At 42.4% G+C, this 144,179-nt stretch overlaps 3 protein-coding genes and 1 long non-coding RNA gene across 5 annotated transcripts in view; 3 read left to right on the plus strand and 1 right to left on the minus strand.

Annotated features, from left to right (window-relative positions):
- Positions 1–10,738: 10,738 nt before the first annotated feature.
- RWDD4 (RWD domain containing 4) lies at positions 10,739–30,208 on the minus strand. Of its 2 annotated transcripts, none has more exons than XM_053900834.1 (7): positions 30,003–30,208; positions 27,504–27,584; positions 22,657–22,766; positions 22,425–22,572; positions 20,496–20,613; positions 18,176–18,225; positions 10,739–10,846 (listed from the first exon to the last, which is right to left on the minus strand). In XM_053900834.1, the coding sequence occupies exons 1-7, from the start codon at positions 30,024–30,026 to the stop codon at positions 10,787–10,789; spliced, it is 591 nt and encodes a 196-aa protein (XP_053756809.1). In that variant the 5' UTR covers positions 30,027–30,208; the 3' UTR covers positions 10,739–10,786. The 2 variants fall into 2 exon arrangements, with proteins under 2 accessions (XP_053756809.1, XP_019277870.1); XM_019422325.2 differs by lacking the exon at positions 10,739–10,846 and adding an exon at positions 13,338–15,250 and having other exon boundaries at positions 30,003–30,181.
- Positions 30,209–30,470: 262 nt separating this feature from the next.
- Positions 30,471–78,354, plus strand: TRAPPC11 (trafficking protein particle complex subunit 11). Its single transcript, XM_019422321.2, has 30 exons — positions 30,471–30,639; positions 33,566–33,790; positions 35,507–35,676; positions 36,326–36,396; positions 37,230–37,344; positions 40,735–40,834; positions 41,171–41,244; positions 42,988–43,084; positions 45,107–45,240; positions 45,902–46,049; positions 47,782–47,875; positions 48,615–48,694; positions 48,797–48,875; positions 48,959–49,013; positions 49,353–49,498; positions 50,187–50,248; positions 50,359–50,491; positions 51,844–51,974; positions 55,641–55,796; positions 57,143–57,330; positions 57,465–57,613; positions 57,943–58,064; positions 58,595–58,714; positions 62,261–62,326; positions 62,437–62,593; positions 66,937–67,048; positions 70,131–70,222; positions 71,210–71,343; positions 73,198–73,365; positions 77,347–78,354. The coding sequence occupies exons 2-30, from the start codon at positions 33,587–33,589 to the stop codon at positions 77,389–77,391; spliced, it is 3,402 nt and encodes a 1,133-aa protein (XP_019277866.1). The 5' UTR covers positions 30,471–30,639; positions 33,566–33,586; the 3' UTR covers positions 77,392–78,354.
- Positions 78,355–87,090: 8,736 nt separating this feature from the next.
- Positions 87,091–114,944, plus strand: LOC109251035 (uncharacterized). Its single transcript, XR_002073322.2, has 3 exons — positions 87,091–87,208; positions 87,305–87,395; positions 114,803–114,944. It is a non-coding gene; the product is annotated as an uncharacterized LOC109251035 (long non-coding RNA).
- Positions 114,945–130,886: 15,942 nt separating this feature from the next.
- STOX2 (storkhead box 2) overlaps positions 130,887–144,179 on the plus strand; it is a 227,335-nt gene continuing 214,042 nt past the window's right edge. Inside the window, exon 1 of the mRNA XM_053900832.1 lies at positions 130,887–131,306. Within this exon, the coding sequence (XP_053756807.1) occupies positions 130,949–131,306 (358 nt within the window). The 5' untranslated portion in view covers positions 130,887–130,948. The remainder of the gene's footprint in view (positions 131,307–144,179) is intronic.

A 144,179-nucleotide genomic window follows, 5' to 3' on the forward strand; every position in this document is an offset into this window, starting at 1 on the left:
AGCCCTGTCTCCGGCTCTCTGCTGTCAGCGTGGAGCCTGCTTTGGATCCTCTGCGCCCCTCTCTCTGCCCCTCCGGGCGCACACGCGCCCGCCCTCTCTCTCAAAATTAACATAGACGTTTAAAAGAAATAAATAAAAAATAAGTAACAGTATTGTTTAATTGCCAGTGTTTTAAATTCAGGGAAGCCTGCATAAAGATACGGACCTCTGGCTTTTCTTTAAAGCTAACATTCCGCCTTCCTTCCTCCATGGCAACGACAGGAGGCAGTCGGCGGCGGTGCTAACTTTGTGCTCTGCAGACCTCGCGCTCCGGTCACCCCAATTATCCTGGACTCGGAGGCTGAGGAGAAACTTGCCCTTCCTTCATGCCCCGTGTTGTTTTTCCTAAACCCAACCCGCTTTACTCTACTGGCTTTTTGTGATCGCCTCGCGCCTGGAGGCTTTTAAGCATTCAGTCCCCGCTACAGTCAGACTCTCCTTTGACACCGCACCACGCGAAACCCAGCAGCCTGTTGGCTTTAAGCAGAAAGGCCAGAGCATCTCTCCCAGTCTTGCCGAAGCTCCCTGCCCACGACCGACCGTCTCTTAGAAGGGCGGGCCACACCTCGCAGCCCGTGAACGCTGCATTTCTGGGCTTTGCATCTGTTTGCAAGCTCGCACTTTCCATGCCCGTGTGGTTATGGTGGGTTGCAGGAAAGACAATGGATTTCTGTTGCGTTTAGATTGGGGGGAGGGTAAGGCTTGTGGGAAGGCATGTACTTTGGGGAAGGTGGAGGAACCCCAGCAGCTGGATAGATGCTGCAGATTGAGGGGGCTGGACGAGGGAGAACAAACAGCACACAGGGGGAGGAAGAAGGAGCCGCCCGCACTCCTTAGGACTCTCCTGGCGAGGTCTTTCTCCCCCTTTCTATAGAAGCTGATGCTATTTGTGATGTGAATCTTTTATACGCTGTCAGCCAGAAACGCTTGCTGGAAGGAAGGCCATCTGTCCTGGAGGCTGAATGCCAAGTTGTGGGGATCTCCCGAGGAATGTAAAGCCAAAAAAAAAAAAAAAAAAATGGAACTTATTGCAGAGAAGGAAGATCTGACTTTGACAGGTAGGGGCTGTAGGGGCTTTGACACCCCTTGGCCTTCAGTGAACTTCCAGAAGCCAGGGAGGGCAGGGTTCCTCCACGGTATTCCAACGTTCCCAGCAGAGGAGAGCTGTCTAGTCAGTAGAGGCCCTACTGTGTCTGTTGATGTGTCTCTTCTGCAGCAAAGAAGCCACCTGCTCGTCAGCCCCGTGCAGCGAGCACCCGGTGAAGTGAGACAGTAGGTGTTCAGAGGGACCCGGTGCCACCAGTTTGTAATGCCCGGCAGACACCCCGGCCTGGGCAAGTGAGAGGCAACTTGGAGAACTAGAACCACTGCAGAGGGGGAGGCTAGGGGTTTCTACCCTCCGTGGAGAGGGACTGGGCTGGCACTTACCCAGCACTCAACAAAGCTCAGTTATTGAGGAGAAGCTGTGGTGTGCAGGTAAGGAGACAGAATGGGCAGCAAGTGGAGCGGGTGGGAGGTTTTTCCTCCCGTTTGACAGGAGACACTGGAGCATGTTGGGCGGCTGAAGGGAATGATCTAGTAGATAGCAACTGATGATGCAAGAGAGCAAGGGGTAATGTCAGAGTCCTTGAGACCAGGGGAGGCGATGGGGCTCGGAGCTCAAGGGGAGAGATGGGCGGAGCCAATGGGGTTTAGAGCCCAAGGGGAGAGGTGGTTAGAGCCATTGGGGCTTAAAACAACTCCTCCTCCCATCAGTGCAGCTAGCACCCTGGCTGCAGACGCATTCATGTCACTGCTTTTGCTGGACGCACTGAGTACCCTCTTCACACCCAGGCCCACCTCTCCCCTTGGGCTCTGAGCCCCAGTGGCTCTAACCACCTCTCCCCTTGGGCTCTGAGCCCCAGTGGCTCTAACCACCTCTCCCCTTGGGCTCTGAGCCCCAGTGGCTCTAACCACCTCTCCCTTTGGGCTCTGAGCCCCAGTGGCTCTAACCACCTCTCCCCTTGGGCTCTGAGCCCCAATGGCTGTAACCACCTCTCCCCTTGGGCTCTGAGCCCCAATGGCCCTAACCACCTCTCCCCTTGGGCTCTGAGCCCCAATGGCTGTAACCACCTCTCCCCTTCAGTGCAAGTAGTATTCCTCCAACCTGAAGAGAGGCATTTAAGCAGAGGCATTAATATGAGTTTTCATGGCAGAGAGGGGACATGGAACTTGGGATATGACTGAGGGGCCACTGGTAAGAGGATGGGCCAGGAAGTGGCAGCTTCAGGGTTTCACGACAGCATGTGGACTCGGTGTCTGTGGAATGGGAGAGCAGAGAAAGGGAAAGGGGAACACCGGAAGAGAGCGGGTTCTTACTCTTCTGTAGTCTTACTTGGGCTGTAAAAAAAAAAAAAAGCGTCGTGCTCCAAAGAAGACGTCCAGATGGCCCACAGGTACGCCAAAAGGTGCTCAACATCACTGATTATCAGGGAAATGCAAGTTAAAGCCACGAGGAGATAGCGCCTCCCCTATGTTAGCATGGTTATTATCAAGAAGACGAGAGAGAAGAGTCATCAGGGACGCGGAGAAGAGCGCCCAGACCCACCTTGGGCGCTGTTGGTGAGAATGGAAATTGGGTGGGCCGCTCTGGAAAACCGTACAATGAAACATGAAAAATGAAAAATTACAACTACCACGGGATCCAGCACTCTCACCTCCGGGTATCCATCCAAAGGAAATTAAAACAAGATCTCAAAAATAGGATCCCTGCACTCCCATGTCTACTGTAGCCATCTTCACAATAGCCAAGCTCTGCAAACCACGTAAGCGTCTGTCGGTGGCTGAGCAGATAAGGAAAATGGTGTCATTATTCAGCCGTGGGAAGGAGGGAGGTCCTGCCATTTGCGACAACATGGATGGCTATTGAGGACATTACGCGTAGTGAGATAAGCCAGACAGAGAAAAACAAATACTGTACGATATTATTTACATGTGGAGTCTAAAAAAAGCCAAGCTTGTAGACACGGAGAGTAGAACAGTACTTACCAGGGGCAGTGTGGGGACGCGGGGAGATACACACAAACTTGCAACTAGAAAATGACGACGTTTTAGAAATCTTTTTTTTTTTTTTTAATGTTTTTATTTATTTTTGAAGGAGAGAGAGACAGAGCATGAGCCAGGGAGGAGCAGAGAGAGAGGGAGACACAGAATTCGAAGCAGGCTCCAGGCTCTGAGCCGCCAGCACAGAGCCTGACGCGGGGCTCGAACTCACGGACCGTGAGATCGTGACCTGAGCCGAAGTCCAACGCTCAACCGACTGAGCCACCCAGGCGCCCCTCAAGTCAACACTTTAAAACCTACGCACTAGGTCAATGATATCTCAGTAAAAAAAATTTAAAGCTCTAGTAATCTTTTAAAAAGAAAAAAAGAAAAAAAAAAGTAGAGTACGCACCAGAGAGCAAAGTAAAGAAGCTGTTCGGGGAGCTGCCTTGGCCCGTTGGCCTGAGGAAGAGGGGCGGGAGTCCGTGGGGCCAGATGCGGACACAGGTTCTCACACAAAGTGCTCACTTTGCAGCCCTCGGCCCATCGTCTACGTGGAGATGCCTGACAGGTCTTTCCTACGAAAACCCTGTCACTCAGCATTTGTTTCAATACTAAATAAAATCACTGAATATGGAAAAGGGGAAAATCGTGTAAGGGTTAAGTGTAGGAAGATTGAGGAAGAAATTTGAAACTGATCGTCAGTCGCTCCAGAAGGACATTCTCCTTCTGCTTGAAGAATCACAAGGTGGGGGTCAAATTGGAGTATTTTTTTTTTTGTTTTTGAGGACTGACTCAACACAGTAGTAAGTCGAATTCCTGCCATACAGCATGGTGTGTTAGAGTGACTCACAGGGACAGCTCAGGTGCCAAAACAAACGGGTTCTGCAGCTTACATTAAAAAAAAAAAATAGGAGGTTTGAAGAAAATGCATGATTCTGCTCTAAATGAGAAGAGAACTAAAATGTTAAAGCAAAAATCCACATGCTGCCAATAAAATCTGTAGAATTGGGTCCTTGCAGTCTCTCAAAGTGAACTCTGGAGGGTTCTGTGAGATGGCTTGGGGTCAGGGATAAAGCGTCCTTGACGCTCTCTGGCTGGCTGACTTTTAGAATTCACCCCCCTCTGACTTCCCGCCATCTTTGGTCCCATCTAACGACTGTTCTGGTTAAATCCAAGATCATTTGATGGGATCCTACTGAAACCCTCACAAATGTTCGAGGCAAGTGGCAAATTAGAATTTAGAAAAGGAGTTCTCAGTTGTCTCAGAAATAGAACACACAGTACCTTTTATACCTCGGCCAAGTGCATAAACACACCGGTTCTAACAAACAAGCTGAAAATGTTTCACAGAATGGTGTCTACTCTAGAATTTATATTGTATTCGGATCTTTTTTTATTCTGCTCTGTTCATTTTTTTAAAATGCTGCTAAAAGCCCACTAAATTGAATTTACATCCGCTAACAGGTTATGCACCAGTATGAACAACACAGGTTTAGGAAATGCATTTTTCTCTATTTTAGTTACTTAGAGTGGAATGACAGATAGCTAAGATTACAAACTAAAAAAAGCTAAAAAGCACCTGATGTTGACACTCAGGGACATCGGATTTAAAGAACAGAGGGGACAAGGATATTTATTTACAAAAACAGCGGGGCACCTGGGTGGCTCAGTCAGTTGAGTGTCTGACTTCGGCTCGGCTCACGAACTCCGCAGTTGGAGAGTCCGAGCCCCACGTTGGGCTCGCTGCTGTCAGTGCAAAGCCCGCTTCAGATCCTCTGCGCCCCTCTCTCTGCTCCTCTCTCTCTCTTAAAAATAAATAAACGTTAAAAAAATTAAAAAAAAAACCAACGATCCAGTAGCTAGCACTTACTTCCTGCTCTGTCCCCATTGCACCATCAGGCTCTTGGCGGACACTTTCTCTCATTTTCCCAACAACCTGGCAATTCAAGGTACTAATATTCTTGTCCAGGGAAGAGCCCCGGTCTCCTTATCGCTGAAGTCGAGGCCGGGAGAGGTCACTTCCTTCCATTCACACACATGGCGCGGAAGGCTGATTCCGGGACGGGTGCTCTTGTCACAGCCCCTGACTGACCCCGGATCTTCCCTGGTGCCTTTCAGTCGGGGCGCGCCCGAAGATACCGATGCCGGTCAGGGGCAAGTAAGAGTACAGGCCGCTATCCGTGCACATGGATCGTCGTGCACACAGACAGGTGTGGAAGAGGGAACGATTTCTCGAAGTGGAATTTCTGGGCCAAAGGCTTTGGTGATTGTGACAGATGTTGCTGGGTTGTCTTTCATGAAGGTTGTATTGATTTACTCAGAGAGCTTTGGAAGAGAGAACCTGTCCCGCACGCCTTTGAAAATGGTGTTACCAGACTTTTCAGTCTTTGCCAACCTCATAGAAGAAAAAGAGAATCTCACTGAAGTTTTGATAGCTCTTGTTCTAAGAGTTCTCATCATTTCCCCAGTCGTTGATATCTCCTTTCCTCAAACTGTCACTTTCTGGGGCACCTGGGTGGCTCAGTCAGTTGAGCATCTGACTTTGGTTCAGGTCATGACTTCATGGTTCATGAGTTCAAGCCCCACATAGGGCTCACTGTTGTTTCAGCACAGAGCTCGATTTCAGATCCTCTGTCTCCCTCTGTCTCTGCCCCTCTCCCACTTGTACTTTCTCTCTCTCTCAAAAATGAAAATAAACATTAAAACACCTGTCACAGGGGCGCCTGGGTTGAGCGTCTGACTTCGGCTCAGGTCAGGATCTCCCAGTTTGTGAGTTCGAGCCCTGCGTTGGGCTCTCTGATGACAGCTCGGAACCTGGAGCCTGTTTCGGATTCTGTGTCTCCCTCTCTCTCTGCCCTCCCCCACTTGTACTCTCTCTAAAAAAAACAAAACAAAACAAAAAACAACAAAAAAAAAACCTGTCACATTCTTTGCTTCTTTTTCTATTATGTTTCTTCTTGATAACTTCTAAGAACTTTAGATACACATATATGCATATTGAAAGCAATTTTTCTTTCAAAAATAAATGTTTCTTTCAAAAGAAAGATAAAGTCAGTTATCTTCCTTATGGGAATTTTTCTATGTAGAATGTTTTCACTTTTACTTAGCATTTTCTTATGGCTTTAGATTTTTGTGTCTTATTTACAAAAGGCCATCTCATTCTGAAATGACGCATTTAAGAATCTTCAACCTGTTCTTTTTTCTTGATGTATCTAGAAGTTACTGAGATGTGAAATGTGAGATAGAAATGCTTTTCCCAGGGCATCTGGGTGGTTCAATCGGTTGGGTGCCAACTTTGGCTCAGGTCATGATCTCACAGCTCATGAGTTCGAGCCCCACATCGGGCTTTGTGCTGACAGCTCAGAGCCTAGAGCCTGCTTCAGATTCTGTGTCTCCCTCTCTTTCTGTCCCTCCCCCGCTTGTGCTCTATCAAAAATAAATAAACATTAAAAAAAATTTTTTTTAAATGCTTTTCCCATGGGGTGCCTGGGTGGCTCAGTCAGTTAAGCGTCCGACTTCAGCTCAGGTCATGATCTCATGGTTCGTGGGTTCAAGCCTCCCATCGGGCTGTGTGCCAACAGCTCAGAGACTGGAGCCTGCTTCAGATTCTGTGTCTCCCTCTCTCTCTGCCTCTCCCCTGCTCATGCTCTGTCTCTCTCTCTCTCTCTCTCTTTCAAAAATAAATACACATTTAAAAAAAGAAGAAGAAATGCTTTTCCCTTTCTTCCCCGTAGGTGGCTGTCTAGTTGTCCTAATGCCATCTATTGGAGAAATTATATTTTCTACAGACCTATCATACATTCAGTTCTTCTATGTGTGTAGGTCTATTTCTGGAGTCTGCTTCATGTCACTGACAGGAGCAGATGCCGCCTCCTTACTGATTTATTTCCTGTTGCTTGAAAGATGCTTAACTGGTAGAACTAATCTCACTTTATTACCCTTCTTTTTCAATGTACCTTCTGGCCGTTCTTGTACGCTTGGTTTTCCGTAAGGACCTCAAAATAAGTTTGTTTCTTTCTTTAAAAAAGTCCAGTTGCAATATCACTGGGATCACCTGAAATTTATAGAATAATTTTAAAAGAATTAATATCTCTATCAATTTTATTGATCGATGGGTTGATTGCAATTGCTCAGCCCAAAAACTTAAGAGGGGTCATTTTTGATGCACGTCTGTCTCTCCCACAGCCTTCATCCCATCCAACAGCAAATCCTGGCAGTGGTTCCTTCAATATATATCCAGGAACTGACCACTGCTCACACACTTCCTGCCAGTTCATGCTGTCACCATTTTCCACCCACACTTCCGCCATAGTTTCCGAACCGGTCTCCCTGCCTTCCTTCCATCTCTTTTCAACCCAGAAGCCAGAACAAACCGTTCAAACCTAAGTCAGATCGCCCCACTCCTCTGTTCAAAACTCTCTGTGCAGCGGTGGAATACTACTTACCCACGAAAAAGGAAATCCCGTCATTTGTGACAACATGGATTGACCCGGACGGAGGACGTTCCATGAAGTGGGAGAAGTCAGACAGAGAAAAGCAAGGAGTGTGTGATCTCACTTGGAGGTGGAACCTAAAAGAGCCGACCTCACGGAAACAGAAAGTAGACTGGTGGTTACGGGGGTGGGGGTGGGGATGTGGGGGTGCTGGTCAGAGGGTACAAACTTCCAGCTAGAAGATGAGCGGGTTCCGGGGACCTGATGTCCAGCATGGTGACTATGGTTAACAATACCGTATTAAATACTTGAAAGTTGCTGAGAGCGTAGATCCTGAATGTTCTCACCCCACACACAAAGATAATTATGTGTGTTGGTGGGGGTGTTCACTGGTCGTACTGTGGTTATCATTTTGCACCAGGTTAAGTGTATTACATCATCATGTTGTACACTTAAAACTTCCGCAATGTTACGTGTCAATTATATCTCAATAAAGCTGGGGGGGGGGTGGGAAAGACCCCTCTGGAAGCTTTTTGCCTCACTCAAAGCAAAAAAACAAACAAAAAAACAAAAACAAAACCAGACTTGGAGCACAGATCTGCAGGTGAATGAGTTCACCACGTGATTATTAGAGGGAAAGAGTCCCAGGCACAGCCAAGAGCCGGAGCAAAGGCCCTAAGGCAGGAACGTGGTGGAGAGTCTTGGAGCTGAGGTTACAACAGCAGCAGGTCACGGACCAGGACCTTGTGGGCCAGTTTAAGTCACAAATCATTGAAAGCAGGTACTTACATGGGGTGGGAACTGGGGTTGCGGGGGTGCGGCAGGGAAAGTTGACTTTTACATTAAACGCCTTGTGGAACAATTTGACTTCTCAAAATATATGTGTGACTTTGATAAAAATAAAAAAAAATAATAAAGGATTTTAAAACACTGACATACAACAGAAAAATATAGAAACGAAGGGAAAATCGTAACAGATGGCATTTGCCAGCACGTGGTGGGAGTTGAGCTTTTCTGTTAGCAGATGGATGGACATTCTTGTAGCCAAACTCCACAATTTCTCAGTCATCATGATTTTAAATAACACCCATCGATTTACATTTTTATCTTTGAGCAGCCCCTGCAAGGTAAGGAATACTTAGTGTATTCAGCACTTAGCAAGTGACATGTCAAACCGGCAAATTCTCTAGATTTTGTGATCTTCAGAGATACAGAAACAAAGGAGAGAAAGGTTTCAACCGTTTTTAATTTCTTTCACTTTCGTGTTAAAAAATCATATTATTGGGTAGAGTTTGAAACAGGTGTGATTTCTTAAAAATGTTTTTAATGTTTATTTTTGAGAGACAGAGTGTGAGTGGGGGAGGGGCAGAGAGAGAGAGAGAGAAAGACACAGAATCTGAAGAGGATCCAGGCTCTGAGCCGTCAGCACAGAGCCCGACGCGGGGCTTGAACTCATGGACCGCGAGATCGTGACCTGAGCCGAAGTCAGACACTTAACTGACTGAGCCACCCAGGCGTCCCAAAAATCCCAGGTATGATTTTTAAGGATACAAAACAGATGGTGAAAAGAACATAGGAGCTGATAAAGTGACACCTGAGGGACTGACATTTCCCAGGGTCCGGGGTCCAAACCTAGTGTGTTCCTTCACAAATAAGGTGGGTAGTAAGTGACTCAGGACACCCATTGCCCTGTGGAAAAGCCCGGAGCCTCACCTCGCACCCCGGGCAGGAGACATGCAGTGCGGGAGCTCACGGGAGTGCGTGGTCAGACTTTTCCTGCAATTGCACACGTTAAATCTCCTCACCTTTCTGTACTCCAAAAACTGTCATCATATGAGAATTTTCAAGGTTAATAAGAAAAAAAAATGTTTTCATTTGTGTTTTTGTCCTTGTGAAGTTTCCATTATATATACATATATGTATTTTTTAATTAAAATATTTTTAATGTTTTATTTATTTTTGAGAGAGAGAGAGAGAGAAAGCGAGCACACAAGTCGGGGAGGGACCGAGAGAGAGAGGCAGAATCTGAAGCAGGTTCTAGATCATGGCGTGGGGCTTGAACCCACGAACTGTGGGATCATGACCTGAGCTGAAGTTAGACGCTTAACTGACTGAGCCACCCAGGTGCCCCTATATGTATATATTTTAAACTTATTTATTTTGAGAGACAGGAAGGGAGTGGGGGAGGGGCAGAGAGAGAGAATCCCAGGCAGGCTCTGTGCTGTCAGAACAGAGCCGGACACGGGACTTGAACTCACCAACTGTGACTTCATGACCTGAGCGGAAACCAAGAGTCAGACGCTTAACTGACTGAGGCCCCCAGGCACCCCAGAAGTTTCCTTTTATAAATTGCATTCTCTTTAATTAGCAAAAGGACAAAACTAGATACAGAGATTGCTTGTTACTTAAAATACCAAGAATAGTGTCCCAACAGGCCAAATCTTTGTGGAAGCCACAGAAAATGATAGCTCCAGAAGGCCGCAGAGAGGTACGCAAGGTTACTTAGAACTTCTCAAGTGCCAGCAGCAACAACAGGGGAAAATGGGCGCTGGGGGAGGTGGGGAGGGGGATGTTTCCTGTCTGTGTTATCACCACCATCAGCCTATTACAACAATTTATTTTATTTTTAAAAATTTTTTTAATGTTTATTTATTTATTTTTGAGACAGAAAGAGAGAGATGGGGCGCCTGGGTGGCTCAGTCGGTTAAGTATCCGACTTCGGCTCAGGTCAAGATCTCATAGTCCGTGAGTTTGACCCCCACGTCGGTCTTTGTGCAGACAGCTCGGAGCCTGAAGCCTGCATCAGATTCTGTGTCTCCCTCTCTCTCTGTCCCTCCCCTACTCACGCTCTGTCTCTGTCTCTCAAAAAATGACTAAACGTTAAAACAAAAAGATTTTAAAAAAGAAAAAAAAAAAAGAAAGAGAGAGAGAGGCAGAGAGAGAGGGAGACAGAGAATCCCAAGCAGGCTCTGCACTGTCAGCACAGAACCGGATGTAGGGCTCGAACTCACAAACCATGAGATCATGACCTGAGCCAAAACTAAGAGTTGGACACTCAACTGGCTGAGCCACCCAGGCGCCCCTACAACAATTTGTTTTAGAGACTAGATTTAGACGGGAAACCCAGGAAGAAAATGATTATTCCTCTAGAAATGGTGGGAAACATAGAACTAATTTCCTTATGTTTGGTTATCAGTGAGAAATGAAAGCCGTTATTTACCCCCGATTCAGGCACTTGCTCTTACAGGTGCTCTTCAGCTCCTCATGCAAGTTCTTCAGCTCAAAAGTTGTCATGTCACCATCGCGCTGAGCCAGCTTCGCGGACAGTGTGGAATTACTAGGCGGTACCTCTGAAAATAACGCCACATTGCGTGTCAGCTAGACTCGAGTTTAAAAAACAAGTATTGAAAAGTTTTCAACAAGATTTCTGAATGAGAAAGAAAGAAAGAAAGAACGAAAGAAAGAAAGAAAGAAAGAGAAAGAAAAGAAAGAAAAGAAAGAGAGAGAAAGAAAGAAAAGAAAGAAAGAAAGAAAGAAAAGAAAGAAAGAAAGAAAGAAAGAAAGAAAGAAAGAAAGAAAGAAAGAAAGATGGAAGCATTAAGCCTATAAAAGACTGGGCCCTAGAACTCCCGACAGGGCAGCTCCTGGAATGGTCCCAGGGCTGGAGGGACTGGTGTGCACCATAGTAAATGTATTTTTGAATCTGAAACTGATTTTAGGTTTTTCAAAAATTTGCTAACATTATAGGCAAGTCCTGCATACTTCTCCCCCAGTTTGCTGTATGGTTAGCATCTTACTTTATTATTTGCTTACTTAATTATAAATCTTCATATAAAATCTGTCCCATATTTTGTATGCGCTGATCAGTGACTTTCATACTTTTTTTTTTGCCATGACTCACTTTAAGAAATACATTTTACCTGGTACTCACACATATATACCCCAAACCCAAACAACTGTCACACGCACTCAAATACCCTTGTGTGTGTGTATATACATATATGTATATAGAAATATACATATATGTACATATATGTGGAATAGAAGAGAATGCAACAGAAAATACCAGTGTGTGTGTACATATATACATATGTGTACACATATATGTATATATGTACACACACACACACACACACACACACACACACACACTGGTATTTTCTGTTGCATTCTCTTCTCTTCTATTCCATTAGGAAAATGGCGGGTAAAGACCCTCAATCAGTTTCTTCAGCAAATGGATTGCAAACTGCAGTTTGAAAAATACCTTAGGTCACAAAATTCCTTACTATTTTGTCACCTAATTGGAAACACTGAAATTTAGAGTTATGCATTACCAAGTAATCCCTACCAGATAATGCCTCTTTTCTGTTTTTACTCTGTGGAATATCTGATGACAAAACAAATCTGTTTTTACACTGCTTGATTTTTAAATTTATTATTATTATTGTTGTTGTTGTTGTTGTCGTTGTTGTTAATTTTTAAGCAGGCTTCCTGCCCAGCCCAGAGCTTAATGTGGGGCTCGAACTCATGACCCCAGTGATGTGGAGACAGATTCTAATGTTACGATCAAAACGAGACAAAACCCAACAACGCAACTGAGTACCGCTTTTGTTCCAAAGGATATTTATACTTCACATTTGCCGAAGCGCACTTTGCAAGCAGTACTAGTCTTCATCTGTAACTTTAATTCTGTTTTCACTTTCCGAGAAGCTCTATTTGGCTCTTTTTCAAATCTGTTTGATGAGCCTTAATAGTTTCTCAATCCTGATTTAATTCCTCTTAACATGTAAGAGTCTCTGTCTGATCAATACGTCCTCGAAGTCCTCATTCCCTCAAATTCCCTGCTGTCACAACATCCTGTTTCCGGGTACTGTGGCTTTTGACTACGCCTGTACATTTCAAGCACTCTAGGTGTGCAGCTTCTTCAGAGGTCTCTGGACGGTGGGTTCTTTCAGGGCCGATCTGTGGTCATTTCTACCAGTTGCCCAGAGGCTCTACCCCATTGGTAACACTTTTTCCTTTTATTTCTAATGTTTATTTATTTTTGAAAGAGAGCGAGCGAGTGGGGGAGGGACAGAGAGACAGGGAAACACAGAATCCGAAGCAGGCCCCAGGCTCCCAGCTGTCAGCACAGAGCCCGACGCGGGGCTCGAACCCACGTACCCCAAGATCATGACCTGAACCGAACTCGGACGCCTAACCAACTGAGGCACCCAGGCACCACTAATTCTGCTTTAAGATTTTATTTTTTTAAGCAATCGCTTCACCCAACATGGGGCTCAAACTCACAACCTCAAGACCAAGAGTCACATGGTCTACTGACTAAGCCAGCTAGGCACCCCAGTTGGTACCACTTCAAAATCCTGGGTTGAGGGATTTTTTTTTAGATTGCTCATACGGGGAAGAAGTTGGGCTGAAATCCAGGTGTGAGGTAACGTGTAAGTCATTAGGAGGGTACATGTTTACATTTCACCCTTCCACCTAGAAAGAACCAAATTTCAAGACGGGAACTTTCCCTCAGGGTCCCCACCTCAGGCATGCTGTGCATACGTGCGTGTGCGCGTGCCCCTTTTTACCCTGAGTTGACCGCAGACTTCATGTGTCTTCTGGGCCCCCCGACTCTGTAAAAACCAAAGCTGTTCTTAACCTCAAGCTTCCAATCTTCATTTATTGGACTCTGGGTACTCCCTACCTTCTTGTCAGCTCATTACAAAATGTCTTCTTAACCCAGCATTTTAAACAGTATCTGGTAGGAGGGCACATCTTACACCCTAAGTCTGTGCAAATCTGTAAAATCAACAATTCTCTCGCTACTGATCTGAAATAAAACACATAGAAAAATGAGCGTGTAGTTCAGGTTTTATTGCTTATCAATCATGTCATTCCATAGAGTTTCAGGTGAACAGACTTTGAGAAAATATACTGGGGTGTCAAACAGATGATGGCAATACAGATGAGAAAGTTCAAGTGTTTCACAGAAGGTAGTTAGAGGCACCACTGCCACCATCCCCCCCCAAATTTGTACAGTTCATATAAAAAGAGTAAAAATAGTTCATTGGCATTTAACTAGCATTATTCTTTGTCATCTAGGAGCCACAATGTGAGCCTGAACGATGTCACGGTCTTCAGAGCAAAACACAGTTCGTCCCACTGGCGGATATAGCTGTTTCAGTTTCTTTAAAAACAAGCCAACAAATCAACTCAACCAAAACCACGCACGCAAGCCCCCCCCTCCCCCAAAAGATGGCATGTTCCAGTGGTCTTGCCAGTGGTCTCGAATTTTACTGTTTCCATTACGTAACTTCAAGATATGAAATGTGATTCAGCTTTTGAAAATCAGATTACACTCCTTCACCATGATTGCACAGTATTTACTTTGCAATTCAAACGATTGAACAGAGCCTAATATTAACCCGGGGAAAGCCGGGGATACAACTCAAACTGCTCTTATGCTGAAGACACATCTTTAAAAGTTAATTATTCGTTAAAAACTCAGACCCAAGCTGCACGGGTATAACTTGAGGAACCGACAGTCTACCATTCCAGACAATACAGCAGCAGTTCTTAGGGTTTTAAAGCCGGGGAGCAAATGCAGTCACTGGAAATCACACACACACACGCACACACGCGCGCACACACACACACACGCACACACACCAGTAACTTCCTGCTTACGCTATACTAATAGTTTCCCTATTCGGGGTTTTGAAAACAATCAAGCATGAACTATGATACAGCATTTGAAAGACTTCTATGTCTCCTATGATAAAGATGCTCAGGCCGAGAATTCCATGTAGATACTTGAAGGGAAACAAGACTTGAAATGTGGCTTTAACACCACTTCGAAGACCTCAGTTACCAGACAACTAGAAACACACAGTCGCAGATAAATAGGAATTTATTAAAACCATGGTCTCCGACAATACAAAAATTAACTAGTAAGGCATTTTTACTTCTGTCCTGGCATATGCAGCAAAGAGAGACGTTTTAAATGGGCACCAGCACTTCTAGTCAAATGCTTTCGAGTGTATTTGGCAGATTTATTTTTATATTCTCCTATTCCACACACCACTGAGAACTCTCACGGTCAAACATCAGGACCCAAACCGAGAGAAAAGCGTAAGACAGATGCTCATTTACTAAAAGGAAGCGGTGCACCCTTGAAAACGAAGAAGAAACTACCAAGAATATTATGTGTAACGTTCAAATGCTAGTATTTCGGTTTCCCTGAAGCCACTTGTGCTTCAGTAACTAAGAGAAAGAAGAGATAAAGACACTGTTCAGACGAGAAGTCTACTGGTAAGGACCATGCTGGAGAAACACCGTGGACTCGGCATTCTGCCCCACTGGGCTGAGAGTTTCCAAGGGGCTGCCGCCTCCTCTAAAAAATATCACAGCCACTAGAATAAGATCATATAAATTCACCTTGATTACTTATTTCCCATTTTGTCCGTTTACGAAGCTCAGCCACCTTTATAAGGTATACTAAACGGTAACATTTCACCTTTTATTAAGGCAAGTTTGTGAAAATAATTTCATACGACCAGATCTCGTCACGAACTTTCAGGTTAAAACATTTCTTCACGTAAGAAACATACAAAAAAAAAATTCCGTTTTTATAAAAAGCCACCTCAATACCAGAAAAGAGTAACGAACGATTTTGAACCCGAACCCAGTTTACTTTTTAAAGGACGCTCTTCCTTTGCCTCCAATTCCAAGCACTATTCATCATCTTTAGAGCCAGTTTTGCTTAACTATAAAAAAAGATAAAAGACATAGTCAACAAGGTGCAGCTATCATGTTATCTGATAGTTCATTACTTCCACTTAACATCAGAAATAAATATTTATAGTTGATAGAACACCACGCAACAAGATTCACGTAACTTACACCATCTACAGCTTTCACTATTTAACTAGTTTTCATCTTAAGGCTCAGCTACTTTAAACAGGATTCATTAAAAATATAACCTCAATAGATCAAGGGCGGGGGTGGGGGGGCATCCCTCAAAGTTTTCCAAGAAATAAATTGGAACCACAACAGGTGCCATTTAGAAAATGAATATTCTCCTATTTTTGTTTTCTATCACAAATAATAAACTTTAAAAATTTTTAAAACTGTGGCAAAAAAAAAAAAAAACCCACATAAATTAAGTACAGTTTTAAAAAAGTGATACAAATCTTAAATTGCAAGTCTTTTCTATAACAATCCAAGGAAGTTAGCAAGCCGGGGGGTGGGGAAGGAGGGGGGATGTCCCCAAAGATCGACACACACACAATTCTGACCAGAATAAAGACCCAGCCACCAAGAAATCCCCACTGAACTCAAAGCCCGAGGACCCCAGAGAATGTGAGAGACTGTGAAAGGCAGAAACTGCTAAGAGTAGCAGTCCTCAAACATTCTGGCCCCAGCTCCTCTTTCCACTTTGAGGATCTTAAAAGGCTTGTTTTTAATGTAGGTTATACCTACTGCATTTGAAATTAAAACTGAGAAATTTAATTCATATAAAAAATAACAATCAACACATTGCATGATAACTGAATAACATTTCTTAAACGAAAAACTGCATTTTCTAAAACAAACTAATAAAACTTAATGTGAAGAATAGTGTTGTATTACATTTTTGTAAACTTCTTTATCATTGAGCTCAACAGAAGACAGCTGGGTTTTTGCAAAGCTGCTTCTACTGTACGGCAGGTACCATGGAAAACGGCTAACAAGAACACGGTACAAGTATTAAGGACAAACTGACTTCATGTAAAAATGCACACACACACACTTAGATTCTACACCTACTCACTACCTTAGAAAATTCTGGAAAACACAAGACTCTAAAATCGCACATTCTATTAGTGCTCTAACAGAAGAGTATTAGTGATGGCACCATCACACTCCCCGCAGCCTCCGGTAAACACCACCGTCCGCTTGTGAGAGAATGCGGAAAAAGGACGAACAACACTTTAATGTTAAGATATAAATAGTTTTGACCTTGCAGACCCCCAGAGAGCCTCTATGACCTCTAGGGGTCCAAAGACCACACTTAGAAACAACTATTCTCCAGCACTTGGGCTAATGGCTTCTGAGTCCAAACCATGCCTCGGTGGGAACCTCCCTCTTAAGATGACTGGGTTATTTATATCTTCATTTATTTTATGTTTCTTGAAATTCTAATTTATATTAATGAGGACTCTCTGAAAAACAAACAAAAAACGAAATTTCCGGAGCTAGGGAAGGAGGGGTACTATCCCCCCCTCTGGGACAATTTTGGATTAATCGGACAATTTCGTCTTCCCAGTTTCCAGGGAGATCTGCTGCCTGAAAAGAGGCACTTCTGTTCTGAGTTAGGAGACAGCTCGTTCTCAGGCATGAAGCATTCTGCAGAGGGAAACGACCGAGCTGGTGAGGTACCTACAAGCACACCTGGGACAACACGCAGTACCCAACAGGCATCAGTGGAGGGGCCTGGGCAAGTGAGAGGATGCTGGAGATGCTGCTCCCATACAGGTGTCTTGTGTACGGTCAGTCTCTTGCCCCGGCAGGGGACAAGACATACCGCTTCTTTATTACAATGGCAGCTCATGGTTCCCTACTCCCAGGGACTATTTTTGTACTAGATTCTAGAAGCACAAAGCTTCTTTTCAACAGTTTCTATAGAAAAGGTATCCCACGGCCCAGAGAACTGACTTTCACATAAACTTTAAGAATATACTGCTTATGGGGCGCCTGGGTGGCTTGGTCGGTTAAGCGTCCGACTTCGGCTCAGGTCATGATCTCACGGTCTGTGAGTTCGAGCCCCGCGTCGGGCTCTGTGCTGACAGCTCAGAGCCTGGAGCCTGTTTCAGATTGTGTCTCCCTCTCTCTCTGCTCCTCCCCTGTTCATGCTCTGTCTCTCTCTGTCTTAAAAATAAATAAACGTTAAAAAAAAAAAAATTTAAAGAATATACTGCTTATACATTACGTGTATTTGTAGGTGGTCACTAAAATCCTAACCTTTAACCACTCTTGAATCATATCAATTACTTCTCACAGCAGCAGTGGCACTAATTGTCATGCGAAACTCATTTCACGAAGTCCTACAGAGAGAATTAACTTACTGTGCTAAGTATCACTTTATTTAAAACTACGAATAACTCAAGAAAAACAATCAATGGAGAGAAGTTGGCAAAATACTTCAAGGTGAAAAGTGAATGATTTTAAACAAGAAAAACAGAAAATTCTTGTGGACAGTGATGGGAAACCCCATCTAGGGTTTGCTCTAAACAAACAAACAACAGACAACCCCTCCAAAACCCAAAAAACTCATTTCTATTAAGAAATCAAAGCATTCCTTTCAATGACTTGTTTCTTCAGCTTCCATACACGCTCCTGCTAGATCAGAGTCACAGTGAGGCACATTCATTATTCAGAGGTAGTTACGTAAAGTCATACTTAAGCGTACTCATAACTTAGTTCTTCACGTTTTCCATTATTTAAAAAAAGAAAATCTAAAACTGAAGGTGTAGGAAAGAAAAGAATGCGAAGGATATTTCAAAAATACTTACATGCTGAAGTAAAAAAGGAAACAGCCATCCCAGTAAAATTCAAAGGTGGAGGGGGGAAAGAATGGAAGATATGAGTTTCATTATTTGACGGCATAATCGTAACAACTGTCTGAGGCTTAGATTATACGCGTTACGTACCTTCACCACGTCAACCCAGTTCCATCCTCGGGGAAGCTGTCCTTTGTGATCTAGAAGAGAAAATAGGGACTTTACTTCCAAGACCAAGCAGTAATTTTTAAATTAATTACCATTTGAATAAATCAGCTTTTGCACACTATCCCATGCAACAAATTAAAATTTAAATCACATATTACGAAGTGAGAAGGCTAGTGTATCCTCACTGGGAATTGGAAGCACGGCTCTGCCGGGGATACTGGCAAAGTAATTCGATGTACTCCCTTTTCACATTTACCCCATTTCATTCAAGACAAAACCTGATACTAAGGGGGAAAAAATATGGAGGTGAGCTGGAAAAGCCAGAAAGAGGAGCTAATCAATTTATTAGTTTCATGCACTTGTACAATTTTATTTGCTTTCTATAAGCTCATGGCTTATTTAAGGTAAGGAGTTGTGTTACTTTGCTGCTCCGGGCGTGTTTTACACTAGGGAGCCAGGCTCAAGACAAGAGACCTTGTAAACAAACGTTCAGCCCCAAGACTAAGAGGAGGCCCGGGCAACTTCTTTATTAACTTTTGTGGCCTGAGAAAATAGGACTTATTTCATCTAACATTGTTTAATCTGACAGGCCTTTAATCTATTGGGAGCACTTGAAAACAAGCTCAAACTTTATGTAAGAATTTATAGTTTACAAAGCGATTTCGTTCTGGTGACAGAATATTTAAACTTGAAGAATCGTTTAATAAATACAATATAAGTGTTTTAATTTAACACGGCTTGATTTCCTGTATGCTCGGTATATCTATATACATCTCATTTTATGGAATCTTCAAAATCTGCATTCAAAACCAGTACATTAATTTTACACAAAACCAGTACATTAATTTTACACAGGGAAGTAGACACTAACCTCATGATTCTTATAGGACAGAGGCAATATTAGTGGAGCTCAATTTTAGATGCTAATACTTCTTTCCTCCTTCATGTCAGTAAGAATCTTATCCCACTGTTTACTGGTTATACGGGGCATGGGGGCAGGGCACCAATGTGGGTAACTAAAACTCACCCGTAGCGCCATGACTGTCCTATTCAAGTTTTATTTAGAATCCAGGTCCCAAACTCCTATACCATAACTATAGAAAGATAATCCCTTTTAGGTGGACGTCACCAAAAAGATGGAGATAGGGAACTATTAATGAAAGGGAATGATCATAGGTCATTATGTATGAAAACAACAGGTGACGAACCAACAGAAATGCTACAGCTTAAAAAGATTAACTAAAATTCTAGAGAATAGATTACAACAGCTAACAATCCACTGCTTCGGTTGTTCATGCTTTAATTCTGCTCTGACATTAGGTATAATGGATTCCCTGATTTTTTTATTTCACAAACCATTCAACTTCAAAAATGTATCTTGAGGGCCAGCACAGGGTCGTGATCTTTTCATTCTGTCACGCAGGATGTTAAACAAAGCATCAACAACCAAAAAACTGCCATCACTTTGTAAAAGAAAGGGCATTATTTTAAACTTCCTCACCAAAGTACAAGGGTCAGTTCCTCTCAATGAAGGGCGACTTGTAACCTTATATCAATAACACACACACACACACACACACGTACAGACATATGTACACATGGACACATATATATGTATTCAAATGTTTATATGCATCCATGGTAATGTCCTCATTGTTCTTGACCAGAAAAAAGTTTACAGACTGATACCAATTTGCAAACTTTCAGGTTAAATAAAGAGATCAAACATTATTGATGGTATGAGCTAGAATTTAGAACTCTCTTCTAAAGGTGCATACAAAATGACTCTGCTTTAGTAGACACAGGAATTCTGTTCTTAAATCTTACTGTAGTTGTAAAAAATGAATTGAGTACAGACAAAAGCATTAAACCATTTATTTGTGCAAAGACTGAATGGTATACCAAACTTCATTTCAAACGAAAGCTAGAGTTCAAAATAATTTGGAGTACTACACGTGTCTCCCATAGAGATAAGCAAATAGGAAAATCCCAACATGTGGCGAAGGGTACGAGTTGGACCCACTTTGCTATGCTATTCTGCTGTTTCTCAGTCTCAAGACTCATTTGTGGTTATTTTGCCACTCAGTTACCTTCTCCTCACGTGGTGATGTCTGGTGGTGAATTAGTGGTAAATACTTTCAATATATATCCGTGACCCAGGACAGTGTCTGATCCAAATGTTCCAAGAATGAAGAGATGAGACCTTCTCTTCTAAACCTAAATATACTGATTAAACACTCATATCATATTAAAAAGCAACCTATTTATCTGTGTTATTAAAAAAACAAAAACAAACACAAACCTGTTTTATCTGCCAGCTTACGTTTCTGAGCTTTTGAAAGTTGTTCTTTTTTGTCTTTTTTCTTACTTGATGGGGCTGTATTAGGAGTTTCAACGGAGATGATACTGCTTATGGGTATCTAGAAAAAAAAATAATTCCTGTACCAATGCCTTAAAACTTATCGAATTACACTAAATATGGCCACATCCACAAGTGAGTTGACAATTTTTAGATTTATGAAGTAAAAGAACCCTGTATTATAATATTCATTTATTAGGGCAGGTGTCATTAGCACATTGATGTCACTCTTCCAAAAGTTCACATAGAAGGGCTTACATAATATTAGCTCAATTATTATAACCAGGTCCCGAGAAAGAAGATCTGACACCAGTATCACATTGAAGCTCTAAAATACTAAGGTAATTTCACAATTCAATTGATTTGCTTTATTTGGAAATTTAAATAGGTCTTTAGGAAAATCGCATGTGCCTACCTAGAAAATCCTGATTCTCTGAAGAAATGAAGAAAAAGATTTCAATTTGGATTCATGCAGAGTGTGATCCACACAATTTAAAATGCTTCCTAGTTGCCAAGCATTGCTGTAAATGATGTACGTAAAGTACTCATCTGATCCTTACTGCAATCTTACGAGGTAGATGCCGTTATAATCCCCGCTTTTACAAATGAATAAATCGAGCCTAGTGAGGTTAACACATCTGCCTCCTTCCTCCCACCGAGAGAAGTCACATCACATAGCAAGCGGTGCAGGGAGGGTTTTCCGGGCCACGTGGTCTGGCCCGCAGGCCATGAGCTTTGCTGCCCTGCCCGATGGCCTCTCTGGCTGCCCTCCGTGTTCTTCCGTGTTCTGTTAGGAATGTGGAAGCCAGAATTGCTCAAATAGAAGACACGCAGCCTTTGCTGTCAAACAGCTTACAGTTTGGTTCACCAAACTCGACGGACCCTGACCGCTGAAATTCTTTAAGCACATGACTTGGTGCAAAGGGGTCTAATATGTAGATGCCTAAGATCATGAAAGATGATTATTTCCTAAAATACTCTTAATGAAGTCTCTTTAAGCTTGCACCAACTTCAAAGTGAATTGTGGCAAGACTATCTACAACTAAATTTGCCTCATGAAGAAAGTAATTTCACATGTATCTTAGTGCTACATAAGAATCCTCTATAAGCTTTATGAAAACATTAAATAAATTAAAAAAAATACTTGGTTCAACAATGTCTTTTTTTTTATAACATTCCTTTTCTTTTTTAAGTTTGTTTAGTTTTGCAAGAGACAGAGCAAGAGAGAGAATGCAGGAGGGGTAGAGGGAGAAGGAGACATAATCTCAAGCAGACTCTGCACTCTCAGGGCAGAGACTGATGTGGGGCTCGAACTCACAAACCACAAGACCATGACCTGCGCCAAAGTCAAGAGTCAGACGCTTGACCGACTGAGCCACCCGGGTGCCCCAACAGTATCTGTTTGGGCAGGCACATGAGGTATTCTAACCTTATATGAAGGGTAAGATCTAGGGGATACAATTTCATTTTTGAAGTTAAATAAATACCAAGAAATCTAAAATTCATTATTCTTATTTAACTCAGATGTAACTCATTTTAAATCTAACACAAAATCGGGGCGCCTGGGTAGCTCAGTCGGTTAAGCAGCTGACTTTGGCACAGGTCATGATCTCGCCGTTTGTGAGTTCGAGTCCCGTGTCGGGCCCCGTGCTGATAGCTCAGAGCCTGGAGCCTGCTTTGGGTTCTGTGTCTCCCTCCCTCTCTCTGCCCCTCCCCAGCTTGCACTGTGTCTCTGTCTGAAAAATAGATAAAACGTTTAACACAAAATTTCCTTCCAATTAAAAAAAATAGTAACCAGTAAAGATTAATTAGTAGCAGAGTGAAAGCAAAACAACAACAAAAAAACCTGACCCAAACTAATCACAAGCTCACCGTAGAATTAATGGGGTGGTGATTCTCCATGAACTGCTCTTTATTGTCCTTGGCATATTCAAACAATGTGTAGGTCATGGCGGTCCCGAGATGAATTTCCACTGCTTCCTGTAACTTGGCTAATATGCTCTGCTTGACAGCTGATGATCTACAACGCACAAGAAATATACCGCTGAGAAAAAAGTAAGGGGGAGTGTTACAAAAAAACCAATGAGAACAAAACACTACTCACATGGTGTTGTTAAAAAAAGCGTTCATAGATATAATTGGAGGTGTTTGGGGATATGTTTCTGTCCAGGAAATCTCTATTAAGAAGGCTTTGGGATCGCCATTTTCACCTATCTGAAGAAAAGGGAAATCTTAGGCTTGTAAAAAGTGATACAAAGACAGAGTATTTACTATGACTTTTTAAATGATGAATTATTGCCAGTGCTCACGATCAGGTCAGAAACGTAGTATTTTGAAAAGTTCAGGAGTACGGGCTAAGACTCGTAGGAGTTGAGGGCCGTATGAATAGAGTCTGACTTTTGATGTTCACGGCCTGTCTCTCCAGGCAGCCCTTCAGCTTTTCCCAGTACCGAGACTGTCTTACATAATTTTTGTCTCACCAAAACTTTTTGAAGGCAGACATCAACTGTGGGGGACAGGAAGGGAATGGACAAAGATAATAAACCAACCTGAAACCCTTCATCTTTGTCTGAAGTTTTCTAATTGCCAAATCATAAGAGGCATCAAGAACAAGTGAATTGCTACACATTAGCCCAATTCCAAGAGACCAGAAAATGAAATGTAAAATTTAGAGAAAAAAGGCAAAGAGATAAGGTTTAGGAATGCCTTAGGCTGGATGAGAACTTTCAAGATCTACTCTCTTACCAACCTTCAAATATATAATACGATACAATAAACTAGAGTCACCATGCTGAACATTACATTTCCCTTACTTACTTTTTTCTAACTGGAAGTCTGTAACTTTTGACCCCCTTCACCTGAATAATTTAAAGACGTCTTTTTTATTTCTTTTGCTCGCCCCTACTTTTCACTTGGAAAAATGCTAATCTCGCAGAGAAACTAGAATAAGACAACGGGCAGTCATTGACATGTACCTTATTCACCAAATACCTCTGCTTCCATCCATTTCCCTTTCTTCCTTTCCACTACAGAACCAACCCCTGGCCCCAGGCGGGTGGCTTGTTTTCCTTTGTTTTTTGTTGAACTCTTTGAAAGTAAGACATGGTAAAACGTCCTGAAATATTTATTGGGTAGAGTATCCTAAAAACAAGGACGTTTTCCTTTATAACCACACTACCATTATCACACCCAAGAAATTCAACATTGATACAGAAATATTATCTAATTCATAATCCATCTAAAAAGTTCCCCAAGCATATCTAAAGTGTCTTTAATAAACCACCTCCTCAACCCGTAAATCTGTAATCCATTAAGGATCATGGATTACATTTGGCTGCCAAATTTCAAATCCTGCTTTAATTTAGAACAGTACCCAGCCACCCTGTCTGCCTTTTCAATATCTTTCATGACAAAAATAATCGAGGGCAGTTTTCTTGTATAATGTTCCCAGATCAGGACTGATTGTTTCCTCTATTCCAAGTCCGATTAAATATTTTGGTAAGGATACTGTGCAGGTGCTGTGGTATATTCCCATAGCATCAGATAAGGAGGCACATAAGATCTTCTGGAATCGTCACTGGTGATACTAAGCTTGATCACTTGGTTAAGGTGATATTCTCCAAATCTCTTCAATGTAAAGGTATCTTTTCCATTTTGTAATTAAGAAGTAATCTGTGGGGTGACACTACAAAACCATGTGAATACATTGTCTCGCAACATCTTCTCACCCAAAGGTTTTAGCATCCATTAATGATCCTTGCCCGAAACCATCATTGTGCTGGCAGCAGCAAAATGGTGATTTTTAAAAATTAATTAACTTATTTATTTGAGAAAGAAAGAGAGCGGGCGAGCGCACATGTGCACAAGTCGGGGAGAGGGGCAGAGGGAGAGAGACAGAGAGAATCCCAAGCAGGCTCCAGGCTCAGCACAGAGCCCCACACACGGCTCGATCCCACGACCCTGGGATCATGCATGACTTGAGCTGAAATCAAGAGTTGGACACTCAACCAACTAAGCCACCTAGGTGCCCCAAAATGGTGATTTTTCTAATACAACTATGGAATAACTCACAAATCAGCATCTCCTTGCGCAAAGCTATGCTAATTTCCACCGTAATATTTCTAGTATATATGTTGGGGTTTTTTTAATATTTATTTTTAGACAATAGCAACAGATTAAAAAAAATTTCATCCCATGTTATTTGATGTTATTTGTTATTTGATTTACCTTTACTCTCTCTGACCACTACATTTTTATTCCCCTCATCCTCAATCACAAGACACAGCAATACAAGGTGAGGCTTAGAAATTATGTCAAACTTAGGGCTCTGTTGATATTCACCTACGTAAGTTGATTACATACTTGGTTTATGCTTGTGTTTCAAATGCAGAGATGATAAAAAAAAGTGATGAAAATTACTTGCTTTATGCACTGAGTCCTTTTTCAAGGTGCGTGTAAACAACGTGCCACATGGCTCCTGCAGTGCTAGGTATGGAAGATGCAGAGATAGAGACAAGACCATGCCTGTCTTCAAGGGGGGCAGATGTTTAGGTAATACACCAAACTGCATCATGATTAAACGTTCAAGGGGATGGAACAAAGTGTGAAGACACGGGGGATGGCCAGTTCGGCTTTAAAGTCAACGGCCAGGAGACATGGCCCAAATACATCACAGAGGAGCCCGAGATAGGGATTAAAGGAGAAGAAGGCTGGATGAGGGATGCGAGGTGAGGGGCAGAGCAAATGATGTGTCCATGGGCACGGTATTAAAAATGCAGGAGGAGCACCTGGGTGGCTCAGTCGGTTAAGCGTCTGACTTCAGCTCAGGTCACGATCTCATGACTCATGAGTTCCAGTCCCGCGTTGGGCTGTGTGCTGACAGCTCAGAGCCTGGAGCTTGCTTCGGATTCTGTGTGTGTCTCTCTCTCTGCCCCTCCCTCGCTCGCACTCTGTTTCTCTCTCTTTCTCAAGAATAAATAAACATTAAAAAAATTTTTTTTAATGCAGAGAAATGTTCCACAGGCTACTATGGCTAATGGACAGTGGTGGCTGGGAAAATCTGGAGAGGCAGTGTGGGGCAAACAGAAGGGACTTGAGTGTCAAGCTAAGGCATTTAATCCTTATTCTATAGGCAGGAGAAACCTTTTTAAAAGAAGGGCTGGGGTAACTAATTACATGTCTCAGAGAGCTGACTAGTAGCCTGAGAAAGAACTAGTGGGGAGGTGCTGAGGGAAGCTGAGGACAGAACCAGAAGGGAAGAACTGCTCAGCAGGCTACTAAACCAGTCTGCACAGGAACTGAGTGAGGGGTCTGACTATAACCCGGCCAGGACTGTGCCCTTGTCCTCCGACTGTCACAACAGACAAGGTAAGGTTTCTAAACCTCACTTTTTATTCCCTTTAAATCCATCCTGTAGGACACACGCACGTCCTACCACATTCCGTACACTGTGCTCAACGAGTAGCTGCTGTTGTTAATACGGATATTTAGGAAAGGATGGGGCAATTCTCGGTCTCCCATTTGCTAAGGGGAGAGTGGCAGTTATTGGGGAAGTCTGGGCAGGCAGGCGGATTCAAATTGAAGGTCTAGGACTTAACTCCATTGTTAACCTTGGCTATTCCAAGTCTTTCGTCTTCCTATCCATGGAGTGGCCTAAGAATTACTGAGCTTGAAAGGGAATCAAGAGGAGTGGAGCAGAGGGGAGAATATCTAAAGAAAGTAATTATAGATAATCTATTTCCTGTGATGTCTATAATTATGTATGTATCGTCTAACTTACTTTAGATGATGACATAAATAACTGTAAATCTTTTACAAAAAAACTTTCTCATATTACTACCACTTATAATCATCTGGATAAGTGGTTTTTACGTTATTTATTTACAAAATAAGATACTGGTACTGTTTCATGTTGAAAACAGTTATAAGCAAACTCCCTATTAAAGAAAAATTGACATAACACATAATGTAAAAAATATTCACACATATTGATTATATGGAATTAGGAAAATATCAACTTTTCTTGATTATATCATAAGGTAGTAAAAATAACTCTAGATTTGGATTAGAGACCTGGATTTTAAATCTAGTATTTATCAGGATCAGCTTGGAAAGCTTAGGAAGCTATGACTGAGAAAAATTATCTTTAAGATTAGAAGGCAAAATTATATAATTTCCAAGGTTTCTTCCATTTCTAACATTTGATGATTCTGTCACAATAAAAACAAATTTATCTTGATTTTTAAAAGTTTCTGAATTGGGGTGCCTGGTTCGCACAGTTGGTTAAGCCTCCAACTCTAGATTTTGGCTCAGGTCATGACCTCAGATTCATGGATTCGAGCCCCTTGTGGGGCTCTGCGCTGACAGCATGGAGCTTGCTTGGGATTCTCTCTCTCTCTCTCTCTCTCTCTCTCTCTCTCTCTGCCCTCTCCCACTCATTCTCTCTCTCTCTCAAAATAAATAAACTTGAAAAAATAAAAAAATTTCAAAAATTCAGAAAAAGTTTCTGAATTGTTTTCAAAAGTTAGAAATAACTGATGTCACGGTGGTGAAGCTTTCATTCAAATGCTCTGGAAAACCCAAAGATGTAATAAATTTAAACCACTAAATTCAAAATACAAAATCATTAAAAAAAAAAACAACACAGCATTTTTAGCAAGCTTCAATCTTTTATAAAAAAAAATTTTTTTTTAAATGTTTATTTATTTTTGAGAGACAAAGAGACAGAGTGTGAGCAGGGGAGGGGCAGAGAGAGAGGGAGACACAGAATCCGAAACAGGCTCCGGGCTCCGAGCTGCCAGCAGAGAGCCCGACGCGGGGCTGGAACTCATGAACTGCAAGATCATGACCTGAGCTGAAGTGGGAAGCTTAACTGACTGAGACACCCAGGTGCCCTTAGCTTCATCCTTTTCTGGAACAGTCGCAAGGGCTCCTGTCTGTGCCGCGTCTTACCCTGTACTGGAATGAAACTGGACTCAATTCCCGGAAGCTTTCGTCTCCTTCATAAATAGAACGTAATGCTTCCAGTTCCATCTGAAAAAAAATGAATCAAGTGAGTTTTGCTTAGTGGTGTAAATGGATCAGTTTCCATTCAAGACCATTCCACTGTGTAAAACTTAGCTACCTTTTTCGCCTTCCATGTTTATAACATTTGTATACAATGTATATAGTCCATGTGCAACATAGTAACACAATATTAATACTAATAGTTACTTTAATCCTTCCCCCAGAATACCAAACTTGAAAAAACATTAATGGACAACAGAAAGAACTTAAAAAAAAAAAAAGATGGTTAGAAACAGGTTGACAAGGATCTACCCAAGACGCAAAAGGGACTGCAAGAGAAAATGTCACTAATAATCCTTGCCTGGAAATATTTCTGAGAGCACTGTGGGCTGACCGGTGAGGACTCCATCACACTTGTGATGACTGATAAACGCCGGAGAAGAGAGGCAAGGAAAGACATCACTTGGGTATGTATTTTACGTTTCAAAAAGATGCGGGTCATGAATTCTACAGACTAAGATAGACAAAATTTGAGAACAGATTATTAAAGAAACGGTGCTTGGGGTCCCAGGGGAATAAAGAGTAGAAGTCCCTGAGCATTGGCAAGCGGACGAACAGCAAGATAAATGGAAGCACCCTTTCCTAGAGAGGGTGACTTGGCTGGCACATCAGGGGAAGGCCCACATGAGTTTCGGCAAGGCACCTCTTGCTACCTTCACAGGAAAACAAATACAGGAGTTCAAACTGGATTCAAGAGCAACTGAGATTAGATCAGAAACAACAACCTTATTTCAGATCTAGTACTCCTCCTCCTGCCCTTAATCCTTTCACATATTTTAACTAAGGAGTAGGACGGGAACAAAAATTGAAGGCAGGCTTAGCAAGTTTATGAATGACAATTTGATGGGATAGTGAATCGCGCTGGTAGCCGAAGAATTCAGAATACCCTTGCAAAACCATCTAACCACATGAAATTTTACAGGGTGGGTGGAAGAATGTATCTCAGATACCTAAACAAACGAAAGGAGGATGAAAAACTAATTGCTTTGTACACGGCACTTAAAGGGTTGTAGTTGACAGGAACTACCCGTAGAAAACAGGACACAAATAAACGTAATCTGTGCACAGACACGATTCCAGGAGACTGAAAGAACAAAAAGAATGGACATATGGAGAAAAGCTAAAAGGAACCACTGCGTATGAGGACAGGACGTCGGAAAAACTGGGCAGAAAACTGTCTTCAAAGATGTGAAAGTCAGTCATGTGGAAGAAGCATGGAATTCTATTATTAAAATAGAGATCTCTGGGCTCCCCAGGAATTCCAGGTGGGTAAATTCCAGGCAAAGTACAGGCTTCCGTTTGTCTAACAACCACCCCAAAGGTTCTAAGCTTTGCTCCCTGGGCCAGACTTGGAGAAACGTTACATTTTATGCTCCATGGTTCACAGTACCAACTTGTTCATGCCTCCGCTTAGAAACTCACCAGGCAAGAACGGTTTCGAAGGGATTCACATATCAATTAGCTTGTTGGACATTGGGGTCCTTTACAGGTAACTTCCAGTCCAGAGAGACTACCACATCTATCATGGAAAGTGCCACCTTTCAAGAAATATATTCTAAATGAAGAGTGAGTTACGTACCTGGGAGACTCGGATTCCAGTCCTGAGTCTACCCACAAGCTCACTGCGCAGCCCTGGGGCGTTCACTTTGCCCCCGCCAACTCTTTTCCATCTGTACACACGACACCGCTAGAGAAGGTTCCCCTTAGAGATGACCTGTGTTACTCCCTGATCATATGATTCAAAGTCAACGTGGCATTTCACGAGAGAATATCTGAGCACAAACCATACCATTCAGGTGGCACGTGTGTGCTCAAAATAGACTTCGTTTCCACTGGACAATCACCAGATGGATAAATGATGCCACCAAACAATAAGGCCAGAAACCAGTGTCATTATCTTCCTCCACCAGAAATTTAACTAACTCAGGGAAGCCTCTCCCTACCGGCCAAGAGATTTGAAAGTTTAAAAGTGATCAGATGCCAAACAATGTAACTCAGTACACAAGCGCTACAACAAGAACCTTGAGGACTGAAGGTGAGCCAGGAGCACTGGGTCGCCAACCAAGGACACTCATCCTTGTTATTAAGGAGGCGTGGGGCCACCCCCCGGGCTTGCAAAACTGAGATGGGGTGGGGGGAGCGGAGGCAGAAGCTAACCCTTCCCCTTCCCGCGCGCCTGCACCCCCCCAACCCCCCCACCAGGACACCGGTCAACTTGGGGCACCCCAGCCAGGCTCTGTGCGCTGCAGAGGGGCGAAGGCACGTGCGGGGGCGCTCGTCCCGGACCCGGGTCGCAGCCGGGCCTCGCGAGGTCAGTCGCCCTCCCTCGGAGCCGAGGCACCGCGCCAGCGCGGGGGAAAGGGGAACCCGGCCAGGGGGACTCACCTCCTGGTCCTCGTTGGCGCTCATCGCGCCGGTCACGGGACGCCTCCCGGGAGGACGTGCGCGACGACGAGAAAGCGAGAGCAGCGGCTCCCAGCCCCGGGCGTCCTCCCGCTTCCGCGCCCTGGGCTGCGGGAGGCACACCCCTCGCACTGCGGACGAGAGTCACGCGCGCCCCCGGCCTTCGGGCAGCGTGAAGCAGCCTGTCGGGGGTGGGGGGGTCTGTGGGCGGGGAGCCCGAGGCCGCCGAGGGTGGGGCGCCGGGGAGACTGGGGAGCTGCTGCAAGGCGGTAGCGGCAGAAGCCCCGCCTCCTCCCCTCCTCGCTTCTCCTATTGGCTCCTTCTCTCCCCGCCCCTATTTCCTGCTCCCGTAGGAAAGGGAGCGTGTTCCTACGTTCCGTGGAGCAGCGTGAAGTTTCCGGACCGCCGTTGGTGTACGGCGCTGTCGCTCAGGTCCGGAAAGTGCTTCCTGTGCCTGCGAAGGCAGTACCGGGAAGTCTCGCTCGCGGGGACAGGCTCTGGGGCGGTGGCGGTAGGGACGGGCCCCGGCGTTCCGTGACACCCGGCCTGCTTCCCCTCGTCCACCCCCGGCCGGCGGCGACCGGCCACAGCTGCGGCGGGCCCGGGGCGTGCGGCCTGGGTGAGTCCGGCCCGGGAGACCTGCGGGGCCAGGCGAGACCGTCGAGGGAGAGAGCTAGCTCTTCACAATGCTAGTTGTGGGGGGCCTGCGTTTTCCTTCGGCGTCTGCGGGTGCAATCGTGGCATGTCCCTTCTAGCCCCTGAAGACCAGACGCACCTGTTCCTAGGGCCTCCAGGTTTAAAGGGGAGGGGGAGGAGACGGGGAAGACAGCCTCTGCCGTGAGGGCTGCAGCGTTATTTCTCCGCCTATCCTCTGGGTCTGCTGGGGCAGAATAGTGAGAGCCTTGGGGATGGGAGCTTCTTAAGTCGGGTTGTTGCTTCACGTTTTCCACATCTGCCCCCGCCCCATCCTGGCTCCCAATTGTTATTCCTTTTAGGATCGTTTCGTAATTGGACTTCTCCGAATCTCGTCCTTACTAACCTTATGCACTACACCCCGAACCTCCGTAAATTAAAAAATAGTGACCACCTTGGGATATTTTTGTTTTGTTTTGTTTTACCTGCCACTTTGCTGAGGTCGCCTTTCTTTGCAGTATATCATCCTTTTCAAGGCTCTTCCTTATTATTTTCCACGCCAGCTTCCAGATTATTTCCCCTTGCATTACATGGTCTCCCATCCAGAGTGTTCACATTATGACTTTTGCATCTCCTTCCATGTCACAGTTTATTAGTTGCTTCATTGGCTTCTTCCAGGAGATCTGGAAATTTCTACAAGCTGTCACTGAGATCCAGACAACCTCTGCACCTGCCCTTTGCCAGTGTTGTTCCCAGTCCCATCCCTGTGCTGTAGAATAAGCAGTACCGTCTCAAGTGCCAAAGGCTTTTAAGGTAGCAGGTGGCAAGAATTTCTGGCACAGTTTCCATACGGTAGTTTTTTTGGGACAGAATTACAACAACATAAGCTGGGCTGTCCATTATGATAGCCAGTAGCCATATGTGGCTTCTGAGCATTTGAAATAGGCTAGCCTGAACTCAGATGTGCTGTGAGTGTACAATACATTTCAGATAATGAAGACTTAGTTCAAAAAAGTGAAATACCTCATTAGCAATTTACATTAATGTCGAGGTGATAATATTTTGGACATATTGGTTAAATAGAATATTATTAAAATTAATTCCACCTGTTTCTTTTTGTTTTTTAATATGAGTAGAAAACTTAAAATTATTTATGTGGTTCATGTTCTATTTCTCTTGGACCCACACTGTGATTTAGAGCTTTCTAACTCATTTCTAGTTCCCCTTAATTCTCCATATTCAAAGACCACAGCCAATTCTCTTGAGCCTCTGGGGATGTTAAAGGAAATGGCCCTTTTAGGGTTCTAATCTAGATTGTTTGGTGCAAAGCAAAGGCCTCCATGTCTCTAGATAGTGTGTTTTGGCCGTCTCTTTATTTTTCACCTCCAAATTCCCTAGAACTAGTTTTTCTTTCTCTGAACTTGGCCCTCATCACTTAAATCCTATCTGGAAAGTGTATGTTTAAATAATTCTAAAACTTCTATCTCTTGTAGACATTTATCATTTTTGGTAACCTTTCCAAATCATCTATTCAATACCCCTTCTTCCTTCAGTACCTAAATTTGAGAAGCCTCATGATTTTTTTTTTTTTAATTAACTTTTCAGTTAAAATTATTTGGTTATCAGGTGGTGACGGCTTCTCACTTTCCACAAAAATTGTGTTTGAGTTCTGTATGCTATACAGGTGAAGATTACCTCTTAAAAGAAACTTTAGATACGTGATTTTGGAAATGAGAAATTATCTTTAAAATATAATGGCAATTTTGTTTGGAGTAAACGTGTTTTTACATAATTGGTTTTCTTTTTTTTTTCTCTAGATTTAAAATTTTTTCTTTTATTTTTTAAAAAAATTTTAAATGTTTTATTTATTTTTGAGAGAGAGAGAGAGAGAGGCAGAGTGTGAGCGGGGGAAGGGACAGAGAGAGAGGGAGACACAGAATCTGAAGCTGAGCTGTCAGCTTGGAGCTTGATACCGGGCTTGAACTCATGAACCGTGACCTGAGCTGAAGTCGGTTGCTTAACCTACTGATCCACCCAGGTGCCCCTAAATTTTTCATTTTAGAGAGAGCATGCACGAGCAGGGAAGAGGGACAGAGGGAGAGAGACAGAGAGAGAGAGACAGAGAGAGACAGGGAATCTTAAGCAGGATCCGTGCTCAGTGCAGGGCCCGATGTGGGGCTCAATCCCACAACTCTAGGATCATGACCTGAGCTGAAATCAAGAGTCAGGTGTTTAACCAACTGAGCCACCCAGGCGCCCCTATATAATTGCTTTTCTAAAGTTAGTGCGTAGTAGGATTCATAGACTGATTCTCAGCTGAAAGATGCAGTAGAAATGTGCCCTCCTAGAGGTTTTCACTCATTGTTTTTCCCTTCTAGATATTCCTTTAAATAATACATTTTATATTAATTGTGGAAAAGTGTGAAAGCATAGCTATTTATATAACTGGCATATTATTTTAATAATTTCCCAGGAATTCAGAAATTAGATGTTAGCAGTTACAGAGAAATTAGAGTTGTATTTATCGTATATGTAAGTCAGCGGTTATTTTTCTTCATGTCAAAAATTGCTCATGAAACTGATTTTAATTTGATCACCTTCCTGCTTTCTTTGCTCATCCCAAAGTTCTGTGTGCATTTTGAGATGTTACTGAAAACACCATTTGTCATGAGTTGACTACAACCTTTGTAATAGGAAAGATTTTCTAAAAAATATGGTACCACTCGTTATTCAGGAATTGAAGTTTTCCCTTTTGTTCTCCTATTTGGTATTTGCTTGACAGTTTGCAGACACTTGAAAAGACTCAAAGTCTTTGGCCTTTTTGTAACATTTTTTAAATGGTGGAGGCTCCTATATTAGATATGGGTGTGGACTTTTAAAACATTTTGAGTGTATTTACATTTGTATTTCAGATTTTTTGTGACACCTTGAACATGAGCCCCACACAGTGGGACTTCCCTGTGGAATTATGTTGTCGGCCTATGGCTTTCGTTACTCTTACGGGCCTGGATGTGGTTTATAATGCTGTCCATCGAGCTGTCTGGGACGCTTTCTGTGCCAACCGGAGGGCTGATCGGGTACCGATTTCTTTCAAGGTGCTCCCCGGTGACCATGAGTATCCCAAATGTAGACCTAAGGTAATGATGTTATGATTGAGTGAGGGCTTTCCTTCTCTCCCTCTCTTCCTCTGTGTGTGTGTGTGTGTGTGTGTGTGTGTGTGTGTGTGTGTGTGTGTATCTTTTTTTTGTTCCTGATGTCTGTGCTGGAAAAGCGATGGTTATAGTGATGCGTTAAGAAAACCCAAGGCTTTTTGTATGTATTACATTGTAGGTATATTTAATGATTTTTTTTTTTAACCCCAGGGGAATAATTACGTTATCATTATTAAGCTTTCTATCCTCGTTTTTTTTTGTTTGTTTGTTTTGTTTTTGTTTTTACTTGCTTAAAATCACCCCTAGTCTCCATAAAGTCCTCTCTAAAAGTAAGGTCTCACATTCTCCATTTATCATTACCTGTTATCATTATAGAATCCATGGCTCTCGCAGTTTGGTTCAATTTCACACACATATTTTTTGAGCACTTGCTTTGTGTTAGGTACTAGGAACTATACAATAGGCTGGTGACAGAAATTTAAATAAGACATAAAGACATACTTTCTGTCCCTGGAGACTTCTACATAAAATAAAACAATTTATATAGTATGGAGTGAGAAAAGGCATTAAGTTCAAAACTGACTTTTAGGTTGAACATCGTAGTGGAGACTCTGATTGACCTAGAAAAATAATGGGATGATGTTAATAATAGCAGCTAATAAAAGTGCTTACAGTGTCAATTTACTTTTTAAAGAAAATCATATATATTCACCTGTTATTATAATCTTATGAGTTGGTCTGGTCTGAAAGTCAGTTAACAAGACATCAGAATAAACCACCTGTTCTGCGTGTGTGTGTGTGTGTGTGTGTGTGTGTGTGTGTGTGTGTGTGTGTGTTTTCCCTGGAGAAGTGTTTCTGACAGACTGGTCTATGGACCGAGTATATCATCATCACTTGGGGGTGTTGATTAAAACACGAATGTAAGACCTCCTTGATGAAACTGTGGATCTGGTCGCCAGTCGATTCTTTTGCTTATGTGTAGGAGAAGAGTGGAGACACTGTTTTACGTTCCGGGCTGTAGAAGCCGTGAGCTGTCTCTGAACTTGTGCCAGTCACAGCACCCCGGCGCTCACATGTTTGTTCTTAGTTGGTGTTTGTGTCCAGGAGGGCCAGTGCCCAGCACAGCCGTCCCCCGTTTGTCCTGGATCCATTCTCCAGGGCAGGGAGCTTTTCATTTGCCCATTCCTTGTTCCTTCCTGAGTCCCTAAGCTTTTTGTGTTGGGTTTCCTTACTGTCCTCATCTTTCCTCACTTGAAGTGGATGTTGGATCAGCCTGAGTGGAGCAGTCTGAGTCGGTGTGGGTGCTTTGGAAGTCATTAGAGGTTTCCACGAGTTTCTTCAGGGCTAATATTCACATCTACCACCTCTTTCCCGTGATGTGGCACTTAGCGCTGACCCAAGTGACTGCTATGACATTTCTGTATTTAAGAGTTGTCCTGCATTTCTTTCGTCATGCACAGTAAGGCAAAATGCCATCCTGGTAATATGTCTTTGAAACAAGCAGATCCAGGGTTGAGATTCTACCTCCGATGCTTGTTAGCTCTTACTTTATCTCTGTAAACCGGAGCTTCCTCATCTTAAAAATGTGTCGTGTGTATGTCGAATGAGATGAAGGCACGTAAAGTGCCCGTCACTCAATAACAGGGGCTTCTGCTGCTACTTTATCAAAGAAGTCTCTTCAGCTTTTGCCCCTGTTCGCAGAGGACTTCCTACGAATGGTACATTCCCAAGGGGATCTTAAAGACGGGTTGGATGAACAAACATCTGAATCTGGTGCCGGCCCTAGTGGTCGTGTTCTATGAACTGGACTGGGACGAGCCTCAGTGGAAAGAAAAGCAGTCCGAGTGCGCCACCAGAGTGGAAATTGTCAGGTATGGGTGTCCCCGTTTCCCAGACTGACCACGTTAGCTGCCCATGTCTGTTATTTACCAGCACTTACCGAAGGCAGCCGAGAGCTGTTCAGGCTGCGCTGCCCTCCAGTGAAACTTGTCCGGTTCCTAACGGGCAGCTTCACGTTAACTTGTACAAGGCTAAGCTGTGTGAAGAAATTTAGAAGACATTTCGGACATTAGTCCGAATTTCCAAATGCTTTCCTCTTGCATGTATAATATTTTGGGGAGAGAAAACCTAATTTGCTATTTAGTCTCACAAGACACTTGTCTTATCACCACTGCTGTTTTAAAATACTTCTTTTGGATGACCAGTCTATGATGTATCGCTATAAAGAGAGAAGTTGTGTTATGACTTTTACACGAAAGTGTTTATTCCACTTTGCTTTTGAAGCAGATTTTTGTTAGGATTAGAAGCTCGATACAAGAGTATACTTTTAAAACCTCAATCATTGTAGCATAGAGGTTTCTTTGTGTGCAGGAAAAGATTTCCTCTAATCTTGGGTGTTTTTAGTTGAAATTTATCTTCCTTCACCTGAATCATCAAGCTTGTACTTTATGTAAAGTCTGGAATACATTGTTTAAAAGTTAAAAGTTATGTTTAGTTAACTTTATTATTTTCCCATTGCAGGCAAAGTTTACAAGGGAGAAACACAAAAGTTGCAGTGGTTCTGATTCAGAAGAAAACTCCATTGCCCCCAGGTAACAAAAGATTAATTAATAACGAATTAATTGCTTTATGTTTCCCATCCATGTTATCAGGAGGTGTAGTTTTTGATGTTAAAATCTTTCATGCGTTCAGTTACGGGAAAGATGGTGTGTTCACTTTAAAAGGTACAAATAATGCATCAATAAATGCTTATTATAAAAAGAATTAAAATACATTAAAATGTTTTTAAAAATTAATGTTAAAATGTTAAATATTAAAATATTCTCCCCCAGCCCCAGTTCACTTACCTCACCATGTAGACATCTATCTATCGACTGATGAAACAGTTATTCACTTGATCTTTTAAAAAAGAATGTTATCTGAGGTCTGTTTGAAGTTATATTCTGTATGTAATTTTTTTTCTTAACATGCAATGGGACAAAGAAAAATGCCATAGGATTTCTAATTTCTTCTAAGAAAATGTCTTAGTTTCAAATGCTTATTTCTTCTACCTTCTAAGACTTTGAGAGGCCAGAATGTTTTTTGTTTCTCTTTTGAAACTTGTGGCATTTTGGAAACCACTTTCCTGGATTATTGCTTCCATTTTTAGTTACGGTTTTTGAAATAGTTATGTGGCATCTCTGTTGGCATAACTTGGCCTATCTTGGCTCCGTAGAAAATTCCACAGGGTTTTCCTAACAGATATGTACTGTGTAACTTCTGAGGACCCCAGAGAGCCCCCAAGGATCCCAGGAGACCACCTGGCATGGTGAAAGGGGGTTTGAGTTTTTCTTCCTAATTCTGTTGTTTAGATTTGGGGAGCCATTCGTTTAGAAAAAACACACCAATCATTTTATTTCTCTATCTTTATGGGATTTGTTAACAGGGGAAGATGTCACGGCGTCAGAAAGGGCTGCGGCTTTATGTAATGCGTGTGAACTCTCAGGAAAATCTCTGTTTGTGCTGCCCCACACTGACCACCTGGTGGGTTATATTATAAGGTAAATCAAGATCTTAAAATGTTTCTTCTTTAGATTGTTCATGAAGCATTGAAAAATTGGTTGTGTAGATTCATTTAATTAACAAAAACACGTGTTCATGGGAAAAAATATAAACGGTGCACAAGCTATAAGGTGAAAAGATAAGTCCCCATTATTAACGTTTTCCAGTTCTTTAATATAACCACTACAACAGCTTCTTAAGTTTCTGTCCAAACATGGCTTTTAATATGAAAATAGATGTAATTGTACAACACATGCTGAACTGCCACTTAACGTTACCTCATTGACACCATATACACATCTAGGTCAACTGCGGTTTTTTGTTTTAATTTTTTTTAATGTTTTATTTATTCTTGAGAGAGAGAGAGAGAGAGGGGGAGACACTGAATCTGAAGCAGGCTCCAGACTCTGAGCTGTCAGCACAGAGCCCGGCACGGGGCTCGAACTCACAGACCGCGAGATCATGACCTGAGCCAAAGTCAGACGCTTAACCGACTGAGCCACCCAGGCGCCCCTCTTAAATATTCTTTATAAATCCCTTGTATCTAAAAGGCATATGACTTGGGGACACAGCAATATCTCACAGAATATGTGACCATTATCTGTTGTTTTCTAGCTTTCAGTGTTGCAGAGAAGTTTTATAATATTACATTTTTGGCCAGGTTGTATTTTAGACTTGAACCTTTTCACTGATTTTGACCATAAGATGGTTTGCCTTTTCATTCTGTGTAAGTGTCCCTCTTAAACTCAGGAACAGTGTAGTCAATCTTTGATTATTAGTTCCCTTCCATTTGTTCCTGTGTCTCAGAAGCAAACTTCTGGAAGTGATGTCCTATAGGAAGTAATAGGTCATTCCCGTTGGTGTGTAAACGACACAACTTTAGGAAAGAGAAGTATAAATTCCACAGTAGAGAGCTTGAAAAGGCAACAAACGAAAGGATGAACTGCGAGAAAACTTAGATGCAGTCAGCAGGTAGAATCTCCGCATGGAAAATGATAAACAGTAGGTAGTGTGGATACTCAGTCAGATCGGTGGTGCTGAGGCTGAAATTGCCATGATTGCCCTGAACGCGGAAGGAGAGGACGGTGCGTTTTGTGTTTTCAACTGTGAGCATTGACCTCTGGGGAACAGAGAGGGGGCAGATACCTAGGAAACTGGTAGCACACTCGTACTGCTTTTCCTCCACCAAGGCCCATCCCAGCCCCCCAGCTGGCCTCGGACTTCCTCTCCAGGCTTTTGACAGTTCCTGCCTGTACGGTGCAGTATTGCGCCGTTCACGGCGCTGTTTCCTGTCACCGTGCTTTTGTAGGACTCCTGCCTTCCAGCTCCCTTTTCTGGGCTCTGTTACTCCACTTCTGTGGCTGAGTTCGCATGCAGCCTCCTTAAGAAAGCCATTGTCCTCCATCCATCCTGCACCTTCATCCACTGATTCTTCACTGTGGGGATTTTGGCCTCCAGGGAACATTTGGGAATGCCTGGAGACATGTATCAGGGCCCCTACTGAGGCTTCCTAATACTGGCATCTAGTGGGTAGAGTTCAGGGGTGCTGCTCTGCACCCTTCCGTGCACAGGAAAGCCCACAACAAAGAATTACCTGGTCCAGAACACCAGTGGTGTTGAGGTTGAGAAACCCCGCCTTAACGTCCTCCTCAGCTTTCAAATTCAGTGCTATCGTGGGTGCAAGAGAAACAGAAACTGTGGCTTCTGCCCTTAACCACTGTGGTCTTACTGGGGATAATGCCACATTTGAGTAAGGAGGGCTGTGTCGAAATTACTGATATAAAAAGCAAGTGCTCTGGATCCAGGACCTCCAAAATAGAGATGCGAGCACCAGGGGTAAGACCGTCCACTGGACGTGAGGGAAGACATTATTACACCTTTCCTCATATGGATAGTTCATCTTAAGAGAGAGGGTAATGCTGAATATCGGTAAATCTTCATATTCAGTGTCTGATCCGGGAGGGAGTTAGCAGAGTTCCCGGTGGCATCCTCACTCATTTGTGTGCTTTCAGAACATTTTGATGTACATATCAAGTATATAGACTACAAGGTTAAGTGATTCAGTTAAGTTTTTTTAAATATTCATTTATTTACTTATTTTTTAAAAATGTTTATTTTTGAGAGAGAGAGAGAAAGAGTATGAGCAGGGGAATGGCAGAGAGAGAGGGAGACACAGAATCTGAAGCAGGATCCAGTCTCCGAGCTGTCAGCACAGAGCCCGACGCGGGGCTTGAACCCTTGAACTCTGAGATCGTGACCTGAGCTGACGTCGGATGCTCAACCGACTGAACCACCCAGGGCCCCCTGGTTAATGTGTTTTTTTTAATGTCAAAGAAACAGAATGTGTATAAAACTCCTGTGATGTGTTGAGTGATCAGGAGACTCTTGTGCTTCAGAGGTTCACTGATCATTTCAAGTGAAAATACTTAAAAGAATTGTCAAGCTTCTCATGAGTTAAGCATTTTTCTTTTATAAAAATGTGTTCTAAGTCCAAAGGCCTTCGTCTTAGGACAGTAGACTATCAGTGTCATGCTAACCAGCAGATTTTTTCTCTTTAATCGTATTTTGTCTTTCAAAACAAAGGTTACCCATTTATAAGACTTTATAGTTCAGCTTAGATTCATATGTTCTTTCAAAGTTAGAACCTAACTTTAATTATTTTCATATTTTAACATTTTAAAAAGTGTAGTTTTAAAAATAGAAAATCTTGCCTTAAAATAGCAAATTTTTAAAGTTTAGGCTTAGCCATTTTTTTTCTTAGCATATTTTCCTCAGATGTACCTAAACTCTTTGAATACAGCTTCAAAATTGTGTTTTATTCCGAGGAGGAAAAGCCTTGAAGTCCAGCCTTTATCTGACTGTGAATTTAGCTTTCTTTCATGCCGTGGGCAGATACTTCTGATACATACTTATTTTCACAAAAGGAGCTTTGAGTTGTTTATCTGTCTGTGATCAAATTTTCTTTGTTCTTATGTTATCCTAAAGTTAGGGAACAAAGTGGGATTTGAATCCTGTAAATGCTACTCTTCTGTCAATTGCCAGTTCTCATTTTTGGTCCTTTTTTCCATCAGTTTTCTTATCCTTTAACCTTAAATATTAAAATCAGAAAAAATAGTCAAACTGAATGAATATTGTATATCTGTTTCTTTCACACTTCCTATAAAATTACAAAATAAAAGAGTGGATTATAAATAACTAAATGGTTTTGGGGGTCTTTACATTTTTTATTTAGAAATTAAGGATATTTTGCTTTTTATCTTTATCATGAAGTAAGCTACAGACATTATCTCTGTCATGATTTTACTTTTAGGTCTTACAAATATGACTCTTGAGAATAGTTTGGTTTAAAATAACTTTAGTGTTTGAATGTTGATTTTTTTTTTAAACAGATTAGAAAATGCCTTTTATGAACATGCACAGACTTATTACTACACTGAGATCAGAAGAGTGAAATCTCATAAAGAATTTTTGAATAAGACAACACACCAGGTACATTATTTTTCCTAAAGAAGGAAATAATAGAAGCATTCATCATTGATTATTTTAGAGGAGTTTTTTAAATGTCTGTAATACTTTGATGTTTTTAAATAGCTTCTATGCTTTTAAATTTTTTTAAAAGCTTTTAAAAACTAATTTCTCTTTCTACTTTTTGCCCTTAAAGTTCTTAGAGATTTTTATAGCTTCCTTAACTATACTTGTTTGTTGGAGTAATTCTTGATCTTTAATTTTGAATACTTTTGTGTTTCCTCTTAATAAACATTATCGTAATTTTTACATTATAAGAGAGTATGTGTAATGATATTTTTTCTATTCTTTTTTTTTCAGCTTTTATTTGTTAGACATCAGTTCAAAATAGCTTTCTTCAGTGAATTGAAACAAGATACACAAAATGCCCTGAAGTAAGTTTTTAATGGTTGTCAAACTAAATTTTTCTTATCTTTATGTTAACAGTAACGTATTAATGGCAGTGTCTGAATCTCAACAAAAGTTTAATTAATTTTAAAATGTTTATGTTGGTTAGGTTCGTGTATGTAGTATTTGATTCGTTTAGAGATGAATGGAATATAATATTTTGAGATTTTAAAAGAATTTCCGTTTTATTATCAGAAGTAAATTTCATACTCTCATAAAGCTTTCTGGTCTAATTTGATTACATTTTGTGATCTAAAGAAACATTAAAATTCTTCCCATCCTGTTGACTACTTATTTGTATAATCGGTAAAATCTTTGTGTTGACTGACTTCCACCGCTAAATATATGTTAAATATTCCTTATCTAATACGATGAATTTCTGAAGATGTATAGTGCATTTAGTTAGTTAATCTATGATTTTACTTATTTAAAAAAAATTTTTTTTGGTTTATGTATTTATTTTGAGAGAGAAAGCAAGCAGGGGAGGGGCAAAGAGAAAGGGAGAGAGAGAGAATCCCAAGCAGGTTCCATGCTGTCAGTAATGAGCCAGATCTGGGACTTGAACCCACAAACTGAGACCGTGACCTGAGCTGCCCAAACTAGGAGATCGTGACCTGAGCTGAAACCAAGAGTCAGACGCTTAACCGACTGAGCCACCCAGGGGCCCCCATGATTTTGTTTTTAATTAAATTTTTGTTAAAGTTTATACATCTCAGCATCATTTTTCATTCGAAGGCTCTGCTTAGAGCTTTGACGAGTAGTTGTGTATGTGTTGGTAGTGGTTACGCATTTTATTCCTTTGCTTTTACTAAGCACAATTTAGTAAAACATTTTTTTCTAACTTTAACTCGGTTTTTAAAGGTTGAGTGTGGCAGTGTAACATAGGAATAAAAACTGAAGAGAGGCTAAGTGTGCAGGGCAGAAGAATAAGAGAAACAAAAGTCAATCTACTATTCAGAGGAATATTGCAGAAACATCTTTTTTGTTATTACTGAGGTGGGGAACACCAGATTGTGTTGTGTAAATGTCAGCAACTCCATGGGATGGTAACTGGCTTCAACGTAGTTCACTTTGTACCCATGGTACCACTTCTAAGTCTTCTCAAAGGTAATTCTGGGAAGACAAATTTTACCAGGGGAAGTTAGGAGCAAAGAGTTGTCTTTGGAGAAGCCTGGAGATTTTCTCATCCCCTTCCATCCTCAGGGGAGGCATTCCTCTAGCAGGCTCTCCTGTCTCAGCCCACTCCCCCTTCTCCAGCCGGTGCCCGAGATCGGCAGTGGCCACTGAACTTGTAGACATACTTGGGTTTAAAAGCTGTTGACCTGTGCCCTGTCTCGATTAGCACCTTCTGTGCTATTACAATTTCTGTTCATTGGAGAAGCTCACAATGGTGCTTTTAAAAAAAAGCTTATTTCTTTTTAACAGAATGCTGACTTTTTAACGTAATTCTGGACAGTTGTCTACTTTCGTTTTCAACTTACTTTCTATCAGTTATTGACAGACGTTAATGACAGAACAATGCACTTGCAATGGTTCTGTTCTTAGTGAAAAGTCATTGATTCCTCCCACATACTAGTAATCAACATCATTTTTCAGATGGATATGTATAAGTTATTCCTAAACTGTTCAGTGCTAAGAAGTGTTTCCTTTTTCTAATAATTTGTTCTTGGGAATCTTTTCTTGAGATTTACTTATATCATAATTAACCATGTTCCCCATGTTTGCATTAGGAATTATAGGACCGCCTATAATCTTGTGCATGAATTGAGAGCCCATGAAACTAATATTCTGGAAATTAAGACAATGGCAGGATTTATAAACTACAAGGTAATGGTTCTACTTCCAAATGAAGAAAACATGTCTTTAAATATTAGATTATCTTTTTGAAATTTGAAAATCCGTATTAGTTACTTGCTTTGAAAGTGAGTATTTGATTAATTAGGCTCTCCTCTTGCGATGGTTCTGTAGCAGAACCGGCTGTAATGCTTGCTTTCGAGTTTATGGGTCCCAGAGTTCTCCCTTAGGGCAGTTTTATTTTTGTAAGACTCCTTTAGGAGGGGTTTTTGTTTTTGTTTTTAAGTTTATTTATTTGTTTTGAGAGAGACAGAGCGCAAATGGGGGAGGGACAGAGAGAGAGGGGAGAGAGAAAGAATCCTAAGCAGGCTCCACGCTGTCAGCACAGAGCCCGATTTGGGGCTCAAACTCACAAACCATGAGATCATGACCTGAGCCGAAACGGAAGTCAGACGCTTAACTGACTGAGCCACCCAGGGGCCCCGAGGGGCTTCTGTTTTTCAGTGGGATAGGAGGGAGAGAGAGAGAGAAGAAAGCTGCCTATATTCGTGAATTTTTAAAGATGCAACACATTCAAACTATGTAAGCCTCCCTTGGTTTAATGGCACAGCCATAGAAAAGGCGTATCTGTTCACCTCGGAGGAAACTTTTATACCTGTTATTTGAGCATTTTCAGATTGTATGTGGTAGAAATAGATGCCTGCAGAAGGCAAGCGAGGGGTTTTTGTTTTGCTTTTAATCTTTCCGCATTCATGTTTTAAAGACGGCTAACACCGGGATGGTGACGTGAGGGCGGATAGACACTTTGATTCCTTATGTAAATGTAAACTGGTACAACATCTATAGAGAAGGTTTTCGCAGTAACTATATGCATTGAAAGGGGGTGTTTCCTTTAACCTAGCAATTCCATGTCAGGAAATTTATCTAATGTATGTGCTAGTAATAAGACTTGTAAGTCACGCATGTGAGGATATTTGTTGCACCTTGTGTAGGAGGAGATTGGGAGCAACCCAGCAATAAGTGACTGGTTGATGTAACTTATAACTCCAGACAAGGGAATATTCTATAACTATTAAGAATGAGACAGCTCCACTTATTGATATGGAATATTAGGTAAAAAAAAAAAAAAAAAGTGAATCACTAAACATATTGTGAAACTATTTATTAAAAATGATAAGTTGTATATAAATGACCACACACTTATCTGTGCAGAGACTATATTCTGAAACATACTGGGAGCTGGCTGCCTCTGGAACAGGAAATTGGATGGCTGAGGGGCAAGGATGGATGAGAGACTTAACTTTTCATGTATTCCTCGTACCTTACAAATAAAACTGATGATAAGCATATGGAAATAAATTTAGGCCGTGTTTCTTCTGTTTTTCCTTTTACCTTATGTCGATGTAGATTATTACTGTTTTGAAATAGCATTCCAAATAAAAAGCTTTCAAGAATTTCTGTAATCCTTATTTGATAAGGAGGCCATTGTGCTGTAATTGTGGTACAGAAAAATCTTTAGCTTTCTGACAGTTATAGTCTGTGCTTGCGGAGGTGGTATTTAATTTTCACCAATCTTTGTGTTCTTCATTGAGTATAATTTTTGTGTATTTATTTTGAGAGAGAGAGAGAGTTAGGGCGTGAGCAGGGAGGAGCAGAGAGAGAGGGAGACAGAATCTGAAGCAGGCTCCAGGCTCTGAGCTGTCAGCACAGAGCCCGACGCGGGTCTCGAACCCACAAACTGTGAGATCATGACCTGAGTCAAGTCGGATGCTTAACTGACTGAGCCACCCAGGCGCCCCTATTCTATACTTTTAAGAAGGTTTTCTAAGGTATACGGTGCAAATATGGAATAATTTTATTTCATTTATCAAGGAGACATAACCTCTGGTTTTAGCATAACGATTCTAATAGAGAAAATCAATTCCGTTGCCAAGAACCTGAGAGGAAATTTCATAGTCTTTTTAAAGTGCATCTCACTTTTTACATATTTTTAAATGAATATACCTTTTGACCTTATTTTCTTCTTTATTTTGGGGTTGATTCCACATTTTGCAGATCTGCAGGCTGTGTTTTCAGCACAACACCCCACTGGACGCAATCGCTCAGTTCCGAAAGCACATAGACTTGTGTAAGAAAAAAATCGGAAGCGCAGAGTTGTCTTTTGAGCATGCCGCATGGATGTCTAAACAGTATGTTTTAAATTGTACTTTTGGAATTTTTTTTTTTCTTTCAATACTTGGGATTTGGAGGGATGGAATTAGCATGGACTCTAAGTTCTACATGGAGCTAAGCTTTTTGTCAATAAGTGGGCTTTTAGAGATCTAGCATAAGTATGTTTCCAGTAATGGTAGATATTGATTCATAGAATTCCTTAATGGAAATCACTTAATTCATGGTACCGTCTCTCTCATTCAACGTGTATTTACGGAGTTTCTGCCACATGTCTAGGTACTGAGCCTATAGCAGGGAATAAAACAAAAGCCCTGCTGGCCTGGAACTTGCTATTTGAGAATGATGTTTAACAATCCCAAAGTGAAATTGTTCCCAGAAACATGGATGTTTCTGACTGGTGGGAACTATGTTGACATAACACTTTGATGGTATATTTATCAAGGTTTGCCAGTACAGAAGAGTTGACTTAAACGCAGAATTTATCTATAGCCTATAATTAGTGTGTGTTCGTATTTACAAAGAAACCCCCAAAATTTGCAGTTCCTCATTAGCATTATTTTAACACAGTCTGCTGAGGTTATGGTTTGAGAATGAATAATTATTAGAAGTAAGCTTCTTTCTCTTTCCTTTTTCTTTTTCATCTTTTTTTTTCTTGATTTTTTTTTTTTTTTCTTTAAGATTCCAGGCCTTTGGAGATTTATTTGATGAAGCTATTAAGTTAGGGTTGACAGCTATTCAAACTCAGAATCCTGGTTTCTATTACCAGCAGGCAGCATACTATGCCCAGGAGCGGAAGCAACTTGCAAAAACCCTCTGTAACCATGAGGTAAGTTACCAACTCCTGGCTTACGTGGCATTTAGGAAGTGGATTAACCTTCTCTTGAAGGAAGATAAGACTGATTAATGTTGATCATTTTTTTCCAAGCCTTTGAATATCATCCGTTTTTATCTTTAAGAGTTTTAGGGATTATGATTATTTTCAGTTTTAGCCTGAAAATAATTTTCACCTGTGGATTAAGCAGAAGTTTTTCTGTGAAGAACCAGTTTATGATTGACAATAAGTTAGTGATTTAGACAGGAGCAAATTACTTTCAAATAAAAGTCACAGTTTAAAAAAAAAAAAAAGTCACAGTTTAGTCTGTGCCGTAACATAACTCCATTGTGTTGTTTCCACTGATCACGGCTGTAGGAGTTTGAAGGACTTTGGAGGAATGTGCTTTATTTTGACCCACCAGAGAGGATGACGTTGGACTTCTTTCTCTTCCTGGGGTTTTTCTCTGTGGAAAACTCTTAAGAATCTGTGGCAGAATTTTAATTGCAGTTTCTTAACATTTCATTTTGCCTTTCTCGTGGGTGATTATAGTTAGATACCAGTTTCCCCAGAAGCACTTTTAAAATAACGTGGCGCGTACATGTATAAATACATCTACGTTTGTATAGTTGTATCAGTTTTTGTCCTTTAAAATCTGCAGTTTTCTTCTCTGAAGATAGATGAATATTATCAACAGTACTACTTAAAAAACTGGTCCAAAAACAGAGTTTGCATATTAGTACTTAAAAGGTTGGATTTTTTTTTTCCTTAAACCATGATATAACCAGACTATTTTCTACCATATTATTTGCATATGATTTTCATTTTCAGGAAGTCTAAGGCAGATAAGGGATCCTAAGAGATAAATACTAAGATTTAATTATAAAGTTCTTCAGACAGATTTATTAATTATAATGTAAAATATAAATAACAAAATGAACAATAGGGAATTTGCTAAAATGTAACAGCAGGCAGCCATGAAAAATAATGTTTCAGAAGGATAATGATGTGAAATTTACAGAATGTATTTAAAGGAAAAAAGCAGGTTGAAAAATTATTCCAGTTAATAACAAATAAATGTTTGTGTACAAAATCTGGAAGACTAATGTATACATTGTCAACAGTGGTAATAGGTTTATAAGTAATTTAAATTTTTATTCATTTCCTTTCGGATGTTTTCTGTATTTTTCAACAATGTACTTGCATTATATCTCTGTGCCGTTTCAGAGGGAAAAAATTATAAAAAAGAAAAAAGTATAAATTTGCAAATTCTGGTGCCAAAAATATCCCTCCCCAGACAATACCAGGATTGAATACACAAGTGATAAGGAAGGAAAATAGTGTCTTCTTTTTAAAACTCCTTGTCACATTACTGTATTTTCATTTGCACAAAAGCACTTATATGTGTGGAATAAACATCAAGCATAATTTGTAACACATTTTTATTGGTTTATTTAAGCAAAGATGAAAAGGAAATGTAGAAGAGATAGCTACTATGAAATCATTTGTCACAATCAGACTGATTTATTCAATTTAATTTTTATGATACTGCCTAAATATTAAGTGAAACATTTATTTCAATTTTTGTGAAAATTTAGTGTATGTTGAAGTATTCACAACTATGATATCTGAACATGTATTTGGTATTTGTATTTTTGGAAATGTTTTTATTCTGTCAAAGACTGAAGAGAGTTGGTTTGCGAGAGGCTACATAAACTCTTATTTAGGGTTGTGTTTTACTTTACAGGCTTCTGTGATGTATCCCAATCCTGATCCGTTAGAAACACAAACAGGTGTTCTTGACTTTTATGGACAAAGATCATGGCGACAAGGAGTACTAAGTAAATAATTTTTCCCTCCTTTCTTTTCTCTCAACCTCAAAAGGCACAAATTGCTATCACAGTTTTTCCATTGGCTATATAGGCCATAACACATTATGTTGAGGCAAAAATGTGTTTTTTAAAGCATCTTAAAGATTTTCAGTTCTTTAGTTTTTAGAATGTTTTATTTATATCAGTACATCTTAGAATAACTTCTAATTAAAGATGTGAGTATGATTAAAACATTCGGGCATCTCTTAAAGTCACAATTAATAAGCCACTTTAGGCTATTTAAATATTTTAATTCCAGTTAACTTTAATGATTTATTAGATTTGATATTTTAAAACAGTATTAACTTGTATCTCCTTAAAAATTTCTCTGTATCTTTTTTGTTTGATAGATACTTAATTTAGCAATTTTTGTGGCAATCACACTTTAACTGTTAAGCAATTATATACTTTAACCTCCAGAAAGTGTATTCTGTATTGAGAATGATAATTGATATTATTCATCAGGTGGTTGATATCGCTAGGCAAGAGAATGCTGAATTCAGTAATGTTCTCTTCAGAACAGAGATCACAGAGAAGTTCCCATGCTCATAAAGCTGTCTCTTAGGATCTTTAAAATTCTAGAATGTCTAAGAATCTTAAATACGTTATATTAAAGTAAAGGATTCAAGGAGTATACACATCCAATGTGCCGATGAAGGATTTATGTTAAATGAGCTATCTAAAATGGGTTGCGTCTTATCTTACACAGGTTTTGATCTTTCTGATCCTGAAAAAGAGAAGGTGGGAATTCTTGCCATTCAGCTGAAGGAGAGAAGTGTTGTTCACTCTGTAAGTTTTTTGTTTCCCAATCTAAACTATGTTTTGGAATAGTCGAGGAAAACATGAGATTCTTTTTATTGGAATGTTTCACACTTTTCTCTCTTCTAACAGGAAATAATAATAACTCTTCTGAGCAATGCTGTTGCACAATTTAAGAAATATAAGTGTCCAAGAATGAAAAGTCATCTAAGTATGTATCCATAATATGCCACAGTTTCATGCAGCTTTGAATAACTTAAAATTATACACATACAAATCTTATTTCCTTTACAGTGGTTCAAATGGGAGAGGAATATTATTATGCAAAGGATTATACCAAAGCTTTGAAGTGAGTCCTGTTCCCTATTTATTTTTTTAAGTAATCCGATTACCTTACAGCAAAATCAGAAGAGAAATTTGTTTTGAAGGATTGATTATTTCCATGTTTCTATTTCTATTAAACTCCATTTCTGCGGTATTTTGTTCAAGTACTGTCTGTTGGTACAATCATTCTCAAAGTCTTAGGAAACCTCACGTTTAGCTAAATGTGAAAATACCTGTTAAACTATTTCAGTAAGTTTTCTGACACGTATATAACATGGGTAAGGCACGTTATTTTCTCCACGGAGTCTTTAGGCCCTTTCTTGTGACTCCGTTTCAGCATGTCTGACATTTTGCCTTCTGACAGGTTGCTGGATTACGTGATGTGTGATTATCGGAGTGAAGGGTGGTGGACCCTGCTCACGTCCATATTGACTACAGCTCTGAAGTGTTCCTACCTCATGGCCCAGTTAAAAGATTACATTACTTATTCCCTAGAACTCCTTGGAAGAGGTAACTTGGTGCTCTTACAGTAAAATTCTGATGCTTTAAAATTCTGCAGCATCTTTAAGCTTCTTCGAACTGAAAGAATAATTCTCAAATCTTTGCTAGTACTTTTACCATGTGCAGATCAGTTTGCCAAGCGAAAGGACTCTTACTTTCATGGAACTTACTGTAGTCGAGGTCTCATGATAGTTGAGAAGAACAAAATTCTTCTTCCTATTTTTTTTTTTTTTTAAACGTGACATGAAACGATTCTTCATATGGAGTTCAAATGCAAGTATATAGAGCATTGGGGCTAACATAGAAAGCTGTGCTGTTGCATGTCGTCTGGAATGGTGCTTAGCCGTCTTAGAAGACATATTTTTTCTTTCTTTTTTTTTTTTTTTTAATTTTTTTTTTAACATTTATTTTTGAGACAGAGAGAGACAGAGCATGAACAGGGGAGGGTCAGAGAGAGGGAGACACAGAATCGGAAGCAGGCTCCAGGCTCTGAGCTGTCAGCACAGAGCCCGATGCGGGGCTCGAACTCACAGACCGCGAGATCATGACCTGAGCCGAAGTCGGACGCTTAACCGACTGAGCCACCCAGGCGCCCCGAAGACATATTTTTTCTATGGTATTTTGATCCCTTCGGTGGGGCTAGTAGACTTACTTGCTCATCTTACAGTTGTAGCTTTTTTTCCTTCTTTCATGTTAGCTTCCACTCTGAAGGATGACCAGAAATCTCGGATAGAAAAGAACCTCATAAATGTTTTGATGGTAGGTTGGAGTTCTTTGTATAAAATATGTCCTGGGGATATGTATACCTAGATCTGTATCTGTGTATTTTCTGTAACTGGCTGAATGAATTGTGCTCTGTGTTGGTGCAGAATGAAAGTCCTGATCCTGAACCTGACTGTGATATCTTAGCAGTGAAAACGGCTCAGAAGCTGTGGGCGGACCGAGTTTCTCTGGCCGGCAGCAATGTTTTCACAATAGGAGTGCAGGACTTTGTGCCATTTGGTGGGTAGCTGGCATCTACCGTGTTACCTCAGAGAGGTTATCCTTTTTGCTACAAAATGAATAGATAGAGAATAATAAATAAGAAAGTCAAAGAAAGAATGCTCAAAATACGTCGTTCTATAGATAAAAATTGTGATTTTTTTTTCCCTCACCATTGACTTAAAAAGATGTTCAGAATTTTAAATAGTTAGTTTACGTATTAAAATCTACCTTGCCTGTTTGTACTTTAGATGTGATTTGAAATGCATTTGAAAAGACAGTTATTTAAAGAGTTTATTCTGTAATGCCTGGGCAGGTATTTTGAAATAAGTTAAAAAGAACAAAATGGTTTTTTCCCTTTAAAATTCTGTGTTCGTTACATTTCAGGAGCAACTATGGTTTTTTTGTTTTTTGTTTTTTGTTTTTTTAATGGTTATTTATTTTTGAGACAGAGAAAGAGCATGAACGAGGGAGGGTCAGAGAGAGGGAGACACAGAATCCAAAGCAGGCTCGAGGCTCTGAGCTGTCAGCACAGAGCCCGACGTGGGGCTCGATCTCACGGAGTGTGAGATCATGACCTGAGCCGAAGTAAGATGCTTAACCGACTGAGCCACCCAGGCGCCCCAGCAACTATGTTTTTAGAATTAAAGGTAGTTTTGGAGTTGTGTTTTATTTAAATTTGTTTTGTTTTGTTTTAAGTGAACTACATTTATGTGTTGAAATGCTTCAAGTGCAGAATTCAGTAAGAATGCCAGTGTAGGGGTGCCTGGGTGGCCCAGTTACTTGAGTGTCCGACCCTTGATTTCAGCTCAGGTCATGATCCCAGGATAGTAGGATCAAGCCCTGCATCAGGCTCTGCACTGAGTATGGAGCCTGCTTGGGATTCTCCCCCTCTCTTTCTCTCTCCCTCCCTCCCTCTCTCTCTCTCTCTCTCTTTCTCTCTCTCTCTGTCTCTCTCTCTCCCTCCCTCCCTCCCTCCCTCCCTCCCTCTCCCTCCCTCTCCCTCTTCCCCACTCATTTTCCTTCTCTCTCAAATAAATAAAAAGAGGGAAAACAATTTAAAAATTAAAGAGGCACCTGGGTGGCTCAGTCAGTTAAGCATCCGACTTTGGCTCAGGTTATCTCACGGTTCGTGAGTTTGAGCCCTGTGTCTGCACTGTCAGTACAAAACCCACTTGTGACTCTGTCTCTCTGCCCCTTCCTCACTTATGCTCTCTCTCTCTCAAAAAAAAAAAAAAAAAAAAACCACTTAAAAAAAAAAGAGAAGGATATCCCATGTAGGTGTTTCCTTTCTGAAGAGTAAGTGCGAATCAGAATAATTTGTCTAGACGGTCTTGTACTGTGTGACTCTGCTCTCTCTGTTTTATTTCTAGTTCAATGCAAAGCCAAGTTTCACGCCCCAAGTTTTCATGTTGATGTTCCTGTGCGGTGTGATGTCTATCTGAAGGCTGATTGTCCACATCCCATTAGGTTTTCCAAGCTCTGTGTCAGCTTCAATAATCAGGTAACGGTCGCTTTTAATGTATTTTTACCCTGTATCTTTAAAAAAATTTTTTTTTAATGTTTGTTTATTTTCGAGAGAGAAAGAGAGCATGAGCGGGGGAGGGGCAGAGAGAGAGGGAGACACAGAATCTGAAACAGGCTCCAGGCTCTGAGCTGTCAGCACAGAGCCCGACGCGGGGCTCGAACCCATGGCTGTGAGATGAGCTGAAGTCGGACGGTTAGCCTACTGAGCCGCCCAGGCACCCCTAGCATGTGTATATCTTAATGTAGCTTATTTTAAATTAGATGAAACGAGCTTAGTGAATTTTAGGTCATAATGGTTTCATAGTAACAAATGGGCTTTGGTAAACTCTATCTGAAAATAAATATATTTATAGCTCTCACTTCTGTATCAGCCATTCAAGTTTTACTTACTCTTACACTTTTCTTTAAGTTTTGTTATTATTCCATCCTTACGAACTGTAAGAACTTTATCTTTTGTGATGCATAACTTGAATTTCAAATGAGATCTATTCAGGATGAATGTAATTTAGTTTTTAAATCCCTTGTTTTGTATTCTAACAACGGTATTGGTTTTTTATTATAAAACTACTAAACGGTTGGCGTTAAAGTAAAGTGGACTGGATGGATATAAAATGGAAAGTAAGCGTGCTCTGTCCAACTCCATTGCCCAGAAGTCATTGCTGGTAACTTCTTGAACAGTCTAGACGTTTTCTGTGTGTGCACATATAAGCAGCTTTTTCTTTCTGCAGGGCCGGGATTATATACACTTGCACATTTTTGTAGTGTGTTACAGTGTGGTCAGCTACTTGATTACATTCCAAATATTCCGATTATAAGCTCACATAATAGATAATTATCTCCTGGTCCCCCAGAAAGCACATGGAGCCTTTAACCAGCAAGCGTTTAATGAGAGTTACAGTGTTCTTAGCATCCAGGTGAGCCTGCGAACGTTTAGCATATGTCAGCTCTGTTAAAATGGAAGCGTTCTGGGGGCAGGGGCCAGGACTGACTCACAGATTGCCCTAGTAGGTAACGAGGACTAAATTACGTGGCGTAAGCCAGAAATACAGTTAGAGTAGGCGTGCCAGAGAAGAAGGAGGAAGTTTCAAGAATGAAGATGAGATGAAGGGAGCTATAAAGAGATGAGAGGGGGAGCAGGCTTGGCAGTTGCAAACGCCGGGTGGAGGCAGGCGTTCCCGTTCCGGGCGTGTGGGCAGCGAGGGGCCCGTGGGAGGCAGGGCTCCGTGGCTTACAGGAACTCGAGCTCAGCGCATTTAAAGGTTTCTTTATTCATTCACTTATTCATGTTCTATTTATTGGACAGTGGTAAAGAAAGAGCTTCACCTGCTTTACTAGATTTTTCTGTCTTCACAACTGAGCAGTAACCCCGTAAGAGAATCTGTTGGCTGAACCTGGGTCACCTGCAGACCGGTGTGCTTCATTCAGTTTTGAACGATTACCCAAAGATTCCTTCTGAGTAGTTGGAGAATTTCATTTATTTGTATATGAAAAACATTTTTTTAATGTTTGTGTTTGTGAGAGAGCATGAGCAGGGGAGGAACAGAGAGAGAGGGAGACACAGAGTCCGAAGCAGGCTCCGGGCCCTGAGCTGTCAGCACAGAGCCCGACGTGGGGCTCGAACCCACAGACCGTGAGATGTTTAACTGACTGAGCAACCAGGTGCCCCTAGTTTGAGGACTTTAAAGCAAGAGCATGAAACTTAGGATTTAAGACACTTTATTCCAATGACAAAATAGAAAGAAAGGATCTTCTGGAAACCAACCGGAGCCTCTTTAGTGTGCTTCCCAGTACTAACGTGTGAGGACTTGGATGAAGACGCTGTCGGTGGGGATGGGAAGGAAGAAAGGGCTACGGGAGGCGTCTATGAATAGAGAAGTCTGGATTGCTGGGTGTGTGTACAGGGTAAAGAGTAAAGGACAGCCCCTGCCCCCAGCCCCACCAAAAAGCGATTCATTTGTGTGTGCATTTTATAGCTAAAGTGTACCTACAAGATGATTTGAAACGCATATACTGCAGAATATGACCACAGTTACTTAACATCCATCACCTTACATGATTACCTTTGTTTTGTGGTGGGAACATTTAGGATCTACTGTCTCAGCAACTTTCAAGTATGTAATACAGCATTATTAATTATAGTCGCCATGCTGCCCCTTAGATCCCAGAACCTGTTGTCTTGTAACTGGAAGTTTATACCCCGACCCTTCGCATCCACCATTTTACCCTGTTTCTATGAGTTACAGATTCCACATGTGATTGAGATCACACCGTAGTAGGACAGGAGTATGTGATGTTACTTCTTCTTAATTCCTTTTCATGTTTTATCCCCTTAAAAGCCTTACTTCCTCAGGGACACCCCCCCCCCCCCCAGCTGATTTTCCTGGCCGTAGCCCTCTGTAGTACTTACCACACCTGTGGTTTCATTTTTGTCTGTGTGATTCGTCGGTAAGTCATTGGTTTTCCTTGTTAGCATGTAAGCTCTCCAGGTCAGATACTTTTTTTTTTTTTTTTTTTTGCTCGATGGTGACAGTTTTGGGGAGATATTCTAAATCTGGAATTAGAGGATGAATAGAGAGATTCTTATTGTACTTTTGCTGTTAATATCCTACTATTCCATTTCTTTCCCCCCTTTTCTTAAACAACAAACAGACTAATTAAAAACTAATTTAAAATGTTAAAATGTAAAGCAGTTCGTTTTTAAAGTTAGATTATATTCTGAATATGTGTTATTTGAAATTCAAGATCTGAATCAGAAGAAAAAAAAAAGTAGTACTTAGGTTTCAGAAGCATGGGATAGAAATGAAAACTCAAAGGCAAGTATTAAATGTAACTAATAAGAATTTTCTGTAAGATAACTCATCTGCTGGGATAGAAGACAGCTCTTGGGAAGTTCTTGCTGTTTACTGAATGGATGAGAATGTTGATTCCATAGACGTGCACAAGAAAGAGGTCTCCCTTCAGTCCTCTCCCTTTATTCTCACCTCTGTTTATCACAGAAGGAGTGTGCTCTTCTAGGAAGGTAGATGTACATTGAGTTTGGGACATGCTAAATTTGGGTGGTAGTGGAATTAACCTCTTGACATATTTGGATATGAACTTTTGGTTAAGGAAATAGGACAGTGTTAGTTTTTAATGTGGGAAATATTAGCATAGAGGTACGGAACATGTAAAAATGGATAAACTCTGCAATGAAATGAACATAAAGAGAGTAGAACGGAAAGCCGAAGACTGAGCCTGTGGAGCCTCTGAATTAAGGGGACAAGAAGAAGAAAAGACCTTTGAGGGAAAAACAGGAAGTAGTCAAGAAGGATGTCACAGAAGCCATGTAAAAAGAAAGCTCTTTTTAAAAAAGATAGTAGATAGTAGTGTCCAGTGAAACAAAGAATAAATCTTTGCTTCTCTGGGATTTGTAAATGTTTTCAGAAATCAGCTTGTATGTGGTGAATTATCTCTACCTTGTGGCAGCAGTGAGTAGATAAGTGTTTCCGTTTGGCGTAAAATACCTCCCATTAATCACCCTTCATAATGCTTTAGTTATACTGCAGGTAAATTTACCAACCTCCGAATCATTTTTGTTTAGTGTGAGCAAAACATGCGACACTTGCTGTGTATAAACAGTGACGCTTGCTGACCTCTTTTACAGGAATATAACCAGTTCTGCGTAATCGAAGAAGCAACTAAAGCAAGTGAAGTTTTAGAAAATTTGACCCAGGGAAAGATGTGCTTAGTTCCTGGTAAAACGAGGAAGTTTTTATTTAAATTTGTTGCAAAAACTGAAGATGTGGGGAAGAAAATTGAGGTTAGTGATGAAATTTGTTTAAAACATGCTTTAAGTGACAAAAGTAATATGTGTACGTCAGAAAAAAATGTCAGTAATACACAAGTTTATTAAGTAAAAAAGGAAAATATTCCACCTGGACTTCCTAAGGGAAATTGTTCATCATGGTTTGGTAGGTTTTCTTTTTTTGAGACTATACTGTACATAATATTCTATAGTTAGCTCTTTTTACTTACTAGTATATATGAGGCATCCTTTCCGGTTAGTACATAAGACCAACCTCAGTTTTAATGGCTATGTAATCAGTTAAGGAATTTCAAACAAAACACTACATTATACACTATACCAATTATGTTTTATATAATGACATAATTCACACTAGAGATATATATCATTTTGATGTCTAAACATTTCTGAATGCTTTTTTTTAAAAAAAATATGTATATATTTAAAGGATTCCTTTAATGTACATAATTAAAATGACTTTAGAAATATATGATAGAAGTAATAATTTTATTGAGCGTAAATTCTGGAGCCAAACTTCATGGGTTTAAATTCCAGCTCTCCAGCCTACTAGTGTGGGGCTCTGGGCAATTACTTAACCTCTTTGTGTCTCAGTTTACTCATCTTGTAAAGTGGGGATAATGATGGTCCCTACCTCTTAGTGTTTTGTGAGGATTAAATCAGTTAGTTAACATAAATTGGAATAGTGATTAGTATGTGGTAAGCTTGTTTTCCATGGCTTAAATGGCGATAGTTGGTTCATCTAAACTTTGGGCCATTTCTAAGATAGAAACATAAGACTGTACTACCAATATTCCCATGACAGTATCTGTGAATCTGTTGATTTTATTATTAACCAATATCCAGAGATTTTGCTTATTCACTTAAAGTTTTTTTTATGATTTTGACTAAATCCCTAATTACATATTTTTTATAAGATACTCAGGAAGCCTACCAGATGGAAATCATAATTGTTTCGAGTACATTTGTTAATGGATTTTGTTGAAAGGAATATTTGTTCAGTTAATAGTATTATACGTGTCTTTGGGGAAAAAATATGTGTGGAATTAGGAATTCGGTTATGTGTGCTAATGGTCATGAAAATATTCATGTATCTCACTCAGCGACCACTAATTGAGCATTTGTTATGTCAGGTTATTATCTCTGTTTAAAGGTGAAGCGGGTGGAACCTAGTCAGTGTCACAGCTAACAGATGTCGGGGACAGCGGTACAGCAGGTGTTCTGACTTCACCCTGGGGGGAGTCCCTCGATGAACTCCACACACCAGCAATTGCTGTGTAACTCGTCGAGAGGGGATGGTGACAAGTATGAGGTGGCATTTCTGACAACCCTCCGTCTTTCAGATTACTTCGGTCGATCTCGTTCTGGGCCACGAGTCGGGAAGATGTGTGGTTTTAAATTGGCAGGGAGGAGGAGGGGACGCTGCCTCCTCCCAAGAAGCCTTGCAGGCCTCGCGTTCTTTCAAAAGACGACCCAAGCTCCCTGACAATGAGCTTCACTGGGACAGCATAGTCATTCAGGCCAGCACGATGTAAGTCGACCTTGCTAGGCAGATTGAGGAAGGTCATCTTACTTCTTTTAAATACTTTGAAGAACTTGTTTTTTTTTTTTAATCGGTTGCTTAGCTAAGCTTTTGGGTTTTTCTCCCCTCCCCCCCCACCGAAGGATTATTTCCAGAGTTCCAAACATTTCCGTGCATCTGCGGCATGACCCTCCTGCCCTGACGAATGAAATGTATTGTTTGGTTGTGACTGTTCAGTCCCATGAAAAGACCCAAATCAGAGACGTGAAGCTCACCGCTGGTTTAAAACCTGGTAAACATTCCTTTTCCACATTTGATCAGTGTTTGTTCAACAGAAAATAAGTATCAGTGGTGTCAACCACAGGAAGTTTGTTTAAAATACGGTCATGAGCTCAGAGCCTGGAGCCTGTTTCGGATTCTGTGTCTCCCTCTCTCTCTGCCCCTCCCCTGTTCATGCTCTGTCTCTCTCTGTCTCAAAAATAAATAAACGTTTAAAAATAAATAAATAAATAAAATATAAAATAAAATACGGTCATGAAAGAGTGCTCTCTATGCAGTAGTAATTGTTAGGATAATGTCTGCATGCCCCGTATTTTAAAACACTGATATTAACACTTTCAGGACAGGATGCCAATTTAACTCAGAAAACTCATGTGTCTCTTCATGGAACAGAACTATGCGACGAGTCCTATCCGGCTTTACTCACTGACATTCCTATCGGAGACTTACATCCAGGGGAACAGGTGAACTTGGTCACCTATGACTGGGGAGGAAATCAACTAGATTGAGGTTTTAAATATGTAGTGAGTTTTAGAGAACATTGTAACGGCATATTCTGAGACTACAAATGGGATTTAGCTAATGCATGTTTTTAACACTTAAATGTGTAAGATGTTTACACATATTTAGATGCATAAGATGTTGTAAGCAGTTTTATGCAAGGGGTTTTAGAACAAATGGCCCTGATATGGAGAATTAGTTGCCTGATAAAATAACTGAATAACATTAAGTTTGTAACTTTGTGAAATAGGCTTTCAAGCAACTTTTATTTCCAAACGAAACACAGTTCTTGGGCAGTTGGGAATGATAATAAAAAAGGTGGCATAGTACTGGTTGGTCCCACATATACTGTGGCAAGAACAGCCTGTAAACAGGGTTCAAGAATTTAGTCAGCTGGCACAGTAAACTCCAAAAGGTGGGAACATTATCCTAGAGTATATACCAGGAAGAAATCTCTAAATTATTAAATTAAAATACTTTTATTTTGTTACAGCTGGAAAAAATGTTATATGTTCGCTGTGGAACAGTAGGTTCAAGAATGTTTCTCGTGTATGTTTCTTACCTGATCAATACAACTATTGAAGACAAAGAAATTGTTTGCAAGTGTCACAAGGTATCACTTCTCATGGCTACTTCGGGAAGCATCATACGTGGGGCGTTCCCTATTTTATGTTTTTTTTTTACCTCTAAAATAAGCAGCTTAGGTGCTTGTAGTCTATTACAGATTTTAATTAAACATCTTGGGTTTTTTTTTTTTAATCACTTATATTTATTATAAACGATGTACTATGGCATTCACTGGTCAAACATTAGAAAACGGGCCTCCATGGCTTTTTGTACAATCAGCAGGTTTAGGATCTCATGCAAAAAAGTTTTGAGATTCCAAACCTGTGTGTTTCTTTATGAAATCGCACATTAGGTAAAATCTGTAAGTTGATTATATGCTGAAGATTTGAGGGGCTGGAAGGTCTCCCTTTATGAGATATTTTTTCTATTAAAAAAGATTCTTATGAAAATTGTGTCTAGTTACATGCAGATAGAAGAGGATGAGAATAGCATGGTCATAGTCAGTGCCTTGGAGGCAACTGCTGTCAGCTTTTTGGAGTGTTTTCTGTTGGTTTTCTATTTACAGTGATCTGGGGGCACCGTGTTTTTATTTAGACTTAACCATATTGTATATAATGGCTTGTACCCACTTTTAGTAATGGAACATTATGATACTGACTGTCCTCGTAGTCTTATCTGTATTGTTTCAGCCCGTTCTCAGGAATGGATTGATTCCTCAGCCAGCAGAGGAGAAGGCCAATCAGTCTGGGGATTTGTAGTTTGGTCATTGCCCAGAGTCTGGGCCGTCCGCCATTGTATGAGTCAGTAGGAGGCAACACTCATCCTACAAGAGTTAGGAATATTTCCCAAGTGGAAGGGAGGAAGGCATACAATATATCAGAGATTTCACGTAGCCTGATGCACTACAGTGGATCATGGCTGGTGAACTAGGAGGGGGGGTGCCAATCTCAGCATGGCCTCCTAACGTGTCCACTCAGCCTAGCCATGTAACCGTTTGACCTGAGTTTCCTTATCTACAAAATAAGAACATTCAAGTTCTATACAGCTTTGGAGTCCTATGCCTTGGAAAGGACTTCTGATAATGAAGCTTCTAGTAGACTTGGAACATATCTTTTTAAAATGATTGTTTGCTATGTAGTAACTGTCCTGGAATCAAGCCACAACAGTGTGTAATGCTCTCTTTGCCTCAGGACACGATATTTTTGAGGTGCATGCCACTTTTCTTTTTGATCCCTTCCATCTACTTCACCCATCCCCCCCACGCACCTCCCCTCCAGTAGCCACCAGTTCGTTCTCTGCAGTTAAGAGGCTGTTTTTTTGTTTGTCTTTTTTCCCTTTGTCCCTTTGTTTTGTTGCTTAAATCCCACATGTGAGTGAAGTCATGTGGTATTTGTCTTTCTCTGACTTATTTCGCTTAGCATTGTGATGTCTAGCTCCATCCATGTGATTGCAAATGGCAAGTTTTCATTCTTTTTTATAGCTGAATAATATTTCACGGTATATATATACCCCGTCTTTTTTATCCATTTATCTGTTGATGGACATTTGGGCTGCTACAATTTGGTTATTGTAAATAATGCTGCAGTGAACACAGGGATGCATATATCCTTTTGAATTAGTGTTTTCATATTCTTTGGGTAAATGAATATTCAGTAATGGAATTACTATGTCATATGGTAATTCCATTTTTAATTTCTTGAGGAACCTGCAGACTGTTTTCCACAGGGGCAACGCCAGTTTGTATTCCCACCCACAGTCTACAAGCGTTTCGTTTTCGCTACATCCTTGCCAGTACTTGTTTCTTGAGTTTTTATTTTAGCCATTCTGACAGATGTGAGATGATATCTCATTGTGGTTTTGATTTGCATTTCCCTGATGATGAGTGATGTCGGGCATCATTTCTGTGTCTTTTGACCATCTGTATGTCTGTCTCCTTTGGAGAATTTCTGTCCATGTCTTTTGCCCATTTTTAAATTGGGTTATTTGGTTTTTTTGGTGTTGGGTTGTATAAGCTCTTTATATATCTTGGATACTAACCCTTTATTGGCTAGGTCATTTGCAAACATTTTCTCCTGTTTAGTAGGTTGTCTTTTAGTTATTTTAGGGAGGGATACTAATTCTGAGGGATAGAAATAGATGTTACACAAAAAAGAATGAGTCGGTCAAATATGTTTGGAAAATAGGGGTTAAGAGGTATTAAATGGATACTTTGACTTTAAGACTTAGCACAGCATTGAATTTGCTAATGTGTGTTGAGAATTTCACAAAAGGCTGTGGTGATTATCTTTCAAGATTATTGTACACAGAAGCACTTTTCTCATGGAATATCTATCTTACAGGTCCCAGTGTTACTTGTAAGACATTTTTGGAAATTTAAATGGAAATTATTTTCCCTTCACTGGATTGAATCTCATTGTTACCTGCATGTGTGGAAATTTAAAGTAGGCCACATCTGATCTAGTCATTGAGTTGTTTCTTCATTTCCTTAGATCTTTTCTGTGGGGAAATTCTGAGGCCCTGCTTTAGATTCGCAGACCCAATGCAGGCGTTTTCTACCACTAATATCCTGCTTATTACACTTTCTTAAAAAGTTAGCTTGATGGTGTTGAGAGGAAGTCATTTGAAGTATGTGATAATAATGAACATGGTTTAGGCATTTCACTAGTGCTTTATATATGTCATCTCACTTCATTGTCAACAGCCCCACGAGGATTATGAAACTGAGACTCAGAAACCATGGTTCTTCCTCAAGGTTACCTCACTAACCCCAAGGTCTGCATAGCTAATAGGAATGTGTCCTCCAGGATTAAAACCCACATCCACCTGGCATTATCACAGCCTGAGTTTTTAAATCAACGTGATGTTTAAAAAAGGGTTCTCACTAACAGGGTGGGTGGTTTGTTTCCAAAGACATAGTAAGCCCATTGCTTCTTGAATAGACTGAGGGAGGGATGTAGCGTGTAGGTTAAGAGTACAGACCCTTACGGTCAGATCCGGGTCTGTTTCTGCCTTTGTCACTTACTAGCTATGTGGGACTACTTCATCTTAAAATAGCAAGTATAATGGCATCTGTTTCCTTGAGTTATTACAAACATTATGTAATGCATTACATATATAGCGATTGTAGCGCTGTTATATTATTATTGTCATTATCATTATTATTAGTCGTCTTGACTTGAGGTGAAGTAAAGAACTTAGACAAAAAGAAAACCCAGATTCTAGGCTTGGCACCACTAGCTTTGCGGCCCAAGGCCAAGCATTGAAACTTCCTTAACTTCTGCTTCGTCCTCTCTAAAATAGTGACATTGCCTGTCCTGCCCACTTTTACTAGATCCTGAGATAAATAACGTGTTAGAAGGCACTTTGCAGTGTTAGCTGTTTTAAAGCCATAAGATAATTTATTAGAAATTGTAGTCTGGTTTCTCTCTATAGGTTTTTATAAATATTATCTGAGGGAAAGCTTCTAGCTTCTTAATATATAAATTGGGATTATTTCTTGATCAGTTACAGATTGTGTTTTGCATGTCTTCTATTTTTAAAACTATTTTTAAGTTTAGAAAAGCCATCGAATGTGCCCTTTAAATTCTTACAGGATGAAACTGTAACTATAGAAACTGTCTTTCCATTTGATGTCGCGGTTAAATTTGTCTCTACAAAGGTATGTTCCTATGAAGCATTTTGGAAATCACTTCAATTATAGAAATTAACAGAAAAAGTAAAATGAATTATTGTAGTTCCAGACAGATCTTTTGTCTTCATTTGTGACAGTTTGAGCACCTGGAAAGGGTCTATGCGGACATCCCCTTTCTATTGATGACGGACCTCTTAAGTGCCTCACCTTGGGCCCTCACTATTGTATCCAGTGAGCTACAACTTGCTCCTTCTATGACCCCGGTCGATCAGCTAGAGTCCCAAGTGGACAAAGGTGAGAATGTGGACCATCCCACTTAAGTAGAAGACCGGGGTGTGTGTGTGTGTGTGTGTGTGTGTGTGTGTAGGCTAGCAGTGTAAGAGTTAGCTTTTTGCTAATGGAGGGCACTTGAGACTGATAGAAAAGTAAATACATTTAGAATTAAAGTAGAATTAGTATCAGTTACCACTTGCTTGAGTATACCTTATTTTAAAAGATAAGAGTTTTGCTACTATAAGGAAGTTACTCAGAAAAATGTACTTGAAAATAAAATAGCATTTTTTCATATTTGGATTTTTCATAGATTGTTTTTTCTTATTGATTTTTAATTAATGTTTACCATCTCTTATAATTTGAAATGGTGAAAGATGGTTATTAAAGAAAGTTGGGAAAATATAGAAACATAGACAGTAAGTTTTCTAAATCAACTAAAATAGTTTAGAGAAGAGATTTAAACCCAGGATATTACTTTTCTGGTGCATTATACCTTGGGCTTATATGCTTCTTGAGCTGTTAGAGAAAAATAAAAAACATTAGTTTGAATGTTAACCCAAGCAAAATTGTGCTCAGCTCTATGATAAGGATAAAGATTGTATGAAAAAAATCACGATGTATTTTTTTTAAGTTTATTTATTTATTTTGAGAGAGAGAGCACATGCTCGCAGGAGGGGCAGAGGGAGAGGGAGAGAGAGAGAATCCCAAGCAGACTCTGTGCTGTCAGCATAGAGCCCAGTGTGGGGCTCAATCTTACAAACTGTGAGATCAAGACCTGAGCTGAAACCAAGAGTTGGACGCTTGACTGACTGAGCCACCCAGGTGCCCCCCACCCCCACGATTAAAATCAAATATAAATGAGTCATTTATTTGCTGTATCTGTTTATCTATCTACTACTTGAGTTCCGTGTCATAAGTCATATAGTTGATTTGCAGTACAGATTAAAATTAGATGAGTAGTTTCAGAATTCCAGTATATTTTTTGTATCCGGTGAATAAGTTTCAGTATCTATCAATAAATAATCAACAGGTATTTATCAAGTTCACTATCTGGCCCCATGCTAGGTTCTCAAGAAAACGCCAAGAAGAGTTTGTCTCTACAAGAGACATAGTCTTCATAGTCACTTCTGTGCATTTTAGGAAAGTCATCATAAAGGAGGAAAGATAAAATAGATTAAAAAACCTCTTTATTTAAATGCTACAAATAGGTCCTATGTCCTGTAAAGTAATAATACTAGAAAACAATTTTGCTTTCAGAATGCCTTGATAAGTTTTGTTTTTATCTTTTGAAACTTGGTTTTCTCTCATGGTTTTGGAAATCACTGTCTGTGGTTCTGCTTTGTTTCTCTGTCCACACTTCTTCCTTTTCTCCTCCCTGGCTAACGTGGAATGATCACGAGCTGTGGAGTCACGCTGAACTAGATTCCATTCTCCTACCTTCTGCCTGCTCTTATGTTACGCTGGATGGTTCACTTTGTTTCATCACTTGTCAGAGTCAAAGAAGATAACACACATGAAATAGCGTGTATGAGGTAGTCTGTATGAAGTATCTCAGCCCGGTGTTTGTCTCCTCACAGCTCAACACGAGCTGGCTATCTATCCATTCTTTGCTGATTCCTTTTCTTACTCCTTAAATGTGGGTCGCTCCCAAGATCCTGACTTTGGCTCCTTTTACTTTTTCTACAAGTCTTCACCTGCCATGCAACCTCAGGCTCCCCGCAGTCCCCAGTCCAGAGAGAGGAGTCAGTGTATACTTGGCCCCAGGTAGAAACCACAGAAACAGACCAGACTCCCTCTTACGTGTGCATCCATCCTGGCGCCACGTTCTCCCTTCTGCACGTCTCTGGAATCCAGCTTCTGTCCATTCTCACCGTCTCTCATCTGGCCTTCAGAAACACCTTCTTAACCGCTTTCCTCTTTGCCATTCTCTCCCCGAGTCTGCCTTTCATATTGCTGCCAGAGATTGATTTCGCAAAAAGCAATTTTGAACTTGTTTTTCCTTCTTAGAAAACCTCACGACCTACCAGACCTTTCCTTGGGAAGCTTCCCTTTCTAGCTTCTTCTGTACCAGGCTCCCGACTTCCCCTTCCTCTTTCCCAGACTTTGACCAAGCCCGCATTTGTACATTCAGCAAACACTACCTCCATCTGGTTTTGAACATGTTAGTACGTCTGTCCAAAACCCTTTCCTTTCTCTTTCCACCTGTTCAACTCTTGTTTGCTCTTTCGGTCTCATGTAAGCTTTGACTTTTTGATCTTCCTAAGCGGGACTAGGTAATCTTCTTTCTTTGCTCCCAGAGTTTCTTTACATCTGTTATGACACTTACCCACTTATATTGTAATAGTTTACTTACTCTTATGGCTCCCCTGCTACACTATGTGCTCCTTTAGAGCAGGAGCCATGACTTACCCCTTTTTGTATTGGCAGCCTCAGCTGCATAGTAGTTGCTTAATAAATGTTTGTTAAATGAATGAAGAAATACCTACCTTGAATTTCCCATTACTCGTTTCCTATTGCTGCTGTAACACATTATCACAAAGTTAGTGCTTAAAACAACACAGATTTATTATCCTAACGTTCTAGAGGTCAGAAGTCCTAAAATCAAAGTGTTGGTGATGTATCCCTTCAGGCTCTGGGGAATACCCTTTTCCTGCCCTTTTCAGCGTTCAGAGGCCATCTGGATTCCTTGGCTCATGGTTCCTTCCTCCACCTTCCAAACCAGCAGTGTAGCATCTTCAGATGTTTCTTCTTCTGACCTCTGCTTCCATTGTCACATGTTTTTCCCAGATTTCCTCCTACCTACCACTTTCCCTCAGAACCCTTGTGGTTACATTGGGCTCAATTGGATAATCCAGTATAATCTTCCTATTTTAAGATCCTTATCTTAATCACATCTGTAAAATCCTTTCTGCCGTGTAAGGTACCACATTCACAGTTCTGGGAATTATGATGTGGATATCTTTGGGGAGGGGGTGGCATGGCTTTATTCTTTCTGCCACCTCCAAGGACACCAGCACTAATGCATTACAAACTTTGTATTTGACACATTAAAGATAACAACTTTCCTAGGTCATAAAGTTGACCCCAATGTTAATTGTTAATAAATGTTGTGATCATTTTTGTTAACTTCTTAGAATTAAGGAAGGCTTGAGCTGGGGAGAAGCAATATGAATGTCCTAGGTTTTTAAAAAAGGTATGTTGGGGCGCCTGAGTGGCTCAGTCAGTTAAGCATCTGACTCTTGGCTTTGGCTCAGGTCTTGATCTCTCGGTTCGCAGGATCAAGCCCCATGTTGGGCTCTGTGTTGACAGCGTGGAGACTGCTTAGGATTCTCTCTTCTCTCTTTCTCTGCCTTTCCCCTGTTCTCTCTCTATCTCTCTCTCTCTCAAATAAACTTTAAAAAAATGAAAAGAAAACGGGGCAAGGATCCTGAATTTAAAAAAAAAAAAAAAAAGGTATCTTAAGAGGTTTAAATTGGTGTATGTTTTACTAACTGGGCTACAGTATCATTTCCTAGTCCTTAAAAATTACTTAAAAGTGGTTAGAGATTGGCCCAGCATTTTCCCCTTTGACTTCTAGTATTTGCTCACAATCGTAACTAGTAATTTATCACAACCTTCTTCATTAGAGAACCATGAAAACAACTAGTTAATGTTTAGAGACCTTGTTATTACTGTTTGAAAGTTTCACCCACAGATTTGCCCAGGTCAGCCTCAGATGGGCACTGTTGCCAGCTTGCATCGAAGGCACTGCAGGCTGGGAGGTGCTGATGGCAGGGAGGGCTTGGTTCAGGCGAACCTTTATCTTGGCGTCAGGAGTTTAGGCTACAGTTGGCAAGAGGAAAGCAGCCTTGTATGAGAGGTAAGTCACCACATTAGGCAATAATGAGGCAACATGTAATGTATTTCCATTTGATGGTCTCGCTAATATGTGTTTGTCACAGAAAGCCAGAGTTGCCTGGAATGACATTTTGAGTACCTAAAAGGTTAACTAAAAATTTCTTTTTCCCTACTGTGAAATGTTTCTTTTAGAGACATGAAATAATTTGTAGAAAGAAAAATAATCACCAAATGGTATTATTCCAACTCCAGACTTTGCCCTGTCATTAGTTCCTATAGGATCTTGTCACAGACCTACAGCTGCTTTGCTGGGTTTTATTATAATGGAATATTGATATATTAGAAAAAACACTGGATAGGGACTTTGTGACCTTGAAAAAGTCATTTAACATCTCTGAGCCTTAGTTTTTAAAGTCTCTACAAATAATGTATAACGGATATTCTTTTTTTGTTATATTACTTAAGGGTAAAACTCTCCTTTCATAGAGGAAATCGTTGCATAGGATTATAAAGATTATTCCTTATAGTTGTCTTACAGACTGGAGAGAGCGCTAGTGAATGCTTTTGTCTTCGGTGCCCATCTGTTGGAAATGTTGAAGGTGGAGTAGCAACTGGTCATTATATTATCTCCTGGAAGAGGTGAATCAGCCCTATCTCTTATTCCTTCTCTGTCTTATTCTACTGCCTTTATTATTTGTCATTGTCATTTAATATTTGAAAGCTTCTGTCAGTCCTGGAGAGAAGACTAGAAGTCACATGCTATCACTAAATGTTTGTCGAGAACACAAAGATTAAAAAGGATAATTAAACTTTTATTTGTATTTGTCACAATTTGCGACCTGTATACTGATGAAATTTTAACCAAGCGAATTCTCATGACAGGACCGTTAAAAACATTAAGAGAAACTGTTCTTATTTGCAGTCAATAGGATTGTCTACATAGAAAACCCAAGGGAATCAACAAATTATTTCCATTATAGGAGTTCCAGCAAGATTGCTGGATATAACATCAATATACAAAAATCAGTTGGCTTTCTATATATCGGTAATAAACCTCCAGGCAATATACTTGTAAAACAGGTATCATTTAGATGATAACAAGAATTATAAGGTAAGTAAGAATATATCAAATAGAAAATGAGTGTTGCCATTATGGAGAAAATTATAAAACTTTAAAACATTAAAGGAAGTCCCTACATGGGACATACACAAAATTGTCTTGGGTAGGATTTGGATAAGATCTGATATTGTTTGTTCTGTAAGTCACTGCAATTTGCTTCAGAATCTCAATAGCTTGTTTTAGTTTGTTTTTGTGGAGCTTGACACTGTTGATTTTAAAGCTTATATGGAAAGGCAAAAACTCAGAAATAGTCGAGATACTTCAGAAGAAAAACTAATAAACAAGGGTACTTGGCTCTTCTAAATTCCCAGACTTAAGGTAAAGCTACAGCAGTCATTGCTGTGGTATTGGAATGGGAATATGTGAATAGGCCAGTGGAACAGAAGAGAGAGTCTAGAAATAGATCCACACATATGAAAATTATGTTTTAGGGAGGTAGCATTGCAAATCAGTGGAGATCTGGTAATTGGTGGTAAACAATTGGGTATCCTCATATCTCTACACTGTGTATAAAAATTAATTCCAGGCGGGGGGTGGGAGGGAGGGGAAGGTGGGTGATGGGTATTGAGGAGGGCACCTTTTGGGATGAGCACTGGGTGTTGTATGGAAACCAATTTGACAATAAATTTCATATATTAAAAATAAATAAATAAATAAAATAAAATAAAATAAAATTAATTAATTCCAGGCATATTAAAATTCTAATTGTGAAAAGCAAAACGTTACTACTTTTAGTAGAAAATAAGAGAATTGTTTTATGACTTTGGAATAGGGAAGAGTTTCTTTAAATAAGACATAAAAAGTGTAAGTCTCTAAACTTGATGAATTTGATTTGTTAAAATTAAGTTTCTTAGTTCATTAAAAAATACCTATAAAAATACAAATTGGGAAAAGCTATTTACCACATGGAAAACTGAGAAAGCATTAGAATTCATTTCAATAACTTATACGAATCATAAGAAAACCAAGTCTCCTAACAGAAAGTTGAGCAAAATCTTGAGTATGCGGCGTTAAGAGAAACAGAAGAGGCCAGATGGCCAGGAAACATAGGGAGAGAAAGTCAACCTTACTAGGAATCTGAGATTCAAATGTGCTCCCACTAATTTGGAAAAATAAAAGGGGTTAATGATGCAAAATTTGTCAAAAAAGGTAGAGTATAAAATAGAACAGTTACTTTGGAAATCCATTGAGCAGGGCTAGGTGAAACTGAAGATATCTATATCCCTCATAGAAAAGGTCTCAAACAAGTACACAAAGATATATGAAAGAATGTTCATAGCACCTCTGATTATAGTAGTAAAAAGTTACAAACTAAATATCCATCAACAGGAAAATGGACAAACTATGGCATGGTCATAGAACGGAATGCTATGTATCAGTGAAAATCGATGAACCAGAGCTGCTCCTGTTAACCATTAGTATTAAGGGAACAAAGCAACTGCAAATGTTGCAAATATGAACAAATTGCATGTATGTAATATTGGGAAACATGTAAAACACTGCACATTTCTTAGGGCTACCTTCATAATTTGGAAAAGTATAAAGAAATATGTAGCAATGATGACTCCCAAGTCAGTACTTCTAGGGCACAGGTGCAAGCAGGAAGGGGCACGTGGGGAGGTTCAACTATATTGTGATGTTTTCTTAGGCTGGGAGGTAGATATGTGATATTTCATGTGTGAATTTCTTGGCTCAATTTTTTCATAAATTTAAAAACTGCGAATGAGACATATGAAAAATGAGAAAGGAAAAATCATGGGCTTATTTTTTTTAAAAAGCTAAGATCTTTCTTTCTCCCACTTCTGAATTTACCACATCGAAGTTTAGTTTAATTTATGTTTACAGGAATTAAAATAGGAATTTGAAGGCACTGCTTAATCATCCCATCACATTACTGTAATACCCTAAAGACCTACTAATGAAGAGGGGTTAGATGTTTTCGCCTGGGGCTTTTGTGGTGTAATAATTTGCACCCAGTGTCAGCTGTTCCACATCTTGATCCTGACTCTCCCCAAGGCCAGTTCTCGGGAGTCAGCCAGCCGCCCTGTGGTTCCCGTCCTAACTGTGACACAGGGGAAGATATTTGACAGTTTCCTAATGTTCCTCACTTTCTCTCCGTGATGTCAGAATGCTGCTTCTTCGTTGGTAGTAAAATACTTTTTGTTCTTTGGTTTCGACTCTGTACTTTGGGTGTAGCTAGGACGGTACACTTGAAAGTGGTCTGGTGCTCGGCCTCGAACTGGCCACAGGGGGAGAAGGTCTGTGTCACAAGGTCAGTCCGCGCGCTCCCACCCACGCTGAGCGCTCTGCTACCACGCCCTGTGTTAAATGGTGGGTTCATGGTATGGCTGATTCACATTCTGGCCCCTGGACCAAACGGCAGCCTTGGGTTATACCATCGATTCGCTGGAAACATTCAGAACCCAAACGGGATTCTAAAAGCCTTTTCTTCACTAAACTACTTCCAGGAATAAAGTTTTAGGAGATGTCTAAGCCCTTTCTGTTTCCTTTGAAACAAGTTGGTGAGTATACACGTGGCCTGTTTTTGATTCCACGTTTCACGTAAAATGCAGATTTGAAAGATTCCCTTTTCTGTCACAGGACCTCCGCCATGGGAAACGTCCCTGTCATCAGTACTGCCATCACTCTGCCGCACGTGATCGTAGAAAACATTCCCCTCCATGTGAATGCAGGTAACGGCACCAACTTGTACTTGGTAAAAAGAATCCAGTGAGAATACTTATTTTAGCTTCTAAGATTTAAAACTACTTTTATTACAAAAAATGCCCAACGTTTACAAAAGTAGATTATGATCAGTCTTGTTTCATCTGTACCTCAAGCTCCTCCTCCTGCCTTATTTTAAAGCAAATCCCAGATATTATTTCATCTATCAGTATTTCTGTATTAGTGGCTATTTTTCTAAACATCATCACAATTCTATTGTCATCACCTTAAAAATTAGCAATAATTCCTTAATATTAATTGCCAAATTCCAGTGCCGCAGTTTCCCTAGTTGACTCTGAATGTTCTTTAGATTGTCTTAAGGTCTCATCACTGCAGCTGGTGGATGTCTCATACTTTTGAAATCTCTGGGCGGGCAGACTCCCTCCCCACTCCCTCACCTCCTTCACCGCCCCCCCCCCACCTCTTCCTTGCTATTTATTGAAGAAATGGAGTTAGTTTTCCTGTAGAGCGTCCCACAGTCTGGGTTTTGCTGATTGCATTGTATCATTTTTAAGTGTCCCTGTAAGTTGGTGGTTACATCTGTCGTCTTGATCAGATTCAGGTTCAAGTTTTTGGCAAGAATACTTCATAGTTAATGGTATGTGCTCTCATCAAGAGGCACATGATGCCTGTTATTCTTCTTGAACCATGATGGATAGTTAGGGACATGTTTTATAGATTCAAAAAATTATTCCTAAAGTATAATTCAGTTCCTGATGGCCAAGACCCTTTCTAAGTCATGCAGCTTTAGAAGGAGACTTGATTCTGTTTAGCCTGTTTTATCACAGTCCCATGGCTGTTGTCCAGTCCAAGAATGTGCTTCTTCAGCAAGAGTGCAGTATTAGCACTAATTTAAATAACCTCATGTCTACAGAATGAGATTCATTTACAAGAAGAACTCATAAATGGTACACCGTTTTCTTTCACCAAGAGAAACGTGTCGTCTTTCTCTGCAGATCTGCCATCGTTTGGGCGTGTCAGAGAATCCTTACCTGTCAAGTATCACCTACAGAACAAGACTAACTTAGTTCAAGACGTGGAGATTTCTGTGGAGCCCAGTGATGCCTTCATGTTCTCTGGACTTAAACAGGTATAGGGCCTATCGCATTGGGCTGCTTGTGTAGACACAGACGTGTGGCCAGGAAATGGAGAGCTATATACTTAGTTTTTACAAATGAACTGATAAGGCTGATTATGGTCCCTGTTATTTTGATAATAGGAAATTTTTCGTCACCTTTAAATATTAAGTACAATTTGTGTAGCAGCGGATTAAGTGGACAACCCTTTTCATACAGAGATCACACATACAAGTTATTTCTTTCTGTAAAACAAGAATGCACAAATCCTCAGAGTATAATAGACTTTCTGAAAATTTTAGATTTCCCTTTTATTACTACTGTGTGTGTGTCTGTGTGTCTGTGTGTGTCTTTTAACTTGAGGCCTAGAAACCTGACTACCCATATCAAAAGCCTGATTCTCTGGGGCGCCTGGCAGGCTCAGTTTGTAAAGCATGTGATACTTAATCTTGGGGTCATGAGTTCAAGCCCACACTGGGCATGGGTCCTATTAAAATTAAAATTAAAAAAAAAAAATTAAAAAAAAAGCCTGATTCTCTTCTGAACTATCAGTGAAATTTTTTAGAGATTTTTAACCTTGCATAGAATTTACTTATCTTTGGCGCATTTAGACATAATTTTATATTTACACATAAAAATAAGTTATTCACGTGTTTTGATTCACCCATTCAAATCAGAGGTGGATTCCACATTTTTTGAGTGGAACATACACTTTCAGGCAAAACCAGTTTCCATGAGAATACTGTTTTCTGTCAAAGTTGATAATAGACACCCCTCAAGAGTCAGTAAATACTTTTTGTTAACAAGGGCATAATTAGAGGAACAAACATGTCATAATACTTAGAAGTGTCTCCCTTGACTAGTCATTTTTGCTGTGCATATTCTGGGTGCTAGGTTTGTTGTGAAATGTAAAATAGAATTCTTGGGGTGCCTGGGTGGCTCAGTCGGTTAAGCGTCTGACTTTGGCTCAGGTCGTGATCTCATGGTCCTTGAGTTCGAGCCCTGCCTCGGGCTCTGTGCTGAAGGCTCAGAGGCTGGAGACTGCTTCAGATTCTGTGTCTCCCTCTCTCTGCCCCTACCCCAGGGTGCTGTGTCTCTGTCTCTCAAAAAGAAATAAAAACATTAAAAAAAAAATAGAATTCTATACGAAGTAGACTGTAAGTCCATACACTAATTTAAGTTTATAACATATAGTACATGTCATATTAGCTGTTCTATGTTGGGTACACACACGTTATCTTTGACATGTATATAACGTATGTACTCATTTGCAAATGCGTAAGCTTTTCTTGAGTGTCCTGATCCTTTTCACGTACTGACTTACGAATAAATAATGCACGATACCAAAATCTTACCTTTGTGTTCTTTTCTAAAGGAGCACTAAAATTTTCCAAACATCTTTTTTTCCCGATAGTATTTACCTCACTGCAAAGATAAAATCCCGAAAACACCAGAAACAACTAGCTTGCCTTCTGTTGACATAGTATTTACAAAGATACTTTCCTACAAATTATCTCATGGCGTAAGTGACTATAAAATCTACATGGTCAAGACATAGAAAATGTCAGTCCATCTAACGTTCCCCTTTTTAAGCTGGTACAAGTTGCCATTTAGATCTTGGTAGAAACTGTAGAAGCTGAGATGATCACGCACGTATTTTTTGCATATTTATTATGTGTGTGGTCCTAGTCTCATCCGAATTCAGCCCTATTAGTAGCATCTGTCTGGAAAGTGGAGTAGGAGAGAGAGCACATTTCACCAGAAAGATGTGGGTGTCCAGTGGTTTCTAAATAACCAAGGGGTGATACCATGAAGATGCTGTAAGTGTATATACTGATTATCTGTCTCTACCATTTGTTATGATGTAGATTCGACTGCGTATCCTCCCCGGCACCGAACAGGAAATGTTATATAATTTCTATCCTCTAATGGCCGGATACCAACAACTGCCATCTCTCCACGTCAACCTGCTTAGATTTCCTCACTTCACACATCAGCTGCTCAGGCGTTTTATACCAACCAGTATTTTTGTAAAGGTAAGTCTTAGGACTTTTAAATCTCCTGTCTTGAACACAAACCAAAGGTGGCTTTTCATGTAAGCTTCTCAACGATATTTTGAGCCTAACTGATAGTTTTTGTTTTTGTTTTTTAACGTTTATTTATTTTTGAGACAGAGAGAGACAGAGCATGAACAGGGGATGGTCAGAGAGAGAGGGAGACACAGAATCTGAAACAGGCTCGAGGCTCTGAGCTGTCAGCACAGAGCCTGACGCGGGGCTCGAACTCACGGACCCCGAGATCATGACCTGAGCCGAAGTCGGGCGCTTAACCGACTGAGCCACCCAGGCGCCCCATGACTAACTGATAGTTTTGATGTGTATCGTATGAATTTGGCAGTATTGCTTTTCATTTCTGTAAAGTTGCTATTATTTTACAGAATCTAATTTCCAAGGTTTTTATTCCCTCAGGTAAAAATGATTTACCTTTACAGTATCCTTAGACAGGTTTTTTCCTTTGGCTTATAAGTAAAGCATATTTTTAAGTTGTGGTTAGTTTATAACTAATTTTTAATCAAAAAGGATTAACTTTCTAAATATGACCCTTGAGGTTTCCTGACTCTCTATGTAATACTCAGTTGGGGACTTTTCTGAAAATGGTCCTGTGTTGGAAACTGTAGTCTGGTCTAATGTTTTGATTTTTTTGACACTGGTACCATTTCCAGGTTCCTGCAGTAAAGGAATGTGTAGGATGGTCGTGGTCAGTGTGGGAAGGAGTGAATCGGGCCACACAGGTGGTTTATTTAGCACAGTGCTCACCTCCAGTGAAGCCGTTCTCGATGCCTAAACTTAAGGCTTCCCTCCAGGTGGTTGTGGTTTCCTCAGTAACTCAGATATAAAAGTTTGGAGGAACTGTCCCTTCTTTATATAATCTGGGATTGGGTACATTTTACATTACTCTGTGTTAATGTAGCCTTCATAATCTTCCCAGCTTTTATCTTTCCAGACTTACACTGCTTCTTATTTACATTTGCAAAAAAATAACATTAAGGTTTCCAAGCACCATACTTTGATTAAAAAAAAAAACTTTTTTTTTAATGCTTATTTATTTTGGAGAGAGAGAGACATACGGAGAATCTAAAGCAGGCTCCAGGCTCTGAGTTGTCAGCACAGAGCCCGATGCGGGGCTCAAACCCATGAACCGCGAGGTCATGACCTGAGCTGAAATCGGACGCTTAACCGACTGAGCCATCCAGGCGTGCCCTAAGCACCATACTTTTAAACTATAAAAGAAAAATCTCATAATTCTAGATCTCCTGTGTTTCAAAAAAGTAGCTTTTTAAGAGACTTTATTATTATTATTTTTTTTTTGAGCAGTTTTAAGTTCAGAGTAAAATTGAGTGGAAAGTACAGAGGTTTCCTGTTCACCCCCTGCCCTCCCCACCCCCCAATAGCAGTGGCTTTTTTCACATCTCTGCCCATTCACATTCTGAAGCTATGTCTGTTGCTCTTCCTCCCTGTCATGTCTGAGGTCACCTCGCGGGGAAAAAATCTCATGACAGGGGTGGGGAGCGCTGGGGAAGTGATGGCCTCTGATGTCCTTTTAGCCGTTTGACCTTCTGAGGTCTGCTGTTCCCAAACTCAGAAGTGCAGCTTGATTAGTGTGAGACAGAGGTGTGCAAACACAGCCTGTTTGAGGTGTGAGAGTGGATTGATTTGAGGAATCAGGATTTCGGGTCCACCAGTTAATCTCCTCCTTTCCTTTCCCTGTGGGGCTCCCTACACCCCACCCCGTCCCAGCTCCTGCTGGTTCAGTCTTCTCATTTTCTTCCACAGTAAACCTCCTCTGGGTAGTGCTTTAATCTAAGGAAAGGTTCCAGAACAATAAACATTTGCAAGGTTTAACGTAACTAACGTGCCCTTTTGAACTGCCATGCTCTTTTTTCTGAATCCAAGTACTACCTTCTAGTAGCTTGACTACTGCCAAAAAAGCTGGCTGGGATCCTCAGAGCCAGCTCCTTTATCGGGGAGAGTCAGAACTACAGTCGTTTTACTTGTCACACTGAGGACAGTGACTGAGGGTTACCCTTTTCCCACCTAGCGAACAGTCTTACTCGCGCTGTATATCCCTTTACATCTTTACTAAACTTGAGCGCCGTGCTGTTCCAGTATGACAGCCACTGGCCACGTGTGCCCTGTCAAGGTTTAAATTAAAATTAATTATAGTTTAATTTACTTTAAAAAGTAGTTGCACCAGCCCCCCTTGAAGTGCTCAGGAAGTCAGCGTTCTGGTGGCTGCCACGTTGGACAGCACTGACACAGAGCATTTCCATCATCACGGAAAGTTCTGTTGGACGGCGCTTCCCTCCTTCGAAGCTGGATGAATATTTTTCTTCCTTTGAAAAGTGGATTCCAGTCTTCTAATTGCATGACGTCCTTGTCTTCCGTTTCTGTTTGTAAAGCTAGTGTCTCGTAAGCATTTAGCCACGTCGAGCCATTATTCGTTTTCTAAAACTGAACATCCTCTGTCGGTACTAAAGATGACATGACGTATAAAAGAGCAGCACCTCTGCTTTCCTTCCTTCCGTTCCTGCCTCAGATGTCAGAGGCCTAACTTACACAAGCTCACACGTACATATACGCACGCACAGGCACACATACGTGCATAAAATGCACAGCAACAAAACTGAAGGCAGGAGTGCTCCCTTCCTTACCTCAGGGAGTCCCTGGGGATCATTCTGCATAAAGCATAGTAAATGGCTTTTGGTGATGACGTTATCACACTGTTCTGTTTCATGTCTTGAATGCCATCTCTGTCGTGCGTTACCACAAAGGTCTGCTGACATACATCTGCTTGATCAAATTATTTGCAAGAATTTCATTTTGGGGGCACCTGGGTGGCTCAGTCGGTTAAGCATCTGACTCTCGATTTCGGCTCAGGTCACGGTCTCACAGTTTGTGAGTTCAAGCCCCAAGTTAAGCTCTGTGCGGACAATGTGGAGTCTGCTCATTCTCTCTCTCTCTCTCTCTCTCTCTCTCTCTCAAAACAAATAAGCATTTTTAAAAAAAAAAAGTTTCAGGGCACCTGGGTGGCTCAGTCAGTTAAGCGGCTGACTTCAGCTCAGGTCATGATCTCACGGTCCGTGAGTTCGAGCCCCACGTCGGGCTCTGTGCTGACAGCTCAGAGCCTGGAGCCTGTTTCAGATTCTGTGTCTCCCTCTCTCTGACCCTACCCCGCTCATGCTCTGTCTCTCTCTGTCTCAAAAATAAATAAACGTTAAAAAAAAAAAAAAAAAAAAAGAAGTTTCATTTTGTCAGTTACTTGAGGACACCCTGAGGTGTTGCTAACCTGTCAGAAGTTTGATACCCTAAGTACAGCTACAGTACCTTTTCTTCCTGCTTAGCCTTTACTCTGCTCATGTGATGGTTTAAGTTTTTCCAGTGACCTTGGGGAAGGGGAAATTGTTGTTTTCATCTACCGCTTCTATCCTTGCACTATTCATTGTTAGACACCGTAGTTCATCGCGGATTGCTCTTTCTCAAACAGGACACTGGGAGACCTTGAATCCCCAAGAACTTGTCTATCAGCTCAGGTTTGTCGCCTGCGTAAAGCGTGAGGTGCAGGAGGGCCCTGAGCGAGACAGAATAAAGCTACCACTTAAGCGGGAATGGTAACTAGGTTCCCTCTCACCCGCTCCCGGTGATAGAGTAGCTGCTAGAAAACAAGGTGAAGAGAAACAGTGCCTGCGGCGGATTTGGCAGGTGGACGTGTGTGGCCAGCGGGTGACGTCTGTGGTGTCAGAGGGAACGAGGGGGGAGCACCTAGGCCTGCAGTCTGCCATCCCCAGGTTCAAGTGCAGAGAGACTGGGGTGGGAGAAGGAGAAAAGCAATGTGATTCTGATACTTGTACACTTCATTCTGTTTTTGGGACACCGTTCCAAGAATTTCAGAATCTTTTCAATTCATAGAGCTTTCGTTGTTACTATGTTGTAAACCTGTTTTGTTCTCCCACTTTCAAGCCACAGGGTCGACTCATGGATGACGCCTCTATTGCCGCGGCATGATGCTCAAGACTGGCCGTCGGCCGTTCTTACAGAGAAGGTGTCCAGAACTGTATGGTTTTCATTGTGAACTATATCTTTGATCATGGTAAAAGTTAATCTTTTCTATTTTTTGATGGATGTTGTACCAACTATTCGGAGGAACTCATGCTTAAAATATTAGGAAAATCTGTCCTCTCTTCTAGTTTCGCTAATAAATATTTGAAATCTCTCAGTGAGACATGGAAGGATGTCAGACCATTGCTATTGTTAGAAGCCATTTTATGAATAGTAAGTTCTCCTAAAAGTAAGTGATTTGCATGTGCAATATTGGAGGAAACGTAAGCATCCCAAATACGAGTGGCCAAGGAGAGGAAAATGCCCTAGTATCTGCCCCAGCGAAGTTCTGAATCCCCGTGAGTCACTTTTAGAGTTGACTGAACCGGACATAAGCCCATCCTCACCGACTGGATGTGTGCTGAGAATACATACATACAAACTCATAAGCAGCTGTGTGACTGATCCAGAAAACTTCCAGAAAGTTTTAATCAGAGCAATTTAAAAGCTGTCTAAAAAAAAAGAAAATCTTTGCTTGGCACCAAAACATGTGAAATAGGTTGAGCTTGTAGCCCAAATGTGGATCAGTTATGAAACAGGTTTGTATTTGTAAGTGCGTTAACAAGATTTTTGTCTGTCAGGATCTAAACTATAAGGATGTGATTATAAGCTGAATTTCTTAAGCTAACAGTTTTTGAAAAAGATGCAAGGTCTAAATGAGAGCTTTAGTTATATTGGGCCGTTTCAAAAGGAACAATTTAAAACTCTTGGAAATTCATGTAAATAAAAATCATATTGTGGAAATTTTCTTCTGTTAAAATATCTTAATTTAAAACTTACCAGATTTCCTGGAAAATTTTATTATTTAAAAGTGTAGGAGTTGTAAAAAGGAAGTAGTGATGTAAATAAATATGTTCTCTTCTCTTTCAAGTATGCTCGTCTGTATCTTTTATTTATTTTGAGCCTGTTTGGTTTCAACTTCACAAAGCATCTTTTACTAAGAATACTGCTGCCTGAGGTCTAGGGAGAGCGTAGGATTGGAAATTAGGAGCTCTGCGTTCCCGAACTGACTCTGCTAACCTTCCAGGAGACCGGACAGTGGGATTGGTGGTCTTAGGAGGACGTGAGTTCCCTGCGGTCTTGGCTTTTCAGATAGAGGCCACGGGGAGCTCGTCTCCACAGTCAGGTTGTCCGGGGTCAGATCCTGGTTCTGCTGCTTGCTGGTGAGGTCTGTTCCAAGTTACTTACCCTCTGTGTGTTTTGGTGTTCTTATCTGTAAGATGTAGGCGGTGGTAGTACTGATCTCCTACGCTTAGGAGGAGAGTAACAATTACTGCATGAGAAGAGCTTGGAAACGGTAGCTGATGCACAGGAGTGCTCAACCAGTGACATCTATCATATTATTATCGTTATTGTTATTATTATTATTATTATTATTATTATTAGAAGACTGAAAATGATATTCATGCACCTCCTGGAGGGTTCATGTTATCAGAATTTGTTGATGTTTATGTCGTTCAGTTCTACATACATGAGCATATATGTGTGTACATATATATAACATATGTAAGGGTCTAAAACCGTGAGCAAAAACGCCATGGAACAATATATTCTATATACTCTTGTATTATATATCCTGTACTTCATGACCCACTAATGGGACATAACCTGCAGCTTGAACCATTCACAGGTTCCTTTGAATTTGAAGATGGTCTGATGCAGAGCTTATGTAATAAAGATCTCACGTGTTAACACTGCTGTCGTCAAACACGAAGTAGGTGTTAGAACAAATGAATCACCGGCAGTCCCGTAAAAACGGTTAACGTTGTTGTGAGCGTGATGTGTGCAACTCTGTGCTCCTGCAAACGCACCAGATGCACAGCCCCGCGCCTCCCCTCATCTTCCTTGGAGCTGGCAATACAGTAACCCTTCCCCAGCCAGGAGTTCTCCCAGACCAGGAGTGCTCCTGTTTTCTTATTTTCTACTCAAAAATACATGAGATCAGCAGCTTCCCCGGGCCCCAGAATCAAAACTGTTGCCGTGTTTCCAGAGCTGCTGATTAACTCAGGTTACAAGGGCCAAAGGGGACCTCACGGTCTTTCCCTTCCTGCCTCCGTGCCATCAGCCACAATCATCTGTGTGCGTGGAAATCTCTTACTTTCTGTTTTTTACTGGGTACCGTTTGGTTCTCAGTATTGCTCTCCACCAATTCAGGGGTATACATTTTTAATTAAAGAATTATATTTTGGGGGAGGTATCCATGGAACTTTGACTCCTTTTTTTTTTTTAATTTTTTAATGTTTATTTTTGAGACAGAGAGAGACAGAGCATGAACGGGGGAGGGGAGAGAGAAAGAGGGAGACACAGAATCCAGAGCAGGCTCCAGGCTCTGATCTGTCAGCACAGAACCTGATGCGGGGTTCGAACTCACGGACCGCAAGATCATGACCTGAGCCAAAGTTGGACGCTCAACCGACAGCCACCCGGGTGCCTCATTGACTCCTATGTCATGATGGCGAGCACTACTAGAGATGAGATGATCAGTGTCAAATGTCACGAGGAAGATGAGGATGATAATGTCTTGGGGAGGAAAAATTCAAATTTTTTTTATTAAAAAAATTTGTTTTAATGTTTTTATTTATTTTTGAGAGACAGAGCACAAGCAGGGGAGGGGCAGAGAAAGAGGGAGACACAGAATCCAAAGCAGGCTCCAGGCTCTGAGCTGTCAGTACAGAACCAGATGTGGGGCCTGAACTCACAAACCGTGAGATCATGACCTGAGCCGAAGTTGGGCGCTTAACCGACTGAGTCACCCAGGCGCCCCTTTCAATTCTCAATTTGCCTAAACCCGTATTTTATCCTAAAAGTTCAGTTTGCAATTTAAACTCAGTTTTCCTCAGAAAATCTTGGGTTCCTTATCCTCAAATTCCTTAAATGATTTTATGGAGCTTGACTCTTAGAGTAGATTTTTAAAAATCTGTTTTTCATGTTACTTGAAGGAGGGATTCTTTAGTTTTAATTCAGTCATGTCTTTCATGGCCCAGGTTATATCTCCATCCCAAATATAAAATGTCTTCCAGTCGAGATACTGTCCCTAATAATAGCTGTTAAGAATTCTGAGTTGTGATTTCTACATTGGCACTGTAATGAGAGAAGGGCCACTTGTAAGTGGAAAAGCCAGGCTCACCCTTTCAATGGTGTGGGCTCCCGCGGTCCCAGGTAATACCTTTCTGAAGCTCCCCCTCTTGAGCTAAAACCCCAGAAAAGGCACCTGAAGTGTCCCAACTCCTAGAGTAGAAACTACTTAGAGAGGAGTTGTATTACTTAATGGTACAGTGAATAAATAGTAGTGACTATAATCTTCAAGAAGCAGGTATGTGCAACATTGGTGATTAGAGGTTGTTAAGTGACTACGTGACACCAGATGGAGATGTGTACTCGCTCCTGTTCCCCTCTCTTTTTTTCAGGCCGTAAGTCCTCTCCAACTAAAGTGTTATGAATGGATGCTAAGTAAAAAAATCATTGATCCTGTGCATGAAGATCTATAAGAAAAGCTTACATTTTATTATCCTAGCATTTCAAATATTTTTTTTTTTTTTTACACATACGGATTTGTTTGGAAATATTTTTAACAAGTGATACTCATGCTGTCCTTTGGCGAGCTCCCAAAAATATCTTCCTTTTACTTTAGCAGACACTGCCATTCTCAGACACACGTACTAAAGAGCTCCATAAAATTCGCTACGGGAGTACAAAATCCCGTGTTTTTAGGTTTTCTTCAAAGATCGTATTTGTGAGAAACTTTCTCTTCCACTCAGCTTACTGTTTCTGCTTTCTCAAGCATGTTTTCCCACACAGGGAAGCGGAAGCACAGTCAGAGCATCTTTTAAAAAATTCTGTTTTCTCTTCAATTACCGAAGGAACTCCTAGCAACCTTGAAGTTGATTTTTCATTATGTAGTAACAAGCCTTATTCAAAAGGTATTAGCAAAGGTATCAGCAGGCATGGCAAATGGAAACTTGCGAATACTATATTAGGTTGGTCAAGATTTCTAAACGATGTATGTTTCCCAAATGATGATCGCCAACATCTTTTGAGTGCTATAATGTGCCAGTGATGTTCTTACCTCAGTTAATACTCCTGATATACTGTGTAGGAAACGTTTTGGAGAAGTGGAAACTGAGGCATAGAAACTGAGGCCTCTTCAAAACAGGCCACTGCAATAGTTAATGGGTTTTTTTTGTTTTTGTGTTTTTAAAGCCTAATTTTTGTTATTTTTTTGTTTATTTTTGAGAGAGAGAGGAGAGTGAACCCACGAGCAGGGGAGGGGCAGAGAGAGAGGGAAACACAGAATCTGAAGCAGGCTTCAGGCTCCGAGCTGTCAGTACAGAGCCCGACGCGGGGCTCGAACTCATCAACTGTGAGATCATTACCTGAGCCGAAGTGGGACACTCAACCAGCCGAGCCCCCCGGGCGCCTCTAGTGGTTTCAAACAACAGTGATTATCTTTCATGGTTGCAGGGGGTGAGGAATTCAGGAGGGGCGGGCTGTGCAGTTCCCACTGTAAGGCCGTCGTGGTCCCACAGTAACTGGAGTTAGAACGGCAGCGAATGGAACAGGATTCTGAAGTGGCCCGGGCCCAGCCGGGAATCTGTGCTCATTGAGTCTCGGCCTTCCCAGTGGTCTGCAGGCCACGGACGGTTTGCAGGACCGCGCGGAGCTCCAGCGCGTGTGCCCTAGGAAACCGCATCGCCTTTTGTGACCTCACCTTGGATACCACACGACATCACTTCCACTGCGGCCACCGGCCCACCGGGTTCAAGAGGAGGGAAGATAAACTCCACCTCTGGAGGGGGAAACGTGGGGGACAGGAGATTCTGCAGCCATCTTTGGAACCCACCTTCTGTCGTTCCCAGTGACATCCACCGCAAGCAGCCAAGGGCAGGGATTCAAGTCCAGGCGCCCCACACGCCCACTGTCCTGAGGCTGCTGGTGCCGAGTCCTAAATACTGAGTGTTTGGATGAGTGCGTTTTTGATGACCGAGGCGTCGTGCATTCTGTGAGCGAAGACCTGTGTTCTGAATTCTTAAGTCTCCGGCAATAAAGCTGCTGCCCTTAATCGCACGTTCAATTCCAAGTGTTTCCTGAACACCTACCGTGGGCCAGTTTCCGTGCCGCTGCCAAAGCCATAAAGGACCCCCTCCTCCTGAAGAGCAACAGGGGAAAATGTCATGCACACAAATTCCACTACGAGGTGAAAAATGCAGAAGTGGGGAGGAGACTGGGAAACTACTGGGATGGCTGCCATTTGTTTTAAAATGCTCCCGGGGGTGGGGGGGGGGGGGAAGAAAATTAAAAGAAACTGGTCTGAAAGGAATGGATAAGATTTTGAAAAGTTCTGATAATTGTTAACGGTGGGCCAAAGGGTGCCTGGGGGTTCATCTCACTCTATTTTGGGATGTGTCTGAAAATATCCACGATTAAGGAAAGAATAAAAATACAAGGTAGAAGGGAGCCACAGTGGAGGTAAGCACAGGGCAGGAATGAGGAAGCTTCGGTGAGGCAAGGGCTTCCTCCAGGAGCAACATCAGCTTTGTTTTCATATTTGCAAGAAAATCATTGTGTCTTTCTTGTATGGGAATGCATTTCCATTACCCTTGTACAGATAATGTGCGAGTGGGTTTGGGAGGACATATAAAACTTTGTAAAATCGACAAAATCCATAGAGAGCCTTCCAGGGGATGAAGGATGTGCTGGCTGGCACCCATTCCTGCCAGCATGATGGTGTGCCAGGTGCTTTTAGCATAGACTTGTTGGCTATCAGGTAAGTTAGTGCTGTTTTCCTATCCAGGGGGTTCATAGTCAGTGATAAGAGAAAGAAGGGCCACGAAACTCACTTAAAACTGAAAGAATGAAGCTTTGTCACCGTCACCACCACTGCTACTGGAGAGCGGGGCTTTTTCTGTTGAAATGCAAGGATTTGGGGATGACGCTGGTCTTTTTTGGCTTTGTCACGCTCATCAGATTGAAGACATGTAGTTTGAGAAATGTTTGCTCTTGGATGATCATCAACAACCGTTGTCTCCGCAAAGGACTGAATCTGAAATGCCAAATTTAACTGGAAGAAATAAACAGCTCTATGTTCAAGATGAAATACGGAATTATTTAAAGACAAGACAGGAGGAGCTCTGTGATAGCTCGTCTATCAGAGGTGTTGATGACAAGCAGGTACTCAGACCACATGGACACTATTTTCTCCACTTCTGATGGCTATCCCTGTATTTCCTTTTTTTTTTTTTATCGTAAGAATTTCCAAACATACACGAAAGTAGACACTGTAACACACTTCCATGCTTGTGCTCATCTTCAGCAGCTATCAGTACTTTGCCATGTACTATTTAGCCTCAGCCTCTTAATTTCACTCGTAAAAGGCCTTTTAAAAATAAAACCACAATGCATCATTACTCTAAAAAATTACCAATAATTCCCTGAGATTGTCTAATACACAATGTGTATTCGGTTTTCCCTGATTGACCAAGTAGTCTTTTTATAGCTGGTTTGGATCCTAACAAGGATTGATCGAGTAGTCTTTCTATAGTTTCACCAGTATCCTAACAAGGTCTTCCATTATATTACGTTTCTTAAGTCTTGGGATTTTTTTGTTTTGTTTTTGTTCAGTGTCATATAACATAGAACAGCACCCCCTTTTTATCCCTTACGTCAAAGGGAGGTGTTGAAGAAATGGGGTCGGTTGGCTTAGAAAATATTTCACCTTTTGGTGTTGGCTGATTGCTTCCCCAGGGTGTCATTTAACCTGTTGCTCTATCTCCTGTATTTCCTGTGGTCTGAGGGTTAGAGTCCAAAGCTTGCCTGAGTCCCTTCCTGCCTTGCTTCCCACCCCCCTCCCTTTTTTTGTAAGAATATCTCAGATGATATGCTGCACATCCTATTGCCACCATGTCTGGTTGCCTCACTTTTGGTGATGCTGAGATTGATCAGTGGGCTTAGAGGATGACAGCCTCAAACTTTGAGTACACGCTGTCAGCAAAACATCCATCAATGGCAATTATCTGAACCAGAAGTTGCAGGAGGAAAATTTTAAATGCTATCCTACATTTTATTCCTACTGGCTGGAATTATTCTGTATTTTTTCCCCACATCGACTAAGTCTTTTTAATTACCCTAAAACGTAAGAGAGAATTTTTAATAACTTAATTCTCTCTTTATAATATTCAGAGTGGTAAGTTGGTGCCTTCACAGAATCTCTAATGTTATGCAAGAGCTTTGGTTTTTGTTTTGGTTTGCCCTCCTCCTTTTGGCCCTATTCTTATGAAGTAATCATGTAGATGAAAAGCTGGAGGACCTGGAGGACCGGAATGTCAGGCTGGTGTGATGGCTTTATGACATTTTTGGTAGCAGCTTTCACCTTCTTTAAAAGAGACCCAGCACCCTCCATCCGGCTTCATCGACTCAGAGGGATATTTGTGCCTATGTTCACCCGTGCAATGCTTCTGCTTTGAAAAATAAAGCTTGCAAGGAATCTTCAGCCGTACGGATAAGATCAACGAGATCACTTCTTCAAACTGATACTGATATCAGACTTTCACTCCTGTGAACCTTTTTCAACTATGCACTTAAAATCAGTATTATATGATGTTCTCAATTATTACCTTGGGAAAGCACATGAGCTTGACACAGAAGCAAAATGAAATTGTTTAATGAATGTATTTCATACTAATTGTTTAAAGATGTAATCATTACGTGATGGATCTTTTACCACACACACCCCCACACATGCATGCATACACCATTAGAAACCTGCCAAAAAAATTATTCAGGACACGTTAGAGACAGGCAGCCTTTCTTTATTCAAGGGGGGCTCCTACAATGGGGTTGTGTAGGGGAGAGAGGTTGGACTCAATTCTAAAAAGGACAAATGGGGATGTACAGGCAAGGCATAGGGTGGGGGGTCAGTGGATGGAAAATCACCAAGAAGGGGATGGGGGATTCTTGCTAGACCAACTCAACAGAATTTTTTTTTAAGTTTATTGATTTTGAGAGAGACAGAGCATGAGCAGGGGAGGAGCAGACAGAGACGGAGAGAGAATCCTAAGCAGACTGCACTGTCACACGTGGGGCACGAACTCACTCACCTACTGTGAGATCATGACTTGAGTTGAAACCGAGTGGGACCCTTAACCGATTGAGCCACCCAGACGCCCCGTCCACAGAATTTTTGCTGAAGGCAGCCCAGGGGGATCAGATACTAAGGCTGGGGGTCGGGGATCCCCCCAAACTGATTTAGCAGGATTCTTGCTCAAACAGGATTCTCCAAAGTCAGAGAGAAGCCCAAGGGCAGGCCAAGTCGGTGCACACAGGAGCCTGAAGAAAGTGTGGTCCGAGGACACTCTTGTCCATGCACACTTGCTTACAACCACTTCCCACAAAATTGTAATTTCAGGTCAATAACCACCACCACCACCCCCACCCCCCACCCCGTCAAGTAGTGGAGTGTTTACTGTTCTTAAAGTTCGAGCGCGCTGGGAGAGCAGAACTTTTCTTCTCAAGCGTTGCTTTCCCTGCCTCGTGGAAAATTAAACCAGGGTCGCCCCTTCCGAGAGAGCTTTGCTGGGTAAAGCTCATGCGTCAATAATCCAGTGGCTGGTGGGACAACTGCCTCCAAGTTCCGCGGAGCATAAAGAAACTTCCAAAGTGGTCAGACAGGCTGGGTGACTTCAGGACAATGAACCTTTCTGTTCTAACAGACCGGCTGTGGCCAATAGAGGTTTCCACGCGCTTAGCGGACGTGAGCAGCCGACTCGCTGCAGGTGGAGGGCGTCCCAGCGCCGCGCATGCAGTCGCTCTGGTCTCGGGGTTCAGCGACCCCCCTCCCGCCCCGCCGCGCACGCGCACGTGTCCCCGCCGCGCACGCGCCCATGCCCGCCGCGCACGCGCGGCCCAGGTGTGGCCCTCGCAGCCCCGGGCTGCCGCGACACTCGCGTTCCCGCCGCCGGTGCACGCCTGCCTCTGTCTGAGAGACGGCGCAGCCACTGCCAACGAGCTGCACCGCCGCAGTTCCCGGAGAGGCCCCCGCTGCGTTTCCGAAGCATAACGCAAAATGCCTTCTGGGGACTTTGCAAAGCCCACCTAGGAGGTGAAGCCGTGTTAAGTCGACCTTTCCTCTCCGGGAGCAGCACGGTCCGGAAAGAGAGAGGACACGTCTGAGTTATACCACCCCCACCCCTACAATCCGCCCCGGGTGCTAATCCCGCCCCTCACCGCACGCCCCCTCACCACACCTGTGTCAGAAGCCCAACTGAAGAAAAGTGAGAGCACAGCGTCCAGTATCTGAAAGGGAGGCCAGGGCGGGAGAGCCGCAAGCCGGTTGCAAGGCCTCCTGGCAGACGCAGGGCGGTGCTTCTGGGATTTGCGCTTCCAGAAGGGAGAGCGTCTGCGAGGCTGGTGCCCGGCGGTGTTACCCCCCCCCCCCCCGGCTCCCCGGGCCTCCTTCCTCCCTGTCCTGTCTGTCGGGTTTGGCAGATCTGGGCGCCCACCCCAGCGCTGCCCGAGCCTGGACGGACGAATCCTTCTTTGTGACAAGGGTCCTCCTCCCTGGTGAAACCACCTGTCGTCCGGATATATCGATCTGGTCGTAGAGAAAACAGCACGTGCAATACGATCCTGTCTGAGAGGACAAAACCAACACCGCCCACACATACCCAGGGGGTTCCAAACGACCGGAAGTATACACATCAAACTATAGTTTGAAGTTACTGGATTATAGGTGATTTTAATTGTCTTTATTTTATCATTCTGTTGTGTTTTCAGGAGATGTGTTTTTTTTCTAACAAGAATAACTGATAAATGTTATTTTTAAAAGGAAAGTATCCCAGCCACCAGAGGGAAGAGAGTCAGTGGCCGGATCCTGGCGCGACCTTGCTCCTTTGTGACCCATGGCAGTCACCCTGGAGGTAAGGTGTGCGAAGGCTGAGTAATATTCTAGGATGAGGATGTGATTACGCAGTTTATATCCCCACTCACAGCTCTCTCTTCCTATTTGAGAAAGTCTCCCAGGAGTAGTAGGTGGATCTTTGGCCATTTGATTTTGGGAGAAGGTGAAAGGTTCTACATGTCTAAATGTAACGCTGCAATTCCCTTTGGGTGAAAGAATTGTTAGGTGTCCGAGACGAGGAACATTCTACTCAACTCGGAGGCACAGACATGTCTGCTTGTGAGCTGTGACTACAGACACCCCCCTGAGAAGCATCCTGCCCGGAGGCACAGGCCTGGCTAGAGGGGCCCCGTGGGGAAGAGCATGAAGGGAGGGAGACTAGCAAGGTAAAGACAAAAAGATACATTTTGGAGGGGTCATTATTTCCTTCTTCAAGGCTAAGCCTGGAATGTTCACTCACACATTCCAGTGGCCAGAGGAAGTAAGGAAATGCCATCTCCCTGGGTGCCCAGGAAGTAGAAATGGTGTGATAGAGCATCGTCTCTGCCACAGGGACCCTTCAAGGCTCAGCTGCACCTCGCCCTCCTCCACAGCCTTCACGGTCCTTCCATCGCCCTCCAGAGCCCTCTAGCATTTCCTATACATATTGTGCATCTTGTGACCTTGTAAAGGATGCATTCTGCCTCCCGACTGGACAGAAGCTCTTTGTTTTTCACCTCTTTCTTCTCCAGTGCCTAGTATGGGGCTCCAGAGGGAGTTGGATGCAGCCATAAATGGCCAGGAGGTGACTTAGATGCTCAGAAGTGTCACCTGTGCTGTCTTTGTACATTACTAAGAACAATTATGCAGATGAAATACCAAAGTTAACAACCAATTGCTTGTTACTCAAGTTACTGAACTGGATACAGAGGAGAAAGAGAATCCAAAACTGAGGCCAGCTGCCTTATTGATTTGGTCAGGAGGGAGAAAGTTCTCTCCACCAGCACACCCTGGAAGTCTAGCTCCCTGCCTTCAGGAACTTCATCCCACAAAGTGATAGGTCAACACCTATGACTTTTTGAAGTTGAAGAACGATTTATTTACTGATCAGACAATTTTTTTAATGTATATTTCCTGCTAAGAATGCAATTAAGGCAGCTAATCTTTGTAGAAATTGCTGATTCCTTTTCTGAAGACAAGATATGTAAAGATGAGTTCAGAACATTTTGTCATACCAGCAATCAGGGAATAACCAAATATTGCTAGAGTCATGCCAAAATGACCTTGGGGCCAACCAGAAGAGGCTCCCAATGGATCTATACATTCACAATGGCACTCAAATAAAAGAAACAAACATATAGGCCATGTTGGAAGATGTTAAAGAACCACCTTATTTTGTTTTTTGTTTTTTTAAGTTTATTTGTTGAGACAGAGGGTGGGGAGGGGCAGAGAGAGAGAGAGAGAGAGAGAGAGAGGGAGAATCCCAAGCAGGCTCCACGTTAACACTAACGTGGGGCTCAATCCCACAAAATGTGAGATCATGACCTGAGCTGAAACCCAAGAGCAGACGCTTAACTGACTGAGCCACCAGGTGCCCTGAGAACCATCTTATGTTGAAAACTGACCAAAAAAAATTTAAGTGTTTGTTTTGCCATGCCTAAAAGAATTGTGCGTTAGGGTAACCACATAGTTGATAGAATAATTTTTCCTATGGGAGCATTCCAGCTAGTAATGACTCTTGGTAATGATTATCAATAGCTTGTGACATCTCAAAAAAGAGAAATAACTTGACACTATATGCCTCCTGATGGAAATACACAGTTCACTGAAGTAATTTTGCCCAAAACTTGATTCTGATTCTGATAGTGCTTCTAGATGTAACTACCAATTTTCGGAAAATATGGTGAAGTATTAAGTGACACTATAAGCAGCAAAATCCACACTACAGGTAGTTTGGGGGGGCAACAGCTCCTCCAACAAATAGAATTTAAAGAACAGAGCAAGTGGTAGGGAAAGAAGGGACTTACACACTGAAAGATACTTGAGAAACCTCAACTGCAGTGTAGGAACCTATAAAAATGCATGTTTGAAGCAATTAGCAAAAGATGAACACTGAAGGCTAATTAGATAACGTAAAAGGAGATGTCAGCTATTTTAGACACGACAGTGACACTGTGGGTGAAATAAAATGATATGTAGATAAAATAAAATCATTTGCTTCAAAATAATCTGAGGTTCTTGGTTAGTGGTAAGTGAAATGAGATTGGCTTTGAACTAATCACTGAAGTTGGACGATGGGCATCTAGGCACTTCAGTGTGTATTTTGATTTTTTTAATAAAATATTTTTAATATAAAAAGACAGCTAGATTCTTAGTGATTTCTTTTTTTTTTTAATTTTTTAACGTTTATTCATTTTTTGAGAGAGAGAGAGAGAGAGTGAATGAGAGACAGAGCACGAGCAGGGGAGGGGCAGAGAGAGAGGGAGGCACAGAATCCGAAGCAGGCTCCAGGCTATGAGCTGTCGGCACAGAGTCCAACACGGGGCCCGAACCCATGAACCATGAGATCATGACCCGAGCCGAAGTCAGATGCTTAACCGACGGAGCCACCCAGGCTCCCCCCGTTTTTTCATTTTGCTACCTGTTGTCTCTGGGGGAAAAAGTGCCTCATTGAAAGAGATTGTTTTATTCCCCCTCATTGTGCTCTACCCTGTGTGAATATGGTGGGTCAACACTGGTCACAACACTGTAGGAGCACCTGGGTGGCTCAGTCGGTTAAGTGTCTCACTCTTGATTTCAGCTCAGGTCATGATCTCACTGTCATGAGATAGAGCTCTGCATCAGGCTCTGATGGGGCGTGGAGCCTGCTTGGGATTCTCTCTCTCCCTCTCCCTCTGCCTCTCCCCCACCTCAAAAACCAAACCAAAACAAAACAGAACACTATAGAGTGTGCTACCTAGAAGGAATTTAACCTAATGCCATGAATTGGTCAGGATTTGACTTGCCTTTTTCTATTGTCACAAGATTTGGCAGAGATCCTGGACCTTAAGAGAATTTAATGTTTAAGGGCACATTCTTGATTCAGCCAATGCTAAGAAAAGCTGTTTGGCCAATTACTAGCGGGTCCCGTCTTTTGCACAACCATTTACTGGATTCCGTTCAATCCAAGGGGCGTGGCAGCGATGAATGTCTCTGAACTGTGTGTAAGAGGGAGGATCTCCCTTTCTGTTTCGGTTCTCTGCGACTAACAGCAGTCTTGTCATTCATTTGTGTCTCAGTCCGGTGCAAATCCCATGGGGACAGGCAGGAACTTGGTGGAGCAAGCTGGTAGGAGAATCACAAGAAACAAGTGCTCTTTGCCTAAAGGGCAGCTTCCCTGGAAGTTGACATGGTACTGTATCTACTCAGGTGTTCCTTACCACCCCTTGGAAGACAACGGAGAAGAAACCTGCTGGATATTTCTGGTCATCTCAGCCTAGAGTCCTAACTGCCTGTGACTGGAGATTGTGAATATTTTTATTGCACTCTGAGTTGCTCATTCATCCATTCAACAGATATTTACTGAACACTAACTATGTGTCAGGGGGCTCCTTTAGGCCAGTTCAGGTACATCGGTGAATGAAATATACCAAGATTCCTGCCCTCATGGGTCTTAATAGGAGTGCAGATAATAAACTATAAACGTCATCAATAAGTAAATTATAAAGTGTTTTAGAAGATGATAAATGCTCTAGAAAAAGAAAAAAGCAGAGTAAGTGATTGAGGAGCTAGGGTGGGGCTTTAGTTTTAAATAGGAAGTTATAGAGGGCCTCACTGAGAAAGGAACATTTAAGCAGACTTGAGGTAGAAGAGGAGGTTGGAATTGAGCTAGTTGGAGAGACAGTGTTCCAGGCACAGAGAAGAGAAGAGAAGAGAAGAGAAGAGAAGAGAAGAGAAGAGAAGAGAAGAGAAGAGAAGAGAAGAGAAGAGAGAAGAGAAGAAAAGAGAAGAGAAAAGAGAAGAGGAGAAGGGGAGGGGAGGGGAGGGGAAGGGAGGGGAGGGGAGGGAAGAGCTAATTCCAATATTCTGCAGCAGGAGCCCACTAAACGTTCAAAAACAAAGTCAAAATAGCGTGGGGAGCAGGGCAAACAAGGGCTTGAGTAGTAGGAGATGAGACTAGGAGTAGGAGATGTCTGATCTCGTAGAACCTTCCAGGTCATTGCACGGACTTGGCTTTTCCTCTGAACGAGACAGGAACCACTGGGGAGATGGAGCAAAAGAGTGACAAGATCTGAGAGCTTCTGCAGGATTGTTCTGGCTGCTGTGTTGATTCTAGACCATTGGGATGTGAAGATAAGACTAAGAAGCAGATGTTGCAATGGTCCCAGTGGCTGGAGAGAGTAGTAGCAATGGAACTGGCGAGAGGGGATCAGATTCTGGCTAGAATTGAAGTGACTTGCCCAAGATCACATGGCTAGTTGGCAGAGCCGGGTGAGAACCCATTTTCCCCAAATTACAGTCTCATGCTTACTCACTACCCCTCCCCTAGATCCTCTTGGTCTTATTGCTGTGTAGGGATGCAGGTTTCTGCATGTGATTGTTAGTTGTCTTGGAACTATCGATGCATATTCGTGTGTATCTAGCTGCCTATTCGCAGCACTATTCCCTCAGAAATGTTTTGGGTCAAGAAGGTAGTATATCAGATGTCTGCTCGTTGCCAGCTACTGACATTGTGTCAGGTTTCTAGATAATTGTTACAAAATTTCTGGGGCAAATTCTGCCTTTCAAAGGAATGCCTCGGAATGCGATACCACTATGCTAACTGGAAGCCCCATGTGGATTCCATGTGGAGAGATTCTGCCCTTCTCTCCCCGGGGAGAATTCTCATAGCAGGCACTCTGCTGTATCTTGACTTTTAGATTGTAACAGGCAGATCTGGATTCAGATTTCTGACCTAAGGGATGATGCCAAGGGACCTGAAGACATTCAAAGTTTTAACTAAATAGGACGTAGTAGCTTCGGCCTTGCCACACCTTCCTAAATGGGCCTTCCAGCAGGACCACTAGCATGTAAGTGACAGAAAGGCATGTTTGATTCACTGCTCTGTCTCCGGCTCCTAGAACCATCCTTGACACATTAGAAGGGACTGGTGAATATTTATTGCATATATATAGGTAAACTATAGACTTACTCTTTGGAAATGTTTATCTCCCAGTACTTCAGATTTCTTTTTCCTGTTCTTTTTTATTTTCTTGACCTTTCTTCCTCCCCTTCTCCTCTTCCTCCTCCTCCTCCTTCTTTCTGACTTTTATACCTATACTTGAGAATGCCTCCCTCCCCCCGACCCCTGCCCTTTTATCATTTGCCTGCTATCATTCTAGTCATTCATTCAAAAATTGGCCCGTCTGAATGACAACTGAAATCACAAGCCACAACCATGTGATTCCTGGAAGCTTCCCAGTCCCAACACAACAACGTCTTGAAGCATTTAAGAGGAGAAACCAGAACCCAAACGATTCCAGCTGTGCCCTTCATTTTCATTTCCAGCTCCATAGAAATTTGGTATTGACTGGAACATAGGGTAATGTGCATTAGTGATGCCAATGGTTTTTGTCAACACATGAGAATGAAAAGTCTTATCAGACACCGTAGGCAGATGGGCCTGTGAAATTTGTGTAATTCAGCCAACACAGGCCGACTGACCCTGTTTCCCTTTGCAGCAATCCTTTTGCCTCTCACCAAGTTGTGTTTCTATGTCCCGTGTCCCGTGGAGTGAAAACTCCAGACAGTGTTTTCTAACTCAAGTTGAGTGATCAAGGGATGCCGGGGTGGCTCAGTTGCCTAGGTGACCAACTCTTGATTTCGATTCAGGTCATGATCTCACGGTTTCGTGAGTTCAAGCCCCGCATCGCGCTCTGCGTGCTGACCTTGCACAAGTGCTTGGGATTCTGTCTCTCCCTCTTTCTCTACCCCTCCCCCACTCAAGTTCTGTCTCTCTCAAAATAAAGAAGTAATTTTTTTTAAATGTTTATTTTTGACAGAGATAGAGAGACAGAGCATGAGTGAGGGAGAGGGGCAGAGAGTGAGGGAGACACAGAATCCGGAGAGGGGCAGAGAGAGAGGGAGACACAGAATATGAAGCAGGCTCCAGGCTCTGAGCTGTCAGCTCAGAGCCCTATGCGGGGCTTGAACTCACAGACCACAAGATCATGACCTGAGCCGAAGTCGGCCGCTCAACTGACTGAGCCACCCAGGCGTCCCAAGAAGTAATTTTTAAAATCAAGTGATCCGGGGACGCCTGGGTGGCTCAGTCAGTTGGGCGTCCAATTTCGGCTCAGGTCATGATCTAACAGTTCATAGGTTTGAGCCCCACGTCGGGCTCTGTGCTGACAGCTCAGAGCCTGGAGCCTGTTTCGGATTCTGTGTCTCCCTCTCTCTCTGCCCCTCCCTTGTTTACGCTCTGTCTCTATCTCAAGGATAAATAAACATTAAAAAAAATTGTTTTAAGTAAAAAAAAAATCAAGTGATCCACATTGAAGTGTACATACATTTGCTAAAAATACCAGGGTTGACTTAGTAGGTTGTCAAAATCCAGGATAACATTCAAATCTCTGACCTCTCCTGGACTAAATGTTCAAACACTTGAGTGAATTGCTTCATTAGTCGTCCTCACACTGAAACAACTTCTCTCTCCAGCTTCTCCATTTCTATCAGTTGTATTGCACTCTTGTGGGCTCCCAAGCTCCAAACTGGGAAGAAGGGAAGTGGTGTCTCCTCCATATTGTAACTCAGGAATACCAGAACGTTGTTTTCTCTTTTCCTCGTCCTCTCCATTCAGATTCTTCCTGGTTCGCTGATGCCTGAAATTTCACAATTTACTGTTTTGGCTTAAATCCAGGAGGAGGAAAAAGATGTAAATTTCTTCTTTTCTAGCGCTGACTGTGTGTCAGATACAATCTTATTTATTCTCCATATCAATCATATGCTTTAGACCCTTTTATAAATGAGGGAAGTTAAGTGATTTTTTTCAGGGTCACAAAGCAGGTAAATAGAAGAGATTATAATTGAACCCAAGTTGGGTTGACTCTAGAATCTGATTTATCTACTACTCCAGGGTAATATTTCTGTGAGCCTAGCACTGTATTAAATATTTGTCTTATTAGATATATATATTCTGAAAGTAAACAATTTTATCAGTGTAGTTCCTGATGAAGGTGTCCCACCCATACCTCCTTACAGTTTATGATGGTAGTGCACGCTGTGGGATTTCTGATGCCTGAGGTCTTTCTTTGGCTACAGAGCCTGTCTCCTCAGAAATGTTAGTATAGCAGACTAAAAGTACATAATCAACCCCTCACCCCAACCCCACCAATCCTCAGTCGGTGACTGATGGAAATGGTGTACTAAGATCAAAGTTCCCTTGCCCCTAAGGTGGGCTAACCCTCCACTGAGTCCCAGAACTTTCCACTGGCCTTAAGCTCCAGTTGTCCACAAAGAGATGTGCTTCGTAATACACCTTTTATTGGCTGCCATTCTTTTCGTTTCTCAGTTCCCAAGTTACCCACAGATGTTCCTGGGATCCTTTCCAAAATAAACAACTCACACTTGAATACTTTTCTCAGGATTCTCAGGGTCTGCTTCTTTGGAATCCAAACTAAGGCAATCAGTAACTGTCCTTTTTTTTTTTTTTTTTTTTTTTTTTTTTTTTTTTTTGAGTTTATTTATTTATTTTTGAGAGAGAGAGAGTGAGGGGGCATGCACATGGGGCAGAGAAAGAGGGAGATGGAGAATCTCAAGCAGGCTCTGCACTGTGAGCACACAGCCCAACATGTGGCTTGAACTTTCAAATCATGAGATCATGACCTGAGGCAAAATCAAGAGTTGGACACATAACTGAGTCACCCAGGGCACCCCACAACTGTCCTACATATAGCTTTTCATGAGAAGAAGAATCAGCAGACTTTAAGATCATCAAACATTAGAAGGAAAAGAAGAACCTGTCAGCTCTCATTTGTTCCCAAAATAGTCTTTACTAAGTCAGCTGTTTATTCGTTATCTCATCAGCTCCAGCCAGGGAGATGAAGGCATGTATTTGTCTACGAACAAATATCATTCCAGGTCTAGGGAACAGGGATAAAGCAGGGCACTAAGTGCACTAAAATGCCCTACCCTTCTGGTGGTTATATTCTAGTGCCTGCAAGGAGATTTTGAAAAAGAGCCAAATAGATCTCCTGGAATTAAATAATACATTTCTGATATAAAACATTGATTTGATACACTTAACAGCGGAAGAAAGAATCAGTGAATTTAAAGACAGATGGATAGAAATCATTCGAGCTGAAGCAAATAGAATAAAAAGACTTAAAAAACATAAACAGAGCCTCAATGATCATGGGATAATATCTAACATGGGGTCCTAGAAGAAGAGGAGAGAGAGAAAATATGGCAGAACAGTTATGTGAAAAACAATAATGGCCCAAAACTTCCAAATTTGATTAAAAAGTATTTCAACCTATAGACCCGAGAAGCTCAGCATATCCCAAGCAGGATAAATTCAAAGAAAACTATCATTGGGTAAATCATCAACAAACTGCTAAAAACCAAAAGATAAGCAGCCAAAGAAAAAAAGCACTTCACATCTAGAAGAACAATGATCAGAAACAGTGGAGGGAGAAGACAATGGAAAAACATCTTTATAGTGTTTAAGGGAGAAAAAGATTGCCAACTTAGAATTTCATGTCCAGTAAAAATATCCTAATCATCCAAAATGAAGCTGAGTGAATTATCTGGATAATTTACTCTGTGAAAACAACGGATTTGGTTGACTTAAGCTCCAAAGTGCATCATATGTGCAGTAGAGCATGATTCTGGAACCAATATGCCTGAGTCCAACTTTTTTTTTTAATTTTTAAAAAATGTTTATTTACTGTAGAGAGAGAGAGAGAGAGAGGTATAGAGTGCAAGCAGGGGAGGAGCAGAGAGAGAGGGAGACACAGAATCCAAAGCAGGCTCCAGGCTCTGAGCTGTCAGCACAGAGCCCGACGCAGGGCTTGAACTCAGGGACTGTGAGTTCATGACCTGAGCCAAAGTCGGACGCTTTACCAACTGAGCCACCCGGGTACCCCGTCCAACTTCTTATTGCAACATTCACTAGCTTTCTTCACAACATTCAAACCACCTCCGAGGGTCATTGTAAAGATTAGATGAGTGGACCCATGCAAAATGCTTAGCACGGTGTCTGCAAAATGGTAATCGCTCAACAAACCGCATGTATTGATTTCAACAGCAACTGTCTAAATGGACTGAATGAACCAGGCAGAACAGGACCTTGAAGGAGTTACCCAGGGCTGCCAAAACTAAGTACCACAAACTAGGTGGCTTTGAACAACAGAAGTCTCACAGCTCTGGAGACTAGAACTCAGCAATTCAGGGGCTGGCAGAGCCATTCTCTTTCTGAAAGCTCTAGGGGAGGATCCTTCCTTGCCCCTTCCAGCTCCTGGCGTCTGTTGGCACTTCTCGGTGCTCCTTGGCTCGTGGCATTATTGCAGTCTCAGCCTTTGTTGTCACATGGCCCTCTTCCCTCGTGTGTGTATTCCAAGTTCTCTGTTTTTCTGAGGATAGCAGTCGTTGGATTAGGGCCCACCCAAATCCAATGGGACCTCATGTTAGCTTGATTACATCTGCAAATACACTCTTTCAAAATAAAGTCATAGTTACAGATTCTGGGTGGACAAGAATATTGGGGAGACACTATTCAACCCAGGATAGACCTCAACTGTCCACATCTCTTGACAACTTTATGTAGATAGGCAAGTTTCTATTTTTCTTCATCCCCTTCGGACAAAATATTTTCAAACTCCCTTGCTTACTTTTCCACATTTTAAGATCAGATGTACTGATTGCAATTGTGCCTTTTTTTTTTTTTTTTTTTTTTTTTGGTAGATTTAGGCCATCAAATGTGTGTCACAGGGTCTGTGATGAGGTTTGAAGTCTGCTGTGCTCTCTGGTAGTTGGGTTGGCACTAGAGGGTTTATCTCTTTTCTTTCCCTTTATTTGTTATTACCTGTCACTTCTTGCTGTTGTTAGCGTTTGTGTGTGGGTAAATAAAGCCTCTGTCGTTTCTAATTTCTGTGAGTTAGAAAGCCAGAACTCCCAAGTTTGCTGTAACTGTAGAATTTAGCCTTAAGCAGTCTCAATAACAGGCTGAGGGGCTTCCCTTGAACAGGATAGATTATATTGAATGCAAGTGTTGTTTGCAGCACTCCCAAAAATAAGCCAGGAATCTAAAGGTTTACTAACTTGGAACTTGTTGAGAAAGCTTGAAATCAATGAGACAATATTACAGCCCATTTAGACAGGAATATAAACAGTTGTAGGTATTGATATTGCTCGCCTATTCCTTGTAATTAGGGTCAGCTGATAACATTTTGTCCTCACAGCTAAGGGCAGAGACCCTGTCCCAGCCATCCAGGGCACCTGCCCTCTTTGCATTGCCCTTGTGCCTGGCTCTTCTTTTCTGTGTTGAGTTGCCCCCCCCCCCTTTTTTAATGCTTGTATCAGTAACCATGGCTCAGTGCACTTGTTCAAAGCAGTCTTGAAGCAGACAAGTTTCATTAATGGATTTCTTTAGAAAACTTTGCTTCCCTCCAAAATACTCTACAAAATGCGGGCTGCCTGCTTTGTGGTTTAGTAGGAATGGCTGCACGGTTCTCTGTCTGTTGGTCTGACTGATTGTCCCTCTGTCTCTACCCCAAGCATTGTTTTCCAATGCCTATGATCTCTACTCCATCACAAGCCCTTGTCTGCTTTCCTGGTTCCCCCTTATGCATTTGTTGTATAGTTGGGTTGTAGATGAGTGGGGTGTTACTGTATTTATTCAGTCTGATAATGTGTAGAGGCTCAAGTGATGATGGAATGCACAGTTCTTGTATCACTGGGCCTTGGATTCCCAAGTCCATTAACCTCTGGCCCCTTTCTGCGAGGATTCAACAAAGAAGTCAGAAGTTTAACTCCCGGGTAGGAGAAAATTGACTGCGTAAATGCAGATTCTTCTAAGCATTAAAACGAAGGCTCAAATACTGACCCCATTGTGTCTTGCAGTAATCTCTTCTGAGAAGAGAATCAGCAGACTGTTTTCATTGAGCGTATTTTTAGACACTCTGCATTAAATCCAATTTTGCAGGTATAGGCCTGGCTCTGGGTAAAACATGGCCACGTTTGACTTTGCTGCCTTTGCAGCTCCTGTCTGATTCCTCTGCCTGTCTGATGGCCCTTTCTCTGCCCCAGGTCCCCCACTGGAACTCGCTCCTGTAGGCAACACCCAGTGCTCCAGACCTTCTCATTTCTAAAAGCATAGGCCTGTCCTATGTTCTGTTTCCTCAGGGTTGAGCTACATAACTAATGCAATGCGGAATCCTGGAATATTCAAGCTAGAGGAACTCTAGAGGTAAATTAGATGGATTAATTTTTTTTTAATGTTTTTATTTATTTTTGAGACAGAGAGAGACAGAGCATGAGCGGGGAAGGGGCAGAGAGAGAGGGAGACACAGAATCTGAAGCAGGCTCCAGGCTCTGAGCAGTCAGCACAGAGCCCGACGCAGGGCTCGAACACACAGACTGTGAGATCGTGACCTGAGCTGAAGTCGGACGCTTAACCGACTGAGCCACCCAGGCGCCCCAGATGGATTAATTTTAGTTAAGAGCTGGACAAAGGATATATGTATATGTGTATATACATATTTATATGGGGGTGGGTAGGTGCATATGCATATATATATATATACATATATACACACACAGATACTATAGAAGTATAGCGTAGTACTAGGGTGCTATGAGGGGAGTCCTCCCAATGATTCCACGTCAAAGAATTACTCTCTCAAAAGACCTGCCCAGGAAATGATACACAGCTGAAATGATCTTATCTCTTTGGTTCATTGAGCCACCCAAGACATAGCATTATACCAAACAGGAGATATTAGTGAGCCATTATCTTCCTGGAGAATTTTTGCCATGAGAGTTCATTCTTCACTTATGAGGGCGCAAGTGTCCTTGAAAGCTTGGAATTCAGTAATGTTTTTAAGTTAGAATTTTTATTTTGAGCTAATGAGCTGATCACGTGCAGGGCGAGAAATGTATTCGGTACTTTTAATTTAGGTAACGATTTCACAATGCCTTACATACTGTAGGCGTACTCAATGTGTAATGACTGACGGATACGTTGATGAAACAACTATAATTTGTGCCTTACAAGAGGTCTCTTGAGGGAAATATGTTCGGAAGTTACTGGGCCCAGGGATAGAAAGTAAGTCTCCCGGATCATTCAGTGGCTTTGCGTTTTGTTTCTTACACGTTTCCTATTCTTAGGGTAGTTTGATTTCATTTCCGCACATGCACTTAGTCTCACTGTGGTTTGCTATTGTTGGTGGACATGAGGAAATCTAACCCGTGAAATGCTAGTATTCTCTTCACTGAGTTGGTCAGGGGGGAGAAGGAACTGAGGGGCGCAGGGGCCGGGTCGAGCCAAGAGCTGGATAGCAGCACCTTCCTGAAGGCCACGGGCATCTCTGGTTGTGCAGCTCCGAGGAACAGCCTGGCTCACAGATCTGTCTCCCATGGCGCAAAAGGAACATCACTCCCTTTCGACCCAACTCACCCACAGTGGATTCTATTTATCATTCTCTTCTCTGCCTCTAGAATCCTGCCAGGCAAGAATGCTGCCTCAGGGCCACCAGGGTGCAAGGTACGACAGCCTGCTCTCAGGGAACCATAAATATTGGGAATTTGAAGTGCATTGCAAACTTAAGAAAGAAAGAAAGAAAGAAAGAAAGAAAGAAAGAAAGAAAGAAAGAAAGAAACAACACCTTAGGAAACTAAAGTTTGGGAACAAGTTAGCTAAACCCTGGATTCCTTGAAATGCATTTGATAAACATTGCCTTAAAGTTGACCTTTTTGCAAGAGTTTCTGGAAAGTGATGGTTTGTGGGTTTTTTTTTTTTTCTTTTAATGTGATAAGAATTCACTCTGCCAGCTGAGCATGTACTTTGGGGTGAGAGCAGGTTCCTTTCTCTGTGGGAGACAGAAGCGTTCGAGTGAGGCCCTCTGGGGGAGTTCTTGATGCTGGCTACAGCTTTGATGAAGGCTTAAGCTGAAAGATACATCAAGTTTGAAATACATATTTTACAAGTGGAGGGCGTGGGGCACTGTCCTGGATTCCATCAGGCATGCACAGAGCATCCTGTCACGCAAGGCAGAGGGCGGGTTGGGCTTACTGCTCAAGTCCCTGAGGAGACAAGGTCCCCTCACTCACCCTCAGGAGCAAAGTCACACAACTTCTTCTGAGATCTGTCTAAACTAGGAAAATGAAATTATCTAATTCTGAGGAAGGCAAAAAGCAATGTTGCACAAAGAAAGAACAAAATAAAGCAATCATTTGGCTAAATGGTTTGGCGAAGTTTTAATGCTTCCTCCTCCATAGTCCTAAATGGGAAACTCCCGGAGCCGTGGTTTACTGTGCGTAGACCAGAGTTCTCGAGGCCATGAGCACGATGGACTGTCAGGGTCAAAGGCAGGGCCTTGTATCCTAAACCGCCACATCCTTTTGGGGAGCTATCACAACTGGAGAGGGAACGGTGGTAGGAGTCAGGGCTGGGGCTGGGATCTGGGACGTGGGGAGAGAACAATGTCGGCAGATAGGAAATCAGACCCTTCAGACTTGTGCAGTCGGACTGTTTTCAAATCATTTCCCTCCTTCCACCCCAAGACCACTGTCACTGGTGGTGGGGCTAACCCAAATTTCAGCGTGAGGGTTAACCCCCTGTGTTATTTATCCTTCCTCTTGACGTCTCACAGAGGGAAAATCTGGTGATGGCCTACATCGAGGGGAGAGCTAAAAGGAAAGAAGGACAGAAAGCATCATCAAAGGCCCCGAGGTGTGGAAGGCAGACACTCAGCTCTGACCGCCCTCGTACCTGGGGCATGGCTGGCTCAGACCCTTTTACCACCAACTGGAGCACCAGCTCCTTCTCCATCCTGTGCCTCTGACCCCTGCCAGCTTCACCACCCCCAATCCTGTCACCTGAAGCATAGTTCTGATCCCTGGTCTCCAAATCCAGAGTGGCAAATTCTAGGAATCCGAAGGAGATGTGAGAATTTGATAGAATAGCTCCAGGGATCAGTTTGGATCAGAGTCTGGTAGTAAAGAACAGTTTTGTTTTTTTTTTTAACCTTATATTAGGCAAAATGGTTCTATTTCATATTGCCTTTTGATTAGCGTTGCCAGATGTAGAAATAAAAACACAGACGCACTGACATATGCTACAACGTGAATGGACCTTGAAATCAGGCTAAGTGAAGAAGCCAGTCACAGAAGACCACATATTGCATGAGTCCATATAGGTCAAATGTCCAGAATGGTCAAATCTGCAAAGACAGAAAGTAAATTAGTGGTCGTCTAGGGCTGCAGAATAAGGGGACCCTGGGGATGGGGAGTGACTGATAATGGCTACAGGGTTTCTTTTTAGGGTGATAAAATGTTTTAAAATTAGGTTGTAATAATGGCTGCACAGCTCTGTGGTATACTAAAATCTATTGCCTTGTATAAATAAAATGGTGACATTTCATGGTACATGAATATCTTAATAAAGCTGTTTTAAAAAGTATAAAATAAGTTAAATTTGAATTTCAGATAAACTATGAAAATAAATCTAGCATAAGTATATGCTATGCAGTATTTGGGACATATTTATACTAAAAACATTTTCATTATTTATTTGAAATTCACATTTAACTGGATATCCTGTATCTTAGTTGGCAACCCTACTTAGGATTTGATTAGATGTCTCAGAAAGCACCAATCAACAGCAAAAGTAAGAAGAAATAGTTCATGAGATGTCATTTAAATGAGATTTATGGGGACCCCTACATACTTTGGGGCATCAGAATGCTTAACAATTAACCAAGGCCAAGAACTTCTCGATTTAATAATACTTATTTTTAAAAAGTCTAAATGTAGCTGCCATTGTGGAGAAATCCAGGAAGAAAAGAAATAGCCTTGAAATTCTACATTAAAAAATTTCTAAAAATTATAGAAAATGTTTAGAAGTGAGAGGAGCTGGATATCTTATAAGAGCCTTCTGATCTTTACATTTAATGAATCTTGCCATCAAATTAGAAACATTTTGGGGGAAGTTCATCAGTGTGGATCTTAAAAATTTTTGACTTGTTCAAGTAGATGAAAAATTATTATAACATATTTACTATACAGTGTTCTTACACGGTAAGATTTGCTATAAAGTAAATATTGTCATGCTTATGGAAGAAAATGAAGGCAGCACCTCTGAAAGTGTTACATGTATATATATCATACACACATGTATATGTATATACATGTTATATATGTGTATATCATACACATGCACGTGCACACACATGTGTATGTACATATATATATACGTGTGATACATGTATCTATATCATACACACACACACTCACGCTGGTACATACACATTCTTTGGATGTTTTGTATTTGTTTTAACGGGATGTCTCGAGTTGCAAATTCTGATAAGCAGAACTGTTTAAGTTGGCACTCGCATAATGGTCATCTCTACAGAATGACTACATCCCTGCTTTGATCCTGGAAAATCTAGCATAAAATTGCTACAGCGGTATAAATCAGTGCTGGATTGGGGCACCTGGGTGGCCGAGCCAGTTAAGCATCCGACTTCAGCTCAGGTCGTGATCTCGCGGTCCGTGGGTTCATGCCCCATGACGGGCTCTGTGCTGACAGCTTGGAGACCGGAGCCTGCTTTGGATACTGTGTCTGCCTCTCTCTCTGCCCCTCCCCGGCTCATGCTCTACCTCTCTGTCTCTCAAAAGTAAAAAAACTTAAAAAATCAGTGCTGGATTATGTAGCAATTATTAGCAAGTTGTGCTTGCAATACTCATATTCAGGCTCTTAGGCCAGTGGTAACAGCAGCCAGTATTATTTTTCTTATCTTACAACTGAGAAAACATAAAACTGCAATACATTTTTCTGAATTTAATAATTTTATAAATTGAAATTCCAATATGTTGGGGTCACATGGCATGGCATATAACCAAACCTCAGATTTTTGATTACATATTTTGAATAAGTAATAGGTGTTGAGTTAATTCCTTATACTGTGAAAGCCCAACTTTCCCAGTGATATTGGTGAGATGAAGGATACCATTTTCTAAATAAAAATTAAAATTACACATTAAAAGATACTAAAATTAAATTAAATTGGCAAGTTCTACATAAGTTCAGTGGAAGAGACCAGTCTTGCCCCTTGAATAATTTCAAAGAGCCTAAGTGATGGATGTTAACGTGATCTCAACAGTGGGCGATGATTTTCAGAACACTTTTCCTCTTCCTACTTACACCTGGAGTTTTAAAAAATCACTCATTTAGGTCACATATTGAGCATTAGATCCCTAAGAGGCCATTACATAATTGTTCTCTTTTGAAAAAATTCCTTTTAAGGGCTGAGGTGTTTATATAAGAAAGAGTTTTCAAAAAGAGAGAGTGTGTATTTTTTTTTTTTTTTAAATAAGAAGCAAAGAGTACAAAGAACATTTGGGGATTGAATCTGTTTAAAAGAAGAAAAATTCAGGCAGCTAATGTTGTTCCTTAGATTCATGAGGGTGCTTTCTACTGAAACTTTCCAGGACTGGGGTGTTTCTGGGGACCGGAGCAGGGAGAATGCTGAGCACCCCGGAGCTGGCACTGTATCCGGGCGTCTCCCTTTTCCACCTTATCTAGTGCTGCCTCATGTGGGCTGTTGGATTCTGGCCCCAGCCATGTTAATTAAAGCCACAATACAAATGAAGTCGTTGCAACTTCCCTAACATGCCAAGATAGGACATTTGGGGTCATAACTGAAAAGTCACAGAACTGGTGGACTCAATCGTCCCCTCAACTGGGGAGAGAGCTCACTAGATTCAACCAAAGGGACGGATACCACAGGAGAAGGAACAGCTGGAAAGAGAGGAAGGTTTTTGTGCTTGCATGGCTAAATGATTTAATTAGAATCTCTCATTAAAATTAACCACATCGCCCAGACTTTATTTAGCAGGCAAGAATATTTGCAGATCGCAGTGGTACACAAGGCTGGGGAAGAAAATGACCCATGATGTTCCCACCTGGGATTAGTGTAAAAAACAGAGAAGAACTCCACAAGGGCTGAATCTCTTAGACGTGAATAACAAAGTAACCCATTCCTTTTCATTCATTCCTAAAGACGGAATATATTTGAAGTCGGTACTACCATTTTCCATTTTCTTTTCACCCAGTAGCAGACACTTTCTGTGCTATCTCTTTAGAGTCTTAGTGTCATATCTGTGGGTCCAGGTAATCAAGTTACCAGGTTTCAGTCAGCCAAATAAGGAAAGTGTTAGAGCCACTACCTGCCACTTGGCTAACACATTGAATCAAGAACACATTGAATCTGTGTTTCAATTTATATTATGTTAACATACATTATTGTATATTTCCATAAACAAGTTCAAAAACCCAATTCAACATTGTATTCCTTCCACTATGATCCAACATGTTTACTGGGTTCACAAGCATGCCCTCAAAGTTTCTATTGATATAAAGTGGTAAAATCTTGCAGTTCTTCTGGTGTGTATGGCATGGGTCATATGTTGTACCTGTTGGGGCCTGCTGGAATTTGAATCTGGTCTAGAATGAATAAGTTCACCCTGAGGAAGGTCACCAGTCTCTTGTGTATGGCCTCAGAAGAGACCGCGTCAGGATCTTCAAGCACAAGGATGAAAACTTCCTCAGACATAGGAGAAAGAATTTCTTCTACTGGCAAAGAAGACTCGGCAGAACTTGGGGACTCAAGGTCCCTAGCTGTGTTGATTTCCTATATCTCCCCTTCCCAGTTTTTAGGCTCCTCCTCCTTTCTAATTATTGCCTTAACTTTAGCAAAAGAGATCCTGTAAAGTTGGAAATTCAACTGGATTGGACTTTAGGTTTGGTTTTCAGAAACCTTGGCCCCATAGCTACAGGAAAAAGGTTTGACTTTGGGGAAAAAAGCATAGATTTCTTGTCCCTTAGTCAGACCTTGAGTTAGGAATTTAAAGCCCTGAGCGTGTCATTCCCCCCCCCCTCCGCCCCGTTCTCCAGAATGCAACTAAACAACCCCATTATATATACGAAGTTTTTAATGGAACAAACTACTTCATCACCCAAAGCTTTGTTTGCTAGAGACATTTGATTGCCAGTAACCATTAAAGTAACTTTTGCTGTGCATCTCACAGACCACCATTACCAATTATTACTAATGATCCTGGTCATTAGTGCCTTTCAGTTGAATAAGGTCAGAGAACCAATTTCAGATAGTCTAGAACTGGTTCAGAGAACATCCTCTAACAACAGTTGCCAAGTCCAGGCTCAGTCAGAAAAGCCAGATCGCTGTAAGTGATGCAGAATAATGGGATTATTTTAGGAATCAGAGCTTACACAGTTGTGGGAGCTGCTTGGGGACTCTGTGCAAGGCTGTCGCCCCTCCGTCTGGTGATGGTCCCGATGTCTTTATAGGTTACCTAGACCGGCTCGTGGGGAAGGAAAGCTAGATGTGAAGCGGGGTCAGCAAGAGCAGATCGTGACCCATGAGAAGAAACCAGAACCCGTCTATCAGTCACTGCCTGTAACCCTGATAACACAGGGAACCTGTAGGAGGAGCTGGTGGTCTTCACCATGGAGCTGTGCGCATGCCTGGCCCAGGACTCAGAGAAGCCGAAGAAAGAGATGTGGTGGGAAGGAGAGGAGCACCAGCCTGAGGGAGCCAGCAGATCCGTGACCACGCGTGCCAGCCAGCACACTGCCGGGGCCCTGCACTGACCTTCAGAGAATAAAAATATGGCAGAGGCTTCACTTTCTGACTTCCAAGTAATCGTGCAAATTTCTCTTGTGACCAGCCCTAAGCCAAGAATATGCAGGGAAGAGAATGCTGGAAATGTAGTTTCAGTTTAGCTAAGTTGATACAGGACAGTCACCGTAGCAGCAAACAATCAATATTTCCCATTGTTATGCAGTTTATAGACTAAGAAATAAATACACGCATATACCTATATCTATATCTATACCTATATCTGTATCTATATACACATCCCTATGGGTGTGTTTGTGCGTGTGTATTCCTTATTACAACCTTCTGATAAAAGTGCTTGTATTATCTCTATTTTACAGATGAGGAAACTAAGGCAGAAATAGCTTAAGTATTTTGCCCTACAGCTCCAAGCATTTGTCCTATAGCTCATAGGTACCAGGGCAGTTCGCAGTCAAAACCCATGGCAGTAATTGTTCCTCTGTTCTGTTTATTCTGCGTGAAGCCTTCCCCAGGCACTCAAACTGCACAGTGCTTTCAGGTGATATCACAGATTGTGGCCGTTTATTGCATTCATATTGTTTTGTCCTGTAATTTATTGTTGCATTTATTGATAATCCTCTCCAGCTGGACATAAATCTGAGCGATAATATGACTTTTATTTTTGCGAGCTGGCTCAGCTGCTAATAGCGTGCATTTAGCGGGCACTGTTACTCTTTGTTGCGCTTGCTTAATGCCGTTGATGGTCGGAACAAGGCGTGTGTACCTGTGGCCTGAGCGACACTGAATCCGAAAGAAATCTTTCCTCAATTGCTTTTGTCAGTTCTTTGAAATGTGCCGAAGAAAAGAGAAAACAGTCAGGGCTCCATCAAGGGTCCCCCTGTGTGCTGGTCTTGTGATAATCACATAATCCAGACAAGTCGGGGCAAGAGAAGAGCCGGGGAAGAATGAGGGGTCAGCGCAGAAGCTGGTCAGGCGGTGCTCCGTGCTTCCATCTTCCACGAAGAAGGATCATTCCACAGGATTATTAAATGAATTCCTGTAGTTCACTCAGCCGATGGAAGGTCTCAGAGACTTGAACCTTCAGGACCGGGCCCTGCAGTTTTGTATGTCCCCGGATGAAAAGGACCTTTGTTGACTCTCGCTTAGATTGATTTAACATTCGGCCCACAGAAAACGGAAGGTGGTGTATGACATTGAGGGGAAAGGGGCCCCCACCCAGCTCCCATCACTTTGGGCATCAGCTGTTATTGGCCTCCCATGAAAACGCTGGAAGGGAACTTGTTTTGTGGTCAGGTTTCCTTTTTAACATCATTACAGTTATATCTGCAGTATTTCCTCAAATATGTGAGGGGAAGGGAGCGGTGACTTCCTAAAGGAAAGTATTTATATTTTTAGACTGAAACATGCTTTTATAAAGCTTTTCTCAAAAAAAAGTACATTAAAAAAAGAGAGCTCTGAATAACAAGAAAATACCTCTGAAACCATAGTTAAGGCAGTGTGGCCTGTAAAACATAGTTTAATGTAACAGGGAAAAGATGAGCAATTTTGGTTTATTTCAAAGGACGAGCAGAAAGAAAGTGCTTCTGGGTTGTGGGATATCTGCCTTGACCCCACTGTATTTTGCGTTCTCTTGCTTTAGGCTCACAGGCCAGCAGAGTCAGGAGAGCCATTCTGTTTGGGGTGATAGGGTCCAGCTCGCGCTGTGAATGATGGAGGGGTGTGAGTGGGGAAGTGGGGGAAGCCTGGGAGAGACGCTGTCTTGTGAGGACACAACCCACGCTGTGTTAGAAACTCCCGTGGATTATTGCTCAGGAGGGTCCTAGAGGGCATCCAGTCCAGTGTTTTGTATGTTGTTAACCACGTCTGCCGGGGGGAGGAGGGGCGCCCAGGAGTCCACATGCTTAGTGTGCAGCCCAGAGGAGCTAGTCCAGCACCCGCTGGTGCGGTGGCCTCATTTCAAAAATGAGCAGGCTGTGGTCTAGAGAGGTAATGGGACTCAGAACAGCAGCCAGTTTAAGACAGAACCCACTTGAGACATGTGGCTTAAAGAGGGACACTGTGTCGTGCAAGCATGGGTATAGACGGGCAGACAGAGCCTCCACGATATGCTTTATGGGGCTCTGGGAAGACAGCCTCCCTGGCCCTCCAATCGTCTCTTACTTGCTCGTGCTGAAATCCTTTAAAGAAGACACAAAATCTTGGGGCGCCTGGGTGGCTCAGTCGGTTAAGCCTCCGACTCTTGATTTCAGCTCAGGTCATGGTCTCATGGTTCTTGAGTTTGAGCCCCGCATCAGTCTCTGTGTTGACAGCATGGAGCCTGCTTGGGTTTCTCTGTCTCCCTGTCTGCCTCTCTCTCTCTCAAAAATAAATAAATAAGCATTTTTTAAAGACCCAAAATCTTTATGTCACAGTTAGAGTAACATATGAATACTCTTTTAAAAAGTAACCAGAGAGTGTGCCCTGAATAGAGGGAAAGTCACAGGTCACAGGTGGAAGACGGTTGGAAGGTAGGAATTTTGTTTCCTAAAATTTTTGTTGTGAAAGTTTCAAACATTCATAAAAATTAAAAGAATAGTATAGTGATCACCCAGATACCTATCATTTATATTAAAAAATTTTAAACATATCCCCCCATATTTGTATATGTGTATCACCTATCCATGCATATACATCTGTGTGTGTGTGTGTGTGTGTCTGTGTGTGTGTGTGTGCATGTGCTCCAGGATGAGCATTTGTCTAAGAATATGGAGTGCAAGATAGAGGAAAATACCAAGATCCACCGCATAGACATTTAGAATTTACTCAGGGTCATGGAGCCAGAGGAAGGAACTAGACCCAAGATTTCTGGGATCTCAGACTCTGCTCTTTCCTCTGTGCAAAACATCCTATTATTAATCATGATGATTCATACCCAGCACTTTGATCACGTGTTAGAGCCTTCAAGTTGCTTTCGCATAATGCATATTATGTTCACTGCCACTCGACCTAGTGTTAGGGAAAGAGGAGAATGTCAGGGGAAGGAGGATGACACAAGGTGTGGGATGTCCTGAAAGCCCAGGTCTTTCCAAGGAGTTAAAGCTCAAAAGATGAGGCGCTGTGTTTTCTCTTGTTGGTTCTTTTGAAGTTTCAAGCAGGAAAAGTTGGAAAAACTAACGGGGAGCTGTCAATACGTAAGGAAGAGGCCGCGCATTTCGCGGGGAGACAAATGGGGTGGTGACGCTGGGATCTTGGGGACACACACCTGCTTACACTGTGTGTCGGCACCTGTCTCCCCTCTAGCCTTCTCACCTGAGACTGCTTCTTTCTGGGATTCCCTTCTTCCCATCTTTTCAGTTGGGTTGGGTGCCCCTCCACCCCACCCCCAGCCTCTGCCCGCCACCCCCACCCAGTGCTTAGTCCTATGCTTGCATTTTCACTCTGGGCTGTGATTTCCTGTTTATTTATTTGTTTCCCCCGCTGACCCACAGGCATCACAATGGCTGAAATTGTGTCCTCATCGCTTTTATCGAGCTCCATCCCTGCCACCGGCAGACGCACAATAACATTTGTTGAACAAATGACCAGAGACCATAAACGTGTGAATGTTTGAACTTAAACTTGGTGTAGAGGGTTTAACTGCACGTGGAATAACGTGGAGCGGGGTTTGTTTTCATTTCATTTTATGCTTTGTTTTTCGAGAGTGAGAGGCCAGTGAAAGAGTTCAACAAGTGTCTGAGGAAGAGAGGAAACAGAGTTCAATGCAGTCAGGACAGAGGCTTAAGCAGGTTGGCAGGTAGCCCACGGGAATATTTGAGGCGCTAATGACTCATTCCTGGGGACAGAAAAAAGTGAAACGAAGAGTTTATTGAGTCCTGTGCTGTAGTCAGCAGGGTTGGAGGGTGCAAACCGCAGGTGGAGGAAAACACCAGGGGCAAGAGAGGGACATGGGTGTGGCCGCAGCACTGCCCCCCGGAGCAGCCGCTGCATTGCTGGGTTTTCACAAAGGGCAAAGGTGACTAGTTCAAAATAAGCTCAAACGCACCCTCAGCAGGTCTTTTCTAGTCTCCAAAGGAAGAGGCTTAAGTTTCCAGAAAAAATTTTAAATGTATATTTTCATTTAAAATACGCATAACATAGGGGTGCCTGGGTGGCTCAGTTGGTTAAGCATCTGACTTCAGCTCAGGTCATGATCTCATGGCTCGTGAGTTCAATCCCTGCGTTGGGCTCTGTGCTGACAGCTCAGAGCCTGGAGCCTACTTTGGATTCTTCTCCCTCTCCTTCTGCCCCTCTGCCGCTCGCACTCTGTCTCTTTCTCAAAGATAAATCAACGTGAAAAATTTTAACATATACATAATATAAAATGTGTCATTTTAACTATTTGAAAAATGTTTTAAAAATTGTGGTAAAATAGGGGCGCCTGGGTGGCTCAGTCAGCTGAGTGTCCGACTTTGGCTCAGGTCATCATCTCGTGGTTTGTGGGTTCAAGCCCCGCATCGGGCTCTGTGCTGACAGCTCGGAGCCTGGAGCCTGCTTCGGGTTCTGTGTCTCCCTCTCTCTCTGCCCCTCCCCTGCTCATGCTCTGTCTCTCTCTCCTTCAAAAATAAATAAACATTAAAAAATTTTTTTTAATTGTGGCAAAAGACATAACATAAATTTACCATGTTAATCATTGGAAAGCATATAATTCAGCGGCATTAAGTGCTTTCACATTGTCGTGCAGCCAACAGTGCCATTTACCTCCAGAACTTGTGTCATCTTCCCAAACTCCATACCCAGAACAATAACTTCCCACTCACCCCTCTCCCCAGCCCCTGGCAACCACCATTCTACTAAATTTACCATAACTATAATTACTATCACTGCCATATCTGTGAATTCGACTCCTCTGGGTGCACGTATGAGTAGAATCATACAGTATTTGTCCTGTTGTGATTGCCTTATTTCACTTAACCAATAATGTCTTCAAGCCTCTTCTATGTTGTAGCATGTGTCAGAATTTCCTTCCTTTTTAAGGCCAAATAATGGAATAATATTCCATTGTATGTATGGACCACATTCTGTTTATCCACTTATCTGTCGATGGATACTTGGGTTGCTTTTTGGCTTTGGTGAATAAGGCTTCTGTGAACACGGGTGCACAAATGTCTCTTCGAGAACCCGCTTTCGGTTCTTTTGGATATATATACCCAGGAGTGAAATTGATGGATTATATGGTAATTCTATTTTTGATTTATTGAGGAACCACCATGCTTTTATAGTGGTTGCACCATTTTACATCCCACTAGCAGAGTACAAGGGTTCCAATTTTTTTTCACATCCTCACCAACCCTTCTGTTTTGTTGTTGTTTATGTTTGTTTTGTTTTTGATAATAGCCATCCGAATGGGTATGAAGTCGTATCTCACTGTGGTTTCGATTCGTATTGCCCTGATGATTAATGATGCTGAGCATCTTTTCATGTGCCTGTTGGCCATATGGATGTCTTCTTTGGAGAAATGTCTATTCAAGTCTACTCGTTTATAAATCAGGTTTTTTTTTTATTGTTATTGTTTAATTGTAGGAGTTCTTTGTGTTCTGGATATTAAATTTCCAGGAGGTTTAACCAATGTCCTCTTAGTATTGGCCACGGGTTGTTCCTGATCAGACATATTCATTTCCCCCTTTTGCCTATTGACAAGTCTAGATTCATCAGAGTGACACATTAGGTCCTCCATGCACACTCTGGTTACACCAGCTCCCCATAGATTCACCCCACCACCTGGACCTCCTTTTCCCAGCACATCCAGTCTGCAATGTTCAACTCACTTTTCAAGATCCATCTCAAAGGCAAGTCTTCCCAATTTCCATTTAAAATTAATAATTTCTTTTTTAATTTCTAGGGTACTTGGTCTTGAAACTCTTTGGTCAAACATCCCCTTAAAAAGATTTTGGAAGAACTGTTTAGCCCTTATAATATGATCAAGTTGAGGGGTGCCTGGGTGGCTCAGTTGGTTAAGCACCCAGCTCTTGATTTTGGCTCAGGTCATAATCTCATAGTCGTGCGATGGAGCCCCACATTGGGCTCTGAGCTATCAGTGCGGACAGCTCAGAGCCAGCTTGGGATTCTCTCTCTTCCCCTCTCTCTGCCCCTCCCCTGCTTGCACTCACTCTCTTTCAAAATAAATAAGCTGAAAAAAAAGATAAAGCTGATGATACTCCCAAGTTTTTTCATTGTAAGTTTAAATAGATTTAAGCAAGATTTAATTTCCAGAGTATTATAAAACTGATAGTTTAAAATACAATTATTGTGTTTCTCTTTTAAACGTATCCGGCAGTGGCACAGTATTCCCTCTGAAGGCTCTTGCTGTGCGACCGGGTCCTGGAGCATCCCGTGTGTGTGCAAACCGTTTGCCCCTTTCGACATGGAGATTTCATCTCCACCCTTACCCATTAAAAAACATACAAGAAGAGCTTTATTCCTAGTAAGAATGGAATGAAAGTGATAGAAGGCAGCGAGAGTGTAGACGCTGGTCCGTTCCAGAAGGATGAGCCCCACATCTGCTTCTCCCATCACGGTTAGCAAAACCAGACAGGTTGTGTGTCAGAGGGCAGAGAGAGTGTGTGTTCCCTGCCCTCTTCGTGCCCCAGGAAGCCACCGGATCCTGGAGAAGAGGTGACCATGGGATGAGTTAGACATCCTGCACCTCCACATGTCACAGAAACATCTGGATGATTCTCGGGGCCCCGCAAGGAGCCCAGGATTCAGGGAGAGAACCCTAAAACTCAAAGGAGCAAGTGTATTGAAAGGGAACTATCTCTGTGATCACGTGTATAGACCAAATACTAAGGGCCAGGCAACGCATGTCTAAGCAGATGCCGGTGTGGACAGATGACAGCAAGGGACTGGTTCACTCTTCTCCACTTCTGGACACCTTGGCATGACATATGACCCCCACTCCCCCCCACCCCAAAATGTAGAGACAACCTCGGGTAAAGAATGAGATTTTGTTTCTACCACTCTGATGTAATGGTGATGGTGTAATGGTGGCCTGAAAGATAAAATACTATGAGTTGAAGAAAAACAGAGCTGTATTTCTTACAGATCTGGGGGTGCAAGAAAAAATATACTGAGATATAGACTAGCTACAAATGTATAGAACATATTATTCTTGCTTCTCTCATTAGACATATGCTCTGAGAATGGAGGTTGTATCTGCTTTACATTAAGTGTTTGCACACTTGTGCTTGTGGAACGTGTGTGTGTGTGTGTGTGTGTGTGTGTGTGTGTGATGGTGAGGGTGGCTGTGATGCATGAAGAAGAACCATCCTGATTCCAGACAACTCAACCAATATTTCCACCATTCAATTTGATTGATTTATGCCTTTTTTAAATCTTATTTTGGAATCACAAAGTCTCTCATGAGTGTTGGGAAGTAAGCATTTTCACTGAGGAAGAAAATGAACATTAGAGAGCAAACGAGTAAGAAAAAGCAGAAATTGGAGAAGGTAGAAAAGTACTAACGAGAATGAAGGAAATTGTGAGAATTTCTACCCGTTGGGGAACCAGAAGAAAGCAAGAGGTCGGGTCAAGTTCACTGGGCCATCAGACAGCAGTCCAGGGGGCCCTCCAACTAGGCACAGGATGGCAGTCCAAGGTTCTCAGATTTAAATCCATTTCATAAATGGGCTTTCAAATCCAATTAAACGGGGCCAGAATTATAATAGCTTCAAGTTAAGCTGTTAGCTGAAATCTGAGGCCTGGGAGTTGACTCATTCCTATGCTTTTGATCAGAGCACGAATAGATGGTTAGACACAGCAAAAGCAATAGTAAAGCAATTTTATATCTTTAGAATGTTGCCGTTTACAACACGCCAACCTGTGCTGTTCATTCTCTCGGGTGAGGAGTTTTGGAAGGGCGCTGTGCAAAATTCATGTCCCGGACTTGAAATAAGGGCTTAGATGAATAAGGTGCCTTGTGTTGGAAAGGTGCGTGGGTAATGTAAGCACCATGAGAACACACATCATGGGCTTGATCTTAAAAGGTCACTGGGGAAAAGAGGCTGGTTAAGAGTTTCCTTCACTGGGAGAGGCGAGGTACTTGAAAAGATACATATTCGAATGGGAAGCATGTTACAAAAAAGAGGAACCCTCGTGTGCATGTGCATTTAGTCACCGAAGCAACACCTACTCATTTTAAAATATATAAACAGTTACACACAGCAGGGTAAAATAAAATGTTAAACCGTTTATCAATTCCTCCTAATTGCACTCACCAATGGTAGCTCCTTTTTTATCGCTTGGATTGTGGCAGGAAACAGATGGCACTCTCAAAACCGGTCACTGAAGACAGTCTTATGAGGGGAATATTAACAAAGGAGCGGGGAGGGTTAAGGGACTCTAACAAGGGGAGTGGGGCGTCCTGGGGCTAGCTGCCGCAGGGACTCTGTTACTCTCTCCAAGGCCTGAGGAGCAACATAAGGGATCGGATGCTGGCCCAGCCAGACCGGCCATCGTCGACAAGGGCCCTGGAGAAGCACTCGGGTAGAGGACCACACTGTGCTGCTGTCACCCCAGCTGTCTGACCAGGAAGAGCGGGGGCGAAAAATACCCCATTGTCTCCCTCCCATGTCTTCACCAATTTCTGTTCTAGGCCAGGCACCCGGAAGTAAGAGGAAAGAGAGCCTGGCGGTGGAGTATATGGCGGTCCATGTCTCTTGGCGGAGAGCAGGAGAGAGGGAGGTGGAGAAGGAGTCTGGAGGGGAAATGGAGAAAACCAGCGGGTAGCTTGCCCACGGCCCCGGTGAGTCCCCATCTCTAAAAGTCTCTCCACAGCCCACGCTCTCGTGCAGATTTCCCCGGGCTTCCCCTTAGGACAGAGGCAGCCTCCGTGGAGGATGACCCCTTAGAGAGGAGGGCTGGCAGGGGAGGGGCAGAGCCTGGGGACCCGAGCCTCCCACACAGGTAGGGTCTCCAGCCTCGAAAGGGCAGATCTGAGCAACAGACATGGCCTGCGGTGATGTTTTAATATTTAGAGTCTGACTCATCAAATCCAGGTGGTAATCACTTAGATCCTTGGGCCACCAAGCAAGGATCTATGAAAGAGCACTTTGCTCTTAATTAAGGCATGACAAAACACTGAAGCATTTTCCCTTTCCGCGAATACAATGCTTGGACTGGTCTGACCACATTCACCAGCACAGCATTGCTTTTGTTCAGATGCCATGCCTTCCCCAGCTCGCACTCTGTTGTTCTTTTAGATATTGGGCAATTCTGAATTATATCGAATTCTGAATTCGATGCTGAATTATATCGAATGCTGAATAGATGCTGAATTATAGATGCTGAATTATATCGAAATGATGACTGAGTACGCTATTTTTATTTTCGACATGTTGTTTCTTTAATTTACCCGTGGCGTTGATTAGGACAGACTTATAAGGGGATAATGATGTATAAAATGGACCATAAATTGAGTGCTAGGAGTTAGGAGCTGTGGCTTAGAGGAAAATTTATCTGTGAGTTTCATTGAATTGTGAGTTGAAGACTAGGCTAGGAGAGGATTCAGTGATAGGAAGCTTCTGGAGGAAATGGAGAACTCAAGGGTAACATGTTCTCAGCTTGGAGTGTGTACTTTCTCGAGACCGTGCGGCGACTAGCAGAACTGTGGAGTGAAAGAGAACCCTAAGTACTTTAAAGTGGTAGGGTCTAATGTAGCCTCCATTAGCGTGACTAGAACTTTCTAAATCCCTGTGCATTTTCCCCACTCTCTTTAGCATGGTCCTCAAGCTAGTCACCCACTTTGTGGGGCTTGGTTCCTAGTGTGAACATAGCCCTGTGTGCCTGGTCTCACTCGTGACCATGACAGGCTGTCCCTCACATAAATGGAGACCCACTTACCACACGTTTACATAGTCTACAGTTTTGTGTCAAGCTAACAAACTATTCAACTATGTTCTGCGAAATTGGGGCACCTGGGTGGCTCAGTCATTTGAGCATCCAAGTCTTGATTTCGGCTCAGGTCATGAGCCGTTGTGGGTTGTGGGCTCGAGCCTTGCGTCAGGCTCCATGATGACAGAGCAGAGCCTGCTTAAGAGTCTCTCTCCACCCCTCTACCCTGCCTGTGCACATTCTCTCTCTTTCTCTAAAATAAAATTTAAAAACTATGTTCTGAGAACGTACTTCATTTGCCTAATTATTTTTACTTTATTTTTAATTTTAACTGCTTAATTGAGATATAATTTACATAGCATGACATTCACCTCTATCAAGAGTTTTAGCATACTTAGGGATGTATACTTACTACCACAATCTGAATTGAGAACATTTCCATCACCCCTAAAGAGAAACCTACTGCCCGTTAGCAATCACTCCCCGTTTCTACCCCAGGCCTAGGGAACCACTAGTCTACTTTTTTTCTCTATAAAGTTATCTTTTTTGGAGATTTCATGCAAATGAAAACATACAGCCTGTGGTATTTTGTGTCTGGCTTGCTTCACTGAGAATTGTGGTTTTGAGGTTCTCCCACTTTTTAGCATGTATTAGTACGTCGTTCCTTTTTATTGCCAAATCCATTCCATTGTATGGATATATGACATTTTGTTTTCCGTTTAGCAGTTCTTGGACACTTGGGTTGTTTCCACTCTTTGGCTATCGTGAATAAGGCTGGTATGACCGTTGTGTACAAGTGTTTGTGTAGATACATGTTTTCATTCATTTCTTTCGGGTAGATAGTGAGAAGTGGAATTGCTAATCACACGTAAGTCTGTATTTCATCTTTTGAAACACTGCTGAACTGTTTTCCAAAGTGGCTACACCATTCCATTCGACATTCCCCCCAGCACTATGTGAGGGCTCTAATTCATCCACATCCTGGACAACACTTGTTACTCTCTGTCTTTTTCATCATAACCACCGAGTAGGTAAGAAATGGTATCTCACTGTGGTTTTGTCATGTTGATAATGTGCATTTTCCTAATGACGAATCACGTTGAGTATCTTTACTTTCTTAATAAATTGTTTTAATGTTTATTTATTTTTGAGGGAGAACAGGACAGAGTACCAGTGAGGGGGTGGGCAGAGAAAGAGGGAGAATCCAAAGCAGACTCGAGGCTCTGAGCTGTCAGCACAGAGCCTGACGTGGAGCTCGAACTCACAGACTGGGAGATCATGACCTGAGCCGAAGTTGGACGCTTAACTAACTGAGTGAGCCAGGTGCCCCACATCTTTTCTTTTTTAAAAAAAAACAACAACAAAGTTTATTTATTTTGAGAGGGAGAGAGAGAGAGAAAGAGAGGGAAAGAGAGCGAGGGGGGGGAGAGAGAGGAAGAGAGAGAATCTCCACACTGACAGTGTGGAGCCCCATGTGGGGCTCTGTCTCACTAAACTGTGAGGTCATGACCTGAACCAAAATCAAGAGTCAGATGCTTAGCTCACTGAGCCACAGGTGTCCCTGAGCATCTTTTCATGTGTCTGTTGGTCATTTTTGCATCTTCTTTGGGAAAATATCGATTGAAATCACTTGCCTTTTTAAAAAATTGAGGTATAATTGACATGCAACATTATATTAGTTTCAGATGTACTATATACACCCTTTTTTAACTGAAATTTTTATTGAGGTAACTGTAGATTCATGGGCCTATGTAAGAAAAAATTCAGAGAGACTCTACACTTGCCCAGTTTCTCCCACTGGTAACATATCATAGAATATCACGACCAGGATATTGACATCGATATAATCTACCAATCTTACTCAGATTTCTCATTTTGTTTGTACTCGTGTGTGTGCACGCGTGTGCACGTGTGCTTGGTTCTATGCATTTTTGTCATCGGTGAAGGTTTGAGTGCCCACCACCACCGTCAGAATCAGAACATGATGTCTCGTGTGGTTCTTTATAACCATATCCACCCACCTACCCCCGCCGTTCCTAACCTCTGGCAACTGCTAACCTGCTCTCCATTTGTACAATTTGTTATTCCAAGAATGTCACATCTTGGAATCCTAGAGTATGTGACCTTTGGAGATTGGCCTTTTTTTCACTTCGCGTAATTCTCTGGAAATTCATCCAAGCTGCTGTGTGGATCAGCGGTTCCTGTTGAAGGACATTGAGCTGTTGTGTTTTTCACTATTGTGAAGAAAGCCTCTGCGAGCGTTTATGTACAAATGTTCGTGTGACTTGAGTTTTCATTGCTCTGACATAAAAGCCCAAGAGTGCCGTTGCCGGGCTGTGTGGTAACCGCGTTTACATTTATAAGAAACCGCCACACTGGTTCCCAGGGTGCCTGTACCATTTTGTGTTTCCACCAGCAATATATGAGTGATAACAATTTCTCTGCATCCTCATCAGCGTTGATGTTGTCCCTCTTTTAAATTTTCGCCGTTCCGATGGGTGTATAATGGTAGCTTATTGTGGTTTTAATTTGCATTTTCCTGATGGTTAATGATGTTGAACGTCTTTTCATGTGCTTCCTTGATAACCTGTATGTCCTCTCCGGTGAAATATCTCTTTATGTCTTTTGCTGATTTTCTAATTGAGCTGCTTATCTTTTTGCCATCGAAATTTGAAGGTTATTTATGTGCTCTGAATACACATTCCTTTTCAGATGCATGATTTGCAAATATTTTCTCCCAGTGTATGGGTTGCTTTTTATTTTTGTGATAGTATCTTTTGATGTACACAAGCTTTTAATTTTCATTAAGTCCAATTTCTCATTTAAAAAAAAAATTGCATGTGTTTCTGGTGTCATAGGTAAGAAGTCATTGCCTAACCCAGGATTATGAAGATTCATTCCCATTCCTTGTAGGATGTTTATAGTTTTAGCTCTTACATTTCAGTCTGTGATAATTTTTTTTATTTTTTATTTTAATATTTATTTTTGAGACAGAGAGAGACAGAGCATGAACAGGGGAGGGTCAGAGAGACAGGGAGACACAGAATCTGAAGCAGGCTCCAGGTTCTGAACTGTCAGCACAGAGCCCGACGTGAAGCTCGAACTCACGGACCGTGAGATCATGACCTGAGCCAAAGTCGGACGCTTAACCGACCGAGCCACCCAGGCGCCCCAGTCTGTGATAATTTTTGAGTAAAGTTTTTTTATATGATGTGAAGTGTTTTTTGTTTGTGAGTATTCAGTTGTCCCAGCACTATTTGTTGGAAAGGATATTTCTTTCTTTTCATTTTTCATTTTTTTTTTTATTGAGAGAGAGAGAGAGAGAGAGAGAGAGAGAGAGAGAGAGAGAGAATGAGATTATCTTAAGCAGGCTCCATGCCCAATGTGGAATCTGACATGGGGTTCAATCCCACAGCCCTGGGATCATGACCTGAGCCAAAATCAAGAGTCAAACACTCAACCGGCTGAGCCACCGAGGTGCCCCAAGGATAGTTCTTTCTTATTGCTTTTTTTTTTTTTTTTTTGGCATGCTTACTGAAAACCAGTTAACTATAAATGTAAGGCATTTATTTCTGGGCTCTCAATTCTTTTTCATTGATCTACATGCCTGTCCATATGCTAGTACCATACTGTCTTGATTACTATAGTATGTCTCTTTATTTTGATAAATACACAGTTATGATCTCCTGTAGAACCTTTTGATCCCTTGGCATTATACCTGAGGACATTCAGAGACAGGCCCTTGCTCCCAGCCTTCCCTTCCCCCTTCTCTTCACACTCCCATCTCTGTCTCATAGTGCTAGAAGTCTCCTGTGCACATGTTCAGATGCCCCAACCCTCACACGTGGTACTAGGTTCTGTTTCTGTGCTGCCTGTCCGTTGTGGAACACCATCAGCTCCTAGAGGCCTCTCTCTCATTCTTGCACATGGGCTTGCTTATCTCAGAGCTCACCATGAGGCACTGAAGTCTCCCTGACCTTCCTTTCTGCTATATCTTTCTCCTGCCTTTCTCTTCACCTTTGGCTGTAAGGAAACTCTGCTTGTAAGGGCTCATATGATTGTGCATGGTTCACTCAGATACACTAGGGTAATCTTCCTATTTTCAGGTCAGCTGATTAGCAATCTTAATTACATCCTCCAAGCCCCTTTTGCTATGTAATGTAACATATTCATGGCTTCTGGTAATTAGGACGTGGACATCTTTGGAAAGCCATTATTCAGTCTATCGCATGGGGGTTAGAATTATTAAGTTATTACTATGGTTTTGATGGTCTGAAAATATTTTTAGTTCACCTTCACTTTGTAAGAGTGTTGTCACTGACTATAAAATTGTAGGTCAACAGTTATTTTCCTCCTGTATTTAAAGAGGAATCACTCCACTGTCTCCTAGATTCCATCATTTCTACTGAGAAGTCAGCTGTTAATCTCATTATTAAGCTTTTGAAGATAATGTGCTTTCTTTTCCTTTGGCTTCTTTTAGGGTATTGTTTTTGTCTTTGGTTTCCAGTAGTTTTATTTTGATATGCCTGTGTGTGATTTTCTTTGTGTTTATTTTACTTTAGCTTCTGAAGTCTGTGAGATGATGTTACACATTAGTTTTGGAAAATTCTTTGTTATCTCTTCAAATATTTCTTCCGTCCCATTCTTACTTTCTAATCGGATTCGAATTATACACATAATTAAACTTTTCCAGTATATCCTGCATATTTCTGTGCTCCTCATTCTTGTTTTCCTTTGTGCTTTAAAACATATATTTCCTGTGGACTTATTTTTCAGTTCGCCAATTCTTTCTTGTACTGTATATTGTTCATAGAGCCATGTATTCAGTTTTAATTTTGGTGATTGTACTTTCCATTTTAGAGTTTCACTGATGTTTTTAAAAAAGATTTCCGTTCTGGGGTAAAATCCTCTAATGGTTTATTTTTCTCCATCTTTTCCTCTAGTTTTTTGAACATATTAGTTATTTTAAAAATTCTTGTCTACTGTGGGTCTGTTTCTAGTACATATATTTCTTCCATAAGGACTCAGTAGAGTTGTTTTCCTTGGCATGGCTTGTAATTTTTAAATAAATAGAGTGTGTGTGTGTGTGTGTGTGCACGTGTGTGTGTGTGTGTGTGTGTGTGTGTGTTTCAAATATCATCTTCTTCCAGAGAGAGTTCACCTTTTTCCTTGCTAAGTAGATAGACTGGGGGCTGATCCACATTAGTTCAATAAGGGACTAAAGTGGACCGTAGTCTGGGTTGCAGTTTGGGATCAGCTCAGTTTACATTTGGTTCACCCTCTTCACATCCTGATGTCTCCTAAGGCTTTCACCTGACAGTTTGTTGTGTGTGCTGGGACTTCTCCCCCTGGCAGATCAGGAACTCCAGTCTTTGTCTCATTGTTACAGTGAGGTTGCCAAAAGCTTTACTTTGCTTTTCTGAGGGTTTCAGCCCAGCTTTTCTTTGTCCCATCCTTTGCGGCTATCTTAAAGAGAAAACTTCCTCATTTGAGCCTTTCAATTATGTCACTGAAGCTGCATAAAACTGCCGTAAGTCTGTTGGCTTCTCCATCAACCAGAAGCAGCTCTTTCATCAGGCAAAGACTGGGTTTTCGGCTTATTGCTTGCACCCAGGGATTGGGTTAACCAGTTTCCTTTGGGGAAAGTGGCTGCAAAAAGATCAGCTCCCTGCTTCACGGGTTTCCCCTCCGAAATGTTATTACTTTCTTTCCTTCTTGCTTCAGCAACTATGTGATGCATTTAAGCAATGTTTGTATTACAATTTTTTTTAAATTTTTTTAATGTTTGTTTTTGAGAGAGAGAGAGAGAGAGAGGAGCAGAGAGAAAGGGAAACACAGAATCTGGAGCAGGCTCCAGACTCTGCACTATCAGCACAGAACCTGACGTGGGGCTCAAACTCACAAACTGTGAGATCATGACCTGAGCCAAAGTCAGACGCTTAACCTACTGAGCCACCCAGTTGCCCCTAAATTTTTTTTTAATGTTTATTTATTTTTGAGAGATGGGGAGAGAGACACAGAGAGAGAGAGAGAGAGAGAGAGAGAGAGAGAGAGAGAGAGACAGAGCATGAATGGGGGAGGGTCAGAGAGAGAGAGGGAGACATAGAATCTGAAGCAGGCTCCAGGCCGTGAGCTGTCAGTACAGAGCCCAACGTGGCACTCGAACTCACAAACCGTGAGGTCATGATCTGAGCTAAAGTCTGATGCGTAACTGACTGAGCCACCCAGGTGCCCCCAGTGTTTGTATTTTATATAGCTTTTCTAGGTTCCTGGAAAAATCATTCGTCTAAGTAAGCAACTCCATCCTACTTAGAAGCATAATGTCAGTGCTAGAGGTGGTATTTTTGATAAAAAACACATCACTTTAAATGCTTGCACTAAGTTTTAGGATAGGTAGTGTGCTCCATTGCCAGAAATGGAAGGTCTGAAATGCACTTTTTCCTTTTTAATCAATATGTTTTCTATTAAAATGTCTTTGTTGCATGTATATATTTAATTCTTTTTAAAAAATGTTTATTTAATTTGAAAGAGAGATTGTGTGCGTGCATGAGCGAGGAAGGGGCAGAGAGAGAATCCCAAACAGGCTCCACGCTGTCAGCACAGAGCCCGCCGTGCGGCTCAATCTCATGAACCTTGAGATCATGATCTGAGCTGAAATCAAGAGTCAGACACTTAACTGAGCCACCCAGGCGCCCCTGTATATATTTAATTATGATATGAAATACAATATTCAGACATGAAATGTTTATGTAGTTGCTTTTCCAAATTATATGTATACCTTTTAAAATATTGGATGGATTGAAAGTGGTGAGCTGAAAAGACACCAGGGTTTGCACCAACTGTCACAGGTGGTAGACAGTTCTTGTTGATGTGCCACTTACCTTGTGCTTCTAAATTATCAAAACAATCCCCATTAAGAGTATAAAGGAAATGGGAACAAACTGCAAATAAAACTATGTGTTTTTTTTGCAAGAGAAGGTATTTATAGTTTTTCATCTACAATACATGGGTTAAATGTTTAGAAGTTAATAACTTTATCTTGAATCATTGAGAGTGACCAACTACATTAAATATCTTTTCTAAACCCTTTGGTTAGTCACATTTCTAAAGTAATTGCGTGTAAAAACAGCCTAAGAACCTAATTCCATTTATAATTGAATGCCCAAGACACATGTTTTGAAGTTCCACTCTTTGACAATTACAACATGAATGAGATCATTAAGCTTTCTCTTGTGAATGCCTGTGTTTCTGCCTTTTAAAATGTTTTGATATCTGCGTGTTTCAGATAGCAGTTATCTGATTAACTATTGCATTTTCCTAAAACCGTCTATTTTTAGTTGGCCCTTCTCTTGCCTTTGGAGATCTGCCATGTGCAGTGATCTCAGAGGAGGGAGGGAGGGAGGGCCTGTTTACTGGAGAGACGTACTTTGGGTGACATGGCAGGGTCCTGGCAGGTTATAATTTCCACTGTTGGAGATCTCAGACACTGAGCACTTCCTTATTTGGGGGAGACATAGTCAAGGGTAGAACTTGGCAATTACATTAAGAAAAAAATCAACAGATAAGGAACTTACTGCATTCTAGTGAGTAGGAGAAAATATACAAAAATTGTGTTTGCTTTATCATGTTGCTTTGTCATTAACATTAGCTTTTGTCATTTAATGAAATATCAACAAAGTGTTTTATATGCTCATCTATATACTTATAAAATTAATGACACTATAATATGTATTATAGTAGTACTTTGCCAAGTTTTTTTTTTTCTCCCACACAACAGCTTTTGTGGGAAATGCCATTTACATGAGGGTGACAGCCCCATGGGAAAGCTAGTGAAATGCACAAATTCTGGCAAAGTTCTTGTAACTCCACTCTTTTCTTTCCCTATGTAAGGAAGCCTAGTTATTTGCAAAGGGATGAAAGTAAACTTATTGTTGGAGGAACTTTGAATCTACCCTCACTTGAAAACAAATAGAAAGGAATCAATCCCAAACTGATACTCTGTTGTTAATAACCATTTTCTAGGACACATTTCCCAGTGATAGATACTCACTAGGAGATCATATCCCTTAGTTTGGAAAGAGTGTGCGTAAATACATCAACATCATACAGTAAATACTTCCCTTCTAGGTGTTAGCTCAGTATTTTCAAGCTTCATACCTGATGTATGAAATCTTATTCTCAATGTCACCCACTTAATGAACTACCCCTTCATTTTATCTTCCTCCCTCTTTTCTGCTCACATTGATATGTACATGTTTCTACCATTGCACCAATAAGGCATAATTTCATTTTAGGGAGATTATTTGTTTCCTCTTATAAACTGTGAGAACTCCTCCCTCCCCCAAATAAAGACTAGGTCATATTTATCTAGTACTCAGCACACTGCCTAGAATACAATAGTTGCTTGCTATATGGTTGTTAATGAACGGGAACAAGATTTAGTAACTCTCAATCACTCAGAGTTGAAGCCTGAGGCATGCATGGTAATGATGTGGACATCTAGAATTATAAAACACTTCATGAAAAAAGGAAACACACTAATTTTGTGTGGCTGATGGAATTTTTGTTCAAATAAAAATTATTTTAGCGTGAAATTTAGGGAATATTGAATTGGGTTTACAATAATAGGCAGGAAGATCGTAAAATACTTTAATGGGGGAAAATATATTACTCTAGACTGGTTTCTACTCTTTTTTTTTTTAATGTTTATTTATTTTTTGAGACAGAGAGAGACGGAGCATGAACGGGGGAGGGTCAGAGAGAGAGGGAGACACAGAATCTGAAGCAGGCTCCAGGCTCTGAGCTGTCAGCACAGAGCCCGACGTGGGGCTTGAACTCATAGACTGTGAGATCATGACCTGAGCCGAAGTCGGACGCTCAACTGACTGAGCCACCCAGGCGCCCCTAGACTGGTTTCTACTTTTAATTGCTGCCCTGCACAGCTATAGGAATTGAACATGAATTAATAATTAATAGAAACATAAGACAGAGAAAAATATATTTTGTACACTGCTCTTTGAAAATTGGTTTTGAGGGGCACCTGAGATTTTCAATCTCAAATTAATTCTAAACCACAAATATAGCCAATATCCTCAAGCAAGTGATTCACACATGTGTGGCTGCAGTAACAAGATGATCGCTAAACTCTTTGCAGAAGAGTGGAGGGGACCTTATAGTATAGTTGTCAAGAGCACAGATGCTGGAACCAGACTGCCTGGATTTGAATCCTGGCTTGATGACTTGGCAACTGAGCCCTTGACTGTGTTGCTTAACATCTCTGTGGATCAGTTTCTTATCTATAAAAATAGAGTAACAACAGTATCTACCCCACCGGGTCATTGTGTGGACTAAATGAATGAATATACATAAAGTGCTTAGCATGGTAAGTGATACATAGGAAGCACCATATAAATGTTAGTTATTTTTGTTATTAATCTAGGATAAGCAGTTACAGACATGTAATTCAGGGCATCAATGATCATCGTATGTTCTTCTTTCCAGCTAGTAGGTAAGCATGTAGCCATAAGGGTCAAACAAAATCATTAATACTGCATAAATGGTGTGATACAATTAAGGATGTAGGTTGATTACCCTTGAAAGAACTTTTAGGAAGCTTTTTTTTTCTTTTTAAGTTTATTTATTTATTTATTTTTTTTTAGTAATCTCAATACCAATGTGGGGCTTGAACGCATGACTCTGAGATCAAGAGTCACATGCTAGCTAGCCAGGTGCCCCTCCTTTTAAAAAGTTTGTTTGTTTGTTTGTTTGTTTGTTTATGAGGCTTTATTAGAACAGGTGATTACTGCATGGTTATAGAAGCTCTGTGGAAATTCTGGACTCCTAGTGCAGCAAGATTTTTTTAAGTGTTTTGTGCAGATGCCATGGTTTCTGACACATTCATTAATTGGTGCCTTAAATTATTAGTCTAAATCCAACTACAACACTTGTGACATAAACATAACATAGCAGGACTTCCTTTTTCTTTATACAAGTTGACTTTCCATAGATACCACACTCAGGATGTCATTGAAATATTGTTTCCTACCTGGATTCTTATACATTTGAATTCCATAAGAAGTATGCAAATGCTGCAGGAGCCAACAGTGGCCCAATTACCTATGACTTTGTAACCAATTACCTCAAAACTTGGTGATGAAAAGTGGCTGCCATTTTATTATGCTCACAATTCTGTGGGTCAGGCATCGGGCAGGGCTCAGTGGGGATGTCCCCCCTCCCTCCCCCGCCCCCGTCCGCTACACTAAGTTTGAGGCTTCGGTTGGGATAACTTAAATACCCAGAGATGCCTCTATTGGGGTCCCAGTTCTTCTAGATTTGGTGCCTGCTGGGGATAGAATGTCTCCTTTACTCACATGTCTGGTGCCTATGGTGGCAAGAATGTCAGGGAGTTGGTTGGCTCTGCTCTCTCTCTCTCTCTCTCTCTCTCTCTCTCTCTCTCTCTCTCCATACTCTCTTCGTATGGCTAGCTTGAACGTCCTCACAACATGATGACCTCAGGGGAGTTGCACTTGTTACATGGTTCCTGGCTGCCAAGAGGCAGGAGTGAGAACTATGAGGCCAATAACATCTAGGACCAGAAGTGGCACAGCATCAGTTCAGCTCTGTTCTATTGGTCAAAGCAATCACGGCCTGGCCAGAGTCCAGAAGGTAGAGAGGGAGGGAGAGAGAGAGAAAGACTCTATCTTGTGATGAGGGAGTGGCCAAGTTATATTCCAGAAATGCACATACACGGGTACTATTGTGCAGCCATCTTTAGGCAACACTATCTGCCACCAACAGAAATTCCAAAGCAAAGGCCCTCAGACTGGAATGCACCTCCCTGAGTGATGATTGTCTGAGCTTCTGTTAATCCCAGGGGGCAATCAGCAATTGATAAGCCTGGACAAGAGAACATTTAGCAAAGCCCACTTTCCGCATAGGAATGGCAGGCAATGAGAAGAAATGCTGACAGAGAATTCATTCACAGGGCTCTTTCATCCTGCCCCAAATGCCACTCGATCTCCAACTTTAGGATGGAGACAACTGAGGCAAGTGTTCCCCCCGTGTTATTGGAGTTGGGTTTGGGGTTTTCATTTGATTAGTACTCACAGCATTCTTCATTGTTTTTCTTGAGTGTTTTCAAGTAAATTGGTGCAAGAATTTCTTCTGAATGAAGTAACACTGTCTCTCTCATGGGTTCTTAGTTCCCTTGGAGGCTGCAGTGAATGCTGAAGAAGCATGGGTTCTGCAGTCATATAGATCTGGTTCGAATTTTGGGTTCATCAGCTATTAGTTGTTTGACTTTGGGCAAATGACTTCACATCTGTGAACTTTTCTCATTGGAAACACTGAAATAATCATCGTTCCTCCTTATTGAATTTTGTAAGAACGAGGCATTTGATCAATGTTGAACACCTTTCCTTGGAAAATAACCAGGAAATCTTCACGCTATTTGGGTCAATACAAAGGTCCTGAATACTGAATCTAGGAAAGGAAACAGTTGCTTGCCTAGCAACAGCTGCACCTTCCTTTGTGATGACATACACAAGTGCCCCTTTGCAGGGGATATAAGGCACAGCACGACATTTCTGGAGACATGACAGATGTGATCATGGCACTCTTGGCAAGGCGGGCTCCTTCTCAGCTTTTGGGCCAGAGTAATCCCTGCCTATGCCGAGAGGCCTCCCCTACCTGTCCTGTCTGGTGTAGTGCTCCCTGTTTCTATCACTACACCTGTGTGACACTTTCAAGACTTAATCTCATGCTGTAATTATACTTGTGGTTGTTACTTGGGTATTGCTTCCCCTATCTCAGTCTTTTTCCCCTCGATTGGTTTTTAGTTCATCTTCAGAACAATATTTGCAGGAATGTTCACTTCATCTCTGTCTTAGCTCCCTGCTGCTGAAGCAGCTAGGGATTGGGGGCCACAAGAAGAGAGACTGGGGCTTGGGAGGGGGGCAAAGAGAGAGGAAGAGTGAGGAAGAAAAGAAGGCTGTATTCATGGATGGATTTTAGGCAGAGATGTCCTGGAGCAAAAAACAATTGAGTTCATGAATAACTGGGAATTGAGGATTATTGAAAATGAAAATATGTTTGATTACTTATCTAAAACCTATTATTGCCATTATAACTACCTTCTGAAAAAAATCACAATAATATCACCGCATATAAAAAAGTTACTAGCACATTGCCTGGCATTTTGTGAATAATGATAGATGGCAATAATGACCTAATGAGGTTGATATTCAGGTGATAGCAGTAAGAATTGGTTAGGCAGCTCCTCATATTAATTCCACTGAGTTCTGATGGTATATACTTCACATGGCCTTACCTGTTCAGAGGATCAAATACTATCTGTGAGTGAGTGATGTGTGTGTGTGTGTGTGTATGTAAAGAGCTTGCTATCTGTATGTGAGAGAGAGCATTATATTAGAAGTTGCTCTTTTAATTTGTCACATTCATTACAAACATTGTAAACATGGAACTTTTCATTGGTTCATTTTAATATGGTAGACAGACTCTTAAGATGATCTCAAATGATCCCTACCTGCTGGTCTTCATACCTTTTTGTAATCCTCTGCCTTTGAGTTGGAGTTTGGCTTTAGTGAATCACCTCTAGCATATAGAATGCAACAGACATGATGGGATGTCACCTCTGAGATCAGATTGGGGATTTCAGACTTGGGTGATCTAAAGGAAGCAGCCTTATGTTAGATGTTCATACTGGAGTGGGGTCCTCCAGAGAGTGAGGAACTAAGGCCAGTCCCAACCATGCTCAAGGAACTGAACCCTGCAGCAACTATGTGAGTGAGCTTGGCAGTGATCCACACCCAGTTGAGCCTTCAGATGAGACTATAGCCATGGCTTGACTGTAACTTTATCAGACACCTTGAGCTAGAGGCATTCAGTTGGACTGTGCCTAGATTCCTGACCCACAGAAAGTGTTTCATTTTAGATTTTTTAAAAAATTGTTTATTTGTTTTTGAGAGAGAGAGACAGAGGAGAACGAGAGAGAGAGAACATGCATGTGGGGGAAGGGACAGAGAGGGAGAGAGAGAGTCCCAAGCAGGCTCTGCACTGTCAGCACAGAACTGGATGTGGGCTCAGTCTCATGAACTGTGAGATCACGACCTGAGCTGAAATCAAGGAGTCGGATGCTCACTGGACTGAGCCACCCAGGCGCCCTGTGTTTCTTGTTTAAGCTACTCAGTTTTGGGGGTATTTTGTTATGCCACAATAGATACCTAATACAGATGTCAAATGCCATTTATTCAAGAGGGCACCAATGAAGGACTTTTCTGGAAAATGATACCTGCCAGTGGCTGATCAGTTTAATGGAACACATGTAAAAGCCATAGGACAGATTGTCTAGGTGTCGATTCCAGTTTCTACCACTTCATGACTGGGGAACCCTAGACAAATGACTTACATTCTTTTTGCCTTAGTTTCCTCATCTATAAAATGGGGACGGTCATATCTAACTCAAAGGGCTGTTTGTAAGGATTGAAGACCTTTGCATACTCTAAGCACTGAATTAATTTTACTCTATTATTATTACCAAGGGGGGACTGCTGCCCATAGAAGACCATTACCCTGCCTGGAACTACATGTCGAAAGAGTATGTCCATAGAACTTATCTAGACATCTCAGCGCTGAACCCTAAGCCTTGCGTTTGGGAAAAGGGGCTTTCTTTTTGCAGATGCAAAAAGTCTTACTTTTTTTTTTATCTTACTCTTGACTAAAACATGGCCCTAAGACCTTCGAGCCTAGATAAGAGTAGCAGAAGATGGAAAGCCTGTTATTTCAAAGCTTCAAGCAATATTTCAAGAGTTAGCTATTTGACTATGCTATTCCTTTGTATATTCTAGGAAACATTCTTTATTCTGGGAAAATCATTCACTCAGAGCATTAACTCCTAATGCTTCTTCTGATAGTCATCTGTCTAGAAAAATGACAATATAATTTTTTTCTCAATGAAAAATAAGCAAAACACAGTTTTACACAAAAACAACCTTAATGAAAGTTTTCTTTTTCTTTTTTTAAGCATAATTGTTATCTTTTCTAGTAATATCTGTATCTTCTTCCTAGACGGATTTTTTGTGTAGATAACACCGGGAATTACTGGGTTTCTTCTGTAGCAGGCCCACAGTACTTGATGGAGATATGACAGGAGAGTTCCAGAAGAGTTTTGGGAGGAGGGACTGATGACACGTTTCGTGGTTGACTAACTTTTTAAAAAAGCCACTTCCAAGGGCCCATCAACCAGTCAGCTAATCCACTTGTTACGGGCGGGGGGGGGGGGGGGGGGGGGGGGATGGGGAGGGGGTGGAGCGTGGGGAGGAGCGACACAGCTCGGGAATCCTTGCCTTCCATGTGTAGTCTTGCGTGCCGTCCCCCCTCTGAGCCCGGCCACCTAAACGCACCCCCCCCCCCCCCGGCCTTCCGGGCCACCTCTAAGACCTTCCACCCCTGACTCCTGGAGATTTCTCTGGGCCGAGTCCAGCCAAGGGCGCTCCCGGGACTCGGCGAGATCTGCCCCTCCTCCACCCGCGTCTCCGCCCCCTGCCGGGGCCGCCGGGCGCCGAGGGAGGCCGAGGGTGCAGCAGCTGGAAAATGAGCGGTGCCCGGGAGGGTGGCCCGGAGCTGCAGGTAACGCGCGCCAGAGCTCGGGCCGGAGCGGGCTCTGCGCACCCTCTCCTTCCCGGCGCGGAGACCCTGGGGCTGCGCGGGGCGTCCCGGGGCGTCCGGGGCGCGGGGTGGGGGTGGGGGGCGGCCAGCCCCGGCGCGGGTGGGGGCACTAACGCTCCCCGCCTGTCGCGCAGCGACGTCCGGCGGCTGTTCCCGGGAGCGGCGGGAGGCGGCGGCGGCGGTGAGCGGGGGCCCGCGCGGCGGGCGTCCGCCGCTTCAGAAGATGGAGAAGTTTCTGCAGATCGCGCGCCTCACTCTCTGGCCATCGTCCTGGGCCCCGGCCGAGGGGCCACCGGGGGAGAGGTCCGGGGCCGCCCCAGCCTGCGCCCCCGGCCCATCCCCGCCACTCGCCCGGCACCACATCGGCTACGAGATCTTCGCCGACTTCAAAGCCGAGAACATGCAGCACTTCTGGAACAAGAAGGTCACGGCCGCAGTGGCCGAGACCTTCTTCCTGGGCTGGATCGACGAGCAGGTCCTGCTGATCCAGGGCAAGGAGGAGCATCTGGAGGCGCTGCGCGAGGGCTGGACGCGCCCGGGCTCTGCGGCCCCGCCCTCGGGCTTCCACATCCGCTGCCTCGGTGAGTCTGGCGGCCGCCCGCCCCGTCCCGCCCAGAGCCCGCGCCCGGCACCGCGACGGGGACGGCCGGTTCCCCCCGGGCGGCCCGCGCCTCCCTCCGCCTCCGCGCCCGGCCGTGGGAGGGGCCGGCGGGCCTCCGCGAGCGCGGGATTTGGGGAACTTCCTGGCACCTAAAACGGGGATTCGTACCTTTCCCCACACGCCCCCCCCGCCGGCCCGCCGGAGCCTCCCTGGCGCGGGCCGCGCGCTCCAGCGGGGCGGTGCCTGGGGCCGGCCAGGTAGGCGGCGGCGCTCGGCGCGGGAGGCTCGGCGGTCGGCGGCCGCTCGCGGATCCGCCTGGCTCACCTTCTCCGCGCTGCCGGGATCGGGCCGGGGACGCGTGCTATCGAGGGAGGGAAGTCGAGAGAGGATTCAGGTAGCATCGGGTAGCCACGGGCTCTACGGCGGGAGGCGGCGGCGGGCGGTTCAGGTGCGCTGTGTCCCCTCCCCACCCCACGGCCTCCGTCCCCCGACGTCCTTTCCGCCCGCGACCACTCTGCGCCTCCGCGCGGCTCCTGGCTGCTTTCGCCCTCGGGGACCCGTCCCGCAGTTCTGGTGCAGGGTGGGGTCCAAGCGCCGAGGTTTGTGTGCAAGACAGAGCTGTGGATTTCGTTTTAAATATCTTGCCTCCCGTACGTCTTTCCGAAGTCATTTGTGTGTTTGAAGGGAGGAAGGGACACGAGGAAAACGGGGAAACTCTGATCCTCAACAAAAGAAGATAGTGGTGCCAGGGAAGATAGGCCGATAGGTGACATCGCTGCGCCCTTCCAGTGTTGCTTGACCTGCTGCTTGTTTGTTGTTTTTAAATTGCACTCCTGTATTCTTAACCCAGATTGCATCTCTTTTTGGAATATACTTCTTAGTTTTGTACCTTGGGCCCAGTGGTTAAAAACGTATATAGTAAATAGTAGTGTTTTATGAAACGATTTCAAGAAAGAAAGCATTCTTTCTAGTACCACGGTTTTAGAAGTTCTTTCATGACATTTTTGGGAGTGAGGTCAAAAGTTCAAACGCTAAAAGACTGTAAAGCCGCCCTTTTCGTTACCCAGTTGCTATGCCGCCTTCCTCTGAAGGATTAGTTTATACCCGCTAGCGTGTCTTCCTGTATGCATACGGCAAATTTATAGCATTCTTCATTTACTTGTATTTTGTCTGTTTTCGCACTGCAGAAATCTTTACAAAGATTCCTTTGAATCGAGTGGACAAAAACCAGGAAGGTTTGCATCTTGTGTGTTTTGTAACCTGTGCTAAATTTCAAAAGGTCCTTTAATTTTTTTTTTTTTTTTTTTTTTTTACTTTAGTGAAAACCTCAATGGACTACCTGTAATTAAGCTGCCTTAGTAAAGGGGCCAAGATTAATGCCTCTGAGACTTGATCTGCTCTTGTATGTAAGGACTGCAGCACATCAGGAAGCAGGGATATATGTGGTTATTTTTCATATCCTGTGTAGATTATAGCACTTTAATAATTTTCTTTTGAACTTGACTTTATTCTTATTTTTTGCTTTTCATTTTTGAAAATCTCAAACATGCAGAAGTAAGCATATTCCAAAAACCTTATATTGAATTCCCATGTACCTGTTATCCAGCTTTGAAATTTATCTGCACGTGGCCAATCTTATTTCATCTGTACCCTTGCCCTCCCTACCCCCATTTGGAAATCCCAGATATGGTATCAATATCATTTGATTTCTAAATATTTCAGTTCTTTTTTTTTTTTTTTTTTCATTTCAGCGGAATTTGTAAACTCATTGGAATTGATGATCTGTCATATTAACCAAAGAGAGCTATTTTGGCAATTTGAAAGGTTCCACATTGCTGTAGTTTGACCGACAGTTGCCCTGGTCTGGCTGGGTAGGCTGGAGCTGTCTCAGGCTGACTGGTAACTGGCGGGTGGAGCTGTTGCTATTGCTCAGCTCAGCCCTTAACTGTGTACCGGGATGGGAAGTCAAGAGACTGCCTCCTGGTGCAGAAGCATCAGGTAAGGGAGTGGGAGTGATGCCTGCTGGGATCCAAGCGGTAGCTTTCTTTTGAACTACTTTGGGGGTTCATACTTTCGACTAGAATTCCGATTGTGTTTCAGTAATGATAGTAAAATGCAGAGTAGTTGGAGAGAGTATATCTGCTGTGAGAATTCTCTGTGGGAAGCTCAGTGTCTGTGGCAGGCTGCCATGTGCTTTATTGAAGGTGCAAGCAATACCAGATTTCTTCTGCCTGTAATTCCAAAAGTATGTAAATTTCAGGGGCGAATCGGACAATGAGGAGATGACTGGAGTCAACAAGAAGCAGGGAAACTAAGGAACTCAAGGAAGAGTTTTGATTGGGAGTACTCAAATCCATTCCTAGAAATTACCTACTCTGGGCATGTAGAAAAAAGTTCAGACCTTGGATTTCCAGGACCTTAAAAGGGATATGTGTGTTCAGGAAACTAGGAACGTTTCAAAATGGTGCTGTATATTTTGAGTAAGTTAAATCCCATACGTTCATTGAGTACGTACTAGTTTCCAGTCTCCGCGTTTCTCCTGAGATTGTAAAGACTGGTGAGGCATGCGGTCATTTTGGGGGAGACTCCACAAAACTGGGAGGTGCTTCTTTGAAGGGAGCAAGGAGTGCCTTCTGCCTCGTGAGCTGGTGGAGAGGTTTCCCAGAGATGGGACCCCCCCCCCCCCCACCCCCTGCCCCGAGCTTAGACCTTGTGTAGATGTGGGCCTCGAGGGGCCTTGTTCAGAACAGGACAGCTTTCCTACCCAGGCAAGAGCAAAGTCACCGGGTTGGGGAGCTCATGACACATTTGGAAACTGGCTGGTTTGGGTGGGTAGGGAGAGGGTTGTGTTCCGACAATGCAAAAGGATGCTAGGCCGAGATCTGAAGACTTAGAAGCCACTGGTGACTTTTGAGCAGGGAAGGGGGGGACGTGATTTGGTTTTTGGTATAAGGAGAATTCTGGGGCCAGTGGGAATGGGGGGAGGGGATTACACACAGGAGCCCCACTTGAGTTCCACGGACACAGTTGTGGGCAAGAGGTGATGGGAGCTGCAACAGAGCGTTCAGTCTGGAAGGCACATCCCATGGCCAACGGTTGTTTCCCTTAAGGAAAATACCGTTTTAGATGGGCTGTGTCTGGAGCGTCTTCCAGCCCTGGCTCTTACCCTGTAGGACTTGTGTGGAGCCCACACGCTCCTTCTCCTGGGGCTCATGGGGTTTTTCCCACCCACCATGACCCAGCAGTCCACACCACAGGGGTCTCCTGACTTCATATCTCAGGGGGCATGGGCGGTTCTCTGTCCCTGCCGGTGGTTCTTCCTATTTCCCCAGTTTATCCTTCCGTATTCAAATGCTTAGCACCAAATACACTTTTTAGACTTTAAATCAGAACTTATATTTTATTTGTTTTTTATTTTTTTAGCGTTTATTTATTGAGAGACAGAGAGAGACAGAGCATGAGCATGGGAGGGGCAGAGAGAGGGGGAGACACAGAATCTGAAGCAGGCTTCAGGCTCTGAGCTGTCAGCACAGAGCTGACGCGGGGCTTGAACTCATGAACCGTGAGATCATGACCTGAGCCAAAGTTAGGATGCTTAACTGACTGAGCCACCCAGGCGCCCCAGAACTATATTTTAATTATAAAATGGTTTAGAACTGAATGGGCATTGAGATTTTATTCTATTTCAGTATCTTTATTGGTTTTCCCAAAAGGAGTTACTTTCTTAAAGTGGTTTCTCCCAGGAGTAAAATTTCAAGACATAATTTTTTTTTTTTAATGCCTTATCTTGGGGCAAAATGGGAACCTCTTACACTGTTGGTGGGGAATACAAACTGGTGCAGCTGCTCTGGAAAACTGTGTGGAGGTTCCTCAAAAAATTAAAAATAGAATTACCCTATGACCCAGCAATAGCACTACTAGGAATTTATCCAGAGGATACAGGAGTGCTGATGCATAGGGGCACTTGTACCCCAATGTTTATAGCAGCACTATCAACAATAGTCCAATTATGGAGAGAGCGCAAATGCCCATGAACTGATTGCATGGATAAAGATATGGTTTATATATCCAATGGAATACTACTTGGCAAGGAGAAAGAATGAAATTCTGCCATTTGCAACAACATGGATGGAACTGGAGGGTATTATGCTAAGTGAAATAAGTCAGTCAGAGAAATGACAATATCAGATGCTTTCACTCATGTGTGGAATATGAGAAACTTAACAGAAGACCGTGGGAGAAGGGAAGGGGAGAAAACAGTTCAGAGAGGGAGGCAAACCCGTAAGAGACTCTTAAATACAGAGAACAAACTGAGGGTTGATGGGGGCGGGGGAGGAGAAAATGGGTGAAGGGCAGTGAGAGCACTTGTTGGGGTGAACACCAGGTGTTGTATGTAAGCGATGAATCATGGGAATCTACTCCTGAAGCCAAGAGCACGCTGTATTCACTGTATGTTAGTCAACTTGACAATAAATTGTATTTAAAAAAAGTGTCTTCTGGGTATCTGGCTGGCTCAATCGGTAGAGCATGCGACTTCTGATCTTGCAGTCGTGAGTTTGAGCCCCACGTTGGGGGTAGAGTTTATTTAAAAACAAAACCAAAGAAACGGAAAAACCCAACCAAAGCAGAAAAATATACTCTCCAAAACAATTTGTATATGCTCCTCCAAAGGTTGATTTATTTAAGTCAACTTCGAATAACATTCCTAGACGGAAGGTTGGGATTGATTAATGAGTGTTAGGAAGCTTTCTGAATGAGAGATACTGATTCATTCAATGACCGGAAGCCTGCTGTGTTGTAGGATTTGTTCTGGGAGCCGAAGTGGAGGTACCATTCTAGTGGGGGCAACAGGTATTTCAAAAATTAAACAAAGAAATAAGAATTTCAGATAGTTGCAAGTGCTGTAAAAGTTATGCAGGAGATAGGATAAAGGGTGATGAGGAGAAATGGGATAATAGTCAACATCTATTGATCATTTGTTATTTTCTAAGTACTTTATTTTTATTTTTTATTTATTTTTTTAATGTTTTTATTTATTTTTGAGACAGAGAGAGACAGAGCATGAGCAGGGGAGGGCAGAGAGAGAGGGAGACACAGATTCCAAAGCAGGCTCGGGCTCCGAGCTGTCCGCACAGAGCCCGACGTGGGGCTCGAACTCACGGACTGTGAGATCATGACCTGAGCTGAAGTCAAACGCTTAACCGACTGAGCCACCCAGGCGCCCCAGTACTTTATTTTTATTAACTAATCTTTTTTTTTTAATTGAAGTATAGTCGACACGCAATGTTACATTAGTCTCGAGTGTACAACATGGTGATTTGACAAGTCTATATGCTTTGCTATGCGCATCACAAACGTAGCTATGATCTCTCACCACACAACACTCACCATACCATTGGCTGTATTCCCTGTGACGTACTTTTCATCCCCTCCACTTACTCATTCCTCGCCTGCAAGCCTGTGTCTCTCTCTCCCCTCCATCCCTTTTGCTCATCCCCCACCCCCTCGCCTCTGGCAACCATTATTTGTTCTCTGTATTCATGGACCCCCTTCTGCTTTTTGTTTGTTTGTTTGTTTTGTTGTTTAGGTTCCACATGTAAGTGAAATCCTATAGTATTTTGCTTTTTCTGTCTTATTTCACTTAGCATTTTATTAACTAATCTTTAAGATAATTATCTGTTTTAGGTATCATTATTTTACCCATTTTACAAATGAAAGAAGTGAGGGACAGAAAGGCAAGTGCTTCTCCAAGGACACCTAGTTCCTAAGCAAAAGAGCTAGGGTCTGGGTCCAGACAGTGGGTTTTCTTTAAAAAAATTGTTGTTTTTAATGTTTAATTACTTTTGAGAGAGAGAGAGAGAGACCAAGTGTGAATGGGGGAGGGCAGAAAGAGAGAGGGAGACACAGATTCCAAAGCAGGCTCCAGGCCCTGAGCTGTCAGCGCAAAGCCCGACACGGGGCTCAAACCCACGAACCGTGAGATCATGAGCTGAGCCAAAGTCAGACACTTAACGGACTGAGCCACCCAGGCGCCCTTGGACAGTGGGTTTTCTTTCCTTTCCTTTCGTTTCCTTCTCTTCCCTCCCCTCCCCTCCCTTCCCTTCGGTCAGGTTTTCGTGACCAAAATTTCCTTCCCAGCCCCCAATACACACACCTGCCAACAATTTAGGGACCAGGTGGCCTAGTTGCAACTGGTTTGGTTGGCAGTGGCTACGTTCTTTTCTCTTAAACACAACGGAAGAGAGAAATCAGTGCCAGGGTCCAGGATGTTGCATCGGAGCATCGTGTTTGAGCTCCCTTTGGGCCCAACAGGTGGGTTCCTTACTTTGTGTGCTTAATACTCTTTCCGCAGGGCTTATGCAAAGCAGGGCACATTCTTCACTTTGGGCCCCGAAGCTAGCGCCCCTCCCCACCGGTGTCTTGAGTGCCTGCCTGTCAAACATCTTGTTTCACGTCCTCTTGACTGATGATCAGTCTGCCAGCGACAATGGAGGAGCAGATGGAAAATCTGCTTGACGTGTTGGCGGAACGGAAAGAGCCAGGGAGGTGGGGCGGGGGGCTTGTGGAGCCGGCCAGAGAAGGGAAGGTGTGACAGGAGATGAGGTCAGAGGGGCCCCAGGCCATGTGGGGCCTCCTGGGATTTTATTCTGTGGTGACCAGGCATCCCCATCCTGCAAATACGGAGGGGAGCGCTGGGTTGGGGTCTGTAGGATGTACAGAAAAATTTCACGCCCGGGCCTCTCTCTTAGAGAACCTCACCTCTCATGTTAAAATCTCAGGATGAAGTCTAAACAGTGAGCGATGATGTATTTCAAGTTTTATTAATTTCTGGCCAGTCATAAAAATATTTTTATGAATTACCTCACTCTGGCTCAACAACATTTTCAGTGAAGGTGTGTCAGTTTCATTGTAATAAAGCATTTAGAATGAACTTCTGAGGCTCTCGGGCTTGCGCGATAACTGAGAGGCTTGGCAGAGATTTATAGATTTTCACCTCTTAGGGCTTAATTCTGATCTTGAGCATGTGTTTTTTTTTTTTCCACTCTTGCATTAAGAGGTAAATTTGCTGGTTATCACCAAGTTCTTTCTTTCTCCTCCCCTCCCCTCCCCTCCTTCCCTCCTTCCCTTCCTTCTTCCCTTCCTCCCCTCTTTTCTCTCTCTCTCTTTCTTTCTTTATCAAAATTTTTTTTAAATTCCAGTTAGTTAACATGTAGTGTTAATGTTGGTTTCGGGAGTAGAACCCAGTGATTCATCACTTACATACAACACCCAGTGCTCAGCACAAGTACCCTCCTTAGTGTCAGTCACCCATCTAGCCCATCCCCCACCCACCTCCTTATTACCAAGTTCTTTTTCTTTAAAAAAAAATTTTTTTTAAGTTTATTTATTTACTTTGAGAGAGAGAGTGCGTGAACAGGGGAAGGGCGGGTAGGGGGAGGGACAGAGAGACAGGGAAAGAGAGAGAGTCCCAAGAGAGGAGGGGCTTGATCCCAAGAACCATGAGATCATGACCTGAGCCGAAATCAAGAGTCAAACGCCCTAACCGACTAAGCCACCTAGGTGTCCCCAAGTTCTTTTTCTTTTCTTTTTTAAATTTTTTAATGTTTATTTTTGAGAGAGAGCGTGAGCAGGGGGAGGGGCAGAGAGAGAGGGAGACACAGACTCTAAAGCAGGCTCCAGGTTCTGAGCTGTCAGCACAGAGCCCGATGCAGGGCTGGAACCCACAAACGGTGAGATTATGACCTGAGCCGAAGTCGGACGCTTAACCGTCTGAGCCCCCAGGTGCCTCTAAAGGAGCATAAAACTGAAAGGTGTCTGTCTGTGTCTTTTGTACTGGAGTGAGAGCACTCAGATGCTTTGGGGTAAAAAACCCAGAGAGGTTTGTTGTATACAAACTACTTGCTACAAATAATTTTAAAGATTTCATTCCGCTTAAAATATCTCACACAGGGATGTGTGGTCACCATGTGTATGAGGTGGGCTTTGCCATAGTTGCTGGAAGTTGGAGATGTGCCTCTGTCATTATTCTTCTCAGTGTGTGCATTTGTAAAACAAGTTTTGAACCCTTCCATTCTGTATTATAGCTGTAGAAATAGTATAATCACATTCATTCTTTTGCTTGGGGAAACTAACGATCTGGTTTACTTGAATGAGGAGGTTAAATAGATGTATTGTGAAGGTCCAAGCTGTGAATATCATTAATATATAAGTATTATATATATGCGTATACAGAAGGAACTTTATCTTTGAGAAGATTCTGTGCCAAACACTTTTTAATAAACTTTAATCACACTAGTCTCAGAGGATGTTTAAAACAGCTTTTGATATTTTGATATCAGTCAGTTTCTTGATAGAGAACAGTAAACTGGGACACTGTCAGGGACCAGAACTAGAGGACTCTCTGAAGAATTTGATAGGTGACTTAGGTAGAGAGGATCCATCATAGTCTTTGCGGGTGGGGTTGAAGGCCAACCCTCCTGGGAGGGCAGACCCAGCTCATGAGAAAGTCCACAAGGTGGTGGTGGGCACCGTGTGGAACAGACCGGGTCGTAAGATGTTCTTATGACGTTAACAGCATGAAAGCACACGTCTGTGCTGTCACTTTGACTCTTAAGACGCAAATAAACACAATAAAATCCCTCTGGGTTTTTTTTTTTTCCATCTCTTGTGAAGGCCCTAAAATACAATTTTCTAAAGCGAGAGCCCATCTGTTGTTGATGCAAAAGGACTTGTCCCTCTGAAACCAGGATGTCCCCTTCCCCTTCCCCAGGACCAAACATGTGGAAGCATATAAAGTCCTCAGTGTGCGTGAATGCTGGCTGATTAGCGGGTCATCCAAAATAACCTTCTCCTCATGAATCTGGAGGTCCCTGGCATCACCAGGGGCCTTTAAGGGGTGCGGTGCACTCTGGTGGGGTTCCATTTTGGTACCACCCGAGCTCATTGCAGCAGGCGCGTTCACAGTCAGCCTTGGGGCTGAGGGGGTGCTGGCTCCAAGGGTGGCTGCCAGTCTCCCCGCTTTGTTGCTTCCTGGGGGAAGTTGCTGTCTCTGAGCGTTTTCCTTCTGTCCAGGCCAGCCTTCTTCCAGTGCTATGTCAGACACCCTCCTCCCATGTCCCCCCGGGTTTGGGCAGTTTTTCCTTTTCACACCTTTGCAACAAAAGATGATGATTACATCTCAGCCTTTCTAAATAGTTTTTTTCCCCCCAGATTTTTTCTGGAGACTAAGATTCCGCCCCCCCCCCCCCCCCCCCCCCCCCCCCCCCGCCTTAGGTATCCCTTTACAGGACAATAGAGCTCAGCACCTGCTCCTCTAAGGAATGTTATCTTAGAAAATTCCAGTCTACCCCTTCCCTCCCCTCACTGCTGTGCCACCCTTGAAAGTGACCTTCATAAGTCCCAGATAGTTTTCTGACAGCTTCATGCTGGAAAAGAGGGGAGGAGGGGTCTACGCATTTAACCCCTTAGAGGGTCGATATGATCCTCGCGACAAAATTTTATGTGTTTACAGATATCCAAATCTTTGACTCTTGCCCCGGTAGCCTGTGTTCTGCTCCTGGCACAGTCCTCGCAGTCTGAGCCGACCTGTCAGCCCCAGGCACCTGCAAGTCCGCCCCAGAGGGCTGTGGGCGATTGGAGGCACTCCTGCGCACCTTCTCAGTTCCCTTCCCTCTTCGACTTCAGCTTGGTGCAGCCTGCGTGTTGTTCATAAAGCCACGCACACCGCCAACCTTCCAGCTCAGTTTCCTAACACTTCCTGCCTGTTCGGTGGTGGCCCTGGGTGGGTGGCTTGAGCTGGAGAAGCTGTACCAGAGCCACGTGGGATGGGGCGTGTGTGAGGGGAGACGTTGGTGGTGAGCGGAGGATACGGGGCCAAGATCTACACGTGAAAAATGCAGGGGGGAGAGAAGGCAGAAGACGAGGAGAAACCGGGGCACAGGGATCACAGGGGAACATTGGAAACTGTCTGGTTTGTGTGGGCTTGCAGAACGGTTCGGGCTGGAAAGAGTTGCTTCGGACGAGGCCCCCCTCTCAGAAGCCTTCTCTCCCTGTCTGACGGGGTGGGGGGGGCCCTGAGCTCTGTGCATCCTGGCTGCCATCTTGCCCAGGCTTGGAGGAGGCCTACGGGCTCAAGTGTGTGGCCTGCAGAGGACAGCTTTCCCCCCTTCCTGTGTGAAAAGCATTGTGCAGCCTGAACAATTCACCTCCATTTTTTTCCTTCAACCTCTGCTTCTGGTCAACAAACCAGGCGCTTCTAGACTTCTCCTGAGGCAGTGAAAGCCTGATACAGCTCAATGAACACTGCCATCCTTCTGGGAAGAAATGCCAGCTTTTGTTGATCTCGTTGATTATGTATGCCGTAATCTCCTTATATGTCCCGTATTTACCCAGATCCTCAAGCCTTCTTCCTCCAGATGACCTCTTGCCCTCTAGGCTCTGATGACCCATCCCTTCCCCGCTGCCTATTCCCTTTTGGTCTCGCCCAGCACGGGAAGCCTTGGAAAGCCTGCTGACTTTGGAGTTAATACGGAATCTCAGGAGAGATTAATGATTTTTTGTGACGGGGACTTTGTGACTGGCACAATTTGTCTGGGTTGATCACTTTCTTTTCATCAGAGTCTGGTTATTAATTTGTTTAAAAAATAAAAAGGAGGCTTTAAGTTAGTAGACTGTGAAATACTAACATAGAACAAAGAAATCAGTACTTTAGAAACGATGTCTCTGAACGCTCCCACATAGTTGGGGGTTACTCAGGCATCTTTTTCCTCTTTCGTGTATCTTCAACATTTCGTCTTACGCTTGAAGAAGGAGCATTCTAGAAGACAATCTATATGCCACATGCTCCTTCATTTTATGAAATGTTTACTGACTCTACTCCAGAGTTGATAATGTGGGTCAGGAATTGTTCCAGGCACTTTAATACACGGGCTCATTTAATTCTTACAGAGGTAGTGGTAACATTATTTCCATTTTATAGAAGAGAAAACTGAGGTTCAGAGAGTAACCTCTGCATGAGCAAGCAATCTCAAATTTCAACCCAGTAATCTGATTCCAGAGTCTGTCAACCTTTTTATTTAAAAAAAAATTTTTTTTAATGCTTATTTATTTTTGAGAGAGAGAGAGACAGAGCCACGAGCAGGGAAGGGGCAGAGAGGCAAGCAGACACAGAATCTGAAGCAGACTCTAGGCTCTGAGTGGCCAGCAGGGCTCTAAATCACACACCTCGAGGTCATGACCCGAGCCCAAGTTGGATGCTCAACCAACTGAGCCACCGAGGCGCCCTAACCTTTTTATTTTTTTTTTAATGTTTATTTATTTATTTTGAGAGAGAGAGAGAGCGAGAGAGAGAGCAAGAGAACGAGAGCACAAGTGGGGTAGGAGCGGGGGTGGGGGGGGGAGAGAGAGAGAGAGGAGAGAGAGAGAGAGAGAGAGAGAGAGAGAGAATGAGAATGAATACCAAGCAGGCTCCACACCATCAGCACAGAGCCCGACTCGGGGCTCGATCCCATGACCGCGGGATCATGACCCGAAGCAGATACCAAGAGTCAGACGCTTAAGCAACTGAGCCACCCAGATGTCCCAGAGCTGTCAACCCTTTTAAAACCAATTGTCATTTCTATTTTTCTTTCTTTCTTTTTAATCAGACCATTTTAATTTATTGAACTTTGGCTTTGTCGGATAAATGGAGCTCCTAACCAAGTCCACCTTAGTAGAAAGTCAGATTACTCTGCAACTACTTCCTAGTTCATGAGAGTGGAATTGGAATTGACGTTCTCAGCAACTGAGAGAATCTCCATCCAGATTGACTTCCTGACCGGGTAGGGATGGTTTTGATGGAGAGGGCCACGTGGCAGCCCCGGGTTTCCCCACTTCCAATAAAAGAGTCATAAAATGTCTTGTGTCTTTGGAGAGGCTCACAGAATTTAAGACTACATCAGAGATTTGAAAGATGCAGGATAGAAATTTCTATCTCCTTCCCATTTAACTCTGAAGCATGACAGGTGCAGAATGAGAGAGAATTGCAAGCTTAATGAAGTAGTGACTAATGTCATAGCTCCAGATCTGGATGTGGTCTTAGAACATATCAGTACAGCCATCAGCACAGTGATCCCCAACTGATAAATACATCGAATTTGTGAAAGTTTCCAAACACAAACTGGTATACGTAAAAAATTTCCACATACAACATACGTATGTACGTAAGTACACACACATACATAATCATATTAAAACAAAATATAGGGGCGCCTGGGTGGTTCAGTCGGTTAAGCGGCCGACTTCAGCTCAGGTCACGATCTTGCGGTCCGTGGGTTCGAGCCCCGCGTCGGGCTCTGGGCTGATGGCCCAGAGCCTGGAGCCTGCTTCTGATTCTGTGTCTCCCTCTCTCTCTGCCCCTCCCTCGTTCATGCTCTGTCTCTCTCTGTCTCAAAAATAAATAAAACGTTAAAAAAATAAATAAATAAAACAAGATATATGTAACCATGATCCAATTTAAAAATAAAATATTACAAGAACCACTGCAGTATCTTTTGTACTTTCCTTCCATGGGATCCTCTTCTGTCTGCAAGAGATAATAACTGCCCTGAAATTTGTTACTCCCTCCCTTGATTTTCTTTCATAAGTTTACCCCGTACGTGTTCTCTCCTATTTTGAGCTTCATAGAAGTGGAATAGTACAGCAAAACTGATTGTCATTTCTGCTGATCGAAGGTTTTGGTTTTGTTCACTATCACTGATAATTGTTTTCTCTTGGACTGTAATTTCTTATGAACGTTAAACAAAGTAGACTCATTTGTATTATGAATCCCGAAACGTCCCTAAAGCATACAACGATATCTCACCAAACAGGTGAA

The sequence above is a fragment of the Panthera pardus genome, unplaced genomic scaffold, assembly GCF_024362965.1.
Source record: "Panthera pardus isolate Hobbes unplaced genomic scaffold, ASM2436296v1 HiC_scaffold_13, whole genome shotgun sequence".
Taxonomy (NCBI): Eukaryota; Metazoa; Chordata; class Mammalia; order Carnivora; family Felidae; genus Panthera; species Panthera pardus.

Excerpts from the sequence above, each read along its gene's own strand:
- TRAPPC11 (XM_019422321.2), top strand. The coding sequence starts at position 33,587 with ATGAGCCCCACACAGTGGGACTTCCCTGTGGAATTATGTTGTCGGCCT. Across the intron at positions 45,241-45,901 it reads GCCGCATGGATGTCTAAACA|ATTCCAGGCCTTTGGAGATT; the intron begins GTATGTTTTAAA and ends TTTTTCTTTAAG. Across the intron at positions 49,499-50,186 it reads CCTAGAACTCCTTGGAAGAG|CTTCCACTCTGAAGGATGAC; the intron begins GTAACTTGGTGC and ends CTTTCATGTTAG.
- RWDD4 (XM_053900834.1), bottom strand. The coding sequence starts at position 30,026 with ATGAGCGCCAACGAGGACCAGGAG. Across the intron at positions 27,585-30,002 it reads GCGCCAACGAGGACCAGGAG|ATGGAACTGGAAGCATTACG; the intron begins GTGAGTCCCCCT and ends ATTTTTTTTCAG. Across the intron at positions 18,226-20,495 it reads TAAGCTGGCAGATAAAACAG|ATCACAAAGGACAGCTTCCC; the intron begins GTTTGTGTTTGT and ends TTTCTCTTCTAG.